Source organism: Pygocentrus nattereri, chromosome 7, assembly GCF_015220715.1.
Source record: "Pygocentrus nattereri isolate fPygNat1 chromosome 7, fPygNat1.pri, whole genome shotgun sequence".
NCBI classification, from domain to species: domain Eukaryota; kingdom Metazoa; phylum Chordata; class Actinopteri; order Characiformes; family Serrasalmidae; genus Pygocentrus; species Pygocentrus nattereri.
This window is the reverse complement of record NC_051217.1, coordinates 1,122,398-1,264,549: the sequence shown is the minus strand read 5'-3', so window position 1 is coordinate 1,264,549 and position 142,152 is coordinate 1,122,398. Positions and strand designations below refer to the sequence as shown.

General features: G+C 41.9%; 10 protein-coding genes across 14 annotated transcripts in view; 4 read left to right on the top strand and 6 right to left on the bottom strand.

The window, feature by feature from the left end:
- igf1ra (insulin-like growth factor 1a receptor) overlaps positions 1–38 on the bottom strand; it is a 148,105-nt gene extending 148,067 nt beyond the window's left edge. Inside the window, exon 1 of the mRNA XM_037540012.1 lies at positions 14–38. Coding sequence (XP_037395909.1) covers positions 14–23 — 10 coding nt within the window. The 5' untranslated portion in view covers positions 24–38. The remainder of the gene's footprint in view (positions 1–13) is intronic.
- Positions 39–7,330: 7,292 nt separating this feature from the next.
- fam169b (family with sequence similarity 169 member B) lies at positions 7,331–18,251 on the top strand. 4 transcript variants are annotated; one of them, XM_017697647.2, is made up of 10 exons: positions 7,987–8,002; positions 8,092–8,198; positions 8,341–8,462; positions 8,601–8,703; positions 8,797–8,882; positions 9,299–9,473; positions 10,187–10,369; positions 17,276–17,404; positions 17,556–17,626; positions 17,907–18,251. In XM_017697647.2, exons 4-10 carry the CDS (start codon positions 8,634–8,636, stop codon positions 17,970–17,972), a joined length of 780 nt encoding a protein of 259 aa, XP_017553136.1. In that variant the 5' UTR covers positions 7,987–8,002; positions 8,092–8,198; positions 8,341–8,462; positions 8,601–8,633; the 3' UTR covers positions 17,973–18,251. The 4 variants fall into 4 exon arrangements, 3 of the variants coding, with proteins under 3 accessions (XP_017552878.1, XP_017553043.1, XP_017553136.1); XR_005130456.1 differs by lacking the exon at positions 8,092–8,198 and having other exon boundaries at positions 7,331–8,002; positions 10,191–10,369; positions 17,907–17,976; XM_017697389.2 differs by lacking the exon at positions 8,092–8,198 and having other exon boundaries at positions 7,331–8,002.
- Positions 18,252–24,694: 6,443 nt separating this feature from the next.
- arpin (actin related protein 2/3 complex inhibitor) lies at positions 24,695–31,170 on the top strand. Its single transcript, XM_017692252.2, has 6 exons — positions 24,695–24,873; positions 25,026–25,101; positions 26,672–26,804; positions 28,105–28,311; positions 30,316–30,479; positions 31,031–31,170. The coding sequence occupies exons 1-6, from the start codon at positions 24,782–24,784 to the stop codon at positions 31,037–31,039; spliced, it is 681 nt and encodes a 226-aa protein (XP_017547741.1). The 5' UTR covers positions 24,695–24,781; the 3' UTR covers positions 31,040–31,170.
- A 181-nt stretch (positions 31,171–31,351) lies between these two features.
- On the bottom strand, positions 31,352–44,911 carry anpepa (alanyl (membrane) aminopeptidase a). Its single transcript, XM_017692229.2, has 20 exons — positions 43,781–44,911; positions 42,964–43,103; positions 42,571–42,716; positions 41,237–41,357; positions 40,974–41,128; positions 40,630–40,743; positions 37,644–37,787; positions 37,425–37,490; positions 36,397–36,462; positions 36,128–36,264; positions 35,756–35,835; positions 35,526–35,659; positions 35,314–35,369; positions 35,042–35,189; positions 34,864–34,952; positions 34,678–34,782; positions 33,639–33,806; positions 33,425–33,565; positions 33,029–33,110; positions 31,352–32,177 (listed from the first exon to the last, which is right to left on the bottom strand). The coding sequence occupies exons 1-20, from the start codon at positions 44,371–44,373 to the stop codon at positions 32,019–32,021; spliced, it is 2,844 nt and encodes a 947-aa protein (XP_017547718.2). The 5' UTR covers positions 44,374–44,911; the 3' UTR covers positions 31,352–32,018.
- Positions 44,912–46,906: 1,995 nt separating this feature from the next.
- si:dkey-12e7.1 (uncharacterized protein LOC557553 homolog) lies at positions 46,907–51,577 on the bottom strand. The gene is made up of 2 exons (XM_017697759.2): positions 51,146–51,577; positions 46,907–49,915 (listed from the first exon to the last, which is right to left on the bottom strand). Exon 2 carries the CDS (start codon positions 49,834–49,836, stop codon positions 48,706–48,708), a length of 1,131 nt encoding a protein of 376 aa, XP_017553248.1. The 5' UTR covers positions 49,837–49,915; positions 51,146–51,577; the 3' UTR covers positions 46,907–48,705.
- An 8,302-nt stretch (positions 51,578–59,879) lies between these two features.
- On the top strand, positions 59,880–66,646 carry kmt5b (lysine methyltransferase 5B). Its single transcript, XM_017692266.2, has 10 exons — positions 59,880–60,339; positions 61,537–61,867; positions 62,049–62,196; positions 62,331–62,496; positions 62,753–62,862; positions 62,955–63,121; positions 63,746–63,765; positions 63,873–64,009; positions 64,169–64,365; positions 64,500–66,646. Exons 2-10 carry the CDS (start codon positions 61,714–61,716, stop codon positions 65,888–65,890), a joined length of 2,490 nt encoding a protein of 829 aa, XP_017547755.1. The 5' UTR covers positions 59,880–60,339; positions 61,537–61,713; the 3' UTR covers positions 65,891–66,646.
- A 3,890-nt stretch (positions 66,647–70,536) lies between these two features.
- chka (choline kinase alpha) lies at positions 70,537–93,213 on the top strand. Of its 2 annotated transcripts, XM_017692319.2 has the most exons (12): positions 70,537–70,975; positions 71,269–71,377; positions 73,420–73,473; positions 83,009–83,122; positions 86,182–86,315; positions 86,998–87,102; positions 87,283–87,341; positions 87,909–87,996; positions 89,164–89,272; positions 89,423–89,529; positions 90,171–90,252; positions 90,654–93,213. In XM_017692319.2, the coding sequence occupies exons 1-12, from the start codon at positions 70,743–70,745 to the stop codon at positions 90,711–90,713; spliced, it is 1,254 nt and encodes a 417-aa protein (XP_017547808.1). In that variant the 5' UTR covers positions 70,537–70,742; the 3' UTR covers positions 90,714–93,213. The 2 variants fall into 2 exon arrangements, with proteins under 2 accessions (XP_017547808.1, XP_017547817.1); XM_017692328.2 differs by lacking the exon at positions 73,420–73,473.
- Positions 93,214–109,147: 15,934 nt separating this feature from the next.
- On the bottom strand, positions 109,148–114,836 carry syt19 (synaptotagmin XIX). The gene is made up of 7 exons (XM_017697883.2): positions 114,088–114,836; positions 113,356–113,551; positions 113,045–113,121; positions 111,728–112,126; positions 110,459–110,578; positions 110,219–110,330; positions 109,148–109,721 (listed from the first exon to the last, which is right to left on the bottom strand). Exons 2-7 carry the CDS (start codon positions 113,528–113,530, stop codon positions 109,414–109,416), a joined length of 1,191 nt encoding a protein of 396 aa, XP_017553372.2. The 5' UTR covers positions 113,531–113,551; positions 114,088–114,836; the 3' UTR covers positions 109,148–109,413.
- A 4,797-nt stretch (positions 114,837–119,633) lies between these two features.
- On the bottom strand, positions 119,634–129,981 carry si:dkey-12e7.4 (uncharacterized protein LOC558132 homolog). Its single transcript, XM_017692342.1, has 6 exons — positions 129,775–129,981; positions 125,426–125,477; positions 125,125–125,312; positions 123,722–123,880; positions 121,020–121,130; positions 119,634–120,231 (listed from the first exon to the last, which is right to left on the bottom strand). Exons 1-6 carry the CDS (start codon positions 129,919–129,921, stop codon positions 120,118–120,120), a joined length of 771 nt encoding a protein of 256 aa, XP_017547831.1. The 5' UTR covers positions 129,922–129,981; the 3' UTR covers positions 119,634–120,117.
- A 445-nt stretch (positions 129,982–130,426) lies between these two features.
- got2a (glutamic-oxaloacetic transaminase 2a, mitochondrial) lies at positions 130,427–139,761 on the bottom strand. The gene is made up of 10 exons (XM_017692355.2): positions 139,532–139,761; positions 136,805–136,961; positions 136,413–136,541; positions 136,248–136,307; positions 135,996–136,157; positions 133,703–133,807; positions 133,438–133,588; positions 133,130–133,295; positions 132,786–132,936; positions 130,427–131,827 (listed from the first exon to the last, which is right to left on the bottom strand). The coding sequence occupies exons 1-10, from the start codon at positions 139,612–139,614 to the stop codon at positions 131,705–131,707; spliced, it is 1,287 nt and encodes a 428-aa protein (XP_017547844.2). The 5' UTR covers positions 139,615–139,761; the 3' UTR covers positions 130,427–131,704.
- Positions 139,762–142,152: the final 2,391 nt, after the last annotated feature.

Below are 142,152 nucleotides of genomic sequence, written 5' to 3'. Positions count from 1 at the left end.
GTTCAGGACCTACCATACGCCATGCACTGATCCTCACCCGGTCACACAGTAAAGATGCAGACTGTGTTATTAAGTTGAGATGTTCTGGTTCTCTGCTCTGTTTTTCAGTCGTCCGGTCCAAATGTGGGTCAGTCCCTTTAACAGTTTTTTCCTGCCTTCTTTTCATTAAGCCTGCTGTTCACATCGCACTGAGGCAGGCTGGACAGCCCAGCCCAGTGTTTATCATCGCCGAAGTGTCAAACCTGAAAGTATCCGGTCTCGTCCAAACTTGGATGCGATTAGATTTATCAAAGGCTACTTAAAAAAAAAACGACTCCACATAAATTTACACACACATTCCAAACCACTGCATAAATCCTTTAAAACGAATTTATCAGCACTTTTTTAAAAAATCTAGACGTAGTCATTCAGATGTAATCAGTCTTGCAGAGCTTGCCTTAGAACACCATTTATGTATCCCTCCGCCATGACCTGATTATAATACGTTTTAGGCTAAAACTTCATCAGACAACTATTGTAAAAGCTCAAGCATCGGGCCGAGTATCGATAACCATTTCAGGTAATAACTCCCCTTTGAGTCTGCGTTTAGATGTGGACGTCTGGTTCCTATCACCACCGCTGTGAACAGTTCTGACTTGGCAGATTTCTCTAGAACTACGCACTTCGTGCCAAACCCACTCTGAACGACCATGTTTACGTCTGAAGCACTTACTTATACAGCATTTCGAAAAATTGTCGGAGTTCCCCTTTAATGCTGCCCAAACCACCTTACAGACCACCTTACAGCTTTTACACGGCATAGTTTCGAATACGTTGCACAGTAGGTTTAACATAAGCGTTGGGCCTTAAACTCGTGCGTTTAAATCCAAAAAAGCAATGCATCGAGTAGTTTATCTGCTCATTTTAGGTGGTAAATAAAGTGGCTGTATTCGTGTTGTTGACATTTCTGGTCACCACCACCGACACCATCCTTACCTGTAATTTTCTGCCCAGTGCACCGCTTCACATCAAACCCCTCTAAATGACTTTATTTACATCTGAACACCGGAATCACCCGAGCACACACGTTTAAACTGTACGTTTGCTTGTTTTGTGCGATTTCGCCAGGATCTGCCGTCAGTTTAGACTGCAAGTTTGTATTTGGCGCCGCCTTTTGACCAACTGATGGAATCGCCTGATTGCAGTAAACTACCCAGTCGTTCTTACTGTGGAGCTTGTCCTCCCAAATGCGCTTCCTTTAGCAGACATGCTCAATAAATCTTTCAGATGTGCTCAGTACACGTTTGATACGGTGCGTGTGCTGTTTAGCTCTTGACTGTGTATTTCATTTGTCAGCACTGCTTTCCACTCTTCACTTATATGGACAGGTCAATGGGAACCAGATGTTCAGATTAGTCCTCAAAATAGACATAACATAGACTCTGTGCTCACAGCAAGCTATATCATTTTTAAGGGAGCACAAAATCCCTAGAGAGAACAGATTGCAGATATTTCAGAAGCAATGCCCCCGCACAGCAGTGTGTTATATGCAGGGGACAGGTGAAATGATTTCAACAGGCCCTGTCACCTGCCGCAGAGCTAGATGGACAAATAAGGTAAAGTCCAAGAGCAATTCCTCCTGATAAAACAGCTCGTCTGGGTTGCGGACGGGTTGTGGCCTTTAGAGGGAACATGGTGTACTGTGAGAATCACCTCTGTTGATTGCCTGCCTTGTTGTGACTCAGTAAAATTCCTTTCAATTATCATCACAGTCACAAGACTCTCTAAGTGGCGTCAAGGGCATTTCAGCTCCAAAACAGCGATTACAGACGAGAGCGGGATGCCGCATTGCCTTAAGCCTGGCGGAACAAAGTTAACCCTTAAAAATGAAAGAACTGAAGTAAAACAGCTTTGTATAATATTTCTATAGAGCTTATAGAAACATGTCTCTGCTGTTGGAACAAAACCTCATGTCTGCAAAATGATAACTTCACAAGAGAAGAAAAAAAAATACTTTTAATGTAACTCAGTGGAACCAGACTTTTTTCTTTTAGTCTATTCATCATGAAATTTACATAGAGTGTATAAGGCAAAGTGTATTTTCAAATTATGTCATAAATTGAAAAACAGCAAAAATGTCGATGCGAGGTTTTGTGCAGCGATACAATAGTTGTGTAATATTTTATAGGAATACTAGTAATTGTCTGAAGAATGTGTTTTCTGAAAAAGGAAATAAAAAAAACAACAAAACAACAAAGCTCACGCCCCCAGCGGTCACCAAATGTCCACTATTTGTGGATGTCCTCATATGGAAGTTCTTGATGAAGGGCACGGACATGGCCTGCCCACCTTGGGTGCCTTCCGATCAGTTTCCTTTTTCCCCAGCACTCAAATGGAAACAGAACTGTTTACCACAGGTGCCTTGCACATGCTTACAAGAGCCTGTTTGTTTTTCACTTAGCTAAAGTAGTGGGGGAGTAGGGGGTGGGGGGAGGGGGGGGGGGGGCGTCTGACTGGAAGGGGAGGGTGACAATTATGTTTGGATGAAGAGAAAGAGATTCCTGAAAATCATAAGCCTGAAAACGAAGGCAGCTTCAAGCTAAGAGGCATATGATCAGGATTGACAGATTCCAGGTGGGGGGGTCGTGGTGGTGGTATGTTGATTTGCGGTGTGGCAACATGATTCGATCACATCCATCATTGTTCTGCTCCATTGGTCCATTTGTGTCTTCCAAAGAAAAGGGACCAAAACGTTTTTTTTGTTATTGTACCCGAGCGTTCACTATCGCACCACCTTCCTATTCTTCCCTAAAGAATGGCTGAGACATTCCTCATGGCTCCAATGTTGTTATCTAAACATGTTTGGAGCAGGAAGCCCAGGAGGGTGTGTTTCGATTCAGATTTCACGCTTATTGTTCGCAGCAAGGACGTACAGGATATACCGGACATATAAGGAGCACAAATAAACAATTCTTTATTTATGCTGTTACTGGCTGATGCTGTTTGAATGGATGGAATATACAAACATGATTCCAAAACTTTGGGACAGTAGGTAAAATGCAAAAAATAATAATAATAATAATAACAGTGATTTGGTAACTCTCCTGTAAATATACAGGCAAAACAGTCCATGACTGAGTATAAAAGGCTCAGTGGCTCAGAGTCCAACAGTTTAATCATCATGTTAAGAGCATGTGCATTTATTAACACTCTGCAGTTCCCTGGCTTGTGATTGGGCCATCATTTCAAACTTGGACCTACCAAAAAAGCCATACTTTCAATCCCAAACCTCTAAAATTCAACATGTAAAAAAATACTTATATGTTTTTGAAAAGATCTTTTTGATTTCTTCTAAAATGAAGTTGAAAAATTTGGATTTATCACGAGTGTTGCCTTCCGCCCGATGACCGCCGGAATAGGCCCCAGCATCCCCCCGCGAGCCTGAGGGAGAAGCGGCTTAGAAAATGTGTGTGTGTGTGTGTGTGTGTGTGTGTGTGTGTGTGTGTGTGTGTGTCCCATGTTTTCATGACTATGAAACAGATTTAGGCCATAAGCAGAGCCTTATTTTAGCCATTTTAGAGCAGGAAGTGAGACGGCATAATCACCCGTCACATGGTGAGCAGTTACATCTCATTGTTCTGAGGTAAATATCTGTAAATATCTTCTTCTTCTTCTTCTTTCAGCTGCTCCCTTTAGGGGTCGCCACAGCGGATCATCTGCCTCCATCTCGCCCTATCCACTGCCTCCTCTACTTTCACACCAACCATCTCCATGTCCACCTTCACTACATCCATAAACCTTCTCTGAGGTCTACCTCTTCTCCTTCTACCCGGCAGCTCCATCTCCAACATTCTTTGCCCAATATATCCACTATTCCTCCTCAACACATGTCCAAACCATCTCAACCTGGCCTCTCTGGCTTTATCTCCAAACTGCTCCACCTTCACCGTCCCTCTGATCTGCTCATTTCTAATCTTGTCCATCCTGGTCACTCCCAACGAAAATCTCAGCATCTTCATCTCCGCCACCTCCTAAATATCTGTAAATATAAAGTCTGAAAATCAGTGTGTGACATTAAGAATCGTCATGAGATGAAACGGTCACTCCTGAAACGGTCACTCCTGAAACACTTGGTGAAGTTGCGCTGGTCTTATGATTGTTTTGGTATAGTGACAAAACAGAATGTTCAACAATTTGTCTTAATAAACAAACATGAGTCAGAATTAAGATTTCTAAAAGCAAAAAGATTTTAGACTTAAGTCCAAATAGGAAACGGTTTTGAACTCTGACTTTGAGCCAGTTTCGGTAAAATGGTGCATATAGCAAGTAAATGTCTATATAGAGCACAGACTATGTTGAGGAAACCACAAATCACTCGATCCCTTTAAAGAGACAGTTACGGTATCCGGTGCTTGCAGTGTTCGTGTGCATTGCTGAACCTTGATTCTTCAATTGGATTGTTGTATTGGCTCTAAAAGGCTTACTGGGTATTATGTATTAGCTGAACCTCTTGAGCATGAGATTAGCCCCCATGCCTTTATCATGAAGATACTTTGTCAGGATACTACGTCTGCTGTATACCCTTAATGACCACTAAAGGCCCTAACTGCATAGTTTACTGATTAATCTCGCAAGTAAGATGTAAAGACTTATAGTGTAAATGAAATTTCTGCATTTACAGTTTGGCAACTGACGTCCTACTTTGCAAACACAAAGTTCTCGCTATCTTGTGTGAACTCTTAGCAAGATGACTCTTCTAACTGTTTATAAGAGAATTTGTGCTGTTATTGTTATCATCAGTGAAGCGAGTTATTAAGGAGGTTAGAGTTCAGAATAGCCTGAGCCCAGCTTATAATCCTCTTGATAGGTCTGGTCATGTGATAGGATTGAAGACACTCATGGAATCCTGAGCATGAGGCGTGTTGCATGCCAAGAGTCTGCAAGCAGCCACAAAAGTGCATACAGAAAGCGGCGATTTCACCCAAAGTTCGAAGTAAGCACGTGAGGACACACTTGTTGCTGCACTGCCTCTCGACTATACGTCCTGCAGGTGTTTTGTAGCGGTGGGTCCAGAGGCTGAGTTTGCCTCTCACAACAACAGCTCTGATGCCAAATAGCTAAACAGCTGGGTGACAGTTGATCCCTTAAGATCATAAACCCACAGCTCAACAAAAACAAATTCAACAAGCCAAGCTGGCCTTTCCCTGCGAGAGGAATCCCAGAAATGTCGACAATTCCTCAGCGGGAAGTTGGTGGTTTGTGCACAAGTGGGAAACGAATTGGAGCCAGGGAAAAGTAAAAGGAGGACGAGTTAAGAGTGAGTGTTGATTTTCTATTGCTCTGTTTTTCAAAGTAACTGAGGTGCCAGTGGATATTAACAGCAAAAAAGCAATAACAGTGTAGTAGAACCTAATTGCAGGCCTACAGTGCACAGCCATCTATTACAGTGAATGTTTTTATCCCAGTCAGTCTTGTGGTGTAAACAAAAACAGTTCCCAGGGTGCTGTGTTTTTCCCTCCGTGGTAGCTTGGGGCCGGGTGGTCCATTTTTCTAGGCATAACAAGGAAAAAAATGAACAATGGCTGTAAGCAAAATGGGCCACCCAACCCAGGACATGTCTCCACCAATTACTGTCACAAGATAAACCAGCAGCTTTAGAAGAGCAGATACCCACAACCAGAGGGCTTCTTACTCTCTCAGACTAAGAGTTCAGCAGAACTGTTGTAGGTAAGCTGCTGGAATTTCTTAGCCTGGTTCAACCCATGAGATTTCCTCAAAGTCAAAATATGTTTTCTATAAATAAATAAAAGGTCATATTATAGAACGAATCTGGCAGAATGAATCTATCTTTGGGGCTGTAATTTACTGTTTAGTCCATGTGGCTTATATTTAGACAGTTTTGCTTCATGTATATTTTATAATGTTTTCCTCTCAGTATCCTCAGTATCCTCCTGTTGCCATCTAGTGGATGGTATGAACACTTCACCTGCTCTGTTTTCCATCGCTGGCTAACAAACCGACTGCAGTGGGTGGCCTAGAGTCCCATCTGAGAAAATCCTTGGTAGCCAGGATTCTGCTTCATAGCGTCAACCGCAAAGGTTGGTCCACATTAAGTCCAAAAGTATCCAGACACCCCTTCTAATCAGCTACTTTAATGCGCACCCATTACTGGTGCCACCATTAAGTTGCACCCATTGCTGGTGCTCAATTTCACGTTCATGCAATGTTCATGCAATCGCGTTAACAACAGAACAGCACACTTGAGGAGCTACACATGAGCCATAGGTTGCCATGCCCAATGCCAAGCATTGACTAGAAGGGAATAAAGCTTTTCAGTGTTGGAATGTGGATCAGCGGAACTGCGTTCTCTGGAGGAATAGAGCTCCATCCAACACCTCTGAGATGAGTTGAAGTGGCATTTGTGATCCAGAACTAATCAACCAATATCAGTGCCTGACCTCATTAATACTTTTGTGAATGAATGCAATCCAATGCTTACAGCATTGTTCCATCCATAGAGTGTATTTCCCAGACAGCCTTTTGCAGCTTTATTGTTGCGATCTTCCCATTTCCAGTGTCTTCTATGGGGATACTGAGGGTTTGACCAGAAGAACCAAATTTGAACCACTGCTTGAGGGAGATGCAGGTGTTGGGAAGGATGAAAACACAATGTGTTCATGACCTCATAGGCCATTTCAGTGTAGATGGAGAAAGAGCAGACACAACATCTGGCTTGCACCTCCTGGTGTGGTGTAGAAACAAAATCTGCCTTTGAAAATGTGGTCAGCAGAAAGGCTCCAGAACTGAGTAGAGTAGGTCTCAACATGCTGCACTGATGGACACTTTAGGGTTCGAGTTTTGCTCTCAAGTATTATTTTTCTTTTTTTTTTTTTGAGTATTATCATATCTTACATTTCTCTTGCATTTTATTTTTTTCTCCAAGGTCCACTTAAGAAGTTTATATGGGTCAGTGTGTCAAAGACAGTCAGCATCCATTTTTACAAAAGCAATTCCCAGCCTTGCTTTACCTCTTAGAACTAAATAGGCTGTGTCTGCTACTCTGCCATTAACATACATGTAAACAGATCACCACTGTTCCGGTTGGCTGCCCGGTGTTGAGCTTCATACAATAAGCAGTCCAGGCTGGTGCAGTCCTAATGCCATCTACATGAATGTGCGGAGCAAAACTGCTGCAGGATGAACAGACACACACACACACACACACACACACACACACACACACATCTTCTAAGCCGCTTCTCCTTCTGGGTCGTGGGGGGTGCTGGAGCCTATCCCAGCTGTCATCGGACGGAAGGCAGATACACCTTGGACAGGTCGCCAGTCCATCGCAGGGCAGACAGATGTTCACTCACACCCAGGGGCAATTTAGCATGTCCACTTGGCCTGACTGCATGTCTGTGCACTGTGGGAGGAGGCCGGAGAACCCGCAGGAGACCCACGCAGACACGGGGAGAACATGCAAACTCCACACGGAGAGGACCAGGATGAATAGACATATATATGTAAATGAGTACATTTTTTGGCATCCCAAAAACAATGAATTCAAAACAGGCAGCTCACTTTCCACATATGGACCGTATGGAATGGGGAGTGAATGGTGCGTTCACATAGTACATCAAAGCCATTCATTAAAAAAAAAATGTTTTTCTGTGATATGGGCCCTGTCATAACAACAATAACAGAAGTGAACTAATCAAATCACTATAACTTACAAATAGCTGTCCTGCTTTTGCACCACCAGATGGAAAAGTGGACAAAGAGAAGATTTTTTAAATGAATGGAAAATGTGTAAAAAATGTGACTATTATAGAGCAAAGTCATATAATAAATGATATCTACTTGCTTAATAGAAATAGTTCACTGTAGGCCTATATACTGAAACCACGTCATGTAAATTGCCCTCTATCAACAACAGGTGGCGCTGTTTCATAAGTAATAAAATCCAAAGGTCATCGCGTATTCAAAATGGATACTTCTGGAGACTTGCCTGTCAGCCGTCAAGGTAGGACTATGGTTTTGACTTGGATCGTGTCCAATTATTAAAATCAGACCTGGCATGCAAAACCATCCGGATTTATCATTATTCTGTAGCGTCAGGACACAAGTAAGAGTTTGTAGACAGAATAACTTCCACTCTGTCTGAGGGTTCAGGTTAAACACGAGCACCAAGCGCTCCACAGAGCTCGACAGCAGAACAGGTGAGTACTGAATCTGAAATAAGCTGGTAGTTGGAGTCCTGGACTAGGATGGGTGCGTAGTGGGGGCGTTATTGTCATCAGTGCATGACAATGAAGTATGAGCCTTTTTTCCACTGAGAGTTTGAAAAGTTCATCTCTTCAGGGAGTTTCTACCCCGTGGACCTGGCCTGTCAGGATTACCATGAGCTGAATCCTGACTCTCATAAAGGTCCGGAGAGCCTCCACCCAGACACAAAGACCTTTAGCCATCCCAGTGGAGCAGAGGTGTGAACATCACATTATCCTGTTCATCTGTTACGAATCATTGCCTTACTTACGGCCTCCTCTGTTACTGAGAGCTGAAGCTAGAATTTGATCTCCTATTGATGAACCGTGATGACAGTGGCTGTTGTTTTTCTTCAGGTACATGTAACTCAGGATAACGTAGGCCGGCTAATGCTGTTTGGTGAGGGAGGTCCACCCCATTCCCTTCTGGCCCTTCATACACCAGCAGATGAAACCCAAGGTTAAGAGCTTTCAGACTCCTGTTCATCCTCCTCCTTGCTACTTTGTGTCATCTGTTTATTTCCTTTTGATCCCGTGTAACCTGCTCTTTCAGTGGTTGCGTTGTACTTGCATGGCAAGTGGTGGCCCATCGGCGAGGTTTTGAAGACATCCAGCAAATCCAGACATGGGCTTTTGATTGTGAGTTTGTCACACATATGTAGAATTGATCAAGCAAGTTTATTCCTAATTTGACATTTTGTTTAAAGTCCCCTGATTGTGGAAAACCACAGCTTTTTTTGTAGAACATAAACATTGTTAAAGTTTTGAAGCTGCAGTTCAGTCAGTTACATTCTTGAGCCAGAAACCAACCAAAAACATGCATCTGCCCATTTAGCTTTGTATTGTGAATTATGTCTTCTTTTGGTACATAAACATATAGATATTATGTTATTTCGAAGCTTCGGGTGGGGGTGGGTGTGGGGGGGCATACAGGCCTTTTAACTAAGTGGAAGGATGTACTGTTTATCTGTAGGATTCAGGTTTTGTCACAAGATTAGTCACGGAAATAAAGATGCTGGAGCACATTTTGTAGATGTTTTCCTTTGTCACCACAGGTGCAGTCAGTGATGGAGAGAGTTATACTCTTCCTGCTCAGTCAGATCATATTTGGGGTTATGGAGAAGCCTCTAGGAGAAAGCATGTACTTCTCCGCTCCTTCTGCACTGGAATATGGAAAAATCCTCTGGCAAGATGGAGAAGCTGTTGGCTTTTACACCATTAAAAAGAAAGGTGTGGTTTTTCAAATCTTTTTTAAGCCTCACTCCAGGAAAAGTTATCCTCAAACGATCTTTCATTAAAGACCGCGTGGTTGAAAGAATGCTCCCTAGCCGCGTTTCATCTTCTCTGGTCATGTTGTACTTTAGTGTTCTTATGAATCAAATAAAACAGCTCCGACAGATTTTAGTGGCGTCTTTGATGAGGCAAAGAAGCCATAATTTTCAGTTACTGAAGTAAATCATTTCAGCTCAGTTCCCTCATCCAGTTATTCAGCTTGTAACTAATTTATAAAGTCATCTTAAACTGAAACTTTGCTTGTGTGTAAAAAGTGATTTCAGAGCCACTCGGTTCTCCCTGATGGAAACTGTTTACCTTCAGTGTTTTGTGCTTCTGATCATTTTAATAGACGTCAGCGTCACTAATTAATGACCTTCTATTAAAAGACTGGTTTACCAAGAGAGACGCTGGAGGACTTTCACCTGAAATGAGTTCATGAAGCCAGTCTGGTTATAAAAATGATAACAGGACATCAGAGCCAGAATTCCTCTTTTAGTACTTTTACTTTATACTTAAGTACATTTGAAGGGAAATACTTTAGTACTTTTACTCAAGTGGAGGTCTAAAGGGAGGAACTTCTACTTTTACTGGAGGAACATTTTACCTTGGGTGTCTCGACTTTAACTCAAGTACACGATTTGTGTACTTTGTCCACCTCTGGCTTTAAGGTAGCCTGTGCGATGGCTGCACTGGTCAAAGTTACCTTCTTCCCGTGCTGGACACTGTGTTTGTGCGCACTCACTGGAGAAGGAATGGGCTGGCCTTACAGATGCTCCAGGATTTCTGCACGTCCATGTCCAAGGAAAGCGTGCTTGGAATCAGCCGCCCCGTATCTACTAGCATGTATGGAGGTCAGTCAGCACTTCAGCCAAAAATGTTATGAGGGCTAAAAGTAAATGACGATCAGTCAGCAAGACCTTATTTGCATAATGTCTGAGAACTTTTATTATTTATTTATGAAAGTGGCATAAAAATGACACATTGATGACATGATTATTGATAAAGTGTCAGTTTCTCTGTGTACTGTTTATAAACGTGCTTTACGTGATGGCAAGTTGATATTACTGTTATCTTCAAGACTGTAAAGAGAGGAATGTCTATGACTAAGATGTGTATTCAAGTGCCTTTATCACTGTTTTCAAGGTACTGTCCACCTGAAAGATAAGGAATCACCACTCTACAGAAACTGCCATGGCCAGAATTAGACATTCCCTTGAACAATACCAAGTAAAGACATTTTAACTTTACATGAAATGTATTTTTCTGACGTTTGATAAGTTGGAACAGACAAAAAAGCCAGGAGATACGCAGTTAATGTCATTGCCAGTGTTATAATCATGACCACTTGAGGCGAGTCCAGGTCAAAATCGAGAGAAGGTCACACTGAGTCTAAATCAAGACCAGTACTTCATAGAAGTCGAGTCCAGGTCAAAATCGAGACAAGACTGAGACCAGATTAAGATTCTATCACGATATAAAAATAAGCAGAAGAAAGAGGGAAAAACTAAAACTGGTCTGTAAAGCACTACATTCATCATTATTCACTGTACCTAATACATATGTATGCATAAATAATATTGTCTTTAATGTTTTGTAAAGTAGAACAACGTATAGCCTAAAATACTACTAATTATGAATGAATTATAATCATTATTATGTTATGGTTTTGTTCTAACTTTGCACTGTAACTTTCGAAAGTAAATGATGATGAGTTTATTCTCAGCCGCTTCTTCTCTACAAACTATTCAGAAGTCTCTATCTAAAGTCAAAGGAATATAAACTGAACAACATGCATTTTTATTGTGAGATGAAAATATAGTAATAACAACATTCCAAGCTGCCCTTAGGGGATGTTTGAATTTTGAAGCCAATGATCATCAACAAACATGTTACGAAATGACAGAAACCCAGACGTTGGCGGACGAGAGGTTAGACGGCAGCCAAGGCAACAGAAAGGGGCAAAACACAAAGGAGTAGTCAAAGTTCAGGCCAAACCTCTAATAACAAATCCAACCAACCAGAAAGCACCAAAAAGGGAAAGGCAAACGACGAAGTCAAAACACAAGGTCAAAAACACGGTCAAACCGCTCAGTAAGTTCCGGAGAAAACCAAACCTCACACTGGCTGTTTGTAAAGCCCAGGCTTTTGTACTCTGTGCTATAATGAGATGCAGGTGACATCAGTTAAAAGTCTGGGGACTGTGAGCGCTGATAGGAGCGTCCAGAGTCACGGGATCTCCCAGCGCATTCTGGGAGTTGGAGTCCGATTGATGGGGCCAATGCGTGACTTGCGGAAAGGATCAATTAGACTCTCAATCAGGAGCAAACTGATTCTTTTTAAAACATGTTTTAAGGTTTTGTTTTCATTCAGTTTTAATAGAAGAAAGTTCAGTTTCCAGTTACGTCAGACGGAGGCATTGCACTCAGATGGTCTCAGCAACAGTTTCCAAATCCATCTTACCCCCTGGGTAAGACAAGGCTGAGCCACAATGAAGTCAAGACTAAGACAAGATTGAGACTGTTAATTTACAGTCACGAGACCAGACTCGGGTACTACACCACTAGTCAGTGTAGATGGAGAAAGAGCAGACGCAACAGCCGGCTTCTGCCTTCTGGCCTGATTCTAAATGTGCATGTGGAAGTTCAGTTCTAGGGTTCTAGAACTGAGCACCTCCACTGATGCACATGAGGTCTGATGTATGCTTGCAAATTGGATTTACTTTAAAGGGATCATATGTTACATTTTTTTGGTTTATTTTTCTTCCTTTGAGGATCATTTATGATAGGTGGATGATTTTATATATCTAAGAGCCATTATACCTTTTTATGCCCATTTTCCAATCTGGCTCTTTAGTTTGTTACTGTGCCATTGAGACAGACATATGTAAATGACCTCTGTTCTAATTGGCTGTTCTGTATTGTGCCTCTTTGACTTCTGTAGTCACTGCGAGAATCACTGGTTCACTTGAACAGCATTAACTGTCGGCTTAGGCGAAAAGATGCCATCAGGAGACTTCAAGGCATTTTAACAATGACACAGTCGAATGCAAAAGTTTGGGCGCTCCTGGTAAACCTATATTTTTGTTGATTTTCTAAGTAAACAAAAGTTAACACAACCTCTGCAGAGAACACACTTCTGCTCATTTTAATGCACAGTTACTGTTTATTTGCTGAATTTAACATTTTGGGGGAGAAAAGCAAATCTAAAATGTGGTCTGTGCACAGGTTCTTCATCTTATGTTACTTTTTCCTATATGTTAAACTCAGCAAAGAAACAGAAATTGGCAGAAAAATGTATATTTTAGTTTGTTCTCTGTTGCGTGCTGTCAAATTGCCGTACTTTAAAATGCTGTGAAAACCCGTAAATACTATGATTTTGATTAAGTGGTTTTGCACACTGTGCTGCAGTTCCAAGTAACCAGGGCTACTTAGGCTTTCTGTACCAAAATATTCAGTTGTTCAGGGTTATGTAAGTATTATGATCTACTATATGCCCAGAAAAATAATGTGATGTAATTTATCACAACAATCATAAAAAATGGCATATTGCCCACTTATAATTAACAGAAAATAATTAAGAAATAATGAAATCTGTAAGTATTTGGGCAGTGACAGTTGTGTTGTTTTTGCTGTTTGTTTTCTGGCACACTGAATTGGAAACGCACCAATGTTTATATGGTTCATATTGCATGGACAATATAGGAATCACAGCCTTATTAGGCAAAGTGCTGGCACCGCATTGTTAGTTCCTGCACAAGAGAACTAAGGAAATGTTCATTCTAGATGTAGCCTCTGTATCTGGAGCCAGTTGCTGTTGTCTGTCAACATGAAAACCAAAGACGTGTCAGCACAAGTTGAGTAGGCCATTATGAGACTGAAAAATCGGAGTAAATCAAGCGGAGACATAGCCAAAACATTTCTTGTGCCAGAATCAACTGTCTGGAGCATTGTTTAAGAAGCAAGAATGCACTGGTGGTAGACCGCTGAAATGAACTTTCAATCATGAAGAAAAATGCTTTTTCAGCTGTGGAATCTAGAGCACTGCTAAAGATGTATGTGTAAATGTGTCAAATACAGTCACAAAGAAAGAAATAAAACAGCAAAACCGCAGTTCCCCAAGATGCAAACCACTGGTAATCCTCAAAAACAGATACTAGGTTATAAATAAAGGTGTAACAATAAACTTATTTTTCCAGTTCGATATGCTTTTCCACTCTGAAGTGAAGGTTTGTTTAAATTTTCAATTTGCGTTAAAATTTCTTGAACCTGACGAGGTCCTCTAATTATGTACTACACAGATTTGGTCTGATGTAAGATTGAGAGACCCTTATTAGTCCCGGAGAAATTTCACCTCCGCATTTAACCCTCTACACACACAAGGGGGCAATGAGTACACTTGCCCGGAACGGTGGGCAGCCCAATCCGCAGCTGGGGGTTAGGTGTCTTGCTCAGTCATGGACTGTCGGCTCTGGGGATCAAACCGGCGAGCTTCCGGTCGCAAGGCTGGTTCCCTAACCTCCAGCCCATGACTGCCCCTGATTTGGTTCAGAAACAAAGAACTGCAATGTAGCACCTGTTACAAAGCAACGTTTTAAACATTGGGCTCAGCCCCAAATGATTTTGAAATTAAAAAAATGAAGGCATCTTTACATCTGCTGTAAACATGCCTATTCGTCTGCTACAGGGGTGGCTTAGTAGTCTCTACTGCAAGATTTCCGAATTAAGGACTAGGAAATCACTCTTTTGGTGATGTACCTTAAAGGTGGGAAGAACTATTGAAAAACTGAAGTTCTTTGGGGGATACATGAAGGCAGGCTGTTTGATCTTCCTTCCTGTTAGCTGGCAAAAGCAGGAGGAAGCCAGATGGCTAGTGACACTGGTAGGAAGATGAATATAATGATGAAAATGATGAAAGCCTCTACATCAGTGACTAAATTAGCTGTCAGTATTTTTAAATCACCCTGAGGCAGATTTTCTGTGGTTCTATGGTGTATTTGCATAATGCATGCTGGGCATTGTAGCGAGAGATCACTGATGGAGGAAAACATAGTATTGTCAAACTAGTAAGGCTGAGTGATACAATCCCTTGCCAAAGCATATTACATCACATGTCACATAACATTAATTACCCCTTTCAAACTGCAGGGATTTTGCAGTTACTTGTTCAGCATGTGTAACAGTTTCTGTTTGCACTAGAAGTGGAATCTACCTGTTTTTTCCTGTGCTCAGCACATCAGCTATGGAATTAATTCATCAGTTCATACAACCCCAATTCCCCAATTCCAAGTTGGGACGTTGTGTGAAACGTAAATAAAAACAAAATATGATGATTTGCAAATCCTTTACAACCCATATTCAACTGAATCCACTACAAAGACGAGATATTTAATGTTCAAACAGATAAACTTTATTGTTTTTTGTAAATATTCACTCATTTTGAATTTGATGCCTGCAACACGTTCCAGAGAAGTTGGGACAGGGGCGTGTTTCCCACTGTGTTACATCACCTTTCCTTTAACACTCAATAAGCGTTTGGGAACTGAGGACACTGATTGTTGAAGCTTTGTAGGTGGAATTCTTTCCCATTCCTGCTTGATGTCCAGCTTCAGCTGCTCAACAGTCCGGGGGTCTCCGCTGTCGTATTTTGAGCTTCATAATGCGCCACACATTTTCAATGGGAGACGGTCTGGACTGCAGGCAGGCCAGTCTAGTACCCGCACTCTTTTACTACGAAGCCACGCTGTTGTAACACGTGCAGAATGTGGCTCGGCATCGTCTTGCTTAAATAAGCAGGACGTCCCTGAAAAAGACGCTGCTTGGATGGCAGCAGATGTTGCTCCAACACCTGTATGTACCTTTCAGCATTAATGGGGCCTTCACAGATGTGCCAGTTACCCCTGCCATGGGCACTAACACCCCCCCCCACACCATCAGAGATGCTGGCTTTTGAACTTTGCGCTGAAAACAATCCGGACAGTCCTTTTCCTCTTTGTCCCGGAGGACACGACGTCCATGATTTCCAGAAACAGTGTGAAATGTGGACGCGTCAGACCACAGGACACTTTTCCACTCTGCGTCAGTCCATCTCAGATGAGCTCGGCCCAGAGAAGCCGGCGGCGTTTCTGGGTGGTGTTGATATGTGGCTTCGCTTTGCATGGCAGAGTTTTAACCTGCACTTGTAGATGGAGCGACGAACTGAGTTCACTGACAGTGGTTTTCCGAAGTGTTCCTGAGCCCATGTGGGAATATCCACTACAGAATGATGTGGGTTTTTAATGCAGAGCCGCCTGAGGGGTCGAAGGTCACGGCATTCAGTGTTGGTTTTCTGCCTTTATACGCAATCATGGCACTCACCTGTTTCCAATTAACCTGTTCACCTGTGGAATGTTCCAAGCAGGTGTTTTTTGAGCATTCCTCAACTTTCCCAGTCTTTTGTTGCCCCTGTCCCAACTTCTTTGGAACGTGTTGCAGGCATCAAATTCAAAATGAGTGAATATTTGCAAAAAACAATAAAGTTTATCCGTTTGAACAATAAATATCTCGTCTTTGTAGTGGATTCAACTGAATATAGATTGAAAAGGATTTTTAAAATCATCGTATTCTGTTTTTATTTATGTTTCACACAACGTCCCAACTTCACTGGAATTGGGGTTGTACGCTCATGACAGAGTACCAGACGCTTGCGGATAAGAAGATAGGAGGTTTTAATAGGCACCAAGACAGATATAAACAAAACATTAATGTATGTCAGAATGTTCATGAAAACTGCAAAAGAGTGTTTAAGAAGAAATTTCTTCTTAAGAATGGTTGGAGAATGAGGCCCATTTTTTTCTCAATACACATTTGCAAGGAATTTAGGGATTTCACCATCTATAGACCAAAATTCTGGAGAAATCTCTGTGCATAAGGGCAAGGCCAAAAACCAACATTGAATGTTGAATTAAATGTTGATCCTTCAGAGGGCACTGCTAAAAAAACACCAAGCTTCTGTAATGAATATAACCACAAGGGCTCGGGAATACTTGGGAAGACCCTTGACAGTAAGCACAGTTTGTCACTGCATCCACAAATGCAAGAAAAGACTCTACTATGCAAGTGGAAACCACAGATCAACATCATCCAGAAACGCTGCCGACTTCTCTGGGCTATAGCTCATGAGATGGTCTCTGTGGCAAAGCAGGAACGTACTATGCAAAGTTCAAAGGCCAGTGTCTGTCTTGGTATTAGGGCACCATGCTGAGCAACATTGCTGCCATCTAGACAGCACATTTTTCAGGGATGATCCCTGCTTGTTTCAGCAAAACAAGTCACATTTTTGAGTACTGGGGCTCTTTAAATGTTGGTAGTGACTCTGATGATGACATTTTTGGTGGTCTACATTTTCTTGATAAATATTTTAATATAGTTTCAGAAGTTTCAGAAGACACTTCTGTCTTTTTTAAGCTTGTTTTTCTTTGACTTAACCTTCTTTTATGCAGATGAATTATCTTATATCTAATCTCCTCAGACATGTCTCCTGAAAAAAATTACTTGTGCATAATGGCTGTTTTGATCAGAAGCTAAATAATTGAAGATTGCCCTCTGATTCTTGCACTGTAATGTATATATTGATTGAAAAAATATTGTTAAAGTTCATTTACAATAATGTTCCCTTATGCTTTCATCGCTGCTTCTCAGAGTGATGTGCATATACAGCTCCACAGGAACTGTATCGAATAGCTTTTCTGACACGCCTAGCCTCAACATTTCTCTGTGCAGTATGCAAGAAGTACTTGGAGACCCACAAGGAACAAAGGGAGCGCCTCTATGAAGTGGACGCTCCTGGGGAATGGAGTCAGAGACGCAACGTGTGGTTGAACATACAGCTCCAGCACCGCCCAGCACACAGTGAGTCTTTCATTGCTTTCATTGACTTTCATTGTCCATAGTGTTTTGAGGTTATAAGAGAGTCAAAGAAGGTACTGATCTGCTCTGCTGAGCCATGTTTCACTTGCAGCACTGCTAAAGACCTCCTGGACTAACAATAAGCTTTTTATAGGCGCAAACTCAGATGGAAGTCCACACAGCACACGAGCTATGGCAAGAACGCTCATAGACAATAAGGGAAAGGTGAGCTGTTTTGTCCTAATATCCTAGTTTATATCAGCATATCATCCAGTGCCACATTGCTGGCAGTTCCTGAAAGTATGCCACAGCTGTGAATGCAGTGTTTACCCTGTCACTTGATTTATGTTGCATTCACTTAGCCACCAACTGGGGTTGACCACACAGCAAACTAAACTGCAGTCTTCAGGAATGGAACATTCTAACCCAAATTTCCCCAGAATTAAAATCATTTTCTCTGTCTCTCCCATTATAGACTAACACTCTGAAATTATCCTTCATCTAGGTCCTGGAGGGCATACCACAAGTTCATACATCTGCAGTAAAAGGCATTGAGGCAAACAAGCCTTGAAAGGTCTGTACAGAAAAACGACTAACCAGCCAGACTGGAATAACTCCCACGTGTAAAAAAGCCAAGAGGGCTTTTTAAATTCTGCGCTTTAAATGAGTTTGGATGTGAAAAGTCTCAGAGCAATCTGTGCTCAGCATTTCAGCTGTGTGCTACAGATAATGTTGAATATCAATGCTAAACTTTCCTCTTATTCCCATACTGTTGGAAACATAATACATCACAAATACAACATAACACTGAAGGGAATCGATTATTATTAAAGCCAATTGAAAAATCAAACTGTTCTGCGTCTGCAGTGCACATGATAAACATGACTCCTCCCATCCTACAGTGGTGCCGCAGGTGACCGCTTCTGGCGAGGTATCTGAATGTGGCAGGAGCTTTTATTATATAGTTATCAGGTAAATACAGGGAAGGGCGATAGCTTCTTATCTTAACTGTGGTCACCATCTCTAAAACATCTTTAGAGCGGAGATAATGGATTGCTCAAACAACGGAAATGACTAAGCCAACGTTATAAAAGTAGCTACCTGGCTGTCTTGGATCCCTTCCCTGAGTTTGGCATGTTTCTCTGGTGGATAGGCTAAAAACATCCGTTTTGTGCTGAATAAGGGTAGAATTACTCTTTTCTGTGAGATTTTGTTTGGTTACCGAGGTAATGCCGGCTTGACTGGGTTAGCCTGTAGATCAGTGGCCAGGCTCGCAGTCCGGGTTGGTTGACACCGCAGGGATTTCCAGTGTTTGTTTGATGGGAAAGAAATCATGAGGTTCGGAAGACGATTCAGTGGTATTCAGTGATCAGTGCACAGATATGGTGTTCAAATTGTAAACAGAAATGGCATCTATAAACAACCCAGTTTACAGTGTGGAATGTCTGTAGGTCCGTGTCTTTATTTTGAGCTTTGAGCAACTCTTTTACATCTTTGATGTGTCACATCTTGTAACTTTCTTGACCAAGTCTTAACAAAACCTGTGTGTCCTTGGCATCACAAATCCTCTTGGGAAACACCCTTAAAGCAAATCTAGTGTTTGTAATGCCGGGGAGCGAGGAAGCGGACGCATGTGCTGAGATAAGCGACTTTTATTGTGGTCAAATCCAGGGTCATGGTCAAGACGGTCCAGGTTCAAATAGCCAGCACGAACAGATTGACAGTTAGACATGATAAACACAAACGCCGAACCAACATACAAACACCATCAAACAGTACAAACAGAACAAAGACCAGCACAACAAAGGGCAAAGCACAGGGCTTAAATAACAGGGTAAACAAGGGACAGGAGGGACACAGGTGGAGACATGAAACAAGGGGGCTGGACTGAAAGCCAAAACAAAAACACATGGGCCAAACCAAAACAAACGCACATGCACCAGACTGGGAGGGGCCAATCGTGACAGTGTTGCACACTCAAAAAAAATAAATTCGCTCTGGTGTTGGTTTTAATCAGTGTTTTCTATTACATAACAATGTTGCTGAGTACACGTTACTCGCCCGAGCATCTTAAAAGCTTCTTGACACAGTTGTACACACATTTTAAGTAAATCCAACATTTCAGATTTCTGGGTGCACGTGACATGATAAAGAATAAAACCTTTTACTTGACTTTTTCTACATCTGGAAAAGTTTTTTCCTTTGGAGGAAGATAAATGCAGCCTCCAGCCCACACTGCCTGCTTCCAAGGGCTCACGATAGTAGACCTGATCTCCCTGGAGAAGGGTCCAGTTTCCAGGATTCTAGTGAATGAATGTGCTCTTATTACTAGAATCTCCATGTATTACATAATCCTATTTCTGTTATTTTGTTTATTCATATAAAACCTTGAATGTTTCTCATTGCAGTTTTACTTATCTGTCACACTGACGTGACTGGCTGATATGTATGGGATAAATGATTAGTGTAATTTATTAAGATTAAGAGACCCTTATTAGTCACACAACGGGGAAATTCCACCTCCACATTTAACCCATCCACAAAGTGAAACACCACATACACACTAGTGAGCACACACACACACTAGGGGCAGTGAGCACACTTGCCCGGAGCGGTGGGCAGCCCAATCCACAGCGCCCGGGGAGCAGTGGGGGGTTAGTTGCTCAAGGAGACCTCAGTCATGTGCTGTCGGCTCTGGGGATCAAACCAGCGACCTTCCGGTCACGAGGCTGGTTCCCTAACCTTGTTATTCCAAACAACCCCAATTGAAACATCATCGTGTGGACAGTTACATCAGCCTTATACAACAGGCACCACACTTCTTAACAATTTCTGGAAATTGGGAATTTCAGTAGTTTTGTCATAAATTTGAGGATTAAGAAATTGGGTCAAAGCAAGCTTCATTTTAGCTATTTGTCTTGTCTTCAACTTGCAAGAAAAGGACAAAAGAAACAAATAAATGTGTTGTATTGTTTTCCATTACCCGATTATGTTATTACATTATTGTGATGTTGATTCGAACAGGACTACTGTTACGGAAGGGGCTCTGGATTCAGTGAATTACAGAAGGTAAACTGCTCTGCAGACGTCTAAACTAAGGGCATTGCAGATTCTTACTGGATTAACAGATTAATCACTGTTCTCGACAGTAATCCCTCAAAACACAGCACCTCCTCAAGAAAAACTATTCCAAATTAGGGCTCAAATAATGCTTTAGTCCAACTTTGCTTCTCAATGAGGATTTAAATCTACTTGAGTGGTTAGAATTACATATTTACTAATTGCAGTGCAGTATTTGAATGGGAATTCCACCAATATTTCAAAATTTCTGCATGATGTATTGGTTGAGATGTAAACAACGTCATTCAGCATAGTTTGAAGTAAAATGGTTCACTTTGACTTTTACTATCCAAACCCACCAGTGAACTTACGGATGCCCTCTGAGGTTCTGAAGGAAATGTTGAGAAATCTGGAATAAAAAGTTTTCCATGGGGTCTGTTTTGCCTTAAAATGCCGCGTGTGTGACTTTCTGCTATAAATAGATTAAAATGCATTTTAGGCTGAAATCTTACCTGAAACTACTGTTAATATGTCAGGCCAACCCTTTGTAACCGTTTCATCATTCAGACATCTGGTTCCTATCACCATCAGTGTGAACAAATCTTGAGACGAGACTAAGTTTCTGCAGAAAGGAACATTTTACATCAAAGCACTCTGAATGATCTAATATTTGTATGGGTCTATTTCCAGGTCTTATGTATATTCATGGCCTTGGGCTTTTTGAACTATAAAGCCAACAATAAAACAGTGCCATGGAATGGTCACCATTGGTAAGGCTTAAGCTTATGAGCCTCAGGTTATATAAGAATTTCTCATTGGAGTTGAGGTTTGGAGAATAAGTGTCTGTGTCATTCTCTTTTTAATATCCAAACCACTGGAACTTTGGTCTGGTATTTGGTCTTGATGTTCTAGATGAATGCTCAGCCTAACTTCAGCCTTCAGCCTTGCGTAGCAGACCGATATAAGTGTGTCTCCTTGTGGTCCGCTCTTCTTAGTCTTTAATTCTGAGCAGATGCTCTTTTCCCTGTTGAAGAGATGCATCATAATCACTATGCTCTTCTGTCAGACCAGTGTTCACAGTCGCACCTCGCAAAGCTCTTTAAATTTCGGTTAAAAAATAATGCGCTGGCTTGAAAATCTAAAATGAGCTTTGAAATCATTGTCTTTTAGATACCGACTACTTCCTTATGACTCTACCCATTAGTGTGATCATTGCTCTCGTGTCATTTCCTCATCATTTGTTTTGTCATGGTGTGAGTGAGATCATCTAGATTTCTCTTTGTTATCAAGCCAGCAGGATATTTAAATCATGTGGTGTCTAAAGACACGTTCATCCACAAGAGCATTGGTGAGGAGTCAGGAGCTGATGTTGGATGATTAGTTCTGGATCACAAACGCAACTTCATCTCACCTTAAAGTTATCGGATGGAGCTCCATCACTCCAGAGAACACAGTTCCACTGCCCCACAGCCCAACGCTGGGGTGCTGTCTACCCTCTCGCTGAGACTTGGCACTGGACATGGTGATCTTAGACCCATATGTGGCTGTTGCAGAGCGTCCCATTTCTACTGCAACACTTTTCTGTGTAAATAATGCAGATGAGCACCTATGTCAGCAACAGGTGCACCTAAAAGCGAAATTCCAGATTTCTATAGAATTCAGTTGTTGAGATGTACACAGAGTCATTCAGTGAGTGTTTTGGAATAGTGCCTTGGAATTTTAGAGAAACTTAGAGACTCAGATTTCTTTATAATCACATTGATTTATCAGTCTACTCAGGCTTTAGCAGAGCTCAGTAACACTGAGATTAATAACTGATCACATTGATTTATCAGTCTACTCAGACTTTAGCAGAGCTCAGTAACACTGAGATTAATAACCGATCACATTGATTTATCAGTCTACTCAGGCTTTAGCAGAGCTCAGTAACACTGAGATTAATAACCGATCACATTGATTTATCAGTCTACTCAGGCTTTAGCAGAGCTCAGTAACACTGAGATTAATAACTGATCACATTGATTTATCAGTCTACTCAGACTTTAGCAGAGCTCAGTAACGCTGAGATTAATAACCGATCACATTGATTTATCAGTCTACTCAGGCTTTAGCAGAGCTCAGTAACACTGAGATTGGTAACTGATCACATTGATTTATCAGTCTACTCAGACTTTAGCAGAGCTCAGTAACGCTGAGATTAATAACCGATCACATTGATTTATCAGTCTACTCAGACTTTAGCAGAGCTCAGTAACACTGAGATTAATAACCGATCACATTGATTTATCAGTCTACTCAGGCTTTAGCAGAGCTCAGTAACACTGAGATTAATAACCGATCACATTGATTTATCAGTCTACTCAGGCTTTAGCAGAGCTCAGTAACGCTGAGATTAATAACCGATCACATTGATTTATCAGTCTACTCAGGCTTTAGCAGAGCTCAGTAACACTGAGATTAATAACCGATCACATTGATTTATCAGTCTACTCAGGCTTTAGCAGAGCTCAGTAACACTGAGATTAATAACCGATCACATTGATTTATCAGTCTACTCAGGCTTTAGCAGAGCTCAGTAACGCTGAGATTAATAGCTGATCACATTGATTTATCAGTCTACTCAGACTTTAGCAGAGCTCAGTAACGCTGAGATTAATAACCAATCACATTGATTTATCAGTCTACTCAGGCTTTAGCAGAGCTCAGTAATGCTGAGATTAATAACTGATCACATTGATTTATCAGTCTACTCAGGCTTTAGCAGAGCTCAGTAACACTGAGATTAATAACCGATCACATTGATTTATCAGTCTACTCAGGCTTTAGCAGAGCTCAGTAACACTGAGATTAATAACCGATCACATTGATTTATCAGTCTACTCAGGCTTTAGCAGAGCTCAGTAACACTGAGATTAATAACCGATCACATTGATTTATCAGTCTACTCAGACTTTAGCAGAGCTCAGTAACGCTGAGATTAATAACTGATCACATTGATTTATCAGTCTACTCAGGCTTTAGCAGAGCTCAGTAACGCTGAGATTAATAACTGATCACATTGATTTATCAGTCTACTCAGACTTTAGCAGAGCTCAGTAACGCTGAGATTAATAACTGATCACATTGATTTATCAGTCTACTCAGGCTTTAGCAGAGCTCAGTAACGCTGAGATTAATAACTGATCACATTGATTTATCAGTCTACTCAGGCTTTAGCAGAGCTCAGTAACACTGAGATTAATAACCGATCACATTGATTTATCAGTCTACTCAGGCTTTAGCAGAGCTCAGTAACACTGAGATTAATAACTGATCACATTGATTTATCAGTCTACTCAGGCTTTAGCAGAGCTCAGAAACACTGAGATTAAAAACCGATCACATTGATTTATCAGTCTACTCAGGCTTTAGCAGAGCTCAGTAACACTGAGATTAAAAACCGATCACATTGATTTATCAGTCTACTCAGGCTTTAGTATTCACTATATGTATAAAGAAGCCATATATCGAGTTCCTCTTTGGAATTCATCTAAAGAATTCATCTGGTTGCTTGATTCTAAAATAGTTAATACATTTTATGAAATGTAGCTTGGACCCAATACAGCTTGGCCTACTTGGCCTACTCCACTCCACCTCTGTTCTATTTACTATTCATTTGTTCCCGAGAGTGCAGTCTGTGATTTTTCTGTGCAGTATTATATAACGCTATACGCTGTCCAAGGAATGTGCAACAACAACTGCTACCTCACCCGTCTATTGTCTATTGACTGTTTTAGAATATATAGTTTTATAGTCCTTTTTCTTTATATTTAAGATTTTTTTTCTCTCCCTTAAACACTGCACTTTAGATATTTTAGCCTTAAGCACTTTGGGATTTACTATAAATGAAAAGTGCGTTATAAATCCAATGTATTATTATGTTTAAATGGTTTTGTATGTAGGGAGTGCCGTTGGATTGCTGCTCAGTTTGGTTGAACACTGCGCAATGACAATAAACGCATCTCATCTCATCTCATCTTCATTTCTGTATTTTGAATCAAGTATTTTTCCCGTTACATCCCAACCCAACCTCTGCGGACAGGTGAGGTGAGATGAGTGGCTACAGAGCTGCGGAATGTGAGCTGTTTTATCATTTATTACAGATCCTTATCTAATGAGAAGCGCGCGGCCGGACGGCTGAACTCGGACCTGCCCAGTTCCGCTGGTGTCCAATCATCTCGCCGTCTGGGCTGCGCGCGCGCATGACGTTCAGATCGCATTTCCTCATCCCACAAAATGAGGAAGTGACTTTTCGAGGAAAAATCAAATCCTGATCCCAGCATGAGTCGGATCTACTCCAACCCCGCACTCCAGAATAAACCGGTCCACAGCGAAAAGCTGGGCTCTGCCTGGGATCCGGCGCTCTATCAGAGGTAGGGCAGCGCTGCTCCGGCGACGTCAAGCTGAATTTACATCACAGTAAAAAGAGAAAGAATCCCGTTAAAACCCGTCTGTGCGCGGTATCGCACAGCTCGGCCCTTCCCTGCTCTAAACGCTCCTGTGTGGTGTGTCTGCTGCGTTTCAGAGGCGCTGGGGTGATTCTGGAGGGGACTTTTGTGGATGTGTCTCGTCACGTGATCACAGACATCAACAATGAAAAGGTGGAGAAGAGCCGAGCCGAGCCGAGCCGCTGTTCTCCGAGTTCATTAAGCACGTCTGAGTAGTTCATTCTAACATCGACCGGCCTCTATTTATCCATTAGAATTAAATAGGCTCGTTTTGATACTCTTTAATATGCAAATATACGCAAATCTCCTTCGTTCTGATTGGCTGCTCTGAATTGCGCCTCGCTTAAGAAGTAAGCCAGACTGAAATACTCAGCCTTATAATAAGCTCAGCCTGAGTGGGCGGGGCTAGTATGCAGCTGCATACTAAATGGGCAGATGTATGTGGGTGCACCCGTTTTTCTGACATTGTAAAAATTAATCAATTCAAAACAGGCTGAAGGCTTACACACCAAGCTTTTTTTTTTCAGGAAAATGGGCTCTTTAAAGAGTTTTTTTTTCCAGATTTAGTTTCTGTACTTAAGTAGTTTTTTCGTGTATCTGTACTGAAGTTTCTCCATAACTGGGCGACTTTTTCCTTTCACTCCACTACATTTCAGAGTCTAATATCCGACTTTTTCCTCCTACATTTTGAGAAATCTGTCGTTCCTTTTGGTTTCTGTGTGTATAAAAACGTCACATGTCAAAACGAAAGAAGCGCAAAGCCAGAGCACCAATCAGGGCCCAGCGGTCACTTTGTTTAGAGCTTGTTTTGACCTGTTGGTCATACCGACCCAGTGCAGCACGCGGTTCAACGTCAGCGCAGCAGCGTAAAACTTTGGGAGAGTCTGTTCAACATAAATGATGAACTAACCTAACTTTGTGTAAATAGAGCTCAATATAGAAATATGTCCACATATGCAGTCGAGACTGACGCGGCTTTTTTCTGAATTTCTACAAACACCATTTCATTTTATAGTAAATGAGTTTGGGCTGGTTTATGTTTATGAACAGACGCCTACAGATCAACATAGTAAAGGAGCTCATCTGTGATCCTGAGTTTAAAGCCAGTTTTTATTCAACTTAAACTTGGAACTAAGTTGTAAATAAATCTGAAACTGAAACTTTGCTTGTGTGTAAAAAGTGATTTCAGAGCCACTCGGTTCTCCCTGATGGAAACTGTTTACCTTCAGTGTTTTGTGCTTCTGATCATTTTAATAGACGTCAGCGTCACTAATTAATGACGTTCTATTAAAAGACTGGTTTACCAAGAGAGACGCTGGAGGACTTTCACCTGAAATGAGTTCATGAAGCCAGTCTGGTTATAAAAATGATAACAGGACATCAGAGCCAGAATTACTCTTTTAGTACTTTTACTTTATACTTAAGTACATTTGAAGGGAAATACTTTAGTACTTTTACTCCAGTGGAGGTCTAAAGGGAGGAACTTCTACTTTTACTGGAGTGATATTATCTCTACTTTAGCTCAGGTACAGGGTTTGTGAACTTTGTCCACTTCTGCTATGAGTACATGAATGCAGCTCAGTTTGTTATGAGGATAAATCTTTATATCTCAAGCTTTACATTTTTTTCTTAATACTATTTAATAAAGATGAATGTTTTTTTTCTGTTACCGTTTATTTTAGTGTTTGTGAATTCACTTTTCTTCCATGTGCCTGGATTGTAGGAGCGCTATTATGTTTTGTACATCAAGCCCAGTCGAATCCACTGCAGGAAGTATGATGCCAAGGGAAATGAGATAGAGCCCAATTTCAGTGAAACCAAGAAGGTCAACACGGGTTTTCTGATGTCATCTTACAGTAAGTACTTGAATTGCTTAAATGGATTACAAGGAGTTGGTTTAGTTTCAGTGTCATGTATGATGACTGAGGATGGGTTTATGAGACATTGAACGTCACTGTGTGCCAAAGCCGACTTCTGTCTGACCTCTCTGCCACTGTCAGACCGCTAGATTATTAAATGGCAAGTATAATTTTATACAGTTTACAGCAGAGCAACGATACAGCATATAATAAAGCCCATATAATAAAGATTTTCTTATTTATTATGGGACAAACTGCATGGAAAACATTGCAAACTGGCGGAGTTGTTGTTGTTACAGGCAGTGAGTGCATTGATTTATTTTATTTTTGTGAATTTTCAAAAACTGAAATTTACAATAATCACAACAATGAAGACCTAAAAAGAGACAAGTGCAGGCTATCACAAGTTCTAGTAAGGCTGTCATTTTGATCATTATATATATTATACTGTAGTCAAGTAATCTACCAATTATAAGGCGAGTAATCAGATAATAAATGGCCAAATAATAAAATGGACTAAACTGAACAGTATGAAATAGTTCAGGACAGAAATATGAAATAGAATCACTCCAGAATGACTTCATTGAAAGTAATGTATAAAGACACTATGTAGCAAAAAAAACACATATTTCTTTACCACTGTTGACTTGTTGCTGATTTCATTAGTTTAATTTGATTTGAGTTTAATTGATCGATCACTAATCTATAATATGTACATTAGGGGGTAAAAACCTTTGCATTCATTGTCCAGTAATGCATAGAGATTTTATTCAAAGCAGTTTTGGAGCATTTCTGTTGGTCATTTTGTTGAGCATTTTCACGCAATATGAAACTAAAAGGAGCGTTTCTTTGTTTTTTTTGTTTGTTTGTTTTTTGTTTGTTTGTTTTTTTGGAGCGCAAAGACACATTGCTCCTCAAGGGTAGCCTAGAAATGTGTTTTCTAGCTCATCTGTGCAGTGATTCAGTTTCTCGGTCTTCCCCTTTCGGATGGAAGAGAGAAGCTGATTAAGAAAAGAATTCTTATTTCCTTCTACCGAATCACGTGCGTTAAACTAAACAGACGCTGACGGAAGGGCAGACCTTTTCTGTGAGTGGTCTACTTTGTTCAGAAGAAAATCGCGTTTGATTCAGATGTTACTGCTGAATTTTTGATGGCTGGAATATTGACTAACCTGTACCACTCTCAAAATGACATGCCATCCTGTTTTCCTGAATAACAAAGTGTGCTGCTTGGCCAGACTAATGATCATGGAAACAACTTGACAAGCTTTTAAATGTCTATACATTAACTATGCAGAATTGGAGGCCAAAGGCGAGTCAGATCGTCTTACTGAAGACCAGCTGAAGGACATAATAAACAAGAAGGAGCTTGTAAGGATGACAGAGAAGCACTGCCCCAAACAAGCCTTCGCCTTCTGGATATTGGAGGCTGAGATGGAGAAGGTAGAGCTGGAGTCAGGCCAAGACGTCCGTCTAAAGACCAGAGGAGACAGTCCTTTTATCTGTGAGTCTAAACGCACGTCCGCATGGCCGTAAACAGGTGGTGTGGAGTTAACTAGCCATCAAGCCCTTCCTGAGTAGCAGAGAGTGTACAGAAGTAGTTTTCTGTGGGGAGATGGGGTCGTGCCAGCTTTGGATATAAAGGAAAACCGGTAGTTCTCTTTCCATGAGATTCACTCTTGCCCAAATGTAGCACACGTATACGCAGATGTTTGATGAAGCTGTTGGATATTGTGATGGTGATTTGAGAAGTGATAAATACTTTTTAAAATAGTGTCTCTGCTCCGAGTGTTCAGCAAGTACAGACATTTTTATGTGTAATCAAACATAAATTTAATCCCTCCTTTAAGAGGAGTGTAAAATAAGGTGTATTATTTAAGATGTATAAGAAATATTAATAGCTGCTTACTTCAGAAAACTTTAAGGCTGTTAGTCAGTCAGCATTCCCTAAACAGAGTTTTCTCTATATACGCCTACAAAATTATTTATTATATACAGAACAGTGTAAATGTCCTCTTGATATGAAATTATACGTAAGGCTATGTATCGTTTATTTGTTCAAGAAAAAATGACATTAAAATGAGCGCAAATAATAATTTAATTATAATTTTGTGTGTGTGAATTTGTCAGCTTAACCATTTCCAAAGCTCTCCTGTAGGTAGCCCAGTATTTACCTGCTGTTTTTACAGTATTTACAATTACTATCCAATACCCACTATAGCTGCTTAATTAAGTTAAATCACATGTTGGAATTTAACAACCCAATGAAATGACTGGAGTTCCCTGTGAAATCAGGAGCTTTTAGTGTTCTTCTGTGTTCTTCTAACCAACACACCAACACACACAACACATTCTTACTGCCCAGATAAGTCATTTTTTAAGACTTTTGCACAGCAATGTGTGTATTTTTCTTTCCTCTGTAGGCCTACAAATGAATAAATGTGTCATTTTTTAAAGCTCTTATGGTGACTGAGGTTTGTTGTCATAAAAGCTAAAAGCTATTGCTGCTCCGCACATTTTACACACAACGCTGGGACTGACAGTCATGCGGAAGGTTGGGGTTCCAAACCTTGAAAAGGACACAACACTGCTGTAAAACTACATCCCTGCCAATCTAATCACATCACATGCTGCACTAGTGTAATGTGTTTTGATCTGTTTCGTCATCACAGTCCTAAATGCTAAGTTCGTGGTGCATCATATCATGATGACGATGATAATGCAAATAATCATGCAGCAATAATGAAAACTACAATATAGAAGGTAAAGCATGTTATGCATATCTTATAGGCGTGACGGGGAGCGAGGAGGCGGACGCACGTGCTGAGATAAGCGAGATTTATTATGGGCAAATCCAGGGTCATCGTCATAACAGTCCAGGTTCAAGTAGCCAATGCGGAGAGATCGTGGAGCAGACATGACCGACACCAGAATCCAACAGAACAAAAACCACAGCCGAATACACCAACAGCACAGACAGAGATCCAAACAAAGACCAGCCAAGACAAGGCGCAAACACAGGGCTTAAATACACCGGGAAAACAAGGGACAGGTGGAAAACAGGGGGAGACAATCAGGGGCGGAGTCACGAAACGAGGGGGCTGAACCAAAACATGAGCACATGGACAGGACTGGGAGGGGCCGATCGTGACAACAGGCTTCGGTTATCAGCATTTTCACAAGTAGTTTAAAACACTGCATAACCCTGGAAATCCCATAGAGGCACTAGTGGAAATTTGCATTATTTAGGTTGAATATAAGTAACAGAAGCTTTTTTTTTTTTATTTTAGAGGTTTTTTTATTTTGGTCAAAAAACAAGGGTGTATATTATTGCATAATATTAAAATAGCTTATTATTGATTGAAACATTCCAAGTACAGTTGAACTGCCGTCCTCATACTGATGCATTAAAATTCACTGACGCATTTTTACACCTCTAGCCAACAAGGTTGGAACTGAACTCAGCACTCTTCACGCCACTTGACTTCTCTTTCTTTCCTTTCTGAAGACTCCTTTGCCAAGTTGGACGCCGGTTCAGTGACAAAGTGCAATTTTGCAGGAGATGAGCAGACTGGAGCATCATGGACAGACAAGATAATGGCCAATAAGGCAGATACACAGAGTTTAGCGAAGCCGGCTGCGCAGGGCGAGGGAGCCGAGGATGAAGAATGGGTAAGACGATGATGTCCTGTTTATGACATTGTTTTTGACTGGGCTGCCTCTGTCTGTGCTATTAGCAGTGGCACTGTACCATAACTGTGGAATGCATCCTGGTCTTTTGGGGTATTTTACTCCACTTGTTGTGTGAACATTAAAACATATTGGAGCTACCAAACAAAAGCCGTATATCACTGTCATCCTTAATATGCCCTTTAAAACAGTTGTTTGTAAGGGTTTGAGCGCCGTGGTCGTGCTACATATTTTGTGGATTTTCTAAGTAAAATTAGTTAAAAAATGAGTTAATTATTTCTACATAATATCTTTTACAGAAAACGCAATATAACATGGCTTGTTCTTGCTTAATTTAGAGTGCAATTTCTATTTATTTGCTGAATTTAACACTGGAAAGATGTGCCCTAACCTTTGTGAAGATTCGATGTATTTTTCCAGTAAGTTAAATTCAGCAAATAAACAGTAATTGTGCATTAAAATCCACAGAAGTGTGTTCCCTGTTAACGTTTCACAAATCACTGACACATTACTCTTATTATTCTTATTTTCAGGATGACTGATCAGCACACAGAAGACATGAAGGGTGGAAAACTATTTCTTGACTTTGCTTATGAACATGCACACTGAGCATGAATGAGGAATTACATGAACTTTTGATATGTTCAGTAATAAAACACGTTTTTATTCCTAACTGAGGTTTTAAGTCGGTGCGCTGGGCTTTATAATGGGACTGTGTAAAATGTTATCACTTTAATAATTAGCTCACCTTTATGGTGTTTGAAGACATGAGCTGGTTATGAGCAGAGGCTGGAGGGGAACATTCAATGTCCCCTTATCGCCGTTTTTAATAACACATCAACTCTCAAATGAAGTCTTATTACAAGTCTCTTATTGTGCTAATGCACGATTTAAACATGATGATGCAGTTTAATAATTAATAATGCATTAGTTATAAAGAGGAACTCGGGAGAAAGGGAAATGATTCACAAAAGTTATTTTCTTTTACTTAAAAAATAAAAAATAGATTTTATACATGAAATATATTCTTTATATCAATTTCTATATTTACACAATACACATTTAAAAAAAAAAGTGCCTAATATGCCTGAGTATGTGGCATTTCGTCTATGTAAACAAAGCTGGGTTCAGTGATAAATATGTACTAAAATCTGTTATAAGCGATAAATTAAGCCTAAATTCTTCGATGCACCGTAAGAGGAGTACATTTTACTATAAGCTTACATTTTATATCCTCACAAAGGCTGAAATAAGTATTGTTTAAATAATCATGACATTTAGAGAAATGAATTTTCCATCATATTGCACTCATTTAAAAAAAAGGCACATTGTTTTTCTCTTGCATTCAACATAATGAGATTTCCTTATGAAACCGAGTCTTTGGTGGTTCAGGGAAAACCAAAAAAAACAGCATCGCAAAACACAGGCTGTTGTCGCCATCACTACGCCATGGCTCTACATCTGTTTTTCATTGCGCTGGCTCTGCTGTGCGTGCTCGGGGTTATGCAGATCTGCAAACGCTCAGGGAACCTGTGACTCTTGGAGGAACCAGTTCAATACAGTCTGTTTGTTCTCCTTCACCCACTGAATGTTGGCCTCAGTCCTCTCAATAGCCTGCTCCAAAGCTCGCGTGGCCGGCCCCATGCCATCTTCATCATAGTCTCTCTGGAACTGCTTCAGCTGGACGGAGACAATGAGAGATGTGTGGATGAGCTCATATGTTCTGGGCCGGAAAACAACGTCATTACAATATAAGAGACCTAATGGCAACCAGCTGAACCTTTTACTGTCACAAGCTCTCACTGTCCTCCATTCAACCTCACTGCTGGTTTATTATTCACTCATTAACAGGGCGGATGCAGGGGGGCATGCCCCCTGTGAGAAAAGACAATAAACAACCCCTCTTACAACTCCATCCTCCTTGTTGGATTAATGCTGTTAAGGGGGACTTCCACATATTTTTCAATAATTATGCCTAATGAAGTGGTTACGATGTAAACAAAATTATTCAGAGCGGTTTGATGTGGAATGCGTCGCTCTAGGAAAAACTGCAGACTCGGAATTGTTCACCGATCAGAAGTCTTACCTGTTGAAAGCCTCTAAAATCTTCCTCACAGTCAGTTATAGCTTGAAACAATTAAATAAACGCTGTCTGATGCCTGAGACATCGTTTGCCAGTGGTTTTGGGATCAGATTTTGGCCTAAAGTTGTTTTATTTTTACATGCGGTACAAAATAGTCCTCAAAGAAAACTTCTTTTTCAACATTATAAACATTACATAATTAACAATTTCACATCAAACCATGAAGAATGACAATGTTCACGTCTCAATTACTGATATGTGCGGACATTTAGAAAAATTGGTGGAAGCACCCTTTAAGTGAATTATTAAAAAGGTCAAAAATGTCATATTTGTAGAATTACAGACGTTTGTCAGTTAATAGTGTGCATTTAGACACGAAATGGAGCCTGAGAGAGAGGAACCGGGGGTTCCTGAGCTGGCTGTCAGTTGAGGTTCATGAGAAGTTCACCTGTTGGAGCTCAAATTCTGAGGAGAACCTCTCCGTCACTATGTCAATCAAGCTGCCAACAGACATGAGCCCACCTCCGTAGCTGTTGAAGGAAATGAGAGTTAGTCAGTTGTACCAAGAATGTAAAATTATATTGCTTAGCAACCAAGGGACAAACTACATACAGCCATTAAGGGCTCTTCATTAACTGCTGAACTCAACCTTCAATCCCTGAATTGCTTCTGATCTTTGGTCCCTCTTATATAACTCATGACTTCACTGCTTGACTCACAAAGAGATGGCAAATAGACGAAACCCTGGGGCCTCTGACTTCGTCGTTTTCATTTGTTTGTATGATTACATGTGTATGTGTTACTTAGCAGTGGAGTTCATCAACAAAAAGACCCCCCAACTCACTCTTGGCTTATCTGGGTCCAGTGGCCCCGGATGAAATCCCAGGCAAGGGCTTGTCCGGCTACATTTCTGGCAATGTGGTTTATGGTAGAGACTACATCCATCTTCCTTATCTTTGTGGGGTCTAAGGTGTACTCAAGGTATCTGGGTGGGGAAGAATTTGAGATTGTGAGAGCTGAATGACTGGTAGGACCAGAGATATCGTCAATGCTTCTACCTGTTCAAGAGCCATATTTTCTTGGTGCAGGAGAGTGCATATCTCAGCTTATCTTTCTCCGTGGCAATTGTGGCTGCTTCATACTGTTTCCACGCAAAGTCCCAGTCGTCTTCATCTCCGGATGCTATGGCACTGCAGTAGATGGTGGACTTCAAGTTCGGTGGAATCCTATGTTGGAAAAGACAAGTCAGTTGGTAAGTATAAAGAATCGTGTTGCAGTATTCATGCTGATATCACATTAGAGGGTTCATATCACCATGAGGAAAAGCACATCTCTGTGAAACTAAATGGTGTGATGCTGTATGTAAACTTAAAGTTTCAAACCATACGCTTCACACCGCGGTCTGTACAGTCCTCGTATGGTAAGTACTGAAACTAATGCTCTATTTGAGCCGCATTCGTTTTACCATAGGAGGTCCGCGAAATGTAATCGGTAAGGAGTTCAACAGGCCTATTCATACAGGAGAAAGTGTCTTGTGTAATTTCTTAATTTCTTCAAATTACCTTAAATAGCCCAGATCAAGGCATCATAGCTTGGATGTTCACTTCAGCTTTAAGATTAGAATTAAACAGACGCAGACAACAGCAGCTGTGAAGTGGCCTAGTTAAGTAGGTTCATTCAACATCATTCAAATCCCACCTAAGAGACACATCTTCAGATATTTCATTTTCATTCTCCTTCTAATCAGCGCATTACGAAAGCTGTAAAACAAAAGGAACTAATAACAACGAGGAGCAAACAACACTAATTTAGACACTACAAGATGTCTAAGTTATTGTTATAACAGCTGCTGCTTATGTTGCTCATTAGGTAGACTCAAGAGTTTACCACTGTCTATTCACACTTAAGTTATCCGGAGTGTTTCGGCCCAGAATGCTCTTTGATTGAGGAAAGAGGTACTTTTTCATATATAAGTCTTAAAGGCACAGGACAAATACAGCCTGTTTAACTGTAAGGGATAAGGAGAGGTTGGAAGACGGTGATGTAAAAGTGAATTAAAACTGTTTTAAGTAGATAAACGCAAAAATATCAACTCGCCGGTTGGTGCCATTTCTCCACTCCTGGAAAAGCTTAGTTGCCATTTCGATGCACTCAGGAACATCATTGCTGCATGCCACTGAGATAGCGTTTATCTGATTATACCTGGAGAACGATAAACAATAAGACTGAATACAATGCATCAAACATGTTAATGGAGCACAGACAAAGCAAATAGGAGCTTACTGATCCGTGAGTTTCTCTGGAATGGTTGCGTTCTCGGTGTAATTTTGAAAGTAATTGTACAGCGGGCTGACTTGCTTCCGTAGGTATTTCTGCATGGAGAAAGAGTAAAAGGAAGACAAGCACCTCTGTTAATCACACGTCACATATTTCACCAGTTCTTCATGTTCATTTGGCTCACCTGCATGGGGCCGTAGATCTCGGAGCGGTCAAACATGAGGATAAAAAACTGTAGGTTGTTCAGAGCCGACTCCCATGGAAAGTATTCTGTCTCATTGATCAGATACTTGGTGGTTTTCAGTGGCAGAGTGACGTTGACGTATTTGGCCCTTTGGAAAGCACATAACAGTAGTATATAGTACAGCTCTCCTAACTTTAGAATATGTGATTGTTAAAAAATTAAGCATACTTGTCAAACATATAGGATTAGAGTAAAGGAATACATGAACATACCTGGCAAGGTTAAACGCATCATCGATCAGCTGACCCCGGTTGATGAGTGGGATATACTAAGAAAAAAAGATGCTCATATTGTTGAATGGGACAGAAATGAAACAGAAAGTTTTTCAACTGACCACTTTCTTAAAGACATCTCATTTTTATCTGTTGCAGTGAAAAATGAACTGAACCTTGCTTTCCAACCAAAGTGTTTAACAAATACTCACATCATGATTGGTCTCCAGCTGATCAATAAGCTTATTCCAGTTGTCTTCATCGTAGTTCACACGATAATAACCCGTGCAGTTAATGTTGACCAGCAGCCACTGACCAGGTTTAGGCGAAAAATTAGGCTTTCTGACTACAGAGATAACAAATGGCATTCATAGATTTACAAAAGATTCATCCATTTCCTTTATTTTGTTAAACTGGGAGTTTAATTGGAACGGCATCTTACCTGGTCCTTTTTCTTTAAATAACTCATCCTGTACCTTGAGATCAGTGCTCATATATGTAATTGGAACCTGCCATATAAGCCTACAGGGAACACAGAAGAATAGGACATTCAGGAGCCATCTGTCACCTGATGAGTAGATGAACTGGCCTGAAAACCACAATCCACAACAAGGACATGCCTATGTCTATAAACAAAACTAAAGGAGGAAATTAAACTGGCCCACAGATTCCCAGACTTGAACTCCTCATGCCCCGCAGAGATTTCATCCGGTTGGTCATTTGGGGTCATCCCATAAATTTCAGGATTGCACTCTGAGTGTTTCCTGTCAGATCTAGGTACAAGAAAGAGTGTCCTTTATGGCACGGAACTCACCCATAGCCCCCTGTTTGATTTAAAACGAACCGCTCCTGAGAGACCTCTCCAGAGGTGGTGTTTATGGTGATGACCGGGTAACCCACTTGCTCTGTCCAGCCCTTCATGATGCTTTGTATGTCATTGTAAATGGAAGCCTGGTAAGAGTATGATCAGTCATGATAGCACGCACACTGCAACATCATAAATCAATGTTGTCCCTTTTATCATCCTAAATCTCTTGGTGCGTTTTGTATTTATCAAGATTAAACAGCCACGTGCACATTTACCTCTTCCAAGCACTTCCATAGATCTGCATACTCGGCATTTGCGTACTTGTACGTCTGGAGATACCTCTAAAACAAAGCATAATAAACATAACAATAAGCATAAGCATAGTTATGTGACAGAATATGGTATACATCTCAAATGCAAGCACAGGCAAAAATAGCAACAATTAACACTAATAATATCGCACATATAGTCACGTACACGTGTAAATAGTAGGACTGCACAATGTATATTTTTGATGAGTCAAGGCATTCACACGAACATAATAATTTTAATCAAATTAATTACCAAATTGAGTTCTGTCAGCACAGAAACGGTTGGACTCATGCAAGCAGCACAGCTTAAGATCACTGTGTGCAATGCCAAGGAGACTCTGAAGGAGTAGAAACATGTTTTCTGGACTGTTGTCTCACGAGGAATCATACAGGTGGCAGAGGTTTGATCTTCATGGCCTGAACTGAAGGCCCAAAGTCAGTCCCGGTTATTACTGCTTATTTCATCATGACAACGTCCCCATTCGCAAAGCAAGCTCCATAAAGAAATGGTTTGCTGAGTTTAGTGAGCTCGACTGGCTTGCACAAAGCCCAGAACTTAACACTGCCTAACTCCTTTAGGATAAACTGGAACACTGACTGTGGCTGAGGCTTTAATCCCCAACAACAGCACCTGACCCGACTAACGGTCTTGTCGCTGAACAGAGCTAATCCAACAGCTATGTTGGAAAATCTAGCGGAAAACCTCGACAGAAGAGTGGTAGCTGTTACGGCAGTGAAGGAGGTGTACAAACTCCCTTCCAATTCCCTTGGTTGGTTTTGGAATGACAATATTTAACAAGCACAATGGATGTCCAGATGTTCCCTCTCTAAAAGCATCCTTTACATGGCTACATTTGTGACTCCTATTTTGTCTTTCAAGTACCAAAGTATTATTATTATTATATAAACCTAAAAATCACAATGTGACTATTTACCAATTATGTCCTGCTGTAAAGGTAAACTACGCTAGCTATCAGCATGCCTCCACTCACCTTAAGGCCGGCAAAAAAATTGGACTCTCCAATGTAAGCAGATAGCATTCTTAGCACAGCTGCACCCTACAATGAGAACAAGAGAAACTTTCTCATCAAGAAACAGAGAAATGATCTTTGCCTTTCTTTCATAACACTATTAAGCAGTTTTGTTTTATATATATATATATATATATATATATATATATATATATATATATGGGGAAACGTCAGGCCGACCTTGCTGTAGCTGATGCCATCGAAGAGATTGCTGATATCAGAGGGGGTCTGGACTTCAGCCTCTGTGGAGCTGAGAGGGTGTGACGAGTTTAGAGAATCGACCTCCATGGCCGGCTGGATTTCTTTCAGAACAATAAGATCTCTCTGGAAATAACAGGATAAAGCCACACATGTAAGTTCTTAGATTTGAGGCTGTGGGTGAGAGCTGAAATCAGGGATGGGCAATTTGGAGGAAATGTACTATTAAGACAGTTGATGTGAGAATATCAGTATTTAGTTGAAGTACATTGCACCAGCAAAATAGTATTGCAAAAGCAACAACTGGTAAAAATTAAGATAATGGCTTGAAGAGCTAACAGCTGTAACGGTGGGGAGCGATGAGGCGGACACACATGCTGAGATAAGTGACTTTTATTATGGACAAATCCAGGGTCGTGATTGAGCCAGTCCGGGTTCCAATAATCAATATCGAGCGTAGGATGGACAGACATAACTAAGAACACCAATCAGTACAACACGATCAAACAGGCTTACAAACAAACCAACCTCCCAAACAACAAACATCTAATGACAAACAAAGACCTGTGAAAACTAGGGGCAAACACAGGGCTTAAATAATCACAGGGATGACGAGGGACAGGCAGGAAACAGGGGAAACGAATCAGGGGCAGAGTCACCAAACAAGGGGGCTGGACCAAAAAAACAAAACAAAGAAAACATTGGACTATCAAAAGGTAAAGGAAAAGCACACGGGCAGGACTGGGAGGGGCCAATCGTGACAACAGCAAATCAGCTCTTCGTTGTACTTGTAATCTGACACACTAGCTGTTATTTACAGTCTCTCTTCATCTGGAGTAAATCTCTATGTTTATGCTTTAATTAAGCTGGTAGTGTTGTAGATGCGCCGTCAACACATGCGATACTTCATTCAGAGAAATGTATTGTGAACTAACTTGTTGCAGCTGAAATTGAAAAGAGGCACCCAACAGACATATTTGGAAAAGGCCATCCGAACCTGAACAAACTCAGGGGGTTGTATCGTAAAACATGATCAGCTTTCATAATATTCCTGCCTAAATTCTAAATTCACAAAACCTAACAAACTCATTTCATGAGAGTGGTTAATGACGTCATCTGTTAAATCTAATTTAGATACATTAAAGTGTGACATTTACACCAAACAACCAATTATGAGTCAGAACTAAACCATTCCATGTGAACGATAGTACGATTCTAGGAATGCAGTGGTCAACTCTGATTCTGATTCTAAGTGATAGGAATTAATGGTGTTGACACACAAACAGTGGTGGACAGTAACTGAGTAACTGAGTAAATGTAATTAGTTTCTGTACTTTAGTATTTTTGGTGTATCTGTACTGAAGTTTCTCCATTCTGGACTTTTTCCTTTCACTCCACTACATTTCAGAGTCTAATATCCGACTTTTTCCTCCTACATTTTGAGAAATCTGTCGTTCCTTTTGGTTTCTGTGTGTATAAAAACGTCACATGTCAAAACGAAAGAAGCGCAAAGCCAGAGCACCAATCAGGGCCCAGCGGTCACTTTGTTTAGAGCTGGTTTTGACCTGTTGGTCATACCGACCCAGTGCAGCACGCGGTTCAACGTCAGCGCAGCAGCGTAAAACTTTGGGAGAGTCTGTTCAACATAAATGATGAACTAACCTAACTTTGTGTAAATAGAGCTCAATATAGAAATATGTCCACATATGCAGTCGAGACTGACGCGGCTTTTTTCTGAATTTCTACAAACACCATTTCATTTTATAGTAAATGAGTTTGGGCTGGTTTATGTTTATGAACAGACGCCTACAGATCAACATAGTAAAGGAGCTCATCTGTGATCCTGAGTTTAAAGCCAGTTTTTATTCAACTTAAACTTGGAACTAATTTATAAAGTAATCTTAAACTGAAACTGTTTACCTTCAGTGTTTTGTGCTTCTGATCATTTTAATAGACGTCAGCGTCACTAATTAATGACGTTGTATTAAAAGACTGGTTTACCAAGAGAGACGCTGGAGGACTTTCACCTGAAATGAGTTCATGAAGCCAGTCTGGTTATAAAAATGATAACAGGACATCAGAGCCAGAATTACTCTTTTAGTACTTTTACTTTATACTTAAGTACATTTGAAGGGAAATACTTTAGTACTTTTACTCAAGTGGAGGTCTAAAGGGAGGAACTTCTACTTTACTGGAGGAATATTTTACCCTGGGTATCTCTACTTTAACTCAGGTACAGGGTTTGTGTGCTTCGTCCACCTCTGCACACAAAATATATAAAAGGACATCTGTCAAAAACGTGAGCTAACGCTAGCTAAATTGACTGCATTGACTAATGATAGCTGGATAAGTTGTGCTGGATTCTTCTCTGTCAACTTGTTCTGGTGTGTAGATGTTTTGGCACTGACAATGTTGTTTGACTGTAAGCCAATATTTCATGACAAGTAGACGTTGTTCTTTCACCTTGTATAAAAGTAAAATACAGCTGGACTATCCATGATTGAGTTGTGGAATTGTGTATTTTTCATCCAGATTATCTCCACCACCAGGTGGGGAACTAAAGCCTGTAGTCTGGCACAGTTTTCTGATTTCTCTGCTCTGACACAACAATCAAACCTGATCATTTACAGATGAGTTGAATCAGGAAAATCACCAAACTGGGCAGGAATCCAGTTGCATACTGGAATATTTGGCCAGAGCAGTACATCGTCTAGTTAATTCTTCTTGGTCACATACTGCACACTTCACAATCAGTACTTGAGCACAATCAGTACATGAGCACAATCAGTACATGAGCAGTATGTGGCGAGACAGAATATCTAGGGTTTAATCAAACAAAGCTGGCCAAGCACGAAACCGTGCTATACGATAGAAGCCACGTTTCTATTTGTAATGCAATATATGGCCTTCATGGTGAATTACAATTTACAAAGATTTTCAATTCAAATAATTAAATTTTTTGACCTACTATATTCCAGTCGGGCTCAACATGGTCCACTCCAAGGTATGACATGTATGTTGCAAATCCCTCATTCAGCCACAGGTTATTCCACCATTTCATTGTGACCAGGTTTCCAAACCACTGGAAACACAGCAGAGAGGATTATGAATGGATCGTTCCATTGGAGGCCAAAACTCAGCGCTGTGTTTGCGATGTGATAAAGTCATAAACATGTGCTACTGTACACATAGAGGCAGAATTCATGAATCACGTGGATTTATGACTTTATTTTATTATTTTAGCCCTTCTGAGATTTTTTTTCAAATGACACTAGATTAAATTAGACATGAATAAAGCGAGGCCAGTTGTACCTGATGAGCCACTTCGTGAGCTATCACAGTGGCAATCCATTCTTTATTGGAGGTAGATGACACATGTTCGTCATACAGTAGGGCAGTCTCACGATACATTATCAGACCCCAGTTCTCCATAGCACCTGCACCAAAGTCTGGAAGTGCGATCTGATCTGTGGACGTAAACGTACAGGATATGGTTTAGTTTTTGGCAAATACAAAGTAACTCAAAGATATAATTTATAAAATGTCATCACATGAACATTTTCCTTTCGACCCACCTAGTTTGAATAACGGATAACTTAAATTGAACCTGTCCTCATAGAACTTCAGAACCTTCGGGGTGATTATCGAAGCATAGTCTGCGTGTCCAGCCTTCACAGCCTCAGGTCGGGCAAATGTCTTAGAACACACAGTAGTAAGAAAATCAATATTGGAGACCCAGAGATCTTCATTTAAATTGATCTAAAGCGAGCTTGAGGTGTACTTAAATCATCGCAATGTGATCTGAATTAAACTATTTTTAATGCCAGTATACAGTATTAATGTCCAAATGTGCTATTTGTAAGGATTCGAAATCAATAAATAAACTCAAGACTGACATGCAAGCACTTTCCACAGTAATAACAGCGGTACAGAACGATACTTGCTCCAAAATCTTCAGTGGCCAAAGGCAGAATGGTGCTGAACCAACAAGGCTTTCAGGCAGCACTGCCTGTACGTGCACATATGGACCATTCTACCTAATCAGTTTAAACTGCAGCTCAACAGAGATTGTAATAAGCTAAATCATCGTTTATAGGGTACTACTGTTATAGGGAATTGTTGGCCCAAACCCTAACCTCTAAATTCCAACTTGTGAAAATAATCATTAAAATATATATTTGTTTTTTGCTTAATTTCATATGTTTTAAATATATTTTAAAGTTGAATGATTTAGATTGATCGAAATGATTTAGAATGATACGTTGAAAATCACTTTTAAATAAAAACTTCAGAAAATGCTGCCCAACATTTTCATGTTACTACCGCAACACCAAGTTAGTATTTGTTGTTTTAATTTTAAAAATGTATTATCATTATTACTTTTGATTATTATGATGACTGGTGTTTAAAGCTGTTTTTTTCTAGTCAAGTACCGGCTTCTTTGAGCTCTGTCACTACTGAAACAATCTGTAAAGTTTCAGCAGATGATTGTTCTGTTAGTGATCGAATGTTTAATCATTTGTTTTAATGGTTTTGAGTCGCTCAAAGCAAGATTTTAGTCCAAAGCGCAAGTCAGTTGAAAGTCCGAAATGTGTTTCCAACTCTGACTTTGAACCAATTTGGCAGAATCATCCATATACTTTCATGTTTAATTCACTGATAGCACCTTTAATAAATCCAACAACAACAATTAAAAAATAATAATAATAAACGAAGATGAATACACTGTCTAAATAGTTTGTCAGTAGATCCCAATTAAACAACTTCGTGTAGTAACAAATAATAAATGACTAACTTTATTCAACTCAAAAAATGCCTTAAAATGGAACAATCCAAAGCAAAAAAATGCCCTGTTGCACTTTTAAAAGTCTAATAATAATAATAATAATAATAATGTAAAATAACAAACCTTTATTTTCGTGTGACCGTAGTCAGTGTCTTTACTTTCAAATCCATTTACTGTGAAAGCCAAGAGGTACGTCGACATGCGTGGCGTCGGGACAAATTTAGTAGCTACCCACTGTTCTCCATCTATATCCACAATGATCTCAGTATCTGTTAAATAGAAAGTATAAATATTTCCAATGCTGTCTTGTTTTGCTTGCTTTATAATCAAACTATAATCATACATCAAATCAAAGTCTGAATTTATCAGAGCAAGATTGACCATCGGTATAAACTGTTTATAATATTCTACATTATCAGGGTCGCAGGCTTTACAGCTGCCTACACTACATTACTTCAATCATCACTACAGTGCAGGCTGTCTGACTGAGTAAAGGCCCATGAACAACCACTTTACCCATCCTGGAGTTTGACTGAGCTTTGGTGTCACTCCTGTGGATAATGGTGACATTGAACACTGCTTTCATAGCTGGCTCATCAAAGCAAGGAAATACTTTCCTCGCGTCTGTGGGCTGCATCTGGCTTGCGACGAGGAATCTGTTGGGAAAGGCATTTACATAAAACAGTAAACACACAGACGCACAAAAACATAGACAGGAAATCCAGCCATTCCAGGGAATAATTACATATCAGTCATCATACAATTGCATGCTGTCCAGAATAAATGTTCCGCTGTTTAGATGTACCGCAAACAGTACAGCCGAGAGAACGTCCATGGGGAAAGGTGAAAAAGACAAGTTATTAAAGTGGTGAGGGGCTGGGCTGGGGGCTCTTTTTACAACAAACACTTTCCAGTAGAGAACACAAATACTGCTCCAGACAAGAGATGGCCTTCAGTAATCCGATATTTGCAGGGAATGTGTGAGTTTCAGAGCTCTGTGCCTTAAAGGAGACGTGCATGCTACTGCAGGAATTCATTGCAATGAATTAAGTTTCTGGGGAATGATCTCGCACTTCATTCACAGGGAGATGTTTAGTCTGCCAGGCTGCGGATGGTGAGAGCTACAAGCTTTGCAATGATAACATGACATTAGGAGAACAATCAGCACATCTCTTGGGCTTCAAATGGTGCGAGATTCACAAATGAAGATGTTTCCGTTTCTTCAACAATAATATAAATTAACCACGACTCCTTTCAAATAGGTACACATGCACTCTCGGTGTGTGGGAACTCAAAGAAGTGCAAGGACTTAATATTGACAAAACACCCTTACCTTTTCTCTTTTTCGTCACTTGTATTCTTAGAGTATTGGCTCATGTAAAGACCAGCCAAATCATCCAAGAGTTGCCCTTCAAATTCGGTGAAAAGATCATAATAGCTCCCATTTCCTATCAACACTTCCTTTAGCTGGATCTCGAAAAAGTTTGACTCGTCCTCATGCAGTGTGGTTCTCCCGACTCCTATGTTATCTCCCGTGACAGAATGGGTCACAACAACTTTGGTCACGTTGAGCTGCAGGGCATGAAGAAAGATACTCCGGGTGTTCTTCACACACTGGAACCTCACTGTTGAGTTTCCTTTGAAAAAAGGAGTTTGGTCCGTGGCGTTAGGAAGCTCCACGTAGAGGTACGGCTGAAGGAAGATCTCGTAGCTCTCTGGAACCAGACTGTCAGGAAGTCTCAGACTTGGCGGAGGTCCCGTTGGAAACGGTGTAGTAGGAGCAAATGTTGGTGGACGAACTGGTGGTTTTTTTTCTATCTGCAGCTGGTACATGACCACCATTAAGACAATGCCACAGATAGCAGAAACTGTGACCACCACAGTGGCAATAGCCAGGCCCTTTGAGATGTACACTCCCTTACCCATAGCTGTTCTCTGTGAGAAACCCTGAAGAATGACTGCAAGCTAAGTAAGGAACCTGCAGCCCTTTATTAGACTCTGAACCTTCTCGTAAATCCAGGAAATGTGCACGGCTGAAGACATGAAAGCACCACCTTCCATGGGATTACACATTAACTAGCAAGGATGAGCAAGTGAACAGGTTGGTTCACGTCTATTCCATTGCTCTCACCTTAGCCCACCAGTCCAAGGCAAGGTGAATCTCACAGCGGGAAGCTTTACCCTCCAAACATGATCAGGCTTCTAACAGATGCTGGTGAGAAGAAGAGATGCACGGGTTGGGGAGCCACCTTCACTGTGCACATGCACTACCATGTGAAACGAGAGAAGTCTCCACATGTGGACTCCTTCCAGTGTCCTGCTAGAAAAAGTTCAGGTCTGAGAGACGAGTGATCCAGCTGTTTGAGACCATGCTGGCAGCCATGAACCCAGTGCTCTTCCCAAACTCAGGGTTTACACCAAAGAAAGCTCATAATCCTGGTGTTCCACCACTGATTTACTACACATGCAAGTACAATTGGTAGCATGTGTTTCAGCGAGGAGAGTGGTAGGGGAGGAGATTTTAGCTCCTTTTCCCCTCCCTGTACTGCACGTTCTTAACATCGAGATGGAAAAGAAAAGAGAAAAGAAATCCAGGCTGTGGCAACGACAAATAAAACATAGGCAGCTGTGTGTTTGTGTAACAAAGATTTGTGGTTAAATGAACTTAGTATTGTAGAAAGCAACAGAGAATATTTCATATTTAATTCCCCCAAAAAAACAATGTCAGGGACAACAAGGCAAGCTGTCACAGATGACCACAAAAAATAGACGAGTACAGAAAAAAAACTGTGGGGTTACAGAAACAAGGCCTGTGAGAACATGTAAAACTTACCTTGGAACAATTACCTGAAGATATTTCTATCTTTATGGTCCAAGAACAAAGTTTAACTTGGTGCTGTACTTTGCTCACTTGGGGAAAATGTTTCCTGGTCTTTCTTGTAAATTGTTTTTGGATTACAGCACCAAGTAATAAAGGCAGAATTACACAATTAACGTGTCGTTACGTATGCAAATAACAGACTATCTGCTGAAATGCCTGATTTCTCTCAAAATCTCAGCAAGATGTTGGTCTTCAATTTCAGACCTTATTAGAAAAGCATGAAAACTTGTTGAACCAATGGGAAACAGAGCGTTAATTTGAGCAACCTAAACAGTATCATGACTACATTTAACAGGTCAGACAGATGTGGACAGACCATTTCACCCACTCAGTAAACAACATGGAAAGACAGAGGAAAATAGCAAAAGATGATTGTTATTATTTTCATCTACAGCCATCAATGACCATGTTTTATGCTTATTATATTGCTCTTGCCTTGTTTAACAAAGGTTTCAATTCGTTAATGCTTGGCTTTGTGTAACCATGTTTTTGGGTGAGATTGAGTCAAGAAAGTGCCAAGTGATAACTTTAGTAAACGTTTCTGTGGTCATCAGTCATCTGGTGACCGGTACCAAAGGTTTGGACTCACCTGTTCATAAAAAAGGTCTCCCTTTTCTTTTCATTTTCCACATTTCGGAAGCACAGGTGTGATACCACGACTATTTCATAATGTTTAAGGAGGTATGCGGTGATTAAAGTGTTTAATAAATCAAGAAAATCATATTCGATACTTAGTGATCACCATTAACCTTCATACAGGTGTGCATGCAGCTTCACAAAGGAGCTACATGGGATGATTTTCTGACACTCTTGAAGAAATGACAGTTATGCTGAGGACATGTTGGCTGCTGATGACGGTTTATTGTGGGGGCATATTTATTGTGGGGGCATTAAATACATTGGCATCTGCTCTGCATGCTCTGGGTCTGGGATGAGCTCTTGCCTCAAGTGGAGGAGTTCAAGTATCTCGGGGTCTTGTTCACGAGTGATGGTACAAGGGAGCGGGAGATGGACAGGCGGATTGGTGCTGGGTCAGCAGTGATGCGGGCTCTTTACCGGTCTGTTGTGGTAAAGAAAGAGCTGAGCCATAAGGCAAGGCTCTCGATTTACTGGTCGATCTACGTTCCCATCCTCACCTGTGGTCATGAGCTTTGGGTAATGACCGAAAGAACGAGATCGCGAATACAAGCGGCCGAAATGAGTTTCCTCCGCAGGGTGTCTGGACTCTCCCTTAGAGATAGGGTGATAGTTCGGTCATCCAGGATCGGTCATCCAGCCGCTGCTTCTTCACATCAAGAGGAGTCAGCTGAGGTGGTTCGGGCATCTGGTTAGGATGCCTCCTGGACGCCTCCCTCGGGAGGTGTCACAGGCAAGTCCACCCGGGAGGAGACCCCGGGGAAGACCCAGGACACGCTGGCGTGACTATATCGCCCAGCTGGCCTGGGAGCACCTCGGAAAAAATTCAGAGTAGAGCAGGTTACATGTCTTCATGTATCATGCCAGTCATAAGGATTTAAAAGTGTTGTCCTAAGTGTCGTAACTATTTTCAGTAGACATTCACACAGTAAGACAACGTCATTGAGATGTCCAGTCAAAATGCATTTATTCTGGCAGTCATTAATCATTCCAGGACATGTTTAATCATCACTGCATCACTTGGTTTCCTCTAGCTATTAAAAATCAGTGCAAGGGCCAAAAAGTAAATTAACAAGATAAGACAAAACTTCTGTCAGTAATACAAAACTGTGGATGAGGGGACCTCTATGGATAGGTATGAAGTACTACACATACAAGACTGGATCTGTTTATGTGAGAATACATGGAAAACAGATGATAGGAAAAAAAAACCTGCAACATATAAAGCCATATTTTTAAGCCACAAAAGCACACACGACTTGGTCCATCAGTCTTTGGCTCTGTAGTCTATATCTGCCTCAACTCTTCATAAAAACCAATTCAAAGCAATTTTGGGGTAACTAAATAATCTTATAGTCTAATTCAGTCAAAGATATAACTCTGTGACAGGGTTCATATCAAAGCTCCTTAAAAGAACCACTACATATCATATCAGCTCTGGAAATATTCATATAAATATGAGCGTAATCATTGGTTTTGGTGTTGTCAATCTGACTGGATGAATCCCTAAAAGTCTTCTTAAAGGAACAGGAAAGTTTTTAGCGACTTTCTTGATCATAAAATTTCAATCACACGACCTCTATCAAGTCACAATTAAATTATAAGGCTGGTTACTCCCTGTGTATATAAACAGTCCTTACTACACATCACCAATTCAACTGATATCATTTAGATAAACAAATGCATTTACATTTACGGCATTTGGCTGACGCTCTTATCCAGAGCGACTTACAATCTGATCATTTTACACAGGTAGGCCAAGGGGGTGTTAGGAGTCTTGCCCAAGGACCCTTATTGGTATAGTGTCGGGTGCTTGCCCTGGTGGGGGATTGAACCCCAGTCTACAGTGTAGAAGGCAGAGGTTTTACCCACTACAATAACCAACCACCACAACTTAATGCTCAGATTAAAGTATCATTCCTCGACATAAATTCAAGTAAAAAGATTAGGACTCATGTCTGATTGAAGCATTGCTTAAAAATGAATGTGTAAAGAGTGTCTGAAATGTTAAAGCATAATCCTACTAGTTTCTTCATCAGGGTTGTTTCATAGTTAACCATACCGGATAGCCTGAAGCAAAATTTGGAATGAGGAGAAAGTTTGAATAAAAATCAAAACGAGAGCGCCCCCAAAAACCTGGAAGTGAAAGAAATATCAAGTTAATGAAATGTTTAAACCTGATTCACACACACCACTTCATTGCATCTGCAACACACACACTGCCTCCCCCTTGTGGTAAGTAGGCATACATTTCTGGAGTCACCTGGGCCATCAAGTTGCCCAGATAGGCAAATACCCATTGTCTGAGGCTGAGCGATTGGTGATCTTGTTCACTGTAACAGCGGTACGTCGGCTCTAACACCTAGCCCACACTGTTTCCCACAAACTATACAGGATCACCTTACTTCTTACAGAGGGATGAAGCCTTGTCATTTTACACTGATAGTCAAAACATAAGAGCTAGTCTACTAAAAACTGGACATCTTTTGTTATCCCCACCCCCCCCCAAGAGTATTTGGTCTATAATCTACATTTTGCCTTTAGCCTCATCTAAAACCCTGGCACTTTTTTTTTTCCATCTTCCAAGTGGTTTACTTCGCTGACAGTCAGAACACATTTTTGGTCCTAAATGGTACGTTTTACTATCTGCATAAGGAATAAATTTCACCCTCCTGACTTCTGCAAGTGTGCACCGTAATTCCATTAACTCTGCAAGATTCTGACTGCAAACTATAGTCTTTTCACCACAGCCAACTATCTAGATGCTGGAGGCAGTAGCAGGACTGCTGGAGAATGGAAGTAAGCTCTCCATAACTCTGCTCTTTCCAGTTAGGAAGGAGACGTTCATTATTGAGGGCCTGTAGCTTGGGCGTCCCCTCCCGCAAGACCTGATACAGGCAGGGCCACCTGCTCTGGATTCGGAGCCTGGTCCGGCGATCTAGAGTTATCCCACGCACAATCTTTTTAGCCCGCAGTTCTCGCAGCGCAGGCAGTTTCAGGCAAGAGAAGACCAGACCTCGGCTGGGGGAAACATCAAGGAACTCCAAGGATAGGGATTCAAGAGTGTATGAAATGCCCAAATTACGAAGAGGCACGAGAACATGGAGAGTAAGGGACTTGAGGTTAGGCAGCGATTTAGTCAGTGTCTGCAAGGTGCTCGGGCTCACGCCTTTAAATACCCAAAAGTACTTAAGTTCTAAGATGCGGAGGTGCTGGAACTGAGTTATCAAAGCTACAGACGTCTCTGACCAGTCAAAGTGCAGGCGCATCTTGATGATTCTTGGACAGCTCTGGGCTAGTCTGGCTAAAAGGATTTGGAAGTTATTGACCTGGTCCATTTTGGTGATGTTGTCCTGGTGAGAGCTAGAGCTGGAGTGGACTCGGAGGTCCAACGGCTCCAGCAGGGTGAATGTCCAGTTCAAGTCTAAATGACTCAGATCCCTGCAGTGGACATTCTCCAGCAGGTGAGACAGGAGCTCTCCCCACTTATTGCACTGGTCCCCCAAATCAAAGCTTGCTTTGAGGGTAAGCAGACTGGCCCCACGAGATATGAGGTGGTGAGTGTAATGATGAACCCATGCCTTCCAGCGCTCGAACTCTCTGTTGGACACAAGCAGTCCTTCCTGTCCAAGATGGAACACCCCACGGCGTGAATAGTCTGCCACTCTCCAGAGCTTTCCAGAGCGCACCAAGCGGCTCCAGCTTGAACACACGAGTGCAGAGTTACACTTATCCACCTCACTAAGGAACGAAAGCACATGGAGCTGACATTCCACCGGCAGCAAATTGAAGGGAAAGTAATCTTCATCTGGCTTCAGACGCCTTCTCGCACTGACAGGAACAAGAGGTCTCTTCCTTGGAGGCATGATCATTGACAGTGAACCTCTAAAGCTCTACAGAGCTCATTCTTCTGTTGCACTCCTTTACTGAGACATTCCCAATTGGCTGCTCCTAAGATGAAACAGAGCACAATGTTCATTTCAGGCACAAAAGCACAGTGGTGGACAGTAACTGAGTAAATGTAATTAGTTTCTGTACTTAAGTCGTTTTTTCGTGTATCTGTACTTAAGTTTCTCCATAACTGGGCGACTTTTTCCTTTCACTCCAAATTTCAGAGTCTAATATCCGACTTTTTCCTCCTACATTTTGAGAAATCTGTCGTTCCTTTTGGTTTCTGTGTGTATAAAAACGTCACATGTCAAAACGAAAGAAGCGCAAAGCCAGAGCACCAATCAGGGCCCAGCGGTCACTTTGTTTAGAGCTGGTTTTGACTTGTTGGTCATACCGACCCAGTGCAGCACGCGGTTCAACGTCAGCGCAGCAGCGTAAAACTTTGGGAGAGTCTGTTCAACATAAATGATGAACTAACCTAACTTTGTGTAAATAGAGCACAATATAGAAATATGTCCACATATGCAGTCGAGACTGACGCGGCTTTTTTCTGAATTTCTACAAACTCCATTTCATTTTATAGTAAATGAGTTTGGGCTGGTTTATGTTTATGAACAGACGCCTACAGATCAACATAGTAAAGGAGCTCATCTGTGATCCTGAGTTTAAAGCCAGTTTTTATTCAACTTAAACTTGGAACTAATTTATAAAGTAATCTTAAACTGAAACTGTTTACCTTCAGTGTTTTGTGCTTCTGATCATTTTAATAGACGTCAGCGTCACTAATTAATGACGTTCTATTAAAAGACTGGTTTACCAAGAGAGACGCTGGAGGACTTTCACCTGAAATGAGTTCATGAAGCCAGTCTGGTTATAAAAATGATAACAGGACATCAGAGCCAGAATTACTCTTTTAGTACTTTTACTTTATACTTAAGTACATTTGAAGGGAAATACTTTAGTACTTTTACTCAAGTGGAGGTCTAAAGGGAGGAACTTCTACTTTTACTGGAGGAATATTATCTCTACTTTAGCTCAGGTACAGGGTTTGTGTGCTTCGTCCTCCTCTGATCAAAGGCGCACAAGAACACGCGTTTCCATAACGTTTAATGACATTTCACGTGCTCACCTTAAACGTTTCATGACATAAAACCAGCTATCTCTGGATTTTAAAGGGCGAAGCTGGCTAGCTTATCTAAAGCACTCGTCTCGGTCTATGTGACAGCTAGCGGGTTAGCTAGCTTAGCTTGTAAACAAGTTATCGTTTGCTGTCCGATTAAAGGTCCTCACCTCAGCGCTGTGGTATCTCCTCCACACATTAATGCTCTCAGGGGTCCGACCGGGTGACCTCGAGCGTTATTTCGACGCTGACAGTGCGAATAACGCTTAATGTCCGTCCCAAGTAGACCAAAACAAGCCAACGCTAGCAGGCTAGCATTAGCGCTCGCGTCCAGCGCTGACTGGACAGCAGAGACACCTCAGCAAAATGCGTGACCATCTTTGTCGAGGTGGCTAAACGGCGCGATTGCCTTTATACTGTAGTCCTGTGCTGAATTCGACCGCAGCGAAGCCTTTATCTGCTCGAAACCGACGCTAAGCTCGCGGCTAACGCGTCGCTGTGAGAGGAGCTCTTGTTCTTTGAAGCCGCATGACATCATCAGCAGCTCCGGCGTTCCGAGCCGAGGCAGCTCTGCCGTGTGCAGCGCGATGACTGCTCTGCTGTCGGGCTTCCCCCCGTCTGTAGGACCCTATTGTCCGTCGGGGAATAACAGTTATGGTGCTGGAGTTTGAGCCCAGACCCAGCAGATTTACGGGTTTTCCCCTGTAGAAGAACTGAGTTATTAAATGAAGCGTTGTTTGCAACACATCGCTCCAAAACGGCGACTTTACAGGAGAAGCAAAAAACCTGCTCTACTTTTAGTGCAAGTCAATGGAACCAGACGTTTTTCGGATTCATTTTAGGTCGTTTCTTTTGGTCCATTCGTCATGGAATTTACACACAATGTAAAGGCCAATAGGAACTTTCAAATTATATCAAGAACTGAAAAAATGACAAAAATGGAGGTTTTCTTCTCAAAACAGCGATATTGTGCTCCACTTGTATATCATATTGTACTGTATTGTATTGTATTGCACTGTGTATTGTAGTTTACTGTATTGTACTGTAGTTTACTGTATTGTACTGTAGTTTACTGTATTGTAGTGTAGTTTACTGTATTGTAGTTTACTGTATTGTACTGTAGTTTACTGTATTGTACTGTATGGGACGGTGCTCTCTGCTCAGCTCTGCTCCTTCTCTCTCTGTATCTACAGTGACTGTGTATCAGTATCTGAGCTCAGGACCGTCTTTCTCTCTAACCTACTGGTAAATAGCAGAGAGACTTTCTCTAGACAGACAGAGCTCTTCTTGTAAGTCGCTCTGGATCAGAGCATCTGCTACGTGCTGTGAATCGCTGTTGTCAGAAATGACCCAAAATGACTTGGAAAGAATTCTGGTTCCATTGACTTACATTGAAAGTAAAGTAAGTTTTAACTTTCTACTGTAAAGTTACCGTTTTGGAGATACGAGGTTTTCTTCCGACAGCAGCGAAATGTAAATGTAAGAATGACAGGAACAGAACTCACTAATGTCCCCTGTCTGAATGGCTTCTGGACTGGTTTCGAGGGTCCATCTCCTGCATTGTCTTTGTATTTTATTTTTCCTCTGTGTCCACTTATCACATATTTGTGGTTTGATACTAAAACAATTCTCTTTTCATTTGACACGACCATTTCCAACGTCTCACTACCCCTCAGTATTGAACGGGCTAGTTTTGTTCCTGTGCCTTTAAGATTGACCATCTATGACAATGAACTTAGTTCTGATTGGCTGATCTGTATTCATTCGAAAGCAGTCCAGGGTGAAATACTCCTTATAACTTCAGCGTCAGTGGGCGGGGCTGGAGAGGCAGATTAATGTAAATATGTAGGTTTTCATGACATTAATTTATCACAAAAAGTATTAAAGATGGACGAGGAGATCATGTGGACTGGGGAGTTAAGAGAATGTTTTGCAACTTTATTAATGTTAACATAAAAATCTGTTATTTAAAAAAAAAAATTCATAACAGGCTCTTTAAAAATCTTCCTGACTTGCTTCAAGTGAAAAGAGATGGGGAGAGGGGGAAACCCCCTAACTGAACCCACCTAAATCAGTTTTTTGTTATAAATTGAGTAGTAAGGCTTATAATGAAATCTCTCTATTGACATATTTAAGCACATTTTATGTAATGTATTTAAAAATGATATAATTAATGATATGAAAAAAACAGAAAAGATGAAAAGTCTGAAGCACCCGGTAAATGAATTAGGCTTAAAAGACCATTTGCACTATGTCCCCAATAAGCCCAATCATTGTTTTATTTTAGAAAAAAATTGTATTAATTAATATTTACATGTCCTTGTGAGACCTGGTAATTAATTTTTTGTCCTCTGTGAGAGACGTAAGGATATTTTCTACAAAGGATATTTCAAAAACCATATAAGCTGCAGTGCTGAAACCCGGCACGCCTACAGACGAAATCCTGGCCTGTGTAAAAATATGACCATCTATCAGCGTCCTTTTTCCGTGTCCTCTGTGGTGGATATTGGAACTTACTAAATCTGTTTTTACATTAAATTTATGGAATCACAGGTGACAGGAAATTGTCTGAGGCGGAGAAAATTAAAGGTTAGAGGGAACAATGTAAGCTGAGCAATTAAATACATTACTGTGATATTACAGTATCTATTCATTTATTTTGTACCACCAGTATTTTAAGTTTTACTCTTACCGCTATGGACAACTAGAGTAAGTGTTCGCAGGCATTAAAGATCAGGATCTGGGCTTTATTTCATTTTTGGTCTGGTGCAGTACAAGAAATATGACATCAACCTAATTACTATGTAATCTCCTGTTGTCCTCTATATAAGACATTACCTAAAATATATAAAAAGTGTTGAAAAAAAAAGTCACTGTGACAAAGTTTTTTCAGCTAATAGACGAATCCTAAAATGACTGAAATTCCCAAACTTTCCTTTTTCTGGGTCTCAGGAGGATATTGAGCGGTTTAAGTTCCTTTAAAGCAGGGGTTCCCAAAAGTACAACGTTTGTGGTATATAAATATAGTTCAGTACAACTTCAAAATTACAATTTGAAAGAAAAATAAGAATATATAGTTAATATATAGTTATAGTTTAATAAGTTATATATAGTGTATAAATACCTTTGTTGTTTCATTGGGTGGAGGGTGGGGTAAGTGGAACATTCTTAGGGGCCAAATCAAATGTTCTAACTTGCAAACTTTGGCCTGCGAGCCACATTTAGGCAGCCCTGGCTTAGATTATATCAGGGTATTGAACAAATGATGTTGTTTACTGTACTCACTCATTAATTAATGAAGAAGAAATGTAAGAAGAAGTGCTAAGAATGTGGGATATAAATCCTGTGATTGGCATTGTGCTCAGGCTACAGGCCTATCACATAATATATAAGTATATGACGCCTTTGTCATGGTAATTTGTAGTCGGGTATGATTGCAAATTTTTAAGATTAAGAGACCCTTATTAGTCCCACAACGGGGAAATTTCACCTCCGCATTTAACCCATCTGAGAAGTGAAACACCACATACACACTAGTGAGGCACACACACACTAGGGGGCAGTGAGCACACTTGCCCGGAGTGGTGGGCAGCCCTATCCGCAGCACCCGGGGAGCAGTTGAGGATTAGGTGTCTTGCTGAAGGACACCTCAGTCATGTGCTGTCGGCTCTGGCGACCTTCCGGTCACAAGTTAGGTTCCCTAACCTCCAGCCCACGACTGCCCCCAAAGTGTTTTCAACAGTGCAAACAGGCATGGGAGAGGAGAGGTATCACCACCTTTAAGAATCTCTGTGATGACACAGCAGTTTCTCCTCAGTAGTTTTCAAATTTAGGCTCCCTAGAACAGACCTTTTTAGATTTTTCCAAGTTCGTCACTGTGCACAATCCCTTTGTCCCATGTTTCCGGAATGTCCCCCAGCTCTCCCTGGGAGGACTTTTACTGTGAAAACTGAGGGAAAGCTTATTTCTATTTTTTAAAATAAGACTTAAATAAAACAAAGCTTTCTGAGGCCAAGACTAAACGGGAAGCGGAGTTAGATCTTGAGTTGGAGGAAAGATGGTGCACTGGAGCTTTGGCTGGAGTTAACTCTTCATCCTCTTGTGCAAGGCTCAACATATCGCAACTGAAAGTCATGCAATGCTAAATTAGCACAAGTTTATCCTGAGGTTAAGCCGACCTGTCCTCGCTGCGCCGAGGACCCGGCGACCCTCTCTCATGTTTTGGTCTTGTCACAAATTGGGGAGGTCCTGGGACTTTGTGTACTCTACTCTTTAATAAACACCTGAGTCCCTGCCCTCCACTAGCTATCATCAGTATTTACATCGGCACTCCCCGGCTGAATTCCCGAGAATTGGAACCTGTTGCTTTTGCTCTGTTATTGGCAAGGCGAGGAATTCTTATCAGCTGGAAGTCTCGCTCTCCTCCCTCTCGTTCCCTCTGGCTCAGAGATGTTGTTTTCTTTTTGTGCCTCAAGAAGATCAAGTTTAGTTTGAGGGGTTCAGTGGACAAATTTTATAGGTGCTGGTCACCTTTCATCACCTTTTTCAGGCCCTTCCCGCAGCTTCCCGCGGAGGACTTGGGTAACCCCACCCCCTCTCTCTCTCTTGAATGCACAATAATCCCCCCCCCCCCGCTTTTTTTAGTGTTATTTAATTAATTTCTTTATTTTTATTTCTTTATTAATTTTTCCTTTCATGTTATTTGATTTGCATGTTGATTCACGATTATAAGGCCGTATTTTGTAGTTCTTGCTTTAGTACTTTTGTCTTTAAATGTTTTATTTTGTATTTGTGTTGTAAAACCTTTAAAAAGCAAAAGAAAAAGAACATTACAAACAGGCACATATCGTGAAATAAAAGCTTGTATTTAAATTCTACAGTTCACTTCTTCGTCAGGGACACCAATTCAAGCACTATAAGAACAATAAAACTAGTTCAACAAGGCCTTTTCAATTTTTCACCAACACCACATTGAATACTCCTACTAGTAATACTGATAATAGTATAATAATAAGTAATAATAATAATATAATAATAATACTATAATAATAAGTAATAATAATACGAATATTAATTATTTTATTTGTATATTTCATACATAAAGCTGCTCAAAGTGCTTTACAGTCAAATATTAAGTTTAAAAACAGATAAAAGTTATAAAATTTGCAATATATTTTAGATATAAGAGTAAAACATGTTTTCTTAAAAGTCTGTGCTGGTGATCTTGATACAACACACACACTCACACACACACACACACACACACACACACACACACACACACACACACACACACACACACATATCAAGTTCCACAGCTACCAAAAGAGGCCTTTCCACATTTTCTGAAATTTACAGAAGCTATTTGCAGAAGGCCAGACTCTGCAGATCTAAGATCATGTGTTTGAACAAACACCCAGATGTTCAGTGAGGTAAACACTTGCTTGGGCATTTAGAGCTTTAAGAACTATTAAATAATCTTTAAAAATCTATCCTAAAGGATACAGGCAGCTGGAGAAGCTATTTCATAACAGACCAGACATGAGCTCACTCTCTCTTTTTTAAGTGAAGTCAAGTTTTTTTGTATCGTGCTTTTTACAACGATGTTGTCAAGAGGATCTCTGTTTGAAGACTGGATGGTAAAGCTTTAGAAACTGCACTGGTAGAGGCGGTCTCTGACTGAGGCGGTCTCTGACTGAGGCAGTCTCTGACTGAGGCAGTCTCTGACTGGGGCAGTTTCTGACTGGGGCAGTTTCTGACTGAGGCAGTTTCTGACTGAGGCAGTTTCTGACCGGGGCAGTCTCTGACTGAGGCGGTCTCTGACTGAGGCGGTCTCTGACTGAGGCAGTTTCTGACTGAGGCAGTCTCTGACTGAGGCAGTCTCTGACCGGGGCAGTTTCTGACTGAGGCGGTCTCTGACTGAGGCAGTCTCTGACTGGGGCAGTTTCTGACTGAGGCGGTCTCTGACTGAGGCAGTTTCTGACTGAGGCAGTCTTTGACTCAGGCAGTCTCTGACTGAGGCGGTCTCTGACTGAGGCCGTTTCTGACTGAGGCTTTATGAAAGTGGGACTGAGCTGAAACAGTCCCATCCTTTCTCAGTGCTGGTACATCTGGATGGCACAGTGATGTCACTGAGGGTCCTGCAGCACAAATGAGCAGGAGAGCAGGTTGGTGATGGTGAGGAGGCCCTGATGGTCAGTCTTCAGCAGGACGGGAGGGCAGTCATTATCTCAGGAAGAGTAAAGAGACTAAATGAGTTCTGCTCTGTGCATCTGCTTTGTATACACGTTGAACGTTATAAGGAACGTATTGTTTTCTTAGGAAATCCACTAATAAAACATTATGATAATACATTCTGCTTCCTTGCATATTTTCTGCATATTTATGGTATACATAAAAAAACCTTTAGCAATATGTTTAGGTTATACAGTGCAATCTTAGTATTGGGTGCAAATTAAGCATAAAACAGTCTAAAACTCAGGTTTCATACTTGATTTTGAACCCAAGAGTTTCTGTCATTCCTGCCCTATTCATGCTGTGTCCCTGAACAAGAAAAGTTTTGTTTGTTTTGTTTTTTTTTTATATAAATCTTCCATTCAATGTCTGCTGACAAATGCCATGGAAATGGGTAGTGGGTTGTATGAGGCCTGCAGTGTCAAGAGGGAATCAGCATTTTCCGTAATTAGACACACAATAATCAATACATCCAAACATCATATTGACAACCTGATTTAAAAACAAATAATAAATCTTTTTTTTCTCTGGAGTAGAATCAAAGTAAACTTCATACCCACCATGTAAAGTAAACAAAAATGTCCTTTCAAAATATGTTCATGTTGTTCACCAGAACTGCCGGCATGATTGACGCCACGCTACGGTGGCTCTACAGAGAAACACAGCCTGGCATATTGACCTGAACAAGGCTCCAATGTGGTTGCATGAAATGGCACAAAGAATACCGCTGTTCCACCACTTGCACCATTTCATGCCTTGCTCCGATGAGCACTGTTCACCTACAGTCCTGTAGAAAGATGGGAGTAATAATCTTGCAGTCATTATAACTACTGTGAGCTTCTGGAAGGCATTTTCAGTGAAGCTCAGGTGCTCAGCATGAAGGACACCAGCCTTTTTCCTGGAAAGCCAGTAAAACCAGAGTTTAAAAACATTCAAGGTGCGTACAGCCACACAGGTTGAGACATAGAACCATCTGTAACAGGAACGTAGCAGAGGAGTATAAATAAGCTACTGCATGAACAATTCAGGTCATGAAGCCACCCCACGGTTTCACAGTTGCCTTGATTTACAGGCCTGGATCAGTTCACGGCCTTGAAAATGAGTCAAGGTTGACTCAGGGGCGCTAAAGCACTGAAGAGACAGGCCACTATTTCACTAAAGCACAATTTCTTCAGGTTTGAACTGCTATAAACCCCCATAATATTTTTTACTCATGTATTTAGTATCTGAGTTCTGGCACCTGGTTCATTTTTCTGCAGAAGGCTATTCAAGGGCTTAATGTGACGAGTACAGAAAACCTTTATTAACTTGTAAAACCTGATGAAAGCGCAGTGTCGAAATCCCTAAATAGCTTATTTACCATCTGTCGTACCAGCCAAAATAAAACTGTCTATTAGCAGCAATGTAATAGGCCCTTTCATGTTTTTTCATTTTTTGGCATCCATCAGCTTGATTTTAATGTAAGCTAAATTCTGCTGAGCTAAGCTGTCTGCTGTGCAGATTACAAACCATTCTGAAAACAATTATATTCAGAAATCATTTCCTTTTTGTATCCACAGAGACATTAATTGACCACCTTTCTATTACATTTAATTCTAGCACATACAGAAAGCTTTTTTGTTTGTTTGTTTAGCTGCTTATTGTATTCTTCATTAGAATAATATATACTCTTAAAAAGATGCATGAGTGAAGACCCTATTGTATCTATTTTGAACCACAAACAGTCAAGATTAAGAGACCCTTAGTAATCCGTGAAGTGAAACAGCACACACACACTAGGGGGCAGTGAGCACACTTGCCCGGAGCGGTGGGCAGCCCAATCCACGGCGCCTGGGGAGCAGTTGGGGGTTAGGTGTCTTGCTCATGGACACCTCAGTCATGGTCTGTCAGCTCTGGGGATCGAACCGGCGACCTTCCGGTCACGAGGCTGGTTCCTTAACCTCCAGCCCACAAATGCCCCAAAGCCTCATTTGCATGCTTAAATGTTTTTTTTCTTTCAGATGGATAGAGAATGTGTTCTATATGGTTCTATCCAGAACCTTCTTCAAAAGGTTCTGCTATTGTTATGATGTGAAGCGTTAACAACAGAAAAGCCCTGTTAGAGCTGCTATATAAACCATATGCCGCACGTTCTCAATTCCCCCGAGGAACACTTTCACCATGCAAAAGAACCATTTAACCATGCAAACGTTTCTAAATGGACCTCAAGGTTCTACACAAAACTTGTGCTTTTTCTAAAGAGCCCCTGGAGAACCGTCTTTTTAAGACTGTGGCCTATCACTTGAATAGACGTCAGGACACGTAGCCTAGTTCAAATGTGGTGGTCCAGTGTTCTGGCCGATAAGGTAATGGGGCACAGCATTACACTGGTTTATATTTCAGCTGATGCATACCGGTGCTTTGTAAATTATATCTAAATAACTGTAAAAAAAAAAAAAAAAAAAAAAAAAAAAAAAAAAAAACTTGTGGCGTGGAAAATGAATAAAACAGTGGCTTTTTTAATTGGGGCTCTGTCATACGCGTGTCCACGTCTGCTATACAACACACACAGTATTCTGCGTGACCAGCTTCTTCATGATATCCAAGTCCATTTGGACCCCGTCAGCTTTCGTCGCGCTAGATCTGAGCGCACGGGATTTTGAGCCTGGCTCGGCTCGGCTCGGCTCGGCTCGGCTCGACTCGGCTCGGCGTGAGGGGATGTTGTTGCTATGCACGCCGGCGAGCTGCGCAGTCACACGAGCGGAGATTTAAAGGGAAATAACAGGCGCTCCTCTTTGTACACATCCGAGTTTGGCAGGACGCTGCAAGCCAGTCTTTGCGAAAACAGCGAATCTGCGTCTGTGAGGCCGCGTTGACCGGACTCGTTTCGGATGTGCAGCCGGACTGGGCTTCGGACCAGAGAGCCCCAGCGGACGGCGGCTGTGTTTTTCAGGGTCTAGTTCTTTCCGAGGAGGTTCTGTGTCCTGTCTTTCCACTCTAGCCCCTGTCGCCATCTTGAATTTTAATGTAAATTATCTGGCAATTTTTTTTTTTTTTTTTTTTTGTTTTGCTATATGGCACCTTCAGTGAGCCGTCCCGCTCGCTCCGTGTGCCGGTGAGGGACCCGCGTTACCGTAGGGAAAAGGACAGAGTGAGTATTAAAGCACGGGATCGCTCTTGTTCGCCAGCTCGTTCCCTGTTTGACACTTTCCGGGTGCGTTTGTTAGCCGACAGGGCGGTTAGCCTGCGAGCTAACCGCTAGGGCCAGCTAGCTGGGTTAGCTTAGCATTTCAGTCGTTGTCGGGCCCGAGCGGCGAAAGTCGACGAACTGGGTATCGGGCTTGTCTGGCAAACCGTGTTTGGAGAATTAACCTGCAGCGGGTGACTATGTCAGCGGGAACTGGAGCGCTTCGCTGGGTAATCTCATTGTCTTGTGGGCGCGCTAACGGAGCTAGCTGAGCTAACTGAGCTAGCCGGGCTAGCCGAGCTAGCGTTATCAGCGTCAGCTGCCAAGTGTTTTCTAATGCTGGCGCTCCGGCTAGCGGCTAGCGCTCCGGAGCTAACGGGCTAACCCACTTAGCCACCTCTGCGCTACGTCTTAGCTTAAACAAATTAGCCAACCTAGCTAGCAACAAACGAGTTAGTGCTGGCCCTCGCTTGCCGTGCTGGTTTATCACGCTGCCCAGTAAGCGCTGAGCCCAGCTTGGCGTTAGATCAGGGCGGGTTGGGTCTGACCGGGGTGTGCTCTGTTTAAATGGACAATAGAGTTAACGCAGACGCGCTAGTTAATGTTATAGATCCCATACTCAGGGCACCGCTGCCACTAGGCAGTTGGTACACCCAGAGAGCGATATTCGGTTGTGCCGCGTCTATTATGATCGTAACGGGTGTGATCAGACATTGTCAACAAGTATGCAGTGATTCGCGAAAACAAGTGTTTTGGAAATGCAGCTTTAAATTGCGTTTCGGGCAGCTGATTTCATTTCCCTTGGCCACCGATGGGAGGCGGTCTACGCTCGGTCATACACTGAGACTCAACCAGCACATCAAGCATGCGTACTGTGTGTGCCCTGTCTGGGTTGGTGTTGATCAGATACACCAGTTTACTGTTGTTTTATGGCCGCTGCCCAGGCACGGGGTCAGAGGCCCCTCTGCTCTTAGGTTTTGAAGGCGGTGTGTTTCACAGTTGTTGTTTTTTTTTTCCTGTTTCAACTGTCGTCACTAATAAACTCACCCAGCCTAACGTTCCCCGTTGTCCCAGTCATTCCAGTTTACATTTCGACGTGTTTTAGTTGTATTGTTCCATAACGGTTGTTTGCACTGAACTACCCCTGTGTTCTTTTGACAGGTGGAAGCGGCTTCTGGATCAGCGAGCGGGGTGACGGTTTACAGCGTGTGTTTAAGTTGCCCATGCAAGTGGGAGACAAAAGACGAGTTGCACGGCTTCCCTCCACGTCGCATGGTTTCTCATAAGCACATAGAAGCTAAATGCGCCTTCACCAGGGAGCTAGCTGGTATGAAGTAGATGGGAGAAACCAAGAACATGGTGCTGAATGGCAGGAGACATGGCAGTAGGTTCTCCAGTGATCAGCCCATTGGAAAGACCAGGCTGCAGAACACGCAGAGGGCCCATCTGCGCCAGGGCAAGGGCTCCCCTACTGGCAGGAGATGCAGCAGACGTAAGTGTTCCAATAAAACCGTGCAGGAAAGAAGGAGCAGGAAAATAGTTTTGAGCTGGGTTAAATGTGCGCATAATGACTTTATTACATTTCTCCAGCTTCAGGTTTGATTGTGCCTTGCTTTTTCAGCAATAAGCCCAGCTTCCTTCAGGGTTTTTAGTTCTGCTTCTTTGTCCTTCAGGTTTCAGTGGGGCAGCCACAGAGCCAGAGAGGCGTCATGTGCCCTCTTCTGGGATGACCGCAAAGGAGCTGTGTGAATATGATGACCTGTCCACCAGCCTGATCCTAGACCCTTACCTGGGCTTCCAGACCCACAAAATGAACACCAGGTTTGAATTTCTAAAGTTTGCTATGACCCTTGGCGCATGAAGCCGGGTTTCACAGTGGATTCAGTAATCGGTGTTGAGTAGCCTTAAATTTGGTGGTCAGTGTCTGTAACCTTGCGGTGATTTCATCTTTTTAGGTTTCGGCCAATCACGGGTCGACAAGCTGTACTTAGGGAAGTGATTGAACGCTTCAAGAAAAATGACAACCTGGAAAAGGCCTTCCAGGCTTTGACCTCTGGAGAATGGAGCAGACATCACTTTCTCAACAAGACCAAGGCCCAGGAGAAGCTCTTCAAAGCACATGTAAGTATATTTATTATAGAAAATAAACGTTCCTAGCCTCGTGTGGTGTACAGCAGCTGTCCCAACTCCGTGTTTTCTCTGCTCCCGATACAGCCGATTCAAATAATTTAGAAGTCCTTCCTGAGCGGAAGTGTGCGAGTTAGAGCAGGAAAACACTAAATGTGCAGGACAGGGCTGCTCCAGGACTTATGGCGTACACATTAAGTTGTCTTTCATTACGCACACTCAGTCATGCATGTAAATCTTTTTCCTGCAGGTATTTGTTTACTTGCGTATGTTTGCTGCAGACAGTGGGTTTGAGATTCTTCCATGCAATCGCTATTCATCAGAGCAAAATGGAGCCAAAATTGTAGCAACAAAAGATTGGTAAGTTAATCATTAAAGTTGCCCAGTCTTTAAAGCTTTAATTTTCTTGCAAGATTATCGTGTTTTATTATTGTTTTTTTCTTCTTCTATAGGAAAAGAAATGATAAAATTGAACACCTTGTTGGTTGCATTGCTGAGCTGTCTGCGAGTGAAGAAAAGATGTTGTTACGGCATGGAGAAAATGACTTCAGCGTCATGTACTCTACACGTAAGAACTGTGCTCAGCTCTGGCTGGGACCTGCTGCCTTTATTAATCATGGTAAGTTTTGTCTTAATACCTCAAGAAAGAATAAGAACCAAATCACCCACCTTTAAAGCACATGTTCTTTTTCTTAGCCATGAAGGTTAGAATGCTTGTGTATATTTTGTAAAGACCCAATTTTGTTAAGTCGAGCACGAGCAGGGCTGGTACACGATCGTCAGCGACAGTGTAGGGTTTGCTTTACTAGACAGGGAAGCGAGAAAGGAGCGTGGAAGAGAGGCAGAAGCAGTGAAGTCAGCAACAAGACAGTGGAGATAAAGGAGAGAGACTAGAAGAGCAGGTACATCAAGTACATTAATAGAGGCATAGAAGAACAAACTGCAGGACAGGGAAAACACCGGCTTAAAGAAGAAAACCACATGATTACAGATTCGCAGTTAATTTCTTAAATTACACAAAATACAGCTACACTCTTTAGATATTATCAACTGCATTGATTTCCGTTGGTCCTTTGCCTCCACCCCAATCCGTTCCACACCCTTAGCCCCTACACTCTCACTCGAAAGAACTTCACAACTCCACCATTCTTAAAAAAACAAATTGATGAATGGAAAAAAAAGTGTTTGCCAGTTTTTCTGCTGAATTAAAATAAGCCACCTTTCTTTTTTTCTTCTGTTACAGATTGTCGGCCAAATTGCAAGGTTGGTACAAACTAAGCCTGAATGGAAAAGGGTCATTGCTTCATGTGAAGATTAACTAGCTGCATGTACAAAAAAACTAAAATAGCTGATGGAAATGTCTGTTACAGTTTGTATCAACAGGTCGAGACACTGCATGTGTGAAGGTCCTACGGGACATCGAACCAGGGGAAGAGATCTCCTGTTACTATGGAGATGGCTTCTTTGGAGAAAACAACGAATTTTGTGAATGCTACACTTGTGAGAGGTACCACATTCTTCCTGTACATTATTTTCATGGCAACTTCATAAACTGCGATTTTTAAACAAGGAACGAAGGTTTGTTTAAATAAAGACGGGTGAATGTGTTTTAGGCATTTGCAGATGTGCTACTGTGCTTACAGTGCTTATTTTGATATAATTTCAGGCGTGGCACTGGTGCTTTTAAGTCAAAAGCAGGGCTGCCTGTGGAAGTCCCAGTGATAAATAGCAAGTATGGCCTGAGGGAGACTGACAAGCGTCTCAACAGACTGAAGAAGTTGGGGGAGGGCAGCAGGAACTCAGACAGTCAGTCCGTTGCCTCCACAGAAGCAGAGTCTCAGGAACCACCAAGTGGACAAACATGTAAGGGCATGTGACGACTAGGGTTTAAAGGTCTTAATGTGTTTTTATTTTGGTTTGGAGAAACAGGACCTTATGAAATTGAATTAGTGGATTAATCTTCTTCTTTTTTTTTTTTTCTCCTCATGTTCACCCAGCATTAAGGAAGAGGACATCTCAGCCCTGTCTGAAAAAGCATGGCAAAGCCAGAGCTTCAACAAGGCAAATTCTGTCAAGCACTCCTACCTCTACCTCATCCTGTAAACGAAATCAAACAAACAACTCCAGTTTACCAAAGAGACTTAAATCAAAGCCCACTCAGCCTTTGTCTAAGGGAAGGAGATGGTGTCGAGCAGCAGAACTGAAAGCCCCCAGTCGAGTGAGTGCTGGGAGCTTGAGTCTCAAGCAGCCCTCCAGAAGAGAGGCAGACAGGCGAGGGCCTACTCAGCTCTCCAGCTGTAGGGGCAGTGTGACTCGTGCGGCAGTTCACGAAAACAGTCAGAACTCCTCAAAGGGTGCTTCAGCATGCAAGGACAGTGTGCCTTGCCCTTACAGAACTCGTAGGTCCACCAGGACCTCTCTTGGTGCTCAGGAGGCTGCTGCTGGCAGCAGGCGAGGGCTAAAGTCAGATAGCCCAGCTAAGCTAGCCGGTGGCTTGGCCCTCAAGACCGAGCCAGGCGACCCTGTTCCGGTGACAGCCGGGCACCAGATGAACACACCTAGCCTCGAAGCTAGTTGTCCAAGGAAAGGGACCTGCCCCAGGAGGAGGAGGACAATAAAACAAGAGGAGGTGGGGGGCTCCTATGGAGATGACTTTCTCCAGGAGGGCGTGCCAGATCTACATCATGCAGCCCGGGCTGCTGACGTGGCTGACTGTGGGAAGGTGCCACTCGGCCTTCCGGGCCACCACCAGCACTACAACGGCTCGACCAAGAATGGTAAGCCACTACGGCGCGGCAAAGGCAAGAAGAAGCGGCGCATTACGCGCTACGATGCCCAGCTGATTCTGGAGAACAACACGGGCATCCCCAAGTTGACCCTACGGCGGCGACGGGACAGCAGCAGCAGCAATAAGGCAGACCCCCGGGACGCCAAGCCCTCACACCCGAAGTCCAGCTCCTCAAAGATCAGCATCAAGTTCAGCAAGGAACGTGAAAAGGAGCGTACTGGCTCATACGTGGCCAAGTTGAACAATGGCTTTGGCCATGGCCCTCACAGCAGTTCCACCAAGCTGAAGATTCAGCTGAAGCGTGAGGAGGACGGCACGGGTCTGCGACGGACCTATCCTGACGACGTTACCTTCACAGGGATCGTCAAGAGAGAGGCTGGAGAGGTGCTCGAGCATGAAGTGGGATCCCAGGTGGGGCAGAACATTGAGGAGGACTCGCTCACTTCTGAGGATGAGGAGGAGGACTACTTTGACAACGAGGATGATTTCATCCCACTTCCACCAGCGAAACGCCTACGCCTCATTGTGGGCAAAGATTCCATAGACATCGACATCTCCTCTAGAAGAAGAGAGGACCAGTCACTCAGACTCAATGCATAAGCTGTGTAAATAACCCTCGTTCCTACCAATCATGTGTTCATTTGAATTATGTAATTTAAATGGGGCAAAAAAATGGCAAATGTACAATTAAAATCGACACAAGATATCTTTCTCTACGTTTTAGTGATGGCACTTCTTTATTGTTTATTCCTTACAAATATAAATATTGTAGAAAGTGTACAGATATGTATGAATTCTATCCAAGTCTGTTTAATGTGCAGATGTTTGTCAGCGTTTTGTCCAGCTTTGCTGTTTTATCTTATTACAGGAATAGTTTAACCAAAACGGTGGTGTCAGATAAAAGCCAGCAGGGCACCGAAAGCAAGCCATGATCTTGTTTGCACATTGCTCACTTTGCTCTGCAAAGCTTTCATTCGTTGACTGGCATCGTAAGAATTTTGGTAAAACTATTTCTTCAATATCTCAGCCTGCTGAGGGGCAAAAAGGGCTGGGATCTGCTCATCCACTTTCAGAAACACAATGCATGAGTCCACCTCAGAAGTTAGGCATCCGTATTTGAGTTCAGATAGCAGTCTTCAGAAGGATCGTGTGTTTCACTCGTCATGTGTAAAGGGAATAGCGGAAAAAAAAACTGTACAGAGCGGCTGCAAAAACTAAACAACGTTCTCTCCACTTGTTTTTTTTTTTTTTTTATCTTTGTATCATGTATCTGATATTTTGGCCATCCAAGGTTATGGTGCTCATTGTTGTGGCCTGGTGCTGGTCCATTAAAGAAAAAAAAAATAAGACCTTAAACAGTGTGTGAACATCTTGGAAATCCCATAGGAAAATGTGCTGAAGGACAGAAACTGATAGAAATTGAAGCATAGTCATTTCCCCCCCCCCCGCTGGTAATCTGGCCCAAATCATTAAATTCATTAGAGCTTTTTGACCTTTTTGGCTTTGACATTTTATGCTTTGCCAGTGAGGCGACTATTTAGAGTGATTTTAGCTTTGTAATGAATTGCTCAACCATATGAGTAGGCAGCTGACATCTTTTTTATTTGTATTTTTTTTTTCTTTCTGTCTGGTACACAGTACTGTCTGTGAGCTCAGACCGGTTGCCAGATTCTGATTTTCATAATGATAAAAAAATCCTCCCAAGATGTTTTTCTTCTTAGACTTCCTATGTAGAACTTCATGAAAGTATCAATGTGGGACGTATACATGCATTTTGGGGGTGGGGGTGGGGGTGGGGGGGTTTGCTCACTGTATATTCTGGGATTGTTTTTATTTAACTGTTTTGAGTACTTGAAAACAATATAAAAGTCATTTTCAAGATATTCTGCTGTCTAAGCGTGTCCTCAGGATTTGTGTTTCAGGGGAAGAATCGGAGTCACTTTATTTTGCCAAGTATGTTGTACATACAAGGGATTCGTCTTGGTGAGTGCACACATGTATACAGCACAGGCCAGACGAGCGCACAGACTGTTGACAAACGTTTGAGAGGCATGTAGATCAAATAGGTAGGAACATTAAAGCGTATGTAACAGGAGCTAAAGAGATGCATGCATATCTAATACATATGCATGTCTGAGTGAACCTATAGCTTCTGTATGTTATAGAGGAGTTATACAGTAGTTACACAGTAAGGAAGGTTTGGTAGATTCAGTGCAAGCTGACCACTGTCGTTAGGGAGTGCTATAGAACAATACAAGACTTTTTCATAGTAGTTGGCGTGACAAATTCATGTCATTGTAGATTATGTGAAATATTAGGCACCCTCTAATCCTCCCGAGTACGGGAAGAAGCACTGTAGTACTTGAGAAGCAGGGCTGATAGTCATTCAGTGATGTATGATGTGGTTTACCTATACTTACTCATTCTAACTGGTGATTTTCCATGCTCTGGCAGTTTGCTTATTCATGTGGCTTTCAAGGTCTCATTTGGGTCAAGGCTCAGCAGCGTTTATTAGGCAGTTAGAGTTAAAATATTTCACGATCATGAAAGTAGGAATACTAAAAATAGTATTGTACTCAAGACTGTTTTATCATTTTCACAACAGTTACATTGACCTCATATTTTGGGGAGGAACGTGGAGGATCACACGGAGGCTTTATGTGAGCGACCGATCCACATGTTGTGGTGAAGGTCTATCAAAACAGTGGGCTAAAAGCACAACACTAAGCTTTCCAGGTTCAGTTGTTCCTCTATAAACTCATGACCCAAATGGAACTCATCAGATTATAGGCCACATCCTCACTGCTCACATGGCAGGGTTAATGACTCACTCAACAGTAAAGCAGTCACGGTCACCGCAGTAGGCTCCTCAGTGGTGCATAGTTAATGATATAAAGAGTATTTCATGTTAGAAGCACTCGATAACAGACCACAAAGCACGTTTTTTCCCCTGATAGAATAAGTGTGGTCCAAAGCTCGACATATATGCAAATGGGTGTAAACAAACAGATGTAAACAAAGTGACAGGGTGGTTTGATGTGGGATGTGCCGTTTTAGAGAAACACTGTCAGAATTGTTCACAGTGGTGGTGATAGGAACCAGACATCTGAAGCATTTCACAGGTGTATGTCCATTTTTGTCCATTTTTGTCCATTTTATTTTTCAGTTTTTTGACATAATTGGAAGACGCCTGGTGCCCTTTACATTGTATGTAAATTTCATGGTGAATGAACTAAAAGAAATGGCCCAAAATTACTTGGACAAAAAAGTCTGGTTCCACTGACTTACATTAAAAGTAAAGTATGTTTTTTTTCCTTCTCCCATTGTGGAGGCGCAAGGTTTTGTTCCAACAGCAGCATTTTAAAGCGTTTAAAAACTACATCAACCTACAGAAAATCTAATGTTTTAGAAAGTCTTGAATTATACATTTTTGACTAAATGATGGCAGACAGGCACGTAGTAACCAAAGAACACATTACTTTGAGATTATATTTATTTGACCATTAATAATTATTTGACCATTTGGGGGCAGTCGTGGGCTGGAGGTTAGGGAACTGGCCCTGTGACTGGAAGGTTGCTGGTTCGATCACCGACAGTCCATGACTGAGGTGTCCTTGAGCGAGACACCTAACCCCCAACTGCTCCCCGGGCGCTGTGGATAGGGCTGCCCACCGCTCCGGGCAAGTGTGCTCAATGCCCCCTAGTGTGTGTGTGTATTCACCAGTGTGTGTATGTGGTGTTTCACTGCACGGAGGGGTTAAACGTGGAGGTGGATTTTCCTAAACTTAATTATCAACATTCCATATAAAACACTGCTCCTTTAGGGAGGTTAATAAAATGACTATGTTTACGTTGCAGGCATCACGACCCTTGGCTCCTATGACCACCACTGAAATGTCAGAGTTTCTCTAGAGTTAGGATTAAGGTTAGGGTTACAGATAGGGTTAGGGTTAGGGTTAAGGTTAAGGTTAAGGTTAAGGTTAGGGTTAAGGTTAAGGTTAAGGTTAGGGTTAAGGTTTAAGGTTAGGGTTAAGGTTAAGGTTAGGGTTAAGGTTAGGGTTAAGGTTTAAGGTTAGGCTTAAGGTTAAGGTTAGGGTTAAGGTTAGGGTTAGGGATAGGGATAGGGTTAGGGTTAGGGTTAAGGTTAGGGTTAAGGTTAGGGTTAAGGTTTAAGGTTAGGCTTAAGGTTAAGGTTAGGGTTAAGGTTAAGGTTAGGCTTAAGGTTAGGCTTAAGGTTAAGGTTAGGGTTAAGGTTAGGCTTAAGGTTAGGGTTAAGGTTAGGGTTAAGGTTAAGGTTAGGGTTAAGGTCAGGGTTAAGGTTTAAGGTTAGGCTTAAGGTTAGGGTTAGGGATAGGGATAGGGTTAGGGTTAGGGTTAAGGTTAGGGTTAAGGTTTAAGGTTAGGCTTAAGGTTAAGGTTAGGGTTAAGGTTAGGCTTAAGGTTAAGGTTAGGGTTAAGGTTAGGGTTAAGGTTAAGGTTAGGGTTAAGGTTAGGGTTAAGGTTAGGCTTAAGGTTAAGGTTAGGGTTAAGGTTAGGGTTAAGGTTAAGGTTAGGGTTAAGGTTAGGGTTAAGGTTAAGGTTAGGGTTAAGGTTAGGCTTAAGGTTAAGGTTAGGGTTAAGGTTAAGGTTAAGGTTAGGGTTAAGGTCAGGGTTAAGGTTAAGGTTAGGGTTAAGGTTAGGGTTAAGGTTAAGGTTAGGGTTAAGGTCAGGGTTAAGGTTAAGGTTAGGGTTAAGGTCAGGGTTAAGGTTAAGGTTAGGGTTAAGGTCAGGGCTCTCTCAGAAGTACACACACATTTTGTAAGCCGCTTCTCCCTCGGGGTCTGCGGGGCAGGGGGGTGCTGGAGCCCATCCCAGCTGGATTGGTCATTAGGCTGAAGGCAGGATTCTCAGAAGTAGCGGTTTTTATTTATTTATTTATTGATTGATTGATTGATTGCTTTTTTTCCTGATTTGGAACCAGATCTTCGTCCAGTTTGACAGGAAACGTCTTCCCACAAACACACGTCGCGTTTCAAACGTTATCTCGCCGAAGTCATCGCAGAAATATGCGAAACATCCCGACACCGCTATGTTGTTGATGTGGCTGCGGCGCACAGACAGGCCAGCGTTACGGGGCTGTGTCTGCGCCGACCAATCAGAGATGAGAACGGGGTGTGGATCGGCGAATGGGGGCGTGACTGCGTGTATGGGCGTGGCCCCACCGTGGGGCAGCTGACCCCTTTGCTTGAACCAATCGCGCACGACAACAAACGCCATATGCGGGGTATCCATCCGCACGCAGGCAGGCAAGGCGGACCGAGGCGCACTAGTTCAGGCAGCTCACACGGCTGGTGCTGCTGTTTCTCAGAGTCTGCTCTCCTCCCCGCTACGCGCTATCAGCCGTTACACAGGCCTCTCCAGTCGAGTCACGGCGTCCTGTGAAACTGCTTTCCAGTCCTCACTAAAGGCAAACATGAAGACTAAATTCATCAATGGGGTTTCCTCTTCCCCCTCGATGTCGCTGGGTTTGCTGGTGACAGAAAACGCGCTCCAAGTGCAGCCGGACACGGAGCCCGAGTGCAAGGACACTCGCCCGGACGTGCCCGACCAGCAGACGAAGCACAAGGCGTACCTGTGGTGCAGAGAGTTCCTGCACGGAGCCTGGAAGACCGTTGGAGAAGATGCGTTTCAGATCACCATCATCAGGTGGGCTGCTGTTTTACAGGCGTGTTCGCTTGGTCTGAATAAGAGGGTTCAGTTCGTGGGTCAGCACCCGCGACGGGCTCCTCGCTCCGTGTTTGTAGGGCTCTGTGCGCGCTGCTGAATGAGCTGCGCCGATTCCTTAAACTGGACGGAGCTGCTGTCGGAGCGCGTCGCGCACACGACAGCGTGGATAGTGTAGGCCAGCGGGCTCGTACGTGAGCGCCGTGTGCGTGAAATGCGATTTTAATGCTTAATTTGTGCCCTTTGTTCCCTTTTCCCACGCCTTTCAACCGCAGGGGGGGTCTCAGTAACAAGCTGTTTCTCTGCGCTCTCCCGGAGGAGCAGCAGAGCGCCGGGGACGAGCCGAGGAACGTGCTGCTGCGCCTGTACGGAGCCATTCTGCAGGTGGGCTTCGCCATCCACACCAGTCTACCATGATCACTGCCATCTGCTTTGAGTTGTGCTGTAGCTGCGCGGTGAGGTAATGGTGGGCCATGCCTTAGACTGTCTCAACATGTGTCGACACGACACCCCCCCCCCCCTTAGCCTAAATCAAATGGAAATACCCGGAACGCCCACTTGCTCGATAAAGTGGCTGAGGACTCACAGGTCAGTGTATCTGTAATGTGGCTGGAGGATAAGGTCAGATTAACCCCTTTGATAGCTACTGGACCGCAGTCACTCTGACCTCTTCCCACTCCCTTCACAGTCCTGCTTTCAGGCCAGTTAATCATTAATGGGTAAGCTGATATAAGTCTGCTGGCAGAGTGTACCACACGGGGGAGTTTGGGCCAAATGCTTAATTCACGGCAGTAACTTCTATTTTATGATTAACTGAAAATGCTTTGCCATCTATTAGGGCGCTGTGGCATTTCCACATGTGATAGATGTCGCTCTCCAAATGTCCAGTTGTCTGCAATTGTAGCCACGAATGTTACTTGTCATTAAGGTCCACCTCCAAGAGGTTATGGCTGAAAGTTGATGCCACAGGATTTTTTTTGTATTTCTCATTGAAAAAGGGGAGTGTGAGTGAGTGAGTGTGTGAGTGTGTGTGTGTGTGTGTGTGTGTGTGTGTGTGTGTGTGAGTGTGTGCGTGCGTGTAAGAGTGAGAGCATGTGTGACATGTCTGTTCGACTGCATGCCGGTGTCTGAATGAGGACTGCCGTATTTGTTGGGTGATGTACCTCCATGGCTGTACATGCGTGTCTTCTTTGCCGTAGGCTTGCCAAAGGAGCGTGCCTTGAGCACTCTTGTTTCCAGGTGATCCCACCATACCAGTCACGGTACAGTATTAGATCCCCTGAAGCCACAGCATTGTCTTCAACCAAGTTCTCGCACACCACGTCAAAAGCTTAAACCTTATGACATTGACCCTTATTGTGTGCATTGCTGTCTGTCTGAAACATCCTCTGCCTCTGTCTGCTTTCTCTACACACGTCCTCTAAACAGCGTAGACAAGCGTAAATTCGGTTTAAATATAGAATCAGCGCAGTTTAGCGTGCAGTCAGCTTTCCTCTTTTCTGTGAGACTTATCATTGATCTTACGGTGGATATACTATAAACAGAAACGACTGTTGCAAAACTCGTAGTGTGCAATATCCTCTCTGATATCTTCTCTGATAAGGTGGTACTCGTTCCACGTTCCAGTCCTCTGGAGTCACTGGTTAAAGCAGAGAAACCCTGGATATAAACCTTAACTCAAGGCACGGCCTAATTCCAGAGAGCTTGGCCTTTACTTCAGTCATTTGTGAAAAAATCAAGCTTAAAATTGAGTGTGTCTAAGAGATTACCTGAAGATATATCCCCACAAATTCAAAGTGGCCCGCAATGACCTGTAGTACAATAGGCTTTTTATTCATGTGTCAATAATTGCTCTTGCATTGAAAGAATTAGTGTTCTGCGCTGTGGTTACCAAACCAGTTAGACTGAACTAAAGTGGTAGCTAATGGATTCGTGTTCTGAGCAGTATTTGAGAACAGTCTAGGATTCGGTCAGCCGGAATGTGGTTTTGATTATTGCAGTTATAAACCTGCTTAATAAATGCTCCACTCTCAGAGAACTATCTTAGCCTTAAGATAAGAGGGAAAAAAACAAACAAATAAAAAAAAAAAAAACTTGGGTCACCATCTGGGAGACCCATGCGTCTTGAACAGCGAGGCCATAAATTCCTAGCTTCTGAGCCTGTCCAGAGCTTCCGCACTCTCCACTTTTGCTTGATTATAACGTTAAAGCACTACGGGGTTTGTTGAAGGTTATACTCCTTCCAACATGGTACTGGTAGAATATATTGAGTTATAACTGTCTTTTTTTTCTTTAATGGAGGGGAGTTTGTTCATCGTGTGTTGCTGCCTCCTTGTGAAGATCAAATGGCTCTTAAAAAAAAGGGGAAAAAGAAAACAAACACTTTGTGCTTATGGTTAGTCTTTTGCTTTTTCTCTCATTGCTAGATGTCCTGTAATAAAGGGGAATCCAGACAGTCAAACAAAGAAAATCACTTTCAAGTAAGTAACAAATGGAAAAGATTTATTTATTTATTTATTTATTTATTTATTTATTGGTTGGGAACTTTGGGTTTTGTATTTGTGTTTATGGAGAGTCACCATTAAACCTTAAGCATCTGTTAGGAACACGTTCTTCTCTTAATCATCCCTCCTCACGAGACACGTGGTTACTGGTGATAAATGCATAGGAAATTTAAACACACGAGTCACTTCCTTGCCTCACTGCTTAACCTTTCTTTTACTTCATGGCTGATTCATTCATTTTCTTCTCTACTGCACTTGCCTGTAACCATTCATAGCCAAACGCCGACCCCAATGCATGGCCGTGGTGTGATTATAGTGTTAAGCAATCAGACGGTCCCTTTGCTGTTGTGACGCTTTGTTTATATTTCCAGCACATGGCCGGTAGACGAAGTTCGTGTGGGTTGTCTGATGTTTTGTGTTTTGATTTGCCCTCACTGCGATTTCTTAAACCTTGAAGGTCACGTTCTTCCATAAACATGTTCTCCGCTGCCGTTTTACCGCGTTGCCACTGCAGAGAGGAGCTCTAAATCATCCGAATCAAAAGCTTCATAGAGAAAAGGAGAAATACGTCAAACAATACTTGTGATACTTTAATCGTTTTCATTCATAGGGACGAATCGATACGGGAATTGTGGGCTGATCCTGATATCCAACGTTTTTCATGTACAGTCGTATGCGAAAGTTTGGGCACCCTGATCAAATTGTTTTGTTGGGTTTTTTTTTTGAAGTGGAAATACATGAATACATCTCTACAGAGAACACACTATACATATATATAACTGTACTGTTTATACAGTTAATATTAACATAGGGAATAATAAAACATTGCCATGAAAAACAGTATATGTGACATTTTGGGAAAAAAAAAATATATATATATATATAAGCATGATGTGGTGTTATGTAATGCTCTGTATTTAAATTAAAGGGGCCACTAATATGTAAATAAAGTGTAATTTGGCTTTTTAATATAAAAAGGGTCTGCAAAATAAAAGAAAACAAAACCAAACAAGTAGTAATAATTGATAATCCAGAAAAGAGTGGGATAATATATGGTTTAGTATATGGTAAAAAACAAATCATGGCACATTTATTTTACAGATTAATTAGTATTTCAATATGTTAAACTCAGCAAAAGGAGTTGCGTACTGAAAGTGTGTGCTCTGCGGAGGATGCGTCGACTTATTTTCACTTAGAAAAGTAGCAGAAGATATAATTTGACTGTTGGTGCTAAACCTCTACATATCTGCCAATGCAAATACAGATGCTGAGAATTTATAGAAAGGAGAAATTGGACGGGATTTGCCTGGATTAGGATTATGGAGAAATGTAACATTTATTTCTGAGGTTACAGATGAATAAAATGCAGATACTTTGGCTTAGCTGCTCGGTGTCGCCTCTTTTGGGGTACAGTAAATACATCAAATCGTTAAATCCGATCATACCGATATTACGCCAATATCAGTATATCATCCCTAATACGTTACTTTACTCAGTCTAGACTGGAATGAGGCACATTGCTAAACATTTCTGTACGTTTGGCTGATTTTCAGCTGCTTTCCTACAGAAAAATAAAAGCACTGCTCAAGGCTTGTAAACAAATATAAAACATGATTTCCCACTAATAGCAACATATCGACATTTGGTTTAATGCCTCTCAGTAATGTGTCCTTTCTCTGAGGAGCGATGGCCAGGAATTATGACCTAAACGCCTGGAAGCTTCTCCTCCCCTGACGCAGCTGAATCGCATTACTAGCATCAAATGCACGTAGTGAAGGATCCTATTAGAAGCTTAATCCAGCCTGTCTGCCCTCCTTGGACATCAGCTGCCTACTTTGCATGTGTTCTAGTCTGCATGTGGTTTTCTGTCACATGCTATTCACACTGCAGGAGCTCCATGCGTAGTTACACAGTTGCCACAACGCGGTAGATCTTTGCCCTGCGCTGGGTGTTGCTGTCTGCGTGCTGCTGATTGAGTGGGCTGATCTGCTTGGGGCATGAAGCAGTGGAAAAACCCCACAGCTGCTGCCCTGCCCTGAAGTCACATGACCACTGCTTAGTCAGAGAGCGGCAGAGAGATTGATTAAGCCGGCAAGTGAGGCAGCAGGTGTTGCCGAGGGAACCAAACCTCATAGCCAGTGATCCATGGCAATGAAATATGGATGTTTTACAACATGTTATGTCACCCGTCCTGTTCTGCCATTTCTGTGTTGTGTTGTGCGCCTTGCCCTGCGACAGGAAAACGATGGCACTGCAGTTCTGCTTCACGTTTGATTGGTACTGCGTTTTCGGTCCGTGTTTGCGGAATATTTTGTATTTTAAGGCACATATATATTGTCACTCATGTCAAAGTGGTGTAAATGCTTTTTGTAAACACCTTTTGAAAACGGCTGCGGCTCTTTATATAAACTCTTAATATAACTCTTAATATATAAACTCTTAATATAAACAAATGGGCCAACATAAGTAGTTTAAAATGACGTGGAATAAAATATTGTCACATTCATTTTCTTTTTTCTTCTCCTGAAAATTTACCGTTTTGAAGACTAGATTTGTTACAGTAACTGCAATAATTCAGTATATTTCATTTCTTCTAACATTTAATCCAGTTACTTGAAAGTACATTTTAAGACAAAACTTTAACTCAATTTTAACTCCATTTAAAAATGCCAGCTGTTTTTTATACTATGTGAATATTGACAAATGGGCACATTAATTTATATTGAAAGTTAAGAATTTTTTTGGTTACAACTTTGGAGATTTGATTTGTTTTGATAAGGATATTTCAGTATTATTAATTTCTTCTAATATATAAGAAAGTATGATGGGGGGGGGGGGGGGGGGGGGGGTAGACGACGACTGGACCAGCTGTAGCAGAACCAGTAACATAAGGTTAGCTGTGAACAAGTTAATCTCTAGATCCCTGATAAAAAGTTATATAAATAATGTGACCCAAATTACAAACTGGCACGTTACCCCTTTATGTTGAAAGGGTCCGCACTTAATTCCCTCACTCTCATAACTACTCATAACACTTCACACGGTCGTGTCGAAGCCCTTATCGTACCGTATAATTCGTTGTCCTTACTAAACAATACATTTTAGTATTAATAACTGAAAGGTAAGCTTACAGTTTAAGGAGCGTGAAGAGATGCAGATAGTTAAAGCAGTGGGTATTAATATTACAATGCCTAGCCTCTGCTAGCTTTTATTTATTAATGGCAATATTCGTTTTTTTTTTTTTATTTTATTATTATTATTACTGCCATGAATGACCCTCACCACACGGGATTATCTCTCCTGGTATGAGTCATGACATTGACTCACTCAGTAGACTTGGGTTGGTGTAACGTGCCAGAATGACTCAGACGCTCGTGGATGAAAAAAGAAAAAAAGTCTTTATTTGTAGAATCGTGATCCAAAATTAGAGTCAAGGAACAGGGCATGGGTCAAATCCAAAAAAATCAGAAGGTACAAACAAACATAACCAGTCAAACGGTCCAAAGGGCGAAGGCAAAGGGGGCAAAGGCCAAAACACAGAAAAGTAGTCATAATCCAGAAATACCAACAACCAAAGTGACAATTCTCAAAAGATGCAGAGCCTCACGATGAGCTAAACTAAAAGCCTGGGCTTCATGCTTCTCTAACTAGGCGAGCGAAGACGGGAACAGGTGAAACAGATTTAGTATTCAGGAGAAGCTGAATGGTGATTGGTGCGGGGTGGAAGGTCAGGAGTTACATGATCTCCCAGAGGATTCTGGAGTCCATGGAGGTGTCAGGGCTGGCAGGATGCGTTGCAGGAGGGCCGTACTTTCATCAGAAGCTGGTCTCTCCGGATTTGTACGGGTACAGTCGTTTCCACTTTACCTTTAGACCAGGATAAAGAGCAAAACTCTGCTTTGAGTTCACATTCGCAGACCTTGAAGATGAAATCAATCTGTAATCTTTATTTCTTCACCTGCGTGAAGAACCCCGAGGTGCATGTGTCAACAGTTGTTTTTTAAAGATGTAACAATTCCTGCCTGGCTTTTTCCAGCACGTTTACGTAAATGTGGGCAAGCAGTGTTTAAAGCGTTCATACTTTTCCTTTAGAGCTGGCAGAATGCCGTCATATGCTTCAGTCAGCCAACGAATGAGAGCGCACAGGAAGCTGGGGGTTTTTTTTGGTTCTCCCGAAGACGAGAACTCATATCAAGATAATAATATCCTCACTTGACACCGTATCGCCATGGAAATTTTTGGTAAATGATTCGTTTAAAATGCTTTACTCTGGGGATTAAATATACTTGACTGGGAATTATTTTTTGAATATATTATAAAGTGAGTTCACAGAAATAAATAGAAGACAAAAATAAACACTTTAACTGCATTAAATCAGTAGATTATTTCACGTACTTCCTCGTATGTAAACCACGTGCCTCATCTACATAATTAGAAAGACGGACGTACTGATCGTTCGTACTGATCGTTCGTACTGATCGTTCGTACTGATCGTTCGTACTGATCATGCAGGTGAAACCTCCCTTTCTTTCACTACCACAGCAGTAAAATCAGAATTACCTTTTACCAACTTGGGAACTGACCAGGCTAGAACGCATTCAGAGGCTGGGCTAGAAAACCATTTCTTGTGACCGCACCTCAGCAGTCAAACATGTCACGCATTTCAGGTTATCTGAACAGCGTAAGAAACCGGCCAAGTAATTCCAGAGGACAAAGAGACTTGTAAGCAGAAAGCACCGGGCCCCGTCCTGGCATTTGGCAGAGGTCCTGAGCCTTTTACAAAACTAAATAAACTAGTGGCTCTAGAATATATAAACAAAACGAGTATGTGTTGTGTACTTGTGATGTAATTGTGCCTTTGCCAAAGGGCTGGGTGGTGTCTCTGCCCATAAAAATGCCAGCCTGTACAAAAACAACAATAAAAAATTGTAAAAATGTTTGAAGGACCGCGTGAACTTCATCCCTTAAACCCTAAGGGATCACACGTGTCTCCTTACCTCCTATCATAATTTTCTTATTAGTGTCATAGTGTCATAATAGTTCTTTAAGATTAATAACTGAACAGTAAGTTTACACACTTACCGCACTTTTTACAGGGCTCTTTAGTAAAGGCAATTATCCTCTTTAGAACCGTGGATTTCATATAGAACCATTTCATGCTTGAATGGCATGATGAAATTGTTCTTCAGATTGATGGAGCATATATTACATATGGCTCTGTATAGCACCAGAAAGAGTTTTTCTATTGTTACCAGCTTTAAATCGAAACAATAGAAGAACCCATCATGATGCTAAAGAGAACCGTTGCCTTTACTAAAGAACCCTTAAAAAAAACCCATCATTTTTAGGTGTGTAAGGTTCCCCCAGTTCCTCTTAAAGTTAATAGAATTGGCTCTGCTATTGAAGTTGTGATTGTTATAATTGTTGAATATTCCGGAGCTTATAGGAAGGATTATCTCTCATGACTACGTGCCGCTATGACCATGTGATTGGACAGGCTATGCTTTGATCAGAGATCAGGTTTATAATGTCATATAATAATCGCTGTATTATTCTCAGAAAATACTGGATCATGCCAAGTCATCTATAGCGATCTATATAGCAGTAGAGACTGAGATACCAGGTGAGATCTCTGGATTAAAGGACTAAGCTCTGTTAAGCTTAGTTCTGTTTGAAAATATGATATGCAAGATGAATGAGAGTCATAATGGTAGAATGCATGAGCCAAGGCTCCGTTTACGCGGCCCTCCTGTGATCCTGGCGAAGACGAAACTGAAGCGATAGCCGTTCTCTGGCCATCATGATCGTTTACCTCTGGACGACGGTTTAGGAGCTGATCTCGTCGCAAACAGGTCGCGTTTAAAAGCCAATGTGAACAGCCAAACACAAAAACTGGGATTTGGTGTGAAAATCAGATTCGGATCCCAAGTTATTTTATTTGGACTTTTACAGCGGTCATAATCTAACTGTTCAAAATTACAGGCAGAATTTATTAAAAGTAATTACATGGCCATCATACCAGAAGAGGCAGGCCAAGGTTCGAAATACATAGAAATTTCAAAAACAAGTAACTAATAAGAAAAGGAACGAATAACCAAATGATTAAAATGTAACGGAGTGAAAAGTTGATTATTTAGCTATCAACTGTCTTTGTGTAGAAATAAAAGCTTTATCATTTGAAACACTCAGGAAAGTACAAGTACAAATCCACCTGAATGTTCCTTGAGTACGTTCAGTGACCACCCACGTATGGACGCTTGCATAAACTAGCAAGTCTTGAGAAAATACAGAGGGAAACTGGAGTATTTATGAATGTGTTAATGAGGCCTTGAATTGAGAACAGGTGCAGGTGCTAATGAACAGGAGGTGCTCCTGATTTGGAGCAGGTGAGGACTGGTCAGGAGATACAGGTGTAGAATCTCTTAAGTTGGGTACTCAGCGATATTTGCCTTTTCTTAAGCATCCGTGTTTAAAGATGTGATCAGACAGCTTTTAAAATTTGCCCTTGTGAAACCTCAGAAGTCCGTTATAGAAGCAAGTGTTCCTTGGTTAACACAAGGAATGCAGCCTGTTTACCATCAGCATCTCGATAAGATGACACACCTAGACAACGTCTGGCGACCTGTAGAATGTTTAGGATATTTTCATGCATGGCTGCCCTGCAGTTCTGACTGCTTTGTGCATATTAGACTGTATAGACATTTAAAATATGTTATTATGCATTACGAAGATCTTAACTCCATATCTTATCAGGAGTTATATTCTCAAAGCCCTTTTGTTCCAAATCTGAAAATATGCAATAATTACTATGAAACTAGTAAATTATGTAGTGACAGCTGCATGCAAAAAATCGAACTCACACACACACACACACACACACACACACACACACACACACACACACACACACACAAAATAACATTTTGTGATTTTCTAAGTAAAAATAAATTGACACATTATTTACAGAGAACACATTTAAATATGGCATTTTTTAGTGCAAGTTGACTATTTACCATATTTAAGTTTAACATATTGAAGAAATAAGACTTTTTTTTGTCCAATATGTTAAATTCAGCGATGAAACGGTAACTGCGCGTTATAATGTGCGAATGTGTGTTAACTTACTTTCACTTTCAACATCAAAGAAATGTGTCATTTGACCAGGGGGGCCAAAACTAGCATACAGATTTATGAGAGTGAGGAAAAGAAGTTTGCATCTTAACGGGTCAGACGACACAAATACATCTAACTCAAACTGCAGGCTTATTTTTTTAGTTATTAATCTTAAGACATATTTGTCAGTAATAACTGTAACCAGTTATGAGAATGAGGAAGAGGTGTTTATACCAGCCCTTAAACTAAAGTGCGGTGAGCGATTTCCTGAAAAAAAAAAAAAAATCATCAGAGACCTTGTGGTGAGAGATCTTCTCTCCTCAGCAGAACATGGTCCCTGGGTGGAGTGTTACATGGCAGTCAGCTTGCTGCTGGCCGAGACTCCGCGGCTCATCATTGCGGTCGGCCTGTGGATTTTGAATCTTGACATTTCCACACTTTTTTCCACAATTCGTTACTCCTCAAAATCTCAAAGGTTGTTTCCAAAGTGGCCCTACGTTAAGAGGAAGTGCGGCTTCCTTCCACGCTGGAGCTGTGTTCTGCTCCTCGTGTTCCTGTTTTGCTTCGCTGGAGAGAACAGGATGTGGTTCATCACATTTACTGGCCTTCTTTTGTTGACTGTGAGATTGCGCAACTGGGGACCGTGGTGCAAAATATCACATGAATCCAGTCAAACACAGAGCAAAAGGAAGTAAGGATACTTTTATTAGACCTATTAGATCTACTCTCACGTTATACAGCCTCCACATAAAACCAGAAAGCGGCCCTTCTGCAATCACTGTGTATTGTAGGTGGGGGGTGGGGGGTGGGGGGTTGGGGGGGGTTGACAAGGTTAACGAGGTTGATGTACTCTGGTTTCATATTACATTCAGTAAGATAGACGTTCTTTACTTTTGCTGTGAAAAGTATTTATCAGCCTTTATTCTACAGTCCAATGCAAAAGTTTTAACATCAGTCAAATGATGTTTTCTTGATGCAAGTTAGAAGTACAGAGAACAAACTTCTGCACATTTAAATTCCCTGAATTTAAACACACTGGGGAAGATAAAACACATGAAATATGCTCTGTGCAAACTTTCGTGTGTTAAAATGTGCAGATGTGTGTTTTCTGTGACGTGGACTGAGGACATGCACTTATTTTCACTTCAAATTCAACCAAATAGAAATTGACCAGGGGTGCCAAAACTTCGGCTGACTTCGCCCGCGCTGCTGTCCTTTCAGAGCTGCCGAACTGAGAACTCCTGACGCTGTTTGTGTGAGCAACGTGCACAAAATGTATGCCATGATTACTATAATTGAGATTAAGAGCTGAGGAGATTTTCGTGTGAGAACTCCCACATCAGCATTAATATACATTACATAACATTACATTCCATCGGTTCAATGCTGTTTCCAGTCATCAGACACAAAGCACAAGGCCACTATATTGATTATGTCTGTATGTACATACAGTGTCACTGGTGAAGAAAACTAACTTTTTCATGAGATTGATTTTTTTTTTTATATTTTTAATTCCCCCCAAAATGTTTTTTTCATTATGCCCACCTGTGATATGTTGCATTTGTATATTTGTCTATAATATTCGACATTTTATCTACTTAGACATACAAACTATGAGGGAATTCAGCATATTTGGCACTCAAATACAGCCCCAAGGCCTTTTGAAAAAGTCTGATGTCATCCTTAGTTAAGCGGCCAAAATTAAAGACGAGTGGTTTGGCAAGCTCAGCTCCTCTCCACACAATCGTTCACTTGTTTCTTAGAGCTGCCGTTTTCTCGCTGAGGTCCACTTGCTACAGTGCTGCTGTTGAATTCACATGCGACCGTCAGCTCCGGCTGCCGTTTCATTAAAGTCAGTGGAAAATCGATTCATTTCAGAAGACCGCACTGGAAGGACCTGTAGGAAATGATGTGGCCAATATATTCTAAACTGGAGTATATTTGAATGTAATTTCTGTGTATTACATTTTAGACTAAAACGTTTCAGCAATTTTGATTCATTTATTTATTTATTTATTTATTTTTATTCTAACCTGTTACGTTTGCATCATTGAGTGAACAGCGGACCCCTTGAGATGTAACCATAAGCTTGTTATAACTAAGCCTAAGCATATAAACCTTTGCCTGTGTCTCGGAAGGTTGATGACTTCATCTGTCTGTCCTACTAACCCTCCTTCCTAAGGTTGACCAATGTTAACAGCCTCAACTAACAAACATCCACAGACCTGTTCAAACACACCTCCAGGAATAGTCCAATATGAGTCATGTGACTTTCCATTTCGCCAATTACTGAAGCTGTTCTTAGCGGTGCGGTGTGGAAAGACTGCAGAGCTGCTGTACCTTTTGTTTGATGAGAGATTGACTGTTAAATCATGTGTATGTGTTTGTGTGTCCGCAGGGAGCTGAAGCTATGATCCTGGAGAGCGTGATGTTTGCCATTCTGGCCGAGAGGCAGCTGGGCCCTAAGCTCTATGGCATCTTCCCCCAGGGGAGACTGGAACAGTTTGTGCCAGTGAGTCTTGCAGTGTAAAGCCATGATCATCGATCAGCCAGCAGGAATTGCTTGTGTCTGTGTTTATTAGGATGAGTGGGTTTGTATTTAGGCTTTGTGAGGACCACATGTCCTCATGATGATAGGGAATCATGTGAGAGTGTGTGTTTGGAAGCCAACATGCAGGGCTGGCGTTTCAGTCGTATTAGCATGGGAACCAAAGGGAGCACTGTCAACATTTGATTTAGGTCTGCATATGCATGCGTGTGTGATTGTGCATACCATCCTGGTCATGTGGTGCTTAATTAATTTGAGCAGGTATTTTGAACCAGTAACGGTTCTTTTTTGCAAAGGCTCAGAAGAGAGTCTAATTATTAGAGTTATGTAAGTTTACTAGAATGATATAATAAAGTTGGAATTGTTCTTCAGTATTTCAGTTTATGCTCTTAAGCGCCTGCATTGGTCACTATGTTTTAGTTGTATGCAAAAGTTTGGGTGACCCTGGTCAAGTAGAATTTTTGACCAATGTTTGACCCTCTGTTGTATTACATGTTTTGTTGATTTGTTTGAATTGAGTGAAAATAAGTTAACACAAACTTTACAAGGAGCAAATGTAAATATGACATTTTTCTGCAATTTTTAGTGCACAGTTTATTTGCTGAGTTTAGGATATTGGAAAAAAAATTAAGCATAAAATGTGCCGTACATTTTGTGTTTTATTTTTCCCCCATTATATTAAATTAAGCAAATAAACAGTAGTAATGCATTAAAATGTGCAGATGTATGTTCTATGTAAAGGATGTGTTTTTATTTTCACTTGGAAAATCAACAAAATGTAATTTGACAGAGGATGTTTAAACGACTGTATAGATTATTGAAAGATGCTTTAATAGTTAACAAACTGTGGTGAAGTTGATTATTAGCAAGATTACAGTTAGGGTTTAGGTCTAGGTTTACATGCTGGGTTGTAGTTTAGGGCTGTGTTTAGGTTAAATGTTGTAGGCGTAGATATAGACCCAGTGAACATCTACAGAGCGTCTACAGTGGACTCTCAAAATAAAGTGTCGCCCCTGTTATTTCATTTTAGCTTTACTCTGAGTCACAGTGGTGTGCAGTGATTACACAGCGATTTCGTGTTTTAAGCATGAAATTCACTGAAAATAATTCTAGGAATCAGCAGAAATTCAGTATAAATAAAGTTTGCTCTACATTAATGTTTGCATGACTTGCATTGTTTGTGCAAAGCTGGGTAATACTGGATTACATATAGTCTGGCTTATGTAATCAGCTCAGTTCAGAAATGTTAAATAACTTAAGCATAAAACACTCTCTGCATATACAGGTGCATCTCAATAAATTAGAATATCATCGAAAAGTTAATTTATTTCAGTAATTCAGTTCAAAAAGTGAGACTCGTGTATTATATAGATTCATTACACACAGATTGATCTATTTCAAGCGTTTATTTCTTTCAATGTTGATGATTATGGCCTACAGCCAATGAAAACCTAAAAGTCAGTATCTCGGAAAATTTGAATATTATATAAGACCAATTAAAAAAATATTTTTAATATGTAAATGTCGGCCTGCTGAAAAGTATGTACAGCATATGCACTCAATACTTGGTCGGGGCACCTTTTGCATGAATTACTGCATTAATGCAGCGTGGCATGGAGGCAATCAGCCTGTGGCACTGTTGAAGTGTTTTGGAAGCCCAGGTTGCTTTGATAGTGGCCTTCAGCTCGTCTGCATTGTTGGGTCTGGTGTCTCTCATCTTCCTCTTGACAATACTCCATAGATTCTCTAAGGGGTTTAGGTCAGGTGAGTTTGCTGGCCAATCAAGCACAGTGATTCTGTGGTTAGTAAACCAGGTTTTGGTACTTTTGGCAGTGTGTGCAGGTTCAAAGTCCTGCTGGAAAATTAAATCCGTGTCTCCATAAAGCTGGTCAGCCGAGGGAAGCATGAAGTGCTCTAAACTTGATAGAACACGGTGGACCAACACCAGCAGATGACATGGCTCCCCAAACCATCACTGATTGTGGAAACTTCACACTAGACCTCAGGCAGCTTGGATTCTGTGCCTCTCCACTCTTCCTCCAGACTCTGGGACCTTGATTTCTAAATGAAATGCAACATTTACTTTCATCTGAAAACAGCACTGAGCAACAGTCCAGTCCTTTTTATCCTTGATGCTTCTGACGTTGTCTCTGGGTCATAAGATGTCCTGGGTACGTCTGTGTGTGGGGGCTCTTGAAGCACTGACTCCAGCAGCAGTCCACTCCTTGTGAATCTCCCCCAAAGCCTTTTCTTGACGATCCTTTCAAGGCTGCAGTTATCCCTGTTGCTCGTGCACTTTTTTTCTACCACACTTTTTCCTTCCACTCAACTTTTGATTTATATGCTTGGATACAGCAGCGTGATTGTGTAGCCTCCTGAACCAGACTGAGGGACCATTCACAGGCTTTGCAGGTGTTTTGTGTGGATTAGCTGATTAGAGTATGACACCATGAGTCTGCAATGTTGAACGTTTTCCCTGTATTCAAATTTTCTGACATACATTTGGGTTTTCATTGGCTGTAGGCCATTTTCATCAACATTAAAAGAAACACTTGAAATAGATCACTCTGTGTGTAATGCATCTATATAATATACAAGTTTCACTTTTTGAATTGAATTACTGAAATAAATGAACCTTTCAATGATATTCTAATTTATTGAGGTGCACCTGTAAAGCCAGCATCTGGGAAAAATAGCTATTACCTTATAGAAATTGGAATCATTCATGTAATTAAACCTAGCCCAAATTTCTGTTCGCAGACACCAATGATTTACCATTTGTTAATTTACACACACAATATCTAGAAATAAAAATAAAAAAGGACGGAAAAGGTAGGGCACGTACAAAACAGAACAAACCTGATCTAATGTAGGCAAATGGTTTTAGGTGGTTTCAGCTTTCAAGTGGGTGGTACGAGTAATTGTGTAATGCTATCTATTCATTTAATTTGATGATTCTTCAGATGGGTATCAAGCAGTTATTTTACCCTACGCTCTTTTACCCTGCCCTTCTGTGTCCACAGAGCCGAAAGCTTGCCACTGAAGAACTGAGAATACCCAGTATATGTGCTGAGATTGCTGAGAAGATTGCTAAGTTCCACAGAATGAGGATGCCTTTTAACAAGGAGCCCAAATGGCTGTTTGGCACGATGGAAAAGTGAGTGACCCTGCAACCCTGGTTTCAATAGTTCAGGCTGTGGTGTTGTTCTGGAAAGTCCCGTAACCTACAGCATCTCCTGTAGGTACATATTAGCCAGCATTTCTAGAATTAATAACCATTTGTCACTGTGTTTACACACTGTGAGCAATTGGGGGTTAGGTGTCTTGCCCAAGGGCACTTCAGTCATGGACCATAAGCCAAGGGGATCGAACCGGCAACCTTCCGGTCAAAGGGCTGGTTCCCTAACCTCCAGCCCCCGACTGCCCCCATGATTGGCTCTAGACTCTAGGTAGAGAGGTAACATTTTTCTGTAAGATCTAGAAAGGGAATAGCCAAAGATTAAAAATACTGTTAGTGTTAACAGGTTATCTACACTTTACACTTACTGAGCGTCCAATTACTCGATATGATGCGAGGAGCTGTGTTTCAGAGCTTGCTAATTCAGACTTTGAGGACACCCAGCCAAATCAGTTTTTTGATGTATTCCAACTCCTAACCCACATGTAACAGAACCACAGAACCATTCACAGAAGGCCAGGGCCAGATATGTCAAGATCTGAAATGGTGAACAGGGCTGAGAATTCTCACGGTGATGGAAGACTAGAAGTCCTGTTGAGTGTTTATGGCCCAGTGAACTACTGTATCTCTAGGTCATTCATTGTGCTCCCCTTTTGCACAGATACATGAGTCAGGTGCAAAGTCTGACATTCACCAGAGAGACACACCTGCGTAAGTTCACTCAACTAATGACCTACGGCCTGCCTCAGGAGATGGAGAGCCTCAGGTAAAGCAAACAACAAAATCACACACATTCCACAGTAACACCTACACACTTCATACAGCCCATGGAAAACTGCCGTTGGCTGAGGTCAAGAAACTTGATATATAGTAAAACCTGTCACGTAGTGCTGAAAGACGGCCTCATACTGAGCATGAGAAGCTAAACAATTGATTGTGTGTGCAGGTGTCTACTGGAATCCACTCGGTCTCCTGTTGTTTTCTGCCACAATGACTTACAAGAAGGTAGAGCAAAAGCATTCTCCAGTGTTCTTCACTCAGTCCTAAGATTAATGAGGTTTTTAGCCTAAAATCAAATGTACACAATCTTTTCCTTAAACCAATGAGTCCTTCAGCCAAGACGTCTTTGGTGCCTGAAGTTTACTTCTTTGCATTACGAGGCTAATGTAGCTAACAAGAAATCGAAGCTTATACTGGCCCATTTATGTGGTCATTTATGTGGTCATTTCACATAACCCTTTATTTATTATCCATTTTTATAGATTAAGAAAGCCATACAGTGTTAGAAACCACATAAGCATTCTAGTCTACTTGGGATTAGTTAACAACTTGATGTGGTGACGAGTCAAGTGTGTGTTGATTTAGACATGCAGTTTGCGCAGTTAACTGGTGGGCTTGTAAAACTTCCTTCCTGGCTACATTAACCTCGTAGATCCAGTGCTGAACAAAAGAGGCAAACTTTAGATACTAAACATGTCTTAACTGATGAGCTACATTTGGAGAAGGGTACATGTGATTCTTGGCTGAACCAGATCATGGTTTTAATAACTCTTTCATTTTGTCTGTGAACAGGAAACATACTTCTCCTGAGTGGCAGGGAGAACATGGACAAGCAGAAGCTCATGCTGATTGACTTTGAGTACAGCAGCTACAACTACAGGTATGTAAGCCTCATAGTGTTGAATGTACATTCGCTTAGTCTGTCATCAGTCTAAGGGTAGAGATAGAGTAACAAGGGAGAGGCTAACATTCTCTATATATCAAAGTCGTGGAATTATAATCAGATTATTTTCTCACTGAGTCTTGAGGGGGGGGGGGGTGATCTTACAACACTGACTCTGAAAAAGGACCTTGGTTTCTCCACATGGTTTCCTACAGCTTGGCTGTCCTCAGAAACTGCAAGGACACGGCTGATAGTGTTAGTGGGTTTGTGCCAAGCACTTCAAACCACGACTTCAGCGCAATCTACTTTGTCTTCTTAAGTGCATTGGCATACTTTTTAAATTCCCCAGCTTCATTTGCTTGACTTTTCATGGTCTAGTTTTAGAGACAGCGCACTGGGACAGTGTGCGTCATTTAAAGTACATCTTGGTGTTTCATCAGCTTTGAGCTTTTGTATCTTGAACACTTGCTTTCAGTTCAGAGGTACTGCCTTTCTCTCTTTCCCTCGGTATTATCCCAGAGAAGTGCGTCTGATAAGTTTGGAATGCTCGGGGTGCCCAGTTTCTCGGAAGCAACTTCCAGACGTTGAAGCCTCTGGCAACCATCCCATTGGACAGTCAAAACACTTTTGTCAAGGCTCTTAACATTCCCACACATGTTCCAACACAAGATAGATCGGATTTGCACCATCCATAGACACCCAAGCTCAAAAATGTGACGCTCTGGTGTGTGAGGGCACTGCTAGAGTAGTCATTTTGTTCTTTAACCATAGAAAGGGGTCCCTCAATTATAGGGACTTTTTGGGCAGAGCCTCAAGAAGGCCAACCATGTGTGTGCTTGTTTTATTTTTTACGCCCAAGCTATGCGCCTGGTCTGCGAAGTTCTGCACGGTAACAGTCAAAGCCTGGTTTCACTGCACCAGTCCACCAGGGGTGAGCAGCTCTCGTGGCCTCAAGATGTGTTTGATGTGCCTTTTGTCTGGTGGTTTCCACAGCAGCTGTGAAACTTGCCTCAAAGACCTTCTGAGGTCTTAGTAGCTCTGCCAGCTGATTAGTGGTTTGTCAGGCTGTGTCTCTACTTGTCTTTTTTGGGGCAGCTGTATTGTTTCATGGAGTGGACATTGTGTTCTCTGTGCCTTTTAAAGGAACCTTTCTTTGTCTTGCAGAGGATTTGACATCGGAAACTTCTTCTGTGAATGGATGTACGACTACAACTGCGACACGTCACCATTTTTCAAAACCAACACGAGTAATTACCCTACCAAAGCTCAGCAGGTATGAAATGTTGGAGGGTGGACTTTGGTCATTGCAAGTGTGGACACGGAGTGTGGACCTGGAACTGTGGAATGGTTCCACAGGATGTCATGACACTGACTATCCTGACATTGACTTTTTTTATTTATTTATTTATTTTATTCCCTTCAGATGCATTTCTTTAAAAGCTACCTGTCAGAATATGACCTGGAACTAGCCAAGCTGAGTGAGGAAGACCAGCTGAAACTCAGAGAGGACATGTTGGTGGAAGTTAACAGGTGACCATGTTTTTTTGGTTTATTTTATGTTGCCAAGTAGTTTGTTAGACATCATCCTTTAATACATGTGCACACTTCATTCACTATGCCCACATTTCGAGTAAACATAATTCTAAGCTTTCAGTTATTGAAAACTTTAAAGGGACAGTGGTAAGTAGCAGGTATTGTTTTAACCAGCTTACTGTTGGTCACATGGCATAGGTGCTTGGCCTCATATAACACAGGATGAGGAAGTTACCACCATGTTTGCATATCTCCTAGTCCAAAGACTGCTTTTCACACTGTATACCAGCACTCAATACTTGGTCTTAATATTTCACAACACTTTTATTGAAGTTTCCTACTTATTGCTCCTTTAATGAGTTGAGCAGTTCATAGCAGGAGGTCTAACATGGTTGGCTGAGCATTCTCTTGGCTCTCCTAACTCCAAACGGAGAGGAGTGGTTAGCTCAGGTCACTATAATTCAGAACAGTAATGAGCTGCCCTCTCTGGGCCTCTAGCTCACTGTAGAGAGACTGCCAGAGACTGAGAAATACTTTGCTTGGAATATATCCGAGAATGACGCGCAACTCCTAAAGCAGGAATTTGTTTCTCTGCGTATTGTCCACAACTTTTTAAATAAACTTCTCTTCTCTCTTAGGTTTGCCCTTGCCTCGCACTTCTTCTGGGGCCTGTGGTCCATGATCCAAGCAAGAATATCCACCATCGAGTTTGGCTACCTGGTGAGCTCCTGCCATATGGTTATGTTTATGTTGAGTATGTCTACACTGGGCTGCCTTTAGACAGTACAGCTGTCCGTATTTTAGTGCATATGGACTGCATTAGGAATCGAGCACAGCTTTTATTAATGGTGCAAGGCTAAGTGTACACATGGACGCTGCAGTGTTTGTGCTGCCTGACAACTAAAACCAAATATTTGCCAGTTCAGTGTAGCATGACAGAAGAATTATGCAGTGCGTGACACTTCCTCAAATATTTGCTTGATCAAGGTAACAAGATCTTGTTAGCATTGTTTTCTTTCGCTGAGTAAAAAACACATATGAGGTCATGACAACATGATGGCAGGACTGAAAATCGTACCCACGCACTATCCTGATACGTTGACTTTCTGTCTCCACGCCAGGACTACGCCATGGCCAGGTTCGATGCGTACTTTGAACTCAAGAAGAAGCTGGGCATTTGAATTATTACACCGGGGACAGAAAAGAGGGACCAGCTGGTCTTCAGCTGAGAGGAGCGAAGTGGAGACCAAGGACCTGGCTTCTGTGTTCACTGGAAAGGGGATGCTTTGCTACTGTAATGGTGCTGCATGGACCAAAATGAACGCCACTTACCTTTACTCTGCATCAGGCCTGAAGTGTTGAATAGTGCGCCATGCGTTGCTTCAGTGTTTACGATTTTAAGCTCCAAATGTTCAACACGCTTGCCTGGTCTTGGAAGCTTTTGGGCAAAACAAAAAAAATATATATATATGTATACTAATGTAAACAAAACAACACAAAACAATAGTGAGCCAGAGTCTCGGATGACAGTTAGAAGAATAGATCATATGCTGCTGCACTAACATTTAGAAGCTAGGCTCCACCGGACTTGGTGGAAAAGTACATGACCCTCAAGTGCCACGTCTGGCGTCTCTTATTTCGGCAAGCAATACTCCATTCTGCTAACTTCACAGCGAATGCTTGGAAATGTGAAAGATTGAGGTTCATCAGCGTGGACCTCAAGCTATAGGGTGGTACAGCAGACCAAACTCTGTTGACATTGTGGGTTTAATGATTTCCAGTGTTGTGGGATATTTTTACACTCTTCTAACATTTTATGGTGACGTCTTACAATCTTTTTTGTGGTTGTTTTACCTCTTCTCTTTCGCTGCTTGAACAACCACTAGTTGATGTTTTCTCTCTGGCAGTGGGTCAGTAGAGCAATAGCGTGTAAACCCGTCTGTGGGACATGGCTGCCTGTGTACTCCTGAGGAAAGGAGATGTTTGTGCATGATTTGCCATTAAATGAGGAAAACGGAGTCAGAACAGTGAGTTCTGTTAACTTTTACTGGTTCTGCTTCAAAATTGTGAATACAGTGGCCACTTTCAAATTCGTTGTGTTACTTAATGCCAACCATTCCCTTTTTTAAGAAGATGCATCTTTTTCATACCAACTAGGACATTCACTTTTTCAGACTGTAAGACTTTTTTTTTTTATTTCTTTTGAAAATGTATTACATCGTAATAACATGAGACTGGACATAGTTTATTTTTATTCAGCTGGTGGAAACTAAACTGTGATAAACTTTTCTTTTCTATTGTTTTACAATCTATTTTTTAGTGTCATATTTGTAATATTTTGCTGCAAATGTGAATTACTGGGACAGTATATTAATCCTGCTAACCTTACAGTGAGTGTCTGGCTCTTTACAGTCCTTTAGAAAAGTACTGGCATTTGGAACTTTCTCGTTTCCTTGAATGGAAGATGTGTTTTCTTAATAAGAAAGTTGTTCTTTGAAAGCTTTGAAATATTGTTAATTCCATTTCCTTCAGGGTTGTCAGTGGAACATTTGACCTAAACCATTCTGGTTTTACATCCTAAACACACAAATGTGAAATATCTAAGCAATTAATCTACATTTTGCCAATTGACTGTTTACCCACAAACAGCCGTATTTGAGTGAATGTAATGATGTATACTGTATAAATCACATCCTACAACATCAGACATAAATCTGTGCTGCCTTCCCAAACCACGTGAGCGTATGCTCATATATGTACAGTATTATGGAATGATTCTAAATCATCCTACAGTTTATTTTCTCTGTGTATTGTAATGCAGTTTTGCTGTACTTCTTAAAGGAAGAGGCTTTTCCATTCTATTCAAAGATTACCAATGTTCTGTAATAATGAATGCTTTGCTCATAAACGTTGAATAAAATTCTGAAAAACTATTTAAGTAAAACTCTTCAGCTTTGCCTGTCCACACCACTGAATCACTACTATCTATAGTCAAAATTAATGACTATCTCATGTCATTTTTTAATATTGCTGTTCATCTGTGCTATTTATTGTGCTATTTCGTGTGTTAATGCAATCAGATGTCAAAGCCTGTCTTTAACGCTGTTAAAGAAGAATTGCACCAATTTTTCAAACATTCTGCATAATTAAATAGTTGTAAAATCAGTGGTTTGACGCGTGAACGGCTTAGAGAAACTAGTGAAAGTCAGAACTGTTAAGACAGTGACAGGAACCTCATAGAAAGTTATTACATGAAAGGTTTTTGACCTGAAACTTTTTTTTATAACTTTAATGGAGGAGAAGCACATGCAGGCTGTTATAAGGCAAAATAGTACCTAATAGTTACTACATAAAATAGCTATGAATGCATTGTTTGGGTTTTGGGCAGAAAGCAATTTTTCAAAACTCAGCTTATGGCGAAAGGGGTCCAAGCCAGTTGTAAGGGAAAATAACATCCAAAGAACTCATCCTTTAATAGTTATCTTTATTTTATCGACATCAACACTACACATTGATATTCAGAAGACACATGTGGGTTCACTGGTGGTTCTGGATTGCAAAAATGACCATATTTGTGTTGTCGACGTTGTAACTCCTGGTTCCATTTACTGTGATTGTAAAGACATTTGAACAGTTTCTCTACAATAAGACAATAAAACAAATCCATTCTATTAAATCAAAGTAATTGTTTGTCGTCATCATGTTTGCATTCCAGATGAAAAGGTGAGCAGGAAAACGTATGTGTGATCCTGAGTTTAAAGCCAGTTTTTATTCAGCTTGTAACAAATTTATGAAGTCATCTTAAACTGAAACTTTGCTTGTGTGTAAAAAATGATTTCAGAGCCACTCGGTTCTCCCTGATGGAAACTGTTTACCTTCAGTGTTTTGTGCTTCTGATCATTTTAATAGACGTCAGCGTCACTAATTAATGACGTTGTATTAAAAGACTGGTTTACCAAGAGAGACGCTGGAGGACTTTCACCTGAAATGAGTTCATGAAGCCAGTCTGGTTATAAAAATGATAACAGGACCAGATCAGAGCCAGAATTACTCTTTTAGTACTTTTACTTTATACTTAAGTACATTTGAAGGGAAATACTTTAGTACTTTTACTCAAGTGGAGGTCTAAAGGGAGGAACTTCTACTTTTACTGGAGGAATATTTTACCCTGGGTGTCTCGACTTCAACTCAGGTACATGGTTTGTGTACTTTGTCCACCTCTGCCTAAACCACACCAACAAGTCTGCACAACCCCAATGGAAACCTGGTTGTAGTTTGTTTTGTGAATGCAGCTCCAGTGCTAAACAAAAGAAGCCAAATTTGGGCAGCAAATGTCGTTGGCTGATTATCTACATAATAATAAAAGTCGCTTATGTAAACATGTGCATCTGCAACCTCGCTCCCTGATACAAATTTGTGGAAAACATTGCCCAGAAATAATAGCTGATATTCTGTGCTTTAGTCTTATAATCATCTTTTGATCTGAAATTCACATTTGATAAACATGTAACAAAAATAACCCATTCACTTTGAATGTCCTAACATTTTTGCTTCTTATTCTATATATACATAGACATACAGTTTCTTTATTATGTATTATAACATATGAGTGTCTAACGTTCATTCCTTAATAATACCCATTAACTTGCCGTGCCTGAAGAAAGGAACTTGGGTGCTGCAGTTGAATCTGTTTTGACTTTCAAATTGCACACAGATAATATTCAGATTGCCTTTTGGCAGGTAAAATGTGCCACACAAGCGCAGAAGATGCATCTGTTTTCTTTTGCCTTCGTTACACAGACTGCCAGCTTCTTTTACAGCTGATTCTGAATAGTTTTATCAACTTTGAGCTGCATATTAAATGAATAGTGCTGTGAAATAGGTGTGACAGTCTCTGTGTCATGCGTTCTGTGTCGTTACACTATGCTTGAGTCTAAAATAGCATTTGCTGACTTGGTTATTATGCAGTTTGTGATTTTATAATCATCATTAGCGTTATTGTAAGCCAGAAAATGCGTATGAGTAGACGCTGATAAAGGCAGTTTGTGGAGATGAGAGCTGATATTAAAGAGATATTTGTAATAAACAGCATCAAGAACGGATTTGCCTCCTGTTGTGCATTGAGTAATTCCCTAAACGCCCAGTCATTTAGAGCTATTCCCATTACTGATTAATCTTCTCGCATTCCTGCTTACAGGGCTGCTCAGTCCACAGCTCACAGATTAGTAGCCTGGTTACTCGTGCACAGCTATACACGTGTCGAGTGCCTGGAAAACATGACAGTCTTCATCCGCCCGTCTATCAGTTCAGTTTAATTCAATCTTGTTTGTGACAACAAACATGGGCACAAATCAGCTCTAAAGAAACCCAGCTACAGACGTCTGATGAGCAACCTGAGGGTCACAGCACCAAGAAGTCCCTGAGAACATGAGGAAGAAACACTGATCACTGGTTCATGGTTCACAGGCCTGCACCTGACACCGGTTGAACAGGTTTACCAGTAAATGTGCCACACAGAGGAATCTGTGAGATTATCCAATGACCAAGTTGGCTACGGCCCACTGACTGTGTAAGACATGCAGTGCCAGTCAAGTCGGAGCAACGTCATTAATAATAGTTTCATAACTGAAGCTATTTTAATACAAAAGCTACTTTTTTTGAATGCAGTGAAGTATTGATTGATATAAACCAGGTATTGGATAATGGCTACAACTAATTCCGGGCCTCCAGAAGGACAGGTTTAGAAATGGTTAAGCTAAAACATGACATACCTAAATACACTACTTTTTGTTTTTACATGAATTATTTATAATTTAATTAAATATATTTCACATAATTTGATATATTTAATGCCCTGTGATGGACTGGCGACCTGTCCAGGGTGTATCCTGCCTTCCGCCCGATGACCGCTGGGATAGGCTCCAGCACCCCCCCAGCGACCCTGACGAAGAAGCGGCTTGGAAAGTGGATGGATGGATGGATGGATGGATGGATGGATGGATGGATGATATATTTAATATAATTCAATTAATTTCAGTATAATTTTCTCAAGCTCCTAAAACCTTCATACAGAGCTGTTTATATTTCTATCTTTACATGCAGCTTAAAGTGCTGAGAACTAGTAGAAGAATTTCAAATGAGATTAATCAGCTTTGTGCTGAGGTCTGAGAGAGACTATCTACTAAAAGTCACTCCATGTAAGACTTTTACCAAATTGAAGTCTGTAGATGTTCCTGTGAAGTTTATGCAAACAATGGCCAGAGGTGTTTTTAGGTGTGGCTGTGTTTAAGGTGTGTTCAGCATGCAATACTCCATCCAACAATCTTCATTCCCCAGTGTTTGTTTGTTTATTTGATTTCTTGTTCTGTGTATAGGCATGTTTTGTAACTGTGTTAAATTATGCTGCCCTATTTGTTCACATCGTTCACGCACGACCCACCACTGAGGTCACCAAAGTCGTGATGACGAATTTTATTTTGAGGGGGGACCGAATCTGATGCAACACCGGCTAGTTGGTTTCACTTGAGGCAATAATATGAAGAGGTGGGTGGTTAGGAAGGTTTGCCCAAGGCTCAGGTAAAAGCACAAATAAAAGGTTTTTTTGTGTTTTTTTGATGTTTATCAAGGTACAAGAGATATAAATGTACAACAATGGTCTTAATGTCCAGTTGTGTGCCATAAATAAGTTTTAAAGTTATGTTACACACAGACACACACACACACACACACACATATATACATATATATATATATCACTGTTGTCAGAAGAAAACCTCTCCATTTTTGTAGTTTTTCAGTTTTGATATAATTTGAAATACCTGTTGTCCTTTACATTGTATGGAAATTTCCTGATGAATGGACTAAAATAAATGACCTAAAATTATTTATAAAAAGTTCTGGTTCCGTTCACTCACATTAAAAATAAAGTATGTTTTTTCCTTTTCCTGCAAAGTTACACACACACACACACACACACACACACACACACACACACACACACACACACACACACACACACACACACACATATATATAAAATTATTGATAATAGCCATGAAATGTTTATCCTTTCCACTGTACGCACTGCTCCATTATCTGAAACTCCAGTCCTGGTTTTACTTCATTTACATTCTCAGCACTGAGTTCCCCTCTGCACCACACGCAGAGAATGAGCTAAGAAGACACAGAGGAAGAAACAGACCTACTCAGCGAAGAAGCTCTCACTTCTGACTAAAGACACGGTTATCAGTCCATTCTGCTAAGGAAAATGTCAAAAACAGCACAAGGACTGCTGTGGTGGAGCTTAAGGCTCAGCTTCAGCTCAGAGCTCTGAGCACTGAAGTCAAAGTTCTCTAGTTTGAAAGACGTCATTAGTGTTAATGTGTACATTTCGTGTTTAAGGTGTTTTTATTTTGTATGTAAAACTTGTTGAGAATAGGCCTTACAGCTTTGCCGCACTCCGCACCCAAACCAATGAATCCCAAAAAGAGAAGAGCGGAGCCGTACAGACTAGTTCTTGTGCTGATTGAAGCTGGATTTACTAAGAAGTTCCACTGCAGCTCTGTAAGTTACTTAAGCACTTGAACAGTTTTTGACCTGATATATTTGAGCTTCTGCTCAGGTTGTTGTTTAGGAAGGCACTTTTACTTCTACATCGGTGAAAGTATTCCTATTTTTACTTGGGTAAAGTGTGTTTAGGCTACTCTACCCAGGGTACAGACCTCAGGTTTTGGGGACCAAAGAAACCACAGTGAAATGCAGAATTGCTGCTGTAGAACTCATCATGATGGCTGAAACTGAGCCTAGGCCTCTACTGCAGCCAACGCCGTCTGTTGTTTGTCTTGTGTCTCCACTGTTCTTTTATGTATTTCTTACTGTTGTCCTACTCTGTCACCAGCTTCTGATGAAGGGTGAAATAAATTAAAGCCATAACTTTTGCTCAGCAGAGACACTTAGAGGAGATTGCAAGCGTACAAAGTCGCAGCAAAGTAAGCAAGAAATCTATGAGACAGCAAGAGAGAGAAGGCTGCCAGCGAGCTGCTGCTGGCAAGGGGAGGCTTTTCGTTTGTGTTTGATGGAGGATGGGGGAGGTGTTGTGGCATATCCGTCCATCTAAAGGATGCCAAAAGGAAAGATCTGGAAGGATTTCAGTACAGCTAAATCACCCAGCCACACTCCTAGGGATGAACACAGTCACACACACAACACACACAGCACACTGGTGTTCAGGATGTAGAGAGGATACTAAATATCATCTGGTCAGACTCAAGGCTTCCTGGTTCACGCTTACAGGCTGAGAGAGGAAGAATGACATGTTCTTACTTTTTTTTTTTTCATTGCTGTCCAAAAAAGTTTTTTTTTTCAAACTTTCCGTTTTCAACATAATTTGAGCAGCTGCCCTTTATGTTTTGTCCTCTCCTGTGAAGTTACTATTTTGGAGATACTTGTATTTTTGTATGGAGGCGGTTAGGGAGCTGGCCCTGTGACCGGAAGGTCGCAGGTTCGATTCCCCAGAGCCGACAGCACATGACTGAGGTGTCCTTGAGCAAGACACCTGACCCCCAACTGCTCCCCGGGCGCTGCGGATTGGGCTGCCCACCGCTCCAGGCAAGTGTGCTCACTGCCCCCTAGTGTGTGTGTCTATTCACTAGTGTGTATGTGGTGTTTCACTTCTCGGATGGGTTAAATGTGGAGGTGGAATTTCCCCGTTTGTGGGAGTAAAAAAAAGTATCACTTAAATTATTAGGACAGCAGCGATGTATGGATCATTCTACCACACTGGATCAAAGTCAAAACACATTTCAGACTTTTTCTTACTGATTTGGTCTTCAGACTAAAATCTTTTTACTTTGAATGACTCAATATTTAATTATATGTAATTAATTACATGTATTAATCATAATTCATTATAGTTAATTAGATTTATGTTATTGAAACAAAAGACTGAGCATTCCTTTTTTTTACAAAAAAACAATCATAATGTTTCAGTAGTGACTGTTTCAGTAATTACTATTTTAGCCAATCCTGAGCAGACCTCAAAAACACTAGCCAGCACACAACTTTGAGCAGATATACACACAGGAAGTCATTATAGTTTCTATTAAAACAATCAACTGTGTTTGATTGGTCACAACTTTTAATGTTACACACTGGTTTTTAGACTTTTATACACATTTACTTCAAAACTGTCATGATTGGCCCCTCCCAGTCCTGTCCATGTGTTTGTGTTGTGTTTTGTTTTGGTTTTGTAGTCCAGCCCCCTTGTTTAGTGACTCCGCCCCTGATCATTTCCACCTGTGTGTTGTGATCCCTGGTTGGCCCTGTTGTATTTAAGCCCTGTGTTTGTCCTTTGTCTTGACTGGTCTTTGTCTGGACTGTCTGAATTGTTGGATGGATTGTATTCTCGTGGTGTTTGGTGTTTGTCGTCATGTCTGTCCGTCCTGCTCTCCGCGTTGGATGTTCGACCCTGGACCGGCTTGACCATGACCCTGGATTTGCTCTTAATAAACATCGCTTACCTCAGCACATGCGTCCGCCTCCTCGCTCCCCACCGCTACAAAAACAATGTGATCTAATGGCTCACCACGTGGCCCTGAGGGCCAGGGATGCAGCCTCACTTCCTGCCTATGAACTTAAACTCTTTGTGTTTTGATAGTGACAATAAAACATTTCTTGGTTATAATGTTTTCAATTCATGATAAATCCACATCTTCCAACTCCACTTTAAAAGAGATCAAAAAACTGAAAAATAAAAAAAGGATTATTTTCACAAGTTTTAGGGGTTGGGTTTGGGACAGTGAGATCTCAACAGAAATTACCCTATAAATGATGATTTTGTATGTAGCTTATAAATATCTTAATGAATGTCTTGGGTTGTAAATATCGAAGGTCTGAATAATTTGTTGCTTTTTAATTAATTGATTTTTTTCTGTTTTTTTATTGCAGTTTGAACTAATTTGGTAAAATGGTCCATATTCAGTATATTCCTTTCATATATCATCTTCCTCCACTTTCAGAGCTGCTTCGCATTGTGTCCTTGTAATATGCACTATAACCTAAATTCCACAGGACTCAGATGAGCACATTCTGTTCTGAAGTATTACACAATACTGTACTTCAGCGATTTTGCAGATCTAGCAGCCAGTCTCGTACACGTCGGTATCAGACATGAGTCAAATGGCAATGTTAGATTGGACATCAAAGGAAAAAGATAATAAATCTACCTGAAAAATAGCAGAATTGCTATTACAACATATAATAAAGCAAAGTTAAGTAGGTCAACGTGATGCTGACAGGAGCCACATGTAGCTTAATGTCAACATAAGAACAACGGGCCTCGTTCACCAAAAGCTGTTAAAAAGAAATTTCCTCTTATTATTATTCCTCGCTGTTTTCATGAAGATTCTGACGTTCACCAATGTTTTCTTGTTCTCAAGTAAGAAGAGAATCTACACACACTCAAGAGCACGAAGGTTTAAAAACGTCATGAATCTAACAAACTTTTTTAGGACCTTTCTCGAAAACAACTTTAAGAAAAAATGTAGATATTGATATTGTGATTGTGAAGATATTAGTGAATGTGGCCCAAGTTTTTATTTTCTCCATAATTAAATGGATAAAATGAAAACTAAGTCATTGTGCTTTGACATGAAATGCACCATTTAGAGAAACTTACTGAGTCAGAATTTTCCGTCTTAACACATGACGTCCTTACAAATACACTGCTTGATGCTTGTGACACAGTTGAACTAGAGATTTGGGATTGGATTTTGGCCTAAAGCATATTTTTAAAAATCCATTCATGGCACTGAGGTACATGTAGGGTGTTGTAAGGAATGAGAGTTCTTAAAGAAAGATTTTTTTTATTTATTTTTCACTGCGTTTCCAAAATTCACCATTAAGTCGCTGCTGTTGGACGGACATCGTTTGAAAATGCCTGTTGTCCTTTAATTGTGTTTAAATTTCATGATGAAGGAACTAAAATGAATGAGCCATAATGGCTTGGGGAAAAGTCCGGTTCCATTGACTTACATTAGAAGTAAAGTTTGTTTTTCCTTCTCCTGTAAAGTCAACATGTTGGAGTCACAATACAAAAACTCAGCAGGCTCACTGGTTATTTTGGATAGTAAATAAAATGGCTGTGTTTGTGTTGTAGACATGGTGACCCGTGGTTCATATTACCACCACTGTAAAAAATCATAATCAGTGAGTTTCTCAGTAGTGTGCCATTTCTCATCAAACAAAATCAGTGGAATTCCTTGCAAAATGCAGTGCTACAATTTCAAATAGCGAATGTGAAAGCTTAATAGTGCTTAAACAGAGAGAAGACAATAAGATTAAGGGGTTTGACGCCATCTCCTCCTAAAGGCTCTCATGCCACAGAAGCTTCTGTTGTACGACTAAGGAGACTGAGACATTGATGTTATGTAAGTCCGCAATTTGTGGTCTGAAGCTCTTTTAGACTAACAGCTTGTGTTTGATTGGTTCTTGCTAGAGGAGCCTCTCCTCAGTCACGACCCAAGCTGTAAAGTTACTTATGTCCTCCTAAGCACATGATGCATGAGAATTTACTCTGTAGAACAAAAAAACGTGAAATTAGATGACATTATTAGTGGTACGTCTTGTGGAGGTGAAAGAGGTTTGTTTCTGTGGCGTATTCACTCATACGTTAGTATCTGCTGTGTGGAACTGACAGCCAGATTATGTAATCATTAAAAGCCCCAGGACTTAAGGTGCAGTTGGTAGCATAACTCCTGGGGGGTGGGAGAAGGGGGTGGGGGGTGGGTGTGGTTTGACACTGGGGCCCATGGTGGGGGACTGTACTGGCTGAACCTCCCAAAACCTTTACTGGGCCTGCCTCTCATATAGATACTGACACAATTGTACGTCCGTGACACACACAGAGAACCGATTTCTTAACATATCTCACCAATTACCATAACACGGCACAAACAGCCCAGGCGTCTGTTTATCCCTCTCTCTTTCATAATGCAGCTCATCCACGTCTTCAGAGAGATCTTTCGCAACATTAATGTTGATGTCTGCTGTATGTAGCCTTAGAGGAATAGTAAGATTAGAGTCAGATGGGTGGAGTGGGTGGCTTGAGAGTATCAACTTGTTTGTGATGTAGAAGTGAGTAAGCATGTAAATAACTTTTTACTTTTTTTTCTTGATTGAAAGTCGTTTTTTTATGGGGGGCCCATTCGTTTTTGCACTGGGGCCCATGACTTACGAAGCTGAGTGGGGGCAGTCGTGGGCTGCAGGTTAGGGATCTGGCCCTCTGACCAGGTCGCCGGTTCGATCCCCAGGCCGACAGTCCATGACTGAGGTGTCCTTGAGCAAGACACCTAACCCCCAACTGCTCCCCGGGCTGCCCACTGCTCTGGGTAAGTGTGCTCACTGCCCCCTAGTGTGTGTGTATTCACTAGTGTGTATGTGGTGTTTCACTTCACGGAGGGGTTAAATGCGGAGGTGGAATTTCCCGGTTGTGGGATCAAAACTGGACACTGAACAACGACAAAAAAAAGAGAATGAATGAATATTAGAATATCACCTGATACCTGGCGTAGCCGCATGTTGCCTAACATGAGAGCGATGCCTGGCTAGGTACTGTACTAGGGTTATAATCTCTTTATTATATGCTTCATTTCCAAGTGACACTGTGTGATATCTTTTATAAGTGATATTATTTTTTTGTAACTGAATTAAAGAAAAGCTTCCGTTTTGTACGTCACAGGCTCCTCATTTCCTCCTGCAGTGTGGTGCCCTGTTTGATTAAGGAATTTGAGCTGGGTACATTTAGAAGGCCATGAAAAGGGAATTCCATGGATTTTTCTCATTTTTCCACACAATTCAATCAAATTTAAACAAGTCGTTCAGAGTGCTTTGATGTGAAATGCACCATTCTAGAAAAGTCTGAATTTAAAGTTCATTTGAATTTGAAGTTCATGTCTCTAAATACTCCTTTGCAGAGAGTCAACACACATATGTGACGAATATGCTGCCTGATGCCCGACACAGGGTTGTACTATAATATTTTGGATATTTAAATATTAATATTAATTGGATATTTAAATTTAAATGTATTTATGGCAGAAGAGGTTAATGTCTGTAAAAGGTCCCTCACAGAAAATGAACACAACATGCTGCCTGTGTAGGTAGTACAGTGTTTGTTTCAGGAATTTGAGCATGGTACTTTTAGATTGGCATCTTGAAAGGGAAATTCTACTGATTTAAACATTTAGACATTTTTAACATTTTAAATATATCATAATAGTGGGTGGAGTGAGTGCCTTAGGAGATTTCCTTGGAAGGTATGAATTGTTTGAGACACAATAGCAAGTAAACAAAGTAAATTACACTCATTTTTTTATTCAGTGCAAGTCTTTTTTACAGGGGTAATTCCTGTAAAGGCCCACAATATCTTAATTATGATTGGCTGAAACTAACATGGCTAAACTAAATCAACTAAAGAGGTATAAGGACAAACAAGATTACAGGCATGTCAATCAAGTCAGTGCCAATGGGACAAAAGCATGTGTGTGGCAGTAACTGACCTGGTGAAGTCCACCTCTGACACCCACCTCTGGACTACATCAGTGCAGCAGGTGGTAATAGTCCATTGAAAGCAACACATAGCCCAACATCAGGCCTAGTCTGTATCCAGCGTAGTGTTTTAGTGAGGCAGGAATCTGAAATCTGAAGCAGCTCTGAAAGTGGAGGAAGATGACTTACGAAAGGAATATACTGAATACGGACCAATTTACCAAATTCATTCAAACTGCAATAAAAAAACAGAAAAAAAAATAAAAAAGCAACAAATTATTCAGACAACTCAGTTACACATCAGCAGAAACAAACAACGAGGAACTCTGATTCTACAAAGCAAAGCAAAGGTGTGATTCAGAATGGAAAAAGATAAAAAGGCCAAATGATAAAGATTTCTTGTTTGTCCTGTTTGGCCAGTGACTCACATAAGCATAATGGCATGTTTAGTCAAAAACCTCCACTAATAACTTTTATATAACATATCTTACATAGGACTTGTTTAAAAAACATAAAAACATACTTCACTTATTTATATTCATTAGAAGCAACCCAATTAAAATAAAATCCAAAACTGATTTCATTGAATTGTAATGTCATGTTAATGGGTACAAAACGTAGATTAAGTCAACAATGGAAGTGATTTATTGTGAAGCGGTATATAAAGATGTATTCCATTAATATGCAAATCAACAGTTCATGCTTTTTTGTAACCGTAGGTTTTTGTTACACATAAACATTTCCTTTAATTAGCAGTTCAGTTGTGAGTGAACAGAAATCCTAAACCAGGGAATTTGATCACAGCTGAAATATATAAAGTGATTTTTAATTCTTTCCCATTAGGCTTTAAAGCGTACATGTGTCTTGTAATGGGCCTCAGCGAATACTGTATAATACAGTTTAGACTACAATAAATGCTTGTGAATTTAACATTTATTGTCATTTAATACATTTTCACAGTCTAAGTGATCGTGCTGTGCACAGGGACTATTAACTCTTTAAAAATACATAAATGTTGTGTAAAAGAATTGCGTAAATCCTACAAGTACTTCTAATTTAAACGTTATTTAATTCATTCAGGTTTATTGAAGATGATGGAGAAACAAATTATAATACCATTTATACATTGGACTTATTTATTTAAATTGAATGGAGATTTGACATGTAATTAAAATACTTGATATTTGTTTGAGTGTAGGTGAAGTATCCTGAGAAGGCCTACATGATCCTGTAAGGTTGTGACCTGCCCATGTAAGAAAGCAGAGTCCATTACACTGAGAAACTGAGATTATATTTCCCATCCAGTCTCCTCAAGCTTTTCTTTCTACGGTGACCTATGAAGGCGTACAAAGCAAACACCGGCTGGTTTCTTCTTCAAAGTCTTGGAGGGCCTCGGGCTCCGTGGGAACGGCCTTGAAAAGCAGAGTGGCCACACCTGGTCAGTCTTGGTTGTTTGTGATATGAGTCAACTCGCTTTTCAGCCCTTCATTCACCTGCAGTGGATTGTTTATGAGCAGCGACATCAGATGAGATCAAAATGTTAGAACTGGGCGGCTAGTTAAGACGGGTCTTTCTGCCACACCTTGTGATCTATGATGGTCTTACATGTCGCAGAAGCGCCCTCTGCTGTTGGGAAATGTCTGAGGCCATCAGTGACAAACAAGGGCTTAAAGAGACACGATTTGACTTCATCTGTTGTAAACATGCATACTCGCTTTTTACAGTGTTGCCACAGATTTCCTGGTTGTAAGACTAGAAAAGCCATCTGCTGATGATGCACTGTGCAGGCTAACACATTTTGAAAGACTACAAGTGCTTTGGGGTGGATCCTTGGAGGATCAGCTGTTGAAAATTGACCATTTGAGGTGCTATTATTTGGGCACTGCAGAGGTATTTAATACGCTATTAGATCAGCCTCTACAATTGCAATAGCACATGTAAACACTCCATAATCCTGGAAAAAATCAGTTTTCATTCTTACCAAATTCTGACTCCTACAGTAGGATACAGTCTGTAGGAATGTAGGGAAAAATCCCATTCTTCTACAACCCCGAATGCAAAAGGTGCAAAATATAAACAGAAATTCAATGATGTGCAAATAATTTTAACCCTATATTTAATTGAAAATAGCACAAAGGCAACAAATCCAACGTTAAAGCTAAAAAATTGTGTTGCTTTTTTTTAATTTGATTCTAACAACATGTTTTAAAAAAGTTGGGAAGGCGTGACAAAAGACTGGAGAAGTTGTGTAATGCTAAAATAACACCACCTGGTCATTAATTGACAACAGGTCAGTAACATGACTGGGTATAAAAGGAGCATCCGCAAGAGGCTTCACAATCAAATAGTGAAACAATTCGAGAATAACATTTCTCAATGTAAAATAGCAAAGAACTTGGGGATTTCATCATATATCCTACATCATATCGTTAAAGGATTCTGAAAATTCAGACTAATCTGTTTGCGCACAGGTCAAGGCTAAAAACCAGTATTGACTGGCTGTGATCTTTGGGCCCTCAGGCGGCACTGCATTAAAACATGATTCTGTAGTGGAAATTACTGCATGGGCTCAAGAACACTTCTGAAAATCAAATCACTGCCTGTGAACTTCACGGTTAAAGTTAAAATTCTACCATGCAAACAAGAAAGCATATATAAACGGCACCTTCCCTGGTCCCGGGCCTGAGCCCATTTAAGGTGGACTGGGGCAAAGTGGAAAAGTGTCTGTGGTCTGACAAATAAAAAAAAAAAAGTTTTTTTTTTTGGATATCATGAACATTGCATCCTCCGGGCTACAGACCACTCAGCTTGCTCTCAGTGCACAGCTTAAAAGCCAGCACATGGGTGACTTGCACATCCGTGAAGGTGCCATTAATGCTGAATGATATCAACATATCCTGCCATCCAGACAACAGCTTTTTCAGGTAAGGCCTTGCTTACTTCAGCAGGACAATGTCAAACCACAGTTTACATGTATTACAACAGCATGGCTCCAAAGTAAAAGAGTCTGGGTGGTAAACTGGCCTACCTGCAGTCCAGACCTGTCAGCCACTGAAAATATTTGGTGCATCTTGAAACAAAATATATAAAACTACAGCAGTTGGTGTCCTCAGTTCCCAAATGCTTACAAAGTGTTGTTATGAGAAGAGGTGATGAAACCCTAAGGTAAACATGCCACTATCCCAACTTTTTAAAATGTGTTGCTGGCATTCAAAATGGGAACATATTTTTTAAATAACAAAAAAATGTTTCAACATTAAAAATGTTGTCTTAAGAGATGTTTTTAATCCCACAAACAGGGAACTTCCACCTCCACTTTTAACCCATCTGTGAAGTGAAGCACCACATACACACAGTATGTGAATACACACACACACACACACACACAAGGGGGCAGTGAGCACACTTGCCCAGAGCAGTGGGCAGCCCTATCCACAGCGCCTTGGGAGCAATTGGGGGGTTAAGTGTCTTGCTCAAGGATACCTCAGTCATGGACTGCTGGGGATTGAACCGGCAACCCTCCCGTCACAGGCCCAGTTCCCTAACCTCCAGCCCACGACTGCCCCCAAACTGTCTTTGTACTATTTTCCATAAGATATATTATTCACATGATTTACACATCATTGCATTCTATTTTTATTTACATTTTGCACAGCGTCCCTGCGTTTTTAGAGCTGGTGATTTATGTACCCATAGCAATTTCTAAGAGTGTGAATTAGAGAATTGTATTTAAGATTAAGTGACCCTTATTAATCCCAAAAAGGGGAAACTTCACCTCCGCATTTAACTCATTCGTGCAGTGAAACACCACATACACACTAGTGAGTGCACACACACTAGGGGGCAGTGAGCACACTTGCCCAGAGCAGTGGGCAGCCCTATCCACAGTGCCTGGGGAGCAGTTGGGGGTTAGGTGTCTTGCTCAAGGACACCTCAGTCACATACAGTCGGCTCTGGGGATCGAACCGGCGACCTTCCGGTCACAGGGCTGGTTCCCTAACCTCCAGCCGATGACTGTCCCAGGATATACCAGGGTGTGTCCTGCCTTCCACCTGATGACAGCTGGGATAGGCTCTGGCACCAAACCCCACCACCAGAAGGAGAAGTGGCTTTGATGATGATGTGTGTTTGTGTGTGTGTGTGTGTGTGTGTGTGTGTGTATGTGTGTGTGTGTGTGTGTGTGTATACATACATCAATAACTTTTCTTCTTTAACATACTGACCAGCTGTCTCACAGTCTCTGTCCCGTTTTCACTCTAGTACACTGAGTTGGAAACTGTGGTCAAACGTACACATTAAATTAGTGGGATATGGTGCTATAGTTTGGTATGTAAAGTAAAAAACAGCCTTTTCTCATGTCACTTAGAATATCAATACAGGATGTGATCAGTCAGCGTCAGCAAGAACAGTCCATCTACAAATACACAGACAGACATATTATAGTAGGTTTGCAGCGCATAACCCCCTTATTACATATATTACCAGGTGTTTGAGAGTTCAGTGGTGCAGAAATCACAGACACTGCTGTCGTGGTAAAATGATATGGTCAGTCATCTTTCAGTCATATTTTTGGCAAGTGGGCAAATGCATATGTGGTATACACTACAGGCATGAAAGCTTGACCACTACAGTGAGGAGGCTCAGTGGCCCTGAGTATAACATGATGTAATTAACACGCTATGGCCTTCATAGTCACCACATCTCAACCCAACTCAACATCTACGGCGGATTTTGGGCCAACGTGTTAGAGAACGTTCTCCACAGCCAGTTTAGAAGAACGGTGATCCATCCCTCTAGTACAGTCCCACAAACATGTAGAACATTAATGCTGTTCTGGCTACTCATGGTGGTCCAACACCTTACTAAGACACTTAAGACACGTTTGTTTTACTTGATGTTAATTGATATAATGATTATGTGCTTAATGTCAGCTAGCTCAGTCACCCAACCTGCTACTCGCTGACATTAGGGGCAGTCGTGGGCTGGAGGTCAGGGATCTGGCCCTGTGACCGGAAGGTTGCCGGTTCGATCCCCCAGGCCGACAGTCCATGACTGAGGTGTCCTTGAGCAAGACACCTAACCACCAACTGCTCCCCGGGTGCTGTGGATTGGGCTGCCCACTGCTCTGGGCAAGTGTGCTCACTGCCCCCTAGTGTGTGTGTGTTCACTAGTGTGTATGTGGTGTTTCACTTCATGGATGGGTTAAATGCGGAGTTGAAATTTCCCCGTTGTGGGACTAATAAAGGTCACTTAATCTTAATCTTAAATTGGTCTAAATAGCTTAGCAAAAATGAGAAGACAGTGATCCTGGCCATCTCCTAATCCTCCCATTATATCAAAACCATGACGGCATCGCACTCGCAGTGTATGTGCAGCACAAATCCTCAAATTGGGTGAATACAGCTAAGCAGCTAAAAAAGTGAATTAAATATCTCTATATCTCTATATATTTATATCTTTAACGCAATAATTCCTTTTAATTGTAGAAAGCAGACAAATTAATAGAATAGAAAAGACTGAACACTGGCCAGCATGTTTCTGTTGTTCTACGGCAAACAGAGTTTTTCATTTTAGCATTACTGCTATGAGGGCTCAGTAAAACTTGAAATATTTTACACAATAAAAAAGCCAACAAAGCCAACAATATAGATATCTGTATTGGTATTAGGATATTAACCTTGTTATTACTTGATATCAATCCCTCCCCCATCCCTCCACCGCTCTAATGCAGTGTACATTACAGTGGACGGCTCTCTCTAGCAGAGAGCCATCTAGTGGACACAACCAGGAAAGAGCACTAAAATGGAAACTTAAGATATTAATTATAATTATGCCAATAAGCCAGACTAAAAAGTTACTCTGAATGCTCTGACTGATTCCCAGAGACTTAAGAAAAGTTTTAATCCAGAAATGGTTAGAATGACTGTTTCTCTTCCTGGATTCAGCTTTTTGTAAATAGAACTTCTGTCTGCGTCAACAAATGTATGTAAATAGCTAGAGAACGCCCCACTGCGTTGGTTTCGACCATTATTAAAGGTTCTGGTGATGATAGCAATGTGAAGAACAGTCATTATCACTACATATTTTCTTTTATTACACAGCAACAAAGAATATTGTCCATTATGATCCAAGTCCATAATAATTACAGTTGACAGGCCTGTTTCAGGTGCTGGACAGCCACGGTCCAGCAAATTTACATAACTTTCCTGCCCCGTGGTAAATACCACAACTGGTGCTTTTGCAAAGAAATGATCAAACTGTGCTGGACAAAGGGCTTCCACGACCTGAACTAGACCCTTCCCATCATTTTAAGGCCTTCAGCTGGGTAAGCTGTTTTCATAAATAGAGTAAATGCCATTTGGCCACTGGCTGTCGAAGAGAGCGCATCATGAGCTTCCAGTGCTCATCTTCTAGAGTCTTCCCCTTCCCTAAAATGACCTGACCGATCAGGTGCTTGGAGGACTTCTTCCCAGGACGCATTTCATAAACGGAAACTGTGATGGAGCACTCCCTGATTTGAGTGTCCGGCAGCACAAAGATCAGGACTTCGTTGAAGACCGTCACATCCCATCGAACCTTCTCTGCGGTCCTCTGATGTCGTATTTTACACTGATTGCACAGGACACTGGTTCTGGCATATAGTGCTGCAAAACAAAGACCAAACCGTTTTAGTGCCGTGTGACTTGTTGCTCCTGGATCATGCAGCACTCTGAAGCACTGACCACAGAAAGAGGGTTGGGAGCACCTTTTAGTGCTGGCCAAAGAACTTTCATCAGCCTTTCTCATGCACATATTCTTTTCATGAATTTATTCCACCCATTCCTTTACATGAAAATAGAGATGCTCAGGTTATTGGCCTTTTGGGTGTTGTACTACTTGACATCTACTTGTTTTTAAGTGTATGATTTAATTCTGCACCAATTAAAATTTTAATTTAATAAAGTAACTCTCTAGAAGCAGTGAGGAGGCTTGCGAGGTGCTGATGCTGAGCCAAACCTAACAAACATGTTCTGTGGTCCATTCCCTGAAGAATTGTGTTCTTGAAAACCTGCACAGTCACAGTTCTTCCTGAATTTGAGTGAGAGCATTTGTGAAAAGTATCTAAGAAAGTTTTCTTTGAGTTTTGCCACAATTATTTTACCTCTCTCTGTCTTGCTGGAGCGGAAAACTGTCCTGATCTTCAGGATTCCCACTTCCAGCCTCTGAGATGTGGGCATGTATTTCAGAGAAAGAAGGACCTCTCCAACAGCATCCTACAAATGAAAAAGAATGGATATTTGGCCTTGAAACCTACGAGTTACAGGCTTACCATCAGCTGCACTGTCAGCAATCACTATAACTCTTTTTCTTGCTGTAATTCCTTTCCAGTAAAATGACTCACTTTCTTTGGTCGCTGTAAGTCCTCCAGTATTTCCAAAGGATATATGATATTTAGACTGTTAAGAGGGGCTCGGACCTCCCCCAGAATGCCATGTCTGGAGTATTTATCAAAATCTCTCACCTGGAAGAAGAAGAACAACAAAAACAATACAGAAATAATATGCATTGTCCCATAAGGCATACTGTTCATAAAGAAAATCGATCCTCAATTACTGTTCTATAAAAACACAAAATAAAGTGGCTCAGCAACAACACAGCATCAGTTTTAGAGGCCTTTTTAACCCTCTGGACTGCCTTTATCTCTTTTTGCCTGTCTAAACCAAACTAACCTAGCTAAATTTCTTTACATCTTAAGGAAATATAATGATAAATTGTTGTCTCGCCTGATTATTACACAAAGATAAGACTTTATTTGGATCCTACAGTAGTTGCTTTGTAGTTGCTTAGCTTTACATTAATTCAACTAAATATCAATTAAATTCACCTAAATGTTCCTTAGTCCTAAACCTGGACATAACCCTGACTCTAACCTTGAATATGTATTCCATAGACCTTTCAAAATATCTGCATCATTAAACGCTTACAAAGTGAACAAAGTCACTCCGAGTGGGCTGAAGAGTTTAATGCCTCTAAAGGCGACTTTGCAGAAATGATTACATGAACCTGTCACTGATGTGCTGCCTGATACCTGACTGTTAGTTTTCAAAGAAGGCTTTGGTCTAAAACATATTTTGTAAAACTTTAATGGTGGAGAGACATATGTATGGTGTTCTGAGGAAAATAAGCATCCAAAGAAATGTTTTATTTTATTTGAGATTTTCTGCTTTTTACCATTATCATTACATATAAAAATACATATAAATGTACACAAATATCACGACCCCTGGTTCCTATCACCATCACTGCAAAGAAACACAAGTCTTTCTCTTTAACAAACAATTTCACGTCAGACCAAAACAAAGTTTTGTTTACATCTAAATGAGTGAATTAGAAATACATTTGTGGAGAACTTTAAGTTCAACCTTAAAAAAAACCTAAATCGTAACCGGACCCTGGTCCAAAACCTAACACTAACCCTAACACTGCTCACAATCAGCAACATCTGTAGCCAATGGGGTCTATCCAAGTAAAGTGAGTTTCAAAGTGAAGTCTGAATTTGTTGCTTGTCAGACCTCAGGCAATGCATCCTGAAGGTCTGGACCCACTGGTAAAGCCAGTAGCCTGACCTTATAATCTGGGCCATGGCCTTTGACACAGCAGGCGCCCTCACCTCCATGCGGACGGTGACCCTGGGCACGTCCTCCTCTGCCAACGTGCAGGAGAACTGATCTCCGAACAAGGGATTGCAGCTGTCCTTCACAAGGCGCGTCTGCCACTCCTGCAGCACACAGCTCAGCCGCTGCTCATCCCCCTCTCTGGCGGCCCACAAGAGCCGAAGACGTACAAAAGGGTCAGCGCTGCGGCTGAAGTCTCGCGCCGCCAGGCCCTGCGCCTCTAGCACCGTCACCACCAGCCGAGACTGGAGCTGGTCATAGAAAAGCGAGAAGCGCAGAGTCCCCTGAATGCGTTCCTCATCCGGCTCACCCAGACTGTCCATGCTGCTGGCTAGGTCGGAGCTGCGGGACAGACAGCGACTCAGCCGCTCAGCCTCATCCTGACGGGACTCCAGCTGAGACAAGAACATGATGTTAAATTCACACCTTGTTTTCACCTCATCCCAAATGTAGTAGACCAGCCAAACACATCCGTTAGCATTCCGTAAACTGCCTCAAGCCAAGCCACTGGCAAACTAAGTGGCATAGCTGAAGCAGTATTGGCACCCACTTTGAAACCTGAAATCCATTTTTGTAGGTGACAGTATATCATACAGTCCTATAAACTGGGATCATTCCTATGTTTCCAGGGTCCTCTTTTGCTCAATATAATTTTAGAAACAGTCCTATGTTCCCAGGGCCTACGTTCCCTCAATCTTAAATTCCAGTGTCCCCATGTTTCAGCCCATTGTTGCCTCAGTCAGGTGTCCACCACATGAAAAAAGACCACCACTCACACCTCTGGTGTATTTCTGATATTAAGTTCAGTAACTAATATCTGAAATTGGGTTTTTGGACATGCCGCTTCTAAGTAGGTCACTGCATTAAAACAAAACTGGTCAAACTTTTTTGTGAACAAGAATGAAAATCTATTCAGATACTAGTGTAACAAAACATCAATAGTCTAATAATGACAGCTGTCTAAATAAACAAAAAAGGCCTATATATTTTCCCGTGTCGCTTTTAAGGGCTCTGATCTAATTGCCCAAAATTATGAATGTATGATTGTCTCTAACTCTAACTGTAGCTTAAAATACTGCCTGGTGATTTCTACAATACAGACCATGAGAAACACCCACATACAAACCAAACACTGCATGTTTAATGTAGATAAGGTGAGGAAGAAGAGTCAGAGACACACCAACAGCAATATGTAAGCTCAGGATTGCTAAGTACATACTAATAATGTGTAGACCAGCATCTATGCCTGGACCTAAGCTGTGTGAAATGACAGAAGTCCTTCAGATTCTCTAGAAAGAGCACTAGAGACGTACCTTGTAGTCTGGCGTTGGGGAGTTACTTTGAAGGTTCTCGTTCTGTGTAGACTGTTCATTTGATAGTAAACCATTAACTGCAACAGAATACATACAATAACTGGATATATACAATACGGTTACATACAATCACATACTGCAGTTTCATATGATTATTTTTCAGGCCTCTAGTTTAACGTCTTCCTTCCCAAATATTGTGCATCTTTTTTGCATTTACAGCAACAGCATCAACATCAAATGAACAGCTAAGCTGATTCTTTGAGCTGAAATGTGTAAAAAAGGCTTGTGGTGTTATTTGTGCTTAAACATACCGTCTTGTTTGGGAGCAGGTGGCTGCATGCAGTATCGGTAAATTTGCCATATCAGAATGCACAGGGCCACAAAGAGGAGCGTGACAGAAATCCCTAAAATACTGTACTTCACTTCCTGCGTGAGTGGTATGTGCATCTCCCAGAAGGAGTTTTCCAAAGTCGCTGGAAAAGACATATTCCCCTGCCATGTACAGCTCTGCAGAGAAAGAGGAATGCTCTTGCCTGTGTCTGTTACATTAACTGATGTCTATTGCTTGTTATTCAAATTATAGACTGTAATTATAACGCATGGTTGGCACTTTAGTGATAAGGACACATCTTGGACTGCATTATAAAGTCATTCACTCTGACAGGATGACAGTCAAAGTAAAGAGGCAAATGCTCTGTAAAAGTTTAACCCCCTGACAGTGCTTGTATACGGTCCTTTCTATGGTCAGTTCTTTACTATTATAACCATATGGCAGATGTTAGTTTAAGAGGACTTACTGAGGTTATGATTTGCAGTAGTTAGTGAATAATCTTACGTCTTAAATCTTAAGATTAGTGACCAAATACAAGCCAAGGGTTCAAGAGGTTAAAAAAACAAAACTATACATTATTACAAACTACACAAACTGAAGTTAGTAATCATTCAACTACCATTCAACTCTACAAGATCATATTAGGACCTCAGCATTTTTTTGTTTGACCTAACTAGGAAAAATATAAGAACATTCCACACTAAAATCTTACCTCTTTATAAGAATTTGGACTTTATTCTGGTCACCATTGGCCTAAGTCCCATGTAGCTTCAGCCTGCGTCCATCTTCAAGTAGATTTACCGGAGACATCAGCTGACAGATGATCAGCAAACACAGGTGAAAAACCAGTCGGGGCACTTTCCTGTTCCTCAGGCCGGTCTTTGACTGGGCTTAACTCCCTCATTCCCAAACAAATAGCATAACTCAGAAGACGCACATATGCTGGAGCAGCTTCACTCTTCTTTACAGCTCCACTGCCCTCATCAGTTTGAGCAAATGCAGCTGCAAGTGGACGTTTATCACACCACAGTATCCAAATGGCCTGCCCTCAGTCAAAAGTTTAGACACTAATACTCACAGAACATTTTCTTTAATTTGGATATTTCCCACACTGTAGAACAATTATAAAGACATCAAAACGATGAAATACCACACACAGAATTATGCAGATACCCCAAAAAGCTGTTATCTTCCATTTTTAATTCTTTTAGAATTCAGCCCCTTTTGCCTTCATGCAATTTGGCATTCTCTCAAGCCACGGATTCCATCCTTGAGATTCAAGTCCATGTTGTCATGATTGCAATTCGTGCAGAATTTTCATGCTGCAAATGTCCCATTGGGATACCTATAGTGTCCTAAAGGTGTTCTATTGGATTCAGAACCAGTGACTGGGAAAGCCACTGAAGATCATTGAAGTCATTGTCATTTTCATGAAACCAGTTTGCGTTGATTTGCTTTGTGATTTGGTGCATTACTATGCTGGTAGTAGCCATTAGATAATGGGTAAATTGTCTATATATACACACACACACACACACACACACACACACACACACACACACACACACATATATATATATATATATATATATATATATATATGAGAGAGAGAGAGAGAGAGAGAGAGAGAGAGAGAGAGAGAGATTATAATAGTCTATACTTCAGCCAACAGGTACTGCTGTCAGTCAGGTGACTGTTAATGTTGAATCAGTGTCCACATATCTGCTTAACCTGCCTACAAACAAAGGGGACCTGGATTCTGCGAACTGGGCAGTCAGAATTCAGCCCAGCACACCAAACATGCCTTGGCTGATCAAACACATCTGGGAGTGGAAAATTGTGTAAATCAGATTTTTTGCTGAACTAGTATTTTAACATTAAATAGAAAAATGCTGGGTATTTCTTTTAGGCCTCAGCCTTTGTTGTGAGAAAGACTGAATCCAAGCCGCAACAGGAACAACACAGCTGCTCCTCATACATCACTGAAACACTAACCAGCATGAAGAGTAAGCACAGAGCTGGGCTGGAGACTTACAGCAGGCCGTTATAAGGAGAAAGCCCTGTTAGTTTTAGGCTTGTTTGTAAGTAAACTGATTCTCTGGTCCCGGTGAACCGGTGGCTGCTGCTCCTCGCCAGTTTTGGTTTTTGCTTTGTTTTTCTTGTGCTTGCTTTTTCTTTCCTTTTGCGAGGCTTTTGATACAGATTCTCTCCAGTTCTCTCTATTTTCAACTCGCAAACTGAATCTTGCTTTGAGATCATGCCTATGACACACCTGCTACTCACCTGTGCGAGCCCTCTTCCTCTTCTCCTGCATGTTCACCATCTCTTCTGTTATGTCCACGGCTGGTGTCCAGAGCTTTTGTTTGGCGTAGAGTTGTGCGGTGCATTTTTGTTTTTTACGCTCTGGCAATGTTTAAATACTCACAGACTGAATTTAAACACCTTGACTGCCATGCGCGCTTGGATTCTGCATCATATAATCTCTGCCGGACACTTGGAATTGCTCGACGTCCACGTTACATCCATCATTCAACAATAGGGCCCTCGTTTAGTTATAGTTGTGATGGCTCTGATGCGCAGATCCCAACTATAGGGACAGATAATCGTGCTCGCCGGCGTGACACTAAAGCCATCCGTGGAGTAAATCATGACCATTTTCTTCCACTTTCAAAATTGGTTGAAACTTCCCTTCCAAGCCATCAACCTCGCCCATCTTAATGCACGATCCATAACCAATAAAGCCTCGTTAATCAACGACCTCATCACCCAGAAAAAAAGTGGATATGTTTTTTCCAACCTGGTGACTACTTACATTTAAACACGCTGACAGGGAGAGGAGGTGGCCTGGCTGTGGTTCATCATTCCAGTTTAACAGCCAAAGAACTTTCCCTATTCAGTACTGCAACCTTTGTATATATTGCTTTGAAGGTTGTCTCCTCCTCACCTCTACTGTTCCTGTTGCAAGCTGCTTGTCTGAACTTAATGAACTCCTCACAATCATCTCATCTCTTTGCTCTGCCATAATTGTGCTTGGTGACTTCAATATCCATGAATGCTCTTTCACAGTTCCTTTCAGCTTTAGAGAGTTTTAACTGGATGCAGCTCGTTGATTTTCCAGCTCACACTCATGGTCATACTCTTGATTTACTCTGCTCTACTGGTTTGAATGACATCTCTGTCTCTGGTCCAGTCTCTGGTATCTCTGACCATAAGCTCATTGAATGTAGTTTTCATGTTTCTCCTCCTCCCCCTGTGGAGAAATCCCTGTTGTCTATCGTGATATTAGGTCTGTCAATCTCAATCTGTTTGCTGCTTCTCTTCAGTCTTCAGGCCTGCCTGACCTACATAGCCCATCATCCCCTGAGAGCATGGTTTCTCTCTATAATGACACTGTCTCTGGATCACTTAATGATTTTGCCCCTTTTAAGAATAGACTGCCCGCTCCTGTCCTTGGTTCACCCCTGAACTAAGGGTACTGAAGGCCATTGGTTGGCGTCTTGAGCGCCTTTATAAAACAACCGGCCCTGCTGTCCACTCTCTACTTTACACCCACAAATACAGGAATGCCCTTAACACTGCCCGCTCCAACTACTCCTCCTCCATCATAAATAATGCTGAGTCTAGGCCAAAAGCTCTCTTTCGAACCGTTAACAAACTCCTCCATCCTCCTGTATCAGCGTGCCCCCATTCAGCTGAGCGATGTCAGGCTTTTCTACATTCCTTTGAAAAGAAAACTAATCAGATCTTTCCTCTTCTACTTCTCAGTCATTTGCCTTTATGGACCCGACTTCTCTTTCTAATTACAGACCCGTCTCACACCTTCCATTTTTAGCTAAAGTAATGGAAAGAGTGGTCGCTTCCCAACTCCAGACGTTTCTGAGTGATAATGCCGTCTATGAGCCATTCCAGTCTGGTTTCCATACTCACCACAGCGCTGAGACCGCTCTTCTGCCAGTCGTTAATGATCTTCTCCGGTCTGCTGATAGTGGTTCTCTCAGTATTGTCTTTCTCCTCGACTTAAGTGCAGCATTTGATACTGTTAATCATGATGTTCTCACTTCTCGTCTTTTCTCTATTGGTATCACTGACACAGCCGTGCAGTGGATCAGGTCGTATCTTAGATAGACAGCAGTTCATCACACTAGGTCCACAGAAGTGCTCCACTTCTCCTGTTACATGTGGTGTCCCACAGGGCTCCGTTCTTGGACCCCTACTTTTCTTAATTTACATTTCACCCCTTGGCCAGATCGTTCGTAGCCGTGGCCTAAACTATCATTGATATGTTGATGAAATTCAGTTATATTTCAGTACACACACACCCTCAGAGTCGCCTCCCAGTACACTAATCGATTGTATTTCTGATTTAAAGCTCTGGATGCATAATAACTTTCTCATGCTAAACACTGATAAAACTGAAGTCTTACTGGTCGGCCCTAAACATTTACTATCATAGTCATCCAGTTTTTCAGTTAGTACTGATGGCCTGCTCGTTAAGCCCAGGGCCGGATTAAAAGAATGGGCTGAAAGGGCTGCAGTCCCGGGCCTCGCCACTAGGGGGGCCTCCGGTCGCTGAATGTCAAATGACAAAAATTAATAGAAAAAAAAAAAACGAAACAAGCGAAAATGTCGGGCCAAAGGAAACACGAGAGCGGAGCAAAAAAACGAAAATTACAATCAATAAAAAAGGAAAGAGCGACAGAATTATTACAGAAAACACCCAAATTAACCAACATGTGGAGTAGTCAGCCTGCTGTAGCAGCTACCACCAGCAAAGAGGCAACTGTCAGTGATGGACAGCAGCCAACCACCGCTAGCCAACTAACCAGCCCAACTAGCCAGTCTGCTAGCAATAGTGCTACAATCTCTGAGGAAACAAGTGATGGAGAAGAACCAGTGGGTAATGTAGCAGATGAGCCTGTTGATTCTGAGGCAGGGGCGAAAATAGATATATCAACAGATATTGCATGCTGGGGAGAAGTTAATGAGGAGATGCGAAGCTATTGGGTCGGAAAGGGAATTGAAGCACCCACACAATGTCAACATAAAGATGCCGATTTTTCGGCTTCTGAAAGGAGCTATAAAAATCAGAAGCGATGTCTGAGCAAAACATTGTTCAGTCGCTCGCTCAGAAATGGAGAGAAGGTGGCAAGAGAATGGTTGTCTTACTCCCCATCTACTGGAAATGTGTTTTGTTTTTTTTGCAAACTATTCAGTAACGATTCAGTAATGATATTAAAGCTACCCTTGAATTGAAATGAATTGAATTGAAGTGAATTGAATTGAAATCATAATACCAGTTCACTTTAAACGGTAGTCTGTCATAGATTGGTACTGTGTACGCTGATGTGTCAGTGGGTTTGTGTGAGGTCATGCGTCAGAACATCATATGAAGGGCCTCATCCTGGTAATTAGCCCCGGGCCTCAGGAAGTGTTAATCTGGCCCTGGTTAAGCCTACACCTGTTGTTAGAAATCTTGATGTTTCACTCGACTCATTGTTTAATTTTGATCTGCATATCAAGTTCCTCACTCAGACTGCATTCTTTCATTTACGTAACATTGCTCGTCTCCGACCGTTCCTGTCTGATAAAGATGCCGAAACTCTGGTTCAGGCCTTCATTGTGTCCCGCATTGACTACTGTAACTCCCTCTTTGTTGGTCTCCCTGTAAAGTCTGTCCAAAAGCTACAGGACATTCAGAGCTCTGCAGCTGGAGTTCTCACCCACACCAAGCGTTCAGCTCATATCACCCCCGTTCTCTCCCAGCTACACCGGCTGCCGCTCCCGTCCCGAATAAAGATTAAAATCTTACTACTCACTTTCAAAGCCATGCATAACCTGCTCCCCCCTGCCTCAGAGAACTGCTGACCTCTTACACTCCCTCTCGCCCTCTCAGGTCTTCTTGTAATAACTTACTTGCTGTTCCAGCACCAGACTTTCCACCTTGGGAGGGAGGTCCTTCAGTGCCACGGCCCCCAAACTCTGGAATTCTCTTCCTCAATCCCTCAGGGAGGCTCTTCTCTTTCCTCTTTTAAATCTGACTTAAAGACTTTTCTCTTTAATGTACATTTGACTTCCTCCTCCAATGCTTAGTTTTTGTTTTTTTTGCCCATGCTATGTGAAGCGACCTTGGGTTTGTGAAAGGCGCTATATAAACGTAACTTATTATTATTATTATTATTATTATTATTATTAAACTTGTGTACCTATGACAACAATGTTCACTTTGTGCATCATATGCAAAACACTAGCAAACACCTGTTAAATTAGACAGTATTTAATAAGAAAAGCTCTATCTAGAACACTGCACTTATTCCAAAATCGCTCAACACTATATGATTAATAACCCAACTAATAAAAACGGTACATCCCCAGCCTCAGTTTCATGTGCTTCAGGTAACAACACATTACATTGTTTCCAGCTGGAATCTAGACATATTTGTTAAAGTTACGCATAGTGTTTTTCTTAATTTCACCGGTGATGTCGTCAAAATTCCTTTGCATGACAACTAACGTCTAAACATCTCACCTCAGCACTTTTATCACACGTTCACTGTGCATACAGCCCTAAAAACTGCACAAATGACTGAAGTGCAATGAACACAGTTTGGATTGGTCACCATGTTTCCACAAAACTGTGAAAATTCTCAGAAATGAACCAGAATAAAGGGTATAAATACTCGTCTAATCAACATCAAGTAATGTTAAACAGGATAACAATGTATATTAGTCGTCCTTTGCAGCATCACCAGGGCAGTGGTTCACCAGTGTAATGCAGAAATGAGCCGTGATCCTTCTCAGATAAACCACCAATCACATTCAAGACAGAGACGATGCTCTCTTCCGTACTCAGTGGTGCCTGCAGAACAAACCAATTAAAAGCAGCTCTTATATAATAGCCTATTTGTTATTACTTCATTTCTCTTAATAAAGGTCATAATAATTTGAGAACTATGGTTTATCTGGAAATGGATAAAAAGGACTCAAATTTTTGTTGCTGCTTTTCTTAAATAAACACACATGCTCTACTGAAAACATACACATTTTAATACACAATTAATGTTAATATGCTGAATTCTACATATTGTGTAAAAAACACAAAACGTAAGCTGTGCAAAAGTTACAGCTCATTTTATATTTTATGTTGTTTTTTTTTTTACAATATGTTTAAACGCAGAATATGAATAGAACTGATAGCACTGTGCACTACATTTGCAGAAAAATGACTAATAATGTTTAAGTAAACAACAGAATTTGACTGGCACAATACAAAATTTTGTATGCGACTGTTTCTAATGTCACTTTTGGTCAGTGACAAGCAAAACAATTGATACCCAGTCAGTCCCATTTGGTGCAAGTACTACCTTTAATATAAGTGGTAAAAACATATGGCTCAGACAAGCACAGAGAACACATGGAGCAAATTCAATTTAAATTTCCAGATCAATTTTACATTAATGAGTTACCTGTAATATGTAACTTACATGCTTGATTAGTGTTAAAGTATACATTGGTATTACCTTAAATCCTACAAGATCCCCAACTTACTGTACTGCTAAAAAACCAGAATAATCTGTTATACTGTTGATTCATTGATACATTTTCTCTCAAGATGCTGTACGACCAATAAAAACGGAGAAGATTTACCTCCTGTCCCCCCATATTGGTGCGCACCCAGCCAGGATGAATGGCCATACAGAGGATTCCATCCTCCTCCAGGTCAACTGCCATACATCTTGTGACCATGTTCAGTGCACTCTGCCACAGGAGCCAAATCAAACAACAGCTTCTCAGCTCTTTCACTTTCTCCAAACACAAAATGATGAGTAGCTTATATGATACTCAATTAAAGATGGTACATTTGTATGGATAATTCATATTTAAGGCTAGGAATGTGATTTATAATCAAGATTTTGAATCAAAATTTTTATTGTATTCTTGATTTTGTACTGGACTTGTATTTTATTGATTGTGCAGTTTGTACTGATTTTATGCTTACCTTAACATGCAATGCAGATGGAAATTAGCTGGCAACAACTAGTAGTAACAGTGCTACAAAGTATCTTTTCACACTTTTGATTAAAGCTTTCTATGTAGCCTTTGACCAAATAAAGATCATAAACTTCATTAAAAAAGTCTTTGCTATTTACACCGGTGAGAACCCATGAAGATGGTAAAAATACGCTATATAGCCAAAAGTTTTCACTCACCCATCCAAACCATTGAATTCAGGTGTTCCAGTCAATTCTATGGCCACAGGTGTATAAAGCCGAGCCCCTAGGCCTGCAGACTGCTTCTACAGACATTAGTGAAAGAATGGGTCGCTCTCAGGAGCTCAGTGAATTCCAGCGTGATAGGATTGTAAGGGTTCAGCCTGCACCACCTGCTGCCAGCAGAGGGCGTCGGCAGCAAGGTGCCTTGGATCAATTAGACTAACTCAACGCACCTGGAAGCTTCCTTATATAAGGTGCTGGCAAACATCAATGTTTGTCACACCTTTGTAGAGGTGTGACCAGTACTGTAATACTGTACTTAGTCTTCAGAAAGAAAAGAAAAGAAACTGCCCCAAAACCAAAAGAGGGAAATGAGGGCTGAGAGAAGAAATTGCCCCAAAAAATAAAAAGAGAGAAGAAGAGGGCTGGAAAAAACAAAAGAGAGTAATTGCCCCAAATTACTCACAAAAAACAAAAATCCAAGACATACCAAAGATGTTTGCTGAAAGAACAAACAAGTAATGGAAAGTCTGCCTTACCATCATAATTACGGTGGCAGTGTCTTTGTGTTTTCGTTTTCATTTGTTTACCTTTCTACCTCAGTGTTTGTTTGAGCACACTGCGCTTGGCGTCACCTTAGTTTCACGCACAGACCGAGGGAGCTCAGCCTGCCAGTGCCGGTGCCGCTACTCCGGTTTCCACCATTTCCTCATTTCTGCCTTCCTTGAAGTGCTCTGACTATTACTGCTTGCACACTCCAGTGGCGCAGCAGTAATGCCACAGATCGTCAACCATAACAGCGACGGTTCGAAGTCCGGGTGCCTCATTAATAGCAACGGCAACTGCACATTTCATTGCTCCTTATATCTTGTTGCCTTTTCGTTGGGTTTCAGGTCTGCACTTGGGTCCGTCTCCCCGCCGTCCCATAACAAGTATGCCAACTGTGCAACAAGTCCAGTCGTGAAATCTCCTCGCTACTAAATATTCCACAGTCCACTGTCAGTGGGATTATAACAAAGTGGAAGCGATTGGGAACGACAGCAGCTCAGCCACGAAGTGGTCAGCCACGTAAAATGACAGAGCGGTCAGCGGATGCTGAGGGGCATAGTGCGCAGAGGTCACCGACTTTCTGCAGAGTCAATCACTACAGACCTCCAAACTTTATGTGGCCTTCAGATCAGCTCAGGAACAGTGCATATAGAGCTTCGTGGAATGGGTTTCCATGGCCGAGCAGCTGCATCCAAGCCTTACATCACCAAGCGCAATGCAAAGCGTGGAATGCAGTGGCGTAAAGCGCCGCCTCTGGACTCTAGAGCGGTGGAGACGAGTTCTCTGGAGTGACCAATCACGCTTCCCCACCTGGAAATCTGATGGATGAGTCTGCCCTTTTCAGTTGCCAGGAGACGGTACTTGTCTGACTGCATTGTGCCGAGTGTAAAGTTTGGTGGAGGGGGGATCATGGTGTGAGGTTGTTGTTCAGGTGTTGGGCTCGGCCCCTTAGTTCCTGTGAAAGGAACTCTTAAAGCTTCAGCTCCAAGAGATTTTGGACAATTTCATGCTCCCAACTTTGTGGGAACAGTTTGGGGACGGCCCCTTCCTATTCCAACATGACTGCACACCAGTGCACAAAGCAGTTCCATAAAGACGCGGATGAGCCAGTTTGGTGTGGAAGAACTTGACTGGCCTGCACAGAGTCCTGACCTCAACCCGACAGAACACCTTTGGGATGAATTAGAGCGGAGACTGTGAGCCAGGCCTTCTCGTCCAACATCAGTGTCTGACCTCACAAATGCTATTCTGGAAGAACGGTCAAAAATTCCCATAAACACACTCCTAACCCTTGTGGAAAGCCTTCCCAGAAGTGTTGAAGCTCTCATAGCTGCAAAGAGTGGGCCGACATCAAATGAAACCCTATGGATTAAGAATGGGATCTCACTCAAGTTTATATGCATGTGAAGGCAGATGAGCGAATACTTTTGGCAATATAGTGTATTTTTAAAAGAGCTTCAAGTACAATACATCTGTAAGTCCACCTTGGTCTGAAAGCCTAGTTAGTGATAATATTTGTCATTAGTTCATGTGTTCCGTATGTGTCAATCTTAATGTGTTAATCACTGAGAGTTGAGGCACACATACCTTTGATGTTCTGTATGGGTACCATTTGAAGTTATTTGCACGTTCACCCCAGTTAAGCTCCACTGATCCCAGGAGAGAGCTCATGTTGATGACCGCTGCTCTATGTATGCCCATGCCCGTTTCTTTGGCAGCAGCCCGCTTTAACATTGGAAGCAAAGCCTGGTAGCAAACACAACACATCAAATCGGACTGACTGGCAATTTACTAACTGTGACTACACAGTATGCGTTCACCAAGGAACAATATGAGGGAGCCCACAGGTCGAAGTTTGGCCTGCCATAGGTTTTCCCTGACTCTTCCCGCTCTGTACAGCATAGAATAACTACAACTATATGACCATTGAACACAGGACCAACCATTGAGTAATACGGTCATTATGTGGTTATGGCATCCTCAGAGTGGGTTTGCCTGTAGGCTTATGGGTGGGAGTTTAGTGTTGATGGAAGGGATTCTTTAACGCATGTCATGACTAGCTGCTCGAAGCAATTTATCACAATTGGGGTTAGTGCAACAGGGTGGTAGTTATTAAGGCAGGTGACAGAGGACTTTGATGATAGCTGATTTAAAGCATGTTGGGACTTCTTCAGGGAGATGTTGAAGGTGTCTGTGAAGATTCCTTAAGCACATCCCCAGGAACGTTGTCAGGGCCTGGAGTTTTACGTGGATTCACCCTCACTCTGCCCATCCTGGGAGGACAAAGTGCGATGCTTGTTTTGACTAGCTTGTTGGCCTTGTGCTTTCACACATTGTCAGTATATGCAGAAAACGTAGTGACATATATACGTTCACAATGTTGAGAATACTGCATTCTTTAAATGCTGAGACGGTTTCTTGACAGAGAAAGCAGACTCCTTTGTCTTTGAATTCACTGAACTTTTCTGCCACTACCTTTGATGAACATTGTCCATTTCCGTCTTAAGACCATACCTGTGTGTTGGTGTTACATCTGCATTGCGATTAAACTGTGGTGTTCAGGGTCAATGAGTTTATTTGATCATAAGTACTGCTATGAAAACTACTTGAAAACAAACAAATCTTAAAAGGAAAAGAAGTTATATGAAAAAGTTAGTTCCCTCATTGGGTGAGGGGTGAGGAAGTTAGGGTAACCTTCAGGCAGGCCAAATCAAACCCCAGGATTCACTCTAGGCAGGCCTAATGCAGCATTCGTCAGCATTATGAAAGCACACATGCTCCAAATTTGGATGTACAAGCACGAGGCTAATCAGTGAGTCAGCTGTTGTGTTTTTTGGTCCTAGACCCACTAAAAGCACTACACTTTGTTACCCCAAAGAATGTTTGTACACCTCTGCACTAAAGTGGAGGGCAGAGATGATCCACACAGCTGTTCTACTACTGCGTACTGCTGTAGTAAATGAACATTTGTTTTTAAAAGGATTTCATACCTTGGTGATCATGAGGGGGGCTACAGAATTAGTATGGAAGTTCTCCAACATCTTCTCAGCAGTTACAGTTTCAAAATTGGCAACAACATTGATTCCTGCATTGTTTATGAGGCAGTTGAGGCCATCCTCCTGCACAATCTCATCCACTTCCACAGCAGCCTTTTCTATGCTCTCTTGACTGACAACATCTAGACAGATGGGAAGATTGGGGTCTGGTTAATACCATTCTGTTAGTCAACAAAAAGCAACATTGAATGCTTCAAAGCAAAATATTCACAACTTTTCCCAACTAAAAACTCACCAAGCTGTATAATGTGTATGTTTGAATGTTTCACTGCAAGGTTCTGTAATTCCTGTTAAAATAAGTGAAAAACAAACATGTAAAGCATGGGGATGATGTCTTTCATGACCGCTGTTTTGCCTGTGGAGCCCTATAAACTCATAAAACATGTAACAGAGGTACAGAGTACAGTGAATACTCCTCAACTCTTTTAGGCTTTCATTAGCAAATAAATACATAAAATATGATTAACTAACATCTATGCAAATGCCATGACAGTGATTTATTGAAAACAATTTTCTGTAAATCTATAATTTAGGCAAACAGGCTGAACCTTTAGAGTGTCTCCAGGCAACATGACAGAAAAAAGAACTTCTTCTTCTCGTGATCTTCAGGAAGTTAAGGAGAATAACTTCTTGTTGAAGATACTCCAGATATTTTACAGAGGTGAGTTTGTGAGAGGGGTCTAACTGCAGAGCTGCACTCTCAGACCTGGGATGCCACACCCTCACTCTCAGAACTGTCACACCCTCACTCTCAGACTTTGGATGCCACACCCTCACTCTCAGACCTGGGATGCCACACCCTCACTCTCAGAACTGTCACACCCTCACTCTCAGACCTGGGATGCCACACCCTCACTCTCAGACCTTGGATGCCACACCCTCACTCTCAGTCCTTGGATGCCACACCCTCACTCTCAGACCTGGGGTGCCACACCCTCACTCTCAGACCTAGGATGCCACACCCTCACTCTCAGACCTGGGATGCCACACCCTCACTCTCAGACCTGGGATGCCACACCCTCACTTTCAGAACTGTCACACCCTCACTCTCAGACCTGGGATGCCACACCCTCACTCTCAGACCTTGGATGCCACACCCTCACTTTCAGAACTGTCACACCCTCACTCTCAGACCTGGGATGCCACACCCTCACTCTCAGACCTTGGATGCCACACCCTCACTTTCAGACCTTGGATGCCACACCCTCACTCTCAGACCTGGGATGCCACACCCTCACTTTCAGAACTGTCACACCCACACTCTCAGACCTGGGATGCCACACCCTCACTCTCAGACCTGGGATGCCACACCCTCACTTTCAGACCTGGGATGCCACACCCTCACTCTCAGACCTAGGATGCCACACCCTCACTCTCAGAACTGTCACACCCTCACTCTCAGACCTTGGATGCCACACCCTCACTCTCAGACCTGGGATGCCACACCCTCACTCTCAGAACTGTCACACCCTCACTCTCAGACCTGGGATGCCACACCCTCACTCTCAGAACTGTCACACCCTCACTCTCAGACCTTGGATGCCACACCCTCACTCTCAGACCTGGGATGCCACACCCTCACTCTCAGAACTGTCACACCCTCACTCTCAGACCTGGGATGCCACACCCTCACTCTCAGACCTTGGATGCCACACCCTCACTCTCAGTCCTTGGATGCCACACCCTCACTCTCAGACCTGGGGTGCCACACCCTCACTCTCAGACCTAGGATGCCACACCCTCACTCTCAGACCTGGGATGCCACACCCTCACTCTCAGACCTGGGATGCCACACCCTCACTTTCAGAACTGTCACACCCTCACTCTCAGACCTGGGATGCCACACCCTCACTCTCAGACCTTGGATGCCACACCCTCACTTTCAGAACTGTCACACCCTCACTCTCAGACCTGGGATGCCACACCCTCACTCTCAGACCTTGGATGCCACACCCTCACTTTCAGACCTTGGATGCCACACCCTCACTCTCAGACCTGGGATGCCACACCCTCACTTTCAGAACTGTCACACCCACACTCTCAGACCTCTGATGCCACACCCTCACTCTCAGACCTGGGATGCCACACTCTCACTCTCAGACCTGGGATGCCACACTCTCACTCTCAGACCTGGGATGCCACACCCTCACTCTCAGACCTGGGATGCCACACTCTCACTCTCAGACCTGGGATGCCACACCCTCACTCTCAGACCTAGGATGCCACACCCTCACTCTCAGACCTGGGATGCCACACCCTCACTTTCAGAACTGTCACACCCTCACTCTCAGACCTGGGATGCCACACCCTCACTTTCAGAACTGTCACACCCTCACTCTCAGACCTGGGATGCCACACCCTCACTCTCAGACCTGGGATGCCACACCCTCACTTTCAGAACTGTCACACCCTCACTCTCAGACCTGGGATGCCACACCCTCACTCTCAGACCTGGGATGCCACACCCTCACTCTCAGACCTGGGATGCCACACCCTCACTTTCAGAACTGTCACACCCTCACTCTCAGACCTGGGATGCCACACCCTCACTTTCAGAACTGTCACACCCTCACTCTCAGACCTGGGATGCCACACCCTCACTCTCAGACCTGGGATGCCACACCCTCACTTTCAGAACTGTCACACCCTCACTCTCAGACCTGGGATGCCACACCCTCACTCTCAGACCTGGGATGCCTCACTCTCAGACCTGGGATGCCACACCCTCACTCTCAGACCTGGGATGCCTCACTCTCAGACCTTGGATGCCACACCCTCACTTTCAGACCTGGGATGCCACACCCTCACTCTCAGACCTAGGATGCCACACCCTCACTCTCAGACCTGGGATGCCACACCCTCACTCTCAGACCTGGGATGCCACACCCTCACTCTCAGACCTCAGATGCCACACCCTCACTGTCTGATTCAGGCTCTTATGCCCTCACTCTCAGATATGATATGAAATATTGGACAAGCATGGCTGAATCTCCCTAGACAGTGCACTGCATGAGCCAGGAAACTATCACTCAAAATGAAGGGGAGTCCTCCTAGTAATAGTAGTGATTTACACTGGTACAATATAAAAATGAACTTTAATACAGAAAGAACCCAAATGCTTCACTATAAATACTTTCCTCTCACCCAGTCAGAGCAGTGCGGCAGACACGTTTACTGCTGTAGTCCTGAGAGCTGAAAGGGTCCTTAAAGCACGCGATGTTAAAACAGATTCATGGGTTAATGTGAAATTACTAAAGATTCTAAAAATATTTCATTGGCTTGAATTCATGGTAAAGTCTAATTCTAGTGAGCTGGGACAGGCAAAGGTGCTGATTTGTAAGTACTGAAGCTACTCGAACAACCGGCGGGAGGGTAATTAGATTCAGCTCCTGTCCTCATCCTCCTCGATCCTCTCCAACCCTGGAAGCACGTGGAGGAATTGAGGAGAGGATAGAAGCAGGAGGAACAGAGAGAGATGTTCGGACAGCCGGGTCATGAAGAGGAGGGGGAGGAGGAGGAAGATGGAGAGAACCGGTGTTCTGTCGAGTTGTGCTACGCATCGATATTTGCTACTTTGCGCTTTTGCGCATGCGCAGACCCACAGCCTTGTCATAAATTTCCACGCCCATTAATCTATGCTCCCTTTCTGTCTTTAGACATGGAAAATATTTAATAAGGACGTTATAATGGATTTAAATCCATGCTTCCCTTGTCCATACAGTGCACGTACTTGATTTTGTAATTAAATGCGTCATAATACCAAGTTAGGCTCTATTTAATGGGAAACACACAACTGGAAGTGCAAACCGATAAGGTAGCATTTCTCGATGGAGTAGCACAGATCGATAGAGTCTGCTGACGATTAACGCTACGGTAGCACTTTTCGACAAAGCAGCACAATTCGACAGAACACCGGCATGAAGAAGCAGCAACTTTAAGGGTTTCTGGAATCAGCCCTGGTCTCCTGCTGTCTGCAGCAGTCGTCATGAGGAGAATCCACCGACGGCCAGTGAGACTGACCTTGACCAGCTTGTAACTAATTTATAAAGTCATCCTAACCTGAAACTTTGCTTGTGTGTAAAAAGTGATTTCAGAGCCACTCGGTTCTCCCTGATGGAAACTGTTTACCTTCAGTGTTTTGTGCTTCTGATCATTTTAATAGACGTCAGCGTCACTAATTAATGACGTTCTATTAAAAGACTGGTTTACCAAGAGAGACGCTGGAGGACTTTCACCTGAAATGAGTTCATGAAGCCAGTCTGGTTATAAAAATGATAACAGGACATCAGAGCCAGAATTCCTCTTTTAGTACTTTTACTTTATACTTAAGTACATTTGAAGGGAAATACTTTAGTACTTTTACTCAAGTGGAGGTCTAAAGGGAGGAACTTCTACTTTTACTGGAGGAATATTTTACCCTGGGGGTCTCGACTTTAACTCAGGTACATGGTTTGTGTGCTTCGTCCAGTTCTGCTCATATTACACGGGCGGTAAGTGACCGCCACCACAGACCGGAGCTCCTGTACAGAACACACCGTAGCGCCACCGATGGCTCTAACGTTAGAACAGAGACTGGCTTTTTACCGTGGCTCCGTCTGGATTCCTCGCTGTAGCGATGATCTTTCCCGGAGAAAAGCTGCCAGTCACGAAGCTTTCGACTATTTGTAAGCCGAGGCCTCGGTTAGCTCCGGTTACCAGGACGTTTCTGCACTTTTCAAACGCGGCACTCATGGTCCTGAAAGGCCTCTGCGCATTATGTACTGTCTGCCCGTAGTGACACCTGGACCTGCCCCAAACCTGGACTGTCACATGACCGGGGAATTACATTACTAACGCTGCCCTGCTCTAAAGAGGATCTGCGCAAATCTCTGACCGCCATCTGCGCAGCAGCTCCTCTAAAGCTGTTAAAATAAGACAATAAACAAACAAAAACAAACAAACATCCAGGCTTTAACAGAAAAATGACATCATCCGTGCTTTAATGCAAACTTTAATTCCATTACCCTTCAAATGCGGTGAAGCCATGGTATATATTCTCTTCACCCCTTAAATTGGCCTCTTCATAAGTGAGAATTACATGCATAACTTCCTAAAATTTCACATTTCATTAAATGTCATGGCTCTCCTACCAGGTGTATCTGAGGCCCAGGTTACCTCCACCTGTTGACCTTCTCGGTTCTGGGGTGACGGTGCACCACCAAGTTTGTTACTTTGACCAGAAAAATCCACAAACCCCTTAAGTTTTTTTTAAAGCTCACCTTTATTTGCTTACTGCAAGGTAGGAATCACACATGACGCTTCATTTAATGACACAGCTAACACCTGTGTTGAGAAAATGTTGAATTTGATAACAGAGTCTGCTTTTGGAATGACCAGAACCGTGAAAAGCACCACAGAAACTAAATGACCATTTATAAACTACCAAAGTCACAAATCATGCATTTAACCTCATGAGAAGAGAAGCTGCTTGGCGTGGGCAAGTCAGCAACATCTCTCACACTGACATAACAGCCAGAACTGTCTCTAATGTTAAGGTTAAAGTCTAGGCCCGTGTCTAGTCTGCGTCCAGCCTTTACTCCCACAGCCACTGGGTGGCAGACTTCAGCTAAAGGTGGACAGACTGGAGAGGCAACGCTCACCTCCACACACAGCACAAGAAACAGAAAAATGTTTTGAATGCAAATGAACTCTTGATTACTCGTTTATCCTGTTTCGTTTCGTTTTTTTTAACCACTGAATAAACAGATCTGGATCAGACAAGCTGTGGTTATATATTCTTCCAAAAATATTACGCTGATATTTACAAATAAATGATTAAAGACCAAGGACATAATTCACACCCACCCAGTAAGTAGAGGGATGTATATTTGTGCAAAGATGTACAGTGCAGTGCAGGCTCCTCTGATTAAGAGGTTCCACTGTACAGTCTCCACTGAAAAGTGCCTTTGCTCCATTGGTAGCACAATAATTGCCCAGGAACCGTGCTGGGACAAGGACCACTAACCAAGGTCACTGGTTAGTGATCCTTGCGGTCAAATTATCGGTTTAAAATACCACACATTAGTGATGAGCATTCAAGGAACTGCTGACTTACAGGTTTTACACATTAGCCTTACATTTTCATCATAATGGGTTTGGCTTTTCTGTATGGTATAGCTCATTTAGCAGCGGGGGGGGGGGGCGCAACATTCATTTACCAGCAGCAGGGGGGGGGGGGGGTCTTTGGGAAAACTTTCTCTTAAGTACAATATCAATTTAGCTTCACCTAAAATTCATTTTTTTTAAATCAAAGGGAAATGCATGATAAATGCTATTGTTAAACTCGTCCTGGGTCCATCTATGTTTGTTAAGGGGCTCGTTGCAGGTAAACAAATGATGTTTGAAAAAGGGCTCTCAGTATACAGTATTACACTCTTCCCGAGAAGAGAAACTAATTTATATGAAATGCATTTTCCTGCGCAACTCCAATTTCCTTCTCCTCACTACAGTCTGCAAACACCAAGGGACACTGGCTTCACTTAGTGGCAGCATGGATAGCGTGAGCCAGGTAGGCCACGTTTCCAGACGTCACCCCTGCCATGGAGATGCGGCCGTCTTTCGTCATGTAGACGGAGTATTCGTTGATCAGACACTCAACCTGCAGAAGAGTGGTGAACACAGAAAAACAACCAATGAAAGGACGCAGTAAACAAATATACACTACTGGCAATTACTGATGGGTAGAGAGAGAGAGAGAGAGAGAGAGAGAGAGAGAGAGAGAGAGAGAGAGAGAGAGAGAGAGAGAGAGAGAGAGAGAGAGAGAGAGAGAGAGAGAGAGAGAGAGAGAGAGAGAGAGAGAGAGAGAGAGAGAGAGAGAGAGAGAGAGAGAGAGACAGACAGAGACAGAGACAGAGATTTACATGGCAGTAGAATGTTAAATTTGTGCGATGGTAATAATAATGAATAAAACAACAGCTCTGATTGGTGAGTGTAGTATGAAAGGCAGTGTTCATAGTCCACTGTGTGCAGTATGAGTGGTAGTGTTATCTGGTATTTGGAGCAATTGTGGTTATTGAGAGTTCCAACATAATTAATAATCCATTTCCAACTTTATTTTACTTACAGTTGAAATTGCAGCTGGCCAATTTATCAGAAATACCTACCATCAGGTACACTTGCAATTACTGACTAAGTGGCATTTGTTGCTGCCATTTATCAAACCCCCTTCTCCTCTGCACCAAATCCTTCAGTAGAAAGTGGCTACCACAGGGCAACAACTGATGGGTGAGGACCAACTCTCAGCAAAGCAGTGACATTGAAATAATAGTGGCACTACTTTGGCACATTGGCTTTGCTGGGGTTCACAGGACAAAATGCATTCGTGCTACATTTTACACTCGCATCTAATGTAAAGTACAACTCAATTCTACTTTTGCTATAAAACAAGCATTTTATCTGCTACTGAAGAGATTCTGCGTTTACATCAACTTTATATGTACTGTAATATAATATGTCTAGTCAACTAACTGCAAATTGAGTAGTCTTTCACTAGTCGACCAGGCGGCTGTGAGTACTCTTCCCATCTCTGCAGGCAATGGGCCTATTAGCTGACTAACCTGCTCAGGTTTGAGGCCAGTGAAGCAAAACATGCCGATCTGGTCAGTGACATGCTGCCAGTTGTGAGTGGATCCCTCCTTTTTGAGGTTTGAGACGAGCATCTCCCTCATCTTAATGATGCGATCAGCCATGCTTTTCACCTCCACCAGCCTGACAAAAAACAAAAATTTGTTATTATTGTATCAACATCAATCAAAGGTTAAGCATCTGTATGAGTGCACTGCTTCCAAAAGTTTTAGCCAACTACTAATGAAACTCCAACTGCATAACATTATATGGCCCCGGCTAACGGTCATTATTAGAAACGTTAACATTTCAGATCAAATCTCTTTTTCAGACTAACCACTCCTTGTAGAGCTCGGGTGTGGCAAGGATGGTTGAGGCAATGCGGGCTCCATTCATGGGGGGATTGGAATACATTGGCCGGATGAGGATCTTCAGCTGTGACTCCACACGCTTGGCTTCCTCAGTGTCCTTGCACACCACCGTAAAGCCTCCAACACGCTCACCTGCCCATCACACACACTACAAATCAGCTTCCGGACAGAACAAATGAGGCAGCTCCTATTTTAATTTCTTGGTATAAAAATAGTAATACACCACGTCCTTTTTCCTTTATTACACTACATTTTTATACTGTGCAGCACTCACCATATAGACCCATATTCTTAGCAAAGGACTGGGAGAGAACAACATTGTGGCCTTGCTCAATGAAATGGCGCACGGCCCAAGCATCCCGGTCAATATCCCCACTGGCAAAGCCCTGGTAGGCCATGTCAAAAAACACCAACAGGTTTCTTTTCTGTAGGAGAAAGAGATTAAAGCACAATGAGTACAGTTGTATCTCAACCTACTCAGCCGAGCAGAGAACATGTATACATTTGAAACAGGTAGCTTCATAACTAATGAGCAGTACCTTGATCACACTCGCCATCTCTTTCCACTGTTCGGGTCTTGGGTCCACTCCTGTTGGGTTGTGTGCACACGCGTGCAGCAGAATCACACTCTTCTCTGGAATTTTCTGAAGGAGATAACCAGATACATAGAACCCTCAACACTTTAAAGCCATCATCTACTGTTTGGCAGATCTGGTAGTTTAATACACTCAATTCACCTCAACCACTTTAACGTCAGTGACGTACTTAAGCATCGATGCCAAAACTACGGAGTCTTTTATACAGAAACCTCAATTTAAAAATAAACTGAGTCAGTCTGTGAAAGGTTCATAAAAACAGAAAGCAGTTCACCGTAAGAGCATTAAGGGGTGCAACACACTCCAAAAGGTTGGGAGAGGAGCGTGTTTACTACCACTATGATCACCTTTCCTTTAAACACCACTTAACTGCCTGAACACACTGACTTATCCAGTTTTGGAATTAGTAATATAATCACTTGTAGGTAGTCTGACCAGAGGAGGACGGGTCCCCCCTGGTGAGCCTGGTTCCTCCCAAGGTTTCTTCCTCAGTTCTGAGGGAGGTTCTCCTTGCCACTGTTGCCCCTGGCTTGCCCACCAGGGGGTTTCTGTACATTCTTACAGTCCTGTTGAAACTTTGTCTTTTCCGAAATTCTGTGAAGCTGCTTTGTGACAACATTCGTTGTAAAAAGCGCTACAAATAAATTTGATTTGATTTTGAAAGCAATTTTTTCAATAGGGGACTGCAGGTCTGCGGTGACACTATAGGCAGGTCTGTGTACAGTCTAATACCTGCAGCCATGCAGGATGTGGCTTGGTGCTGGCTTGCTGAAATAAGCATGAAATACACCCCTGAAAAAGACGTTACATAGAAGACAGCATATGCTACTCCAATATAATACAAGGAAGAGTGGCAGATAAGCAAATGCCATGCTTCAAAAAAAAAAAAAGGAGACAGACAAAGGAGACTGGGAAAAAACTGAATAAAACATTTCCTAATCAGTAACCAATAAACTGAATATTGGCAGACTAGAGAAACCTCTTAATAAGATATAGGGAAGCAAACTATTTGCAGTAGACTAATGTGGAAAGAGTGTCTGGGCCCATAGAAGGAAGCCGTGCCAGATAACAGTAAGTTATAGCTGAGGTTCACTCTAGTACATATATGGAGGGTTGTGAGAGATGCCCTAGGGAGAGTTGCGAACGAGGGCCCGGTAAGGAGGGAACAGTCGGGTAAGAGTCAGCATTTATCCTTTTTTTGTTGATATTCTTTGATTCTTTTAATTCTCTTTGAAGATATTACAGACAGTTATTAGGACAATCGATTAGACAATATTAAAGTTACTTATAAATGTCCAGACCTTGGGCAAAAAGAGATGGCTCTTGGTCGCCACAACACTTCGCTGTGCTGCTTTCCCTTACCACCAGTACATGTGAGCAAGATTTCTGAAGAAAGTGCTGTGAAACGCTGAGAGGCTGCTCCTTTTTCCAGCAACCTGTTTCAGCACAGCAAGTTATCGTAACTCCACATGGAAGCCTGCTTAACCCAAGGAAAATAAACACGAGTTTCTGCTCCGAAACTTATACAACTTGCTTCTTATTAATAGAATAAAATAGTTGAAGATGAACAAAAAGTCAACTTGCAGGCTGTCGTTACTGTAGAATTCCTTTTCTGCTATTGTAGACTATAAATAATAATAATAATAATAATAATAATAATAATAATAATATTATGCTAATAATACACTTTGTCTTTTTTTTTTATTAACTTTGCTCTAACACAGGGAGCCACAGCCTGGCATTGTCTTTCATGGGACACAGCTACAGATTTACACAAAAGTGATGACTGTTCTAAAGCTGTATACAACATTTAGACTAATGCAGAGATGGACCACTTTAAGTGATTTTTCAGAATGAGCTAGACTTATGAAACAATAAAAAAACCCAGTGAAGTCAGCAAGGTAAATTTAAACAGAGGGGGATTAAATCACTGCTTTCTGTTTTTATTTGCGTCTCACATATTGTCTTTTTTTGGAACTGAGGTTAATTTTTCAGTGCCTATACTGACCTGTAATAACTCTAAGGAAAACAGAGAAATGATAAACTGATTGTATCCAATTTCTTTATTAAAACTGCCCTTTTCTGAAATATTCTAGATAAAATGCAGACTCAGAGGGGGGAAAAATACAACTGTCAGACGGTCTGAGAGCAGTAAAACCGATTACTGAGTAATGCGTTTTGCAATATTTACTGCTCTGAATTTCAATTTAAGTCAAAAGCAAAAATCTATTCTTACTGAAATGTCATCGAGGGCCCCATTGAAGTCGAAGCCACAGGTCTTTGGGTCGTAGTATGCGTAAGCTTTCAGTTGCATGCCTGCATCCCTGAAGATGGGGGTGTGGTTGCCCCATGAAGGCTTAGGCAGATACACGTCCCGTGCTGCATTGTGGAATCGCGCCTGAAACAAAACGGGGGTAGAAAGCAGAAAAGCTGTAAGACGATTACTCCTTAATGCTGTATGTAAGCCACAGAATGGAAAATCACCAACCAGGAAGTTAGCCCCAACACGGAGAGATCCAGTTCCTGAGATGGTCTGGACTGTGACACTCTACGCATGAACAGGGGGGAAAATAAAACACTGTTCAAAACGACTCCTCTCCGAATTAACTTCTCTTTTAAATGTTAGATATACAACAACGTAGCTTCTCCTTACCCTGCCACTCTTGAGGACTTCATTGTCAGGTCCAAGAGCCAGCTGTGCACAAGCCTTTGTAAAATCTCCCAGGCCACCGATTGGAAGATACTCCTTGTCCATTTTCTTGGCAGCAATCTGAGCCTCGGCCTGAGAACACCAACTTTTCACGATTAGCTAACACTTACGGCTTCTGTTGAACTTGAATTAGAACAGCAAAGAATATTTTAGAAACAACTGATTAATATAAATATTATATTGTTATGCTATGATATTAAGGGACTAATAATGCCCTCAGCAGTACCCGACTGATTACATTTATATTTAGCCATTAAAATAAAAAGGCATTTAAGTTGTGTTTAAAAAAAAAAAAAAAAAAAAAAAAAAAAAAAAAAAAAAAAAAAGTGGCACACCTTGCGGACACAGTTAAGGACATAGGGTTTTCCCTGGTCGTCCCGATAAGCCCCCACTCCAAGATTCATCTTCTTAGGGTTGGTGTCACGCCTGAAAGCTTCTGTGACCCCCAAGATGGGGTCAGGTGGGCCCATCTGTACCTCAGACCACCATGAGCTGCAACATACAAAGTACGTCAGTATAGAGCAATTATTTGCTGTGCAGGTTAATATAAGAACTAAAACTATTTACTACTGTTATACATACATATATATATATATATATATATATATATATATATATATATATATATATATACACATACACACACACACACACACACACTTTAATACATTACTGTGTAATTAAGGTGCTACAATCAAACAAGTTGTGACTGTCTATTTCAAAGGTCTGGTTAAAAAGGTCAGATACCGGTTGCACAAGCTCCAGTGACATGCTGAACTGGAATACTCAAGTTCCAAGTTCAACGACTGATCTCCGAAGAATCTGGAGCGTTGTCAACATCCGAGGTTTAATGTCTTTAAATATAGCCTGCCTCGCACGCACTCTGGTGCTGCATTCAACCGGGCTTCACACAAAGAATAGGCTCAGGCTATGTATTCACTACAGCTTACGACCTGGACCTTATTCGTCATGGGCCAGTTGCCACCAAGACGCAAATAAAAGCTTGGTTCACGGATTTTTCTTCCCACTAAAACAGCTCAGGATTTGATTTCAGCAACAGCTCATTGTGAAACTCAAGTGCTACCACTAATGAGGCTTACATTTGAGGGTCATGTAAGAACTTCAAGGGCTTAAGAAGACCTCATGAGGGGTTAACACAATGTAATGTGGTTTGAGCTGTTTACACAAACACTCAATTCACATTTAACCCAAAAAAAAAAAAAAAAGTCATTACACATGAGTAATTGGTTGGTTAATTCAAATAAATTTTGGATGACAAATAACAAAAGACTAGACCTGTGGGCTGAACAGAGACATGTGCCACCCACTCCCTCCCACCTCAAGCCAATGAAGTCTGGTATCCAGCACCCACCCTCCTGGTTACAACCAATCCAGAGTCATCTACAAACACTCCCAGGGCCACGGCCTCTATGAGCATAATTATGGTAACGATTCAGTAAGCTACAACTCCGACCCCGAGCTGAACCTATTCACAGCTGTACAGGCCTGAAGTCCATCCTTTAGTCTTTAAATTCACTGAAAGTATTAAAAACTTAACCATTTCTGTTGAAAGGGGTTTTCCCACTTTTTGTTTTATAACCACAAAAAAGCCATGAATGCCAAACCGAAACCCACTCCTACTTGCCTAACGGTCTAAACCAATAATTCTGCATGCATGGTCACATTCCTAACTATACATCAGTTACAGAGTCAGTGAATAACCACGTGCATCCTCGTAAGGGTTCTCCCCCTACTGTCTGGACTCATAGCATCATCTCAGAAACAAGAACTCTGCTCTTTAAACCCTGCATATAATCCAACAGCGTACAGGTCAGCGGGAAGCGCCTTCTTGACAGACTGACACTGGCCTCTCATTAAAGACGCAGATCCTGAAATGCCTTCATTCTAAACAGTGAGGGTCTGCAAGGGAAAGGGTGAATGAACGGGGCTCAATCTTCAGTCTCACTGTAAATCTGACTGACTATCTCATGAACCAAGAACTCTGGAACCCCGCGTGTCCACAGCATCAGGTTTATTGGCCCGAGGAGCGAGAGAACGGTTAACCCATGACTGACTGGCCTATAACGAAGACAGACAGGTAATAGACGCTTTTCAATGGCACCGGTGTACATGGCTCTAGCCTCATACTGCAGGCGGGGGTGAGGGACAGGAAAAATGACATCACCACGATGCTCTCAGAACTTTTCTCCATATGAGAGACGTCACGGTGGGGGTTTTCTGACATCTGATCAATCGTAATGGACAATAAAGAAGGGATGGTGTGATAGTTTTGTTTTTTAAACGAAGACTACATTGACCTGCTCAACATTTGCCAATGATAACATCACACACGTGAGCCGGCTGGGTCCTATTCTCCTCCGGATTCCGCCGGACTTTGCCGTTAGACTGAGTAAGCAGGAGTGTCCCGGCTGCTGGACCCAGCAGCGGTCAGCCAAGGCACAGTAACGACACCAGAGAACGAACAACCTTGGGGCGGCTACACGAGCTAAGCTAGCTGAAGGATAGCCGGCGAGGCCCTCGCCCTGGCTGACCGTGCTAGCTAGCTTTAGCCTGAGCTAGCGTAGTTAGGTTAGCTAAAGCTACCTAGCTTAGCCACGTTAGCCACGCTATTTGGCTACTACCAGCGGCCAGCGGCCCCAGCGGCCAGCAGCCCGGCGGAAACCCATTCACTTATTTCTCAAAGGTGATGCAGAAGAAGCTCAGACGGTCGCCGGGGCTCCAAGACGAGGCTCGGCAGCCGTCACAGTTAGCGGGCTAGCTAAGTAGCTAACCCAGGTTAGCTGGCGCTAACTTAGCTGAAAATCGCTTCCCCGTTTGTTTTTATGACTGACACGCATGCATGAAACTACAGACTCGGAGCATGCGGCGTTCTTCTGCTCCACTGGGTCTCCGTTTTCAGCGACTTGGCTCATGTACAGGCTCGGTAACCCGGCGTCCTTGCGTCCCCGTGGCCGGGGAGACGCGCCGCACTGGGCAGCATTTAGCGTTAGCTGGCTGAGCGCCCCGCGTTAGAACTAAAGCAGGTTAGAAGTCCACAGTACCTCGCACGGAGAGGCAGCACTCCCAGAACGGGGCCGTAGGATCCGATAGCGGGAATAATCTTGCTGGATTTCAGCAGGGCCATGACCGCGACTGAGCTGGACTGAAGGCAGAAAGAGGACAAACGGACCACGCTGGAGCGAAATAGCGCCACCAAGGGCACTGCAACCGATACTGGCGCTACTACAACTCCGCCGCCACAAGCACGTTCACCACCTCTCAGAGCGGGAGGGGCGACGCCGCAGACCGGAGCCCTTAAGAGGGGGGAGCTGGGGGCGGGAATCTGCATCAACCGATTAAATAATCGATTTTCTGCGTTAGCCAGTCTGAGGGTCATTCACCGAAAAAAAACCCAAACTGGCCACTCTGAAAACGAAACTCACGAAGACGATCAGAACCGTTAGAAATAAAACCTGATGGTTTCGCTTCCTGGCGGGAATGGGCTTGATGGTTACTGATAGCAGTGGTGGACTTTCTCCTTTCACTCCACTACATTTCAGAGTCTAATATCCGACTTTTTCCTCCTACATTTTGAGAAATCTGTCGTTCCTTTTGGTTTCTGTGTGTATAAAAACGTCACATGTCAAAACGAAAGAAGCGCAAAGCCAGAGCACCAATCAGGGCCCAGCGGTCACTTTGTTTAGAGCTGGTTTTGACCTGTTGGTCAGACCGACCCAGTGCAGCACGCGGTTCAACGTCAGCGCAGCAGCGTAAAACTTTGGGAGAGTCTGTTCAACATAAATGATGAACTAACCTAACTTTGTGTAAATAGAGCTCAATATAGAAATATGTCCACATATGCAGTCGAGACTGACGCGGCTTTTTTCTGAATTTCTACAAACACCATTTCATTTTATAGTAAATGAGTTTGGGCTGGTTTATGTTTATGAACAGACGCCTACAGATCAACATAGTAAAGGAGCTCATCTGTGATCCTGAGTTTAAAGCCAGTTTTTATTCAACTTAAACTTGGAACTAAGTTGTAAATAAATCTGAAACTGAAACTTTGCTTGTGTGTAAAAAGTGATTTCAGAGCCACTCGGTTCTCCCTGATGGAAACTGTTTACCTTCAGTGTTTTGTGCTTCTGATCATTTTAATAGACGTCAGCGTCACTAATTAATGAGGTTCTATTAAAAGACTGGTTTACCAAGAGAGACGCTGGAGGACTTTCACCTGAAATGAGTTCATGAAGCCAGTCTGGTTATAAAAATGATAACAGGACATCAGAGCCAGAATTACTCTTTTAGTACTTTTACTTTATACTTAAGTACATTTGAAGGGAAATACTTTAGTACTTTTACTCCAGTGGAGGTCTAAAGGGAGGAACTTCTACTTTTACTGGAGGAATATTTTACCTTGGGGGTCTCGACTTTAACTCACACTTTCCATCAGGAACCAAGTGGCCATGGAATAACTTTTTGTGAACAAGCAAAGTTTAGGGGGAAACAGTGTTTGTATAAACTCAGAAAAAGACACGTGCCAGTCAGAACTGCAGATGCGCACATATTTCTATATTGTGTTCATGTATTAATTTACCCATTTATCAGTTTTTATCAGGTCACTGATGCTTTTATGTGTAGTGGTCAGTCAGTGTTTGCAAGAACGCCGTCCTGGTTCCTTGCCAAAGAAGCCTAAGCAGGGATCTATAAACCAAAAGGAACGGCATATTTCACACAATGTAGTGGAGTAAAAGTGAAAATCACCCAAAATAAAAATACTTCAGTAAAGACACATGAAAAAACTAATTAAGTACAGTAACGAATTACATGTTGTGCATATGTATATATATATATATATATATATATATATATATATATACACAACATGTATACAACACTTGACAGTCCATCTGTTATATGATTGACCGATGCAAGGAATGATTGACAGAGTCTCGGCCCATTCGTTACACCCACTCGTTCTCCGGGCTGCAGACACGTACATACTTGGGGGCTCAGAGTAGCTCGTGGAAACAAGAGGCATCAAAAAGCAGGAAGCATACCAGACACTTCATTAACTACACCTCCTTGTTTCCGCAGTCGTTGTCCAATTTATCACCTCCACCTACTGTTCAGGTGCCCTTTGTAGTTCTACAGTTACAGACTGTACTCCATCTGTTTCTCTGCATACTTTGTTAGCCCCCTTTTACCCTGTTCTTCAGTGATCAGGACCCCTGACCACTGAAGAATTTCACTGATTTAAATGGAAAGTGTTTGAAGACGACGGCACGGTGGCGTGGTGGGTAGCGCTGTCGCCTCACAGCGAGGAGGGCCTGGCTTCGATTCCCCGGCCGGGTGACCGGGGTCCTCTCTGTGTGGAGTTTGCATGTTCTCCCCGTGTCTGCGTGGGTTTCCTCCCACAGTCCAAAGACATGCAGTCAGGCCAATTACCCCTAGGTGTGAGTGACTGCGATGGACTGGCGACCTGTCCAGGGTGTATCCTGCCTTCCGCCCGAAGACTGCTGGGATAGGCTCCGGCACCCCCCCCGCGACCCTGACGGAGAAGCGGCTTAGAAAATGGATGGATGGATGGATGGGTGTTTGAAGACTCCTCACTGCTTTCCATCACTGCAGTGAAGTAAATCACTCACTGCCTGAGTAATTCCGGCTCTCTAGTGGTCTTGTG

Excerpts from the sequence above, each read along its gene's own strand:
- si:dkey-12e7.4 (XM_017692342.1), bottom strand. The coding sequence starts at position 129,921 with ATGAGTGCCGCGTTTGAAAAGTGCAGAAACGTCCTGGTAACCGGAGCT. Across the intron at positions 123,881-125,124 it reads CCCCCCTCATGATCACCAAG|GCTTTGCTTCCAATGTTAAA; the intron begins GTATGAAATCCT and ends GTTTGCTACCAG. Across the intron at positions 121,131-123,721 it reads ACCCATACAGAACATCAAAG|AGTGCACTGAACATGGTCAC; the intron begins GTATGTGTGCCT and ends CTCCTGTGGCAG.
- got2a (XM_017692355.2), bottom strand. The coding sequence starts at position 139,614 with ATGGCCCTGCTGAAATCCAGCAAGATTATTCCCGCTATCGGATCCTAC. Across the intron at positions 132,937-133,129 it reads CCCGAGCTCTACAAGGAGTG|GCTGGTGGAGGTGAAAAGCA; the intron begins GTTAGTCTGAAA and ends GTTTTTTGTCAG. Across the intron at positions 131,828-132,785 it reads CTGGCCTCAAACCTGAGCAG|GTTGAGTGTCTGATCAACGA; the intron begins GTTAGTCAGCTA and ends ACTCTTCTGCAG.
- kmt5b (XM_017692266.2), top strand. The coding sequence starts at position 61,714 with ATGGGAGAAACCAAGAACATGGTGCTGAATGGCAGGAGACATGGCAGT. Across the intron at positions 62,197-62,330 it reads ACCCACAAAATGAACACCAG|GTTTCGGCCAATCACGGGTC; the intron begins GTTTGAATTTCT and ends TCATCTTTTTAG. Across the intron at positions 64,366-64,499 it reads ACCACCAAGTGGACAAACAT|CATTAAGGAAGAGGACATCT; the intron begins GTAAGGGCATGT and ends ATGTTCACCCAG.
- syt19 (XM_017697883.2), bottom strand. The coding sequence starts at position 113,530 with ATGTCTTTTCCAGCGACTTTGGAAAACTCCTTCTGGGAGATGCACATA. Across the intron at positions 110,579-111,727 it reads GGGTCACCGTCCGCATGGAG|GTGAGAGATTTTGATAAATA; the intron begins GTGAGGGCGCCT and ends TTCTTCTTCCAG. Across the intron at positions 110,331-110,458 it reads ACTTACAGCGACCAAAGAAA|GATGCTGTTGGAGAGGTCCT; the intron begins GTGAGTCATTTT and ends TTTCATTTGTAG.
- arpin (XM_017692252.2), top strand. The coding sequence starts at position 24,782 with ATGAGTCGGATCTACTCCAACCCCGCACTCCAGAATAAACCGGTCCAC. Across the intron at positions 24,874-25,025 it reads GATCCGGCGCTCTATCAGAG|AGGCGCTGGGGTGATTCTGG; the intron begins GTAGGGCAGCGC and ends GCTGCGTTTCAG. Across the intron at positions 25,102-26,671 it reads CAGACATCAACAATGAAAAG|GAGCGCTATTATGTTTTGTA; the intron begins GTGGAGAAGAGC and ends CCTGGATTGTAG.
- anpepa (XM_017692229.2), bottom strand. The coding sequence starts at position 44,373 with ATGGGTAAGGGAGTGTACATCTCAAAGGGCCTGGCTATTGCCACTGTG. Across the intron at positions 37,788-40,629 it reads TTGAGCCCGACTGGAATATA|AGAGATCTTATTGTTCTGAA; the intron begins GTAGGTCAAAAA and ends TGTTATTTCCAG. Across the intron at positions 32,178-33,028 it reads CAGAATTTGAGCTCCAACAG|CTGAAGCAGTTCCAGAGAGA; the intron begins GTGAACTTCTCA and ends GTCTCCGTCCAG.
- fam169b (XM_017697389.2), top strand. The coding sequence starts at position 7,966 with ATGGATACTTCTGGAGACTTGCCTGTCAGCCGTCAAG. Across the intron at positions 8,463-8,600 it reads GCCATCCCAGTGGAGCAGAG|GTACATGTAACTCAGGATAA; the intron begins GTGTGAACATCA and ends GTTTTTCTTCAG. Across the intron at positions 17,627-17,906 it reads TCATAGACAATAAGGGAAAG|GTCCTGGAGGGCATACCACA; the intron begins GTGAGCTGTTTT and ends TCCTTCATCTAG.
- chka (XM_017692319.2), top strand. The coding sequence starts at position 70,743 with ATGAAGACTAAATTCATCAATGGGGTTTCCTCTTCCCCCTCGATGTCG. Across the intron at positions 83,123-86,181 it reads GACTGGAACAGTTTGTGCCA|AGCCGAAAGCTTGCCACTGA; the intron begins GTGAGTCTTGCA and ends CTGTGTCCACAG. Across the intron at positions 89,273-89,422 it reads ACCCTACCAAAGCTCAGCAG|ATGCATTTCTTTAAAAGCTA; the intron begins GTATGAAATGTT and ends TATTCCCTTCAG.
- si:dkey-12e7.1 (XM_017697759.2), bottom strand. The coding sequence starts at position 49,836 with ATGATCATGCCTCCAAGGAAGAGACCTCTTGTTCCTGTCAGTGCGAGA.